Here is a 134,640-nt window from a genome sequence, read left to right as displayed (position 1 = left end):
GATGTGCAGTATATTAGAAGTGAGGCCAGAGGTTCTGTCTTTACCATACAAAAAGATCCAGTTTGTAAGACATAACGTGAAAGTGGACCGGTTTCCTCTGGTAGCTAATAGTAATTCAAATAGAGAAGGCATGTGGGTTCTGAGGATACTGGTTTTCTTTTGTTTCAGAGTGTCCTCAATAGTGCTGAATGTTGTTGTTATTATTATCCCTAGTATCTGCAGTCACCTTTAAGCCTGCTCCATGTGAAATGCAAATGGTTTTCAACCATGCAATTAACACCCTGACAATAACTGAGCCCTACCATCTTGTCTGTCTGGCTTCCATTCAGTTATATGAACAGCAACAAAGTGGCAGTTGATCTATTGATGAACTGTACTGCTCAGTTCAACTCTCTATATGTGAAACCCCTCAGTTGTGTTTTTCATTGCCCTTCCCATCCCTATTTGGAGAGGATTCAATCGCTTCCTTTCCTGTTTAAGTCCGGACACGCCAAATTTCTCTTTTGTACACTGCACTCTACAGAGTAAGTCAGTAGCAGCCCCCAAGCGTACAGTGTACTCTTCCCTAGGGGGTTGACCCGGAAGCGAGTTGTGGGGGGTCCTTGGGTAAGAAAGAGGGAGGGTCAGAGGGGAGCGCAGGGAGCGGCGGACATCAGCACAGCTCCCCCTGAATGCCTGCTCCCCCAAACTTTTTCACATCTGGTATTCTTTAAAGAGAAACTTTGACCAGGAATTGAACTTCATTCCAATCAGTAGCTGATGTCCTCTTTCCCATGAGAAATCTTAACTTTTTTTCTCAAATAGATTTCAGAATGGAAGTAAAGAAGAGAAAAGATTTTAAAATGGGCAAAAACTGAGTAAATAATTTATAAATGAATATTGTAAAAAATAAGCAATTTTATTAATTGTCATTTTCACTACAGTTCCTCTTTGAAGGGGACTCTCCTTTTTTAATAAAAAAAAAAAAAAACAATTCAGTTTAGACTCCCTTCAAGGTAATGCTGTATGATCTTTACAAACCATTGTATGTAAAAGAGCAGGCCTCCTGCTGCCAGGGAATACAGTAACCAATGAAGAAGACAGAACCTAAAATTATCATAAGTAGGTGAACGAAAAATTGCCAATAACTAGATCACCCAGTAGAACGGGGACTCTTTTAAACTAGCCATTGACTTAATGTTACTTCAGTGTTAGCAATAACTCTGCAGGTTTCCTGTAGTTATGTGCGGAAAGGGGCCAAGCTGAATAAGAAATGCAGTATCTCAATCAGTCTGTTTCTAATGTTAGTAATGATATGAATGCAGGTGCCGGTCCTGTGTATTAGCTGCCAGTAATGCATTACTGCCCTGCCCTACAGATGACATGGCCCTTCTGCTGCCATTATGCCATCTTTGTTCATCTTTGAGCCTCCTAAGTCTAGAACTGGTTTAATAGAAGTGTTCTGTATTCTGTTTACATATACAGTAGCATTATGTTACAGATGCTAATTGTTTTGACAGTATTTTATTAACTCGATGCAATTTTTTTTAAGAAAAAAGGGATATTGTTCTTTCTTTGATTCTCCTGCTAGGTACAGGGCCAGGTAAGCAGCTAAGCCATTGGCATCTTCTGCTCTGTCAAAGCTGATTTAGGACGTCACTGTCAAAAGGTGCAATGTACCTGTTAAACTGTGGTGAGGATGCATTCGCACTATAAAAGCTGGGCAGAGTGGACTTCACCTGCACCATTTGTGTGTAAACTAAGTCTCTGTTGAGCTTTAATGTGCTCCTGAGGTCTGCCAGACTTTTATATTGGGATAACCAATCATCAACCCCCATACTACAGCTTCTTCACCACTGCATGGTGAAGAGGCCATAGTGGTTGGATAAAGGTGGCTATACACGTAGCGATTTTTACGGTCGATATTTTGCCGATTCGATTGAATCTGCTAGAGATTGACGCCCCAGCATGCTTGCCAAATCAATTTTCCTTCCGAAATTGATTGAATCATGTTACTGTACCGGACGTAATTGGTGACAAGAATGGTAGCCGATCGACAGTCCATCGTTGCACTGCATCGGACAGTGCGGATTTCATGCTAAAATCTATTACAAATCTGTGTGTGGAAATATTTAATCAGATAGATCTACCTCTAATCAGATTATCTGAGAGGGTCTAAAGCCCCATACACACACTCTACAGCGGTCTTTTATGCAGCACAATTGTCAAAAGACTTTTTTGTTGTGAAACAAGTTGAAATAACTAAAAAAAAAAGTATTTTGCTATTGTTCAAAAAGCTGATAAGACTGATTTTAGGCATTTCAACTTGTTTCACAACAAAAGTCTTTTGACAATTGTGCTGCATAAAAGATCGCTGTTGAGCGTGTGTACCGGGCTTAAAGGGAACCAGAGAGGATGCAATATACATACATGGGGCTTCCTCCAGCCCCATACGCACGGATCGCTCCCACGCCGCAGTCCTCCTCTGCCTGGAACCGCCGCCACCGGGTCCCGTCATTGCCGCGAGTCGGCAAGTCGGCCGGCGGGCGCGGCCAATTCTCCGCATCATCGGGTTCTCTCCCCATACTGATACGCATGTGGCCGCTAACTGCGCAGCCGCATGCGTACATGTATGGAGGGAGCCCCTGTGATGCGGACAATTGGCCGCGTCCGCCGGAAGTGACGGGCCCGGTACCGGCGGATCCAGGAAGCTGAGGACGGCGGCGTGGGAGCGATTCAGGCTTATGGGGCTGGAAGAAGCCCCAGGTATGTATAAAATCTTTTTCTTTTTCCACCCCCCGTTCCTCTCTGGTTCCCTTTAAAGAGAACCAGAGATGATTAAAAAAAAAGCTTTTATACATACCTGGGGCTTCCTCCAGCCCCATACGCACGGATCGCTCCCACGCCACCGTCCTCTGCTGCCTGGATCCGCCGGTACCGGGTCCCGTCATTGCAGCGAGTCGGCCGGCGGACGCGGTCGATTCTCCGCATCACACGGCGCTCCCTCTATACAAGTACGCATGAGGCTGCCTACTGCGCATCCGCATGCGTACGGGTATGGAGGGAGCCCCTGTGATGCGGACAATTGGCCGCGTCCGCCGGAAGTGACGGGCCCGGTACTGGCGGTTCCAGGAAGGGGAGGATGGCGGCGTGGGAGCGATCCAGGCTTATGGGGCTGGAAGAAGCCCCAGGTATGTATAAAAGCCTTTTTCTATTTTTACATTGTATTCCTCTCTGGTTCCCTTTAACTTTAGGCCACATCGACTAGTGTATAGCCAGCTTTAGTCTCAACTGTGTACAGATTCCAGCTGCCATCAGGAGGGTTGAGTGGAGTAAGTTAGCCAGGTGGTTTAGCTGCATTGTGTGCAGTCTTTACCAGCATTTTTTTTGCTTTTACCATTCTACATACCATAAGTGCTAAAAGTACTGGATTTTGAAATTGGCCCCGGCTTCTCTTGCCATAGACACTAGAACTGAGGTCTCAGGTCAACTCACCAGTGCAACCAAGGCTAAGCAGTCTTTCTTGGGTTTTTGTACAGTATTTATTCAGCATTGCAGAGCTTATGTCAAAGAAACAGCTGTGTATACATAGTCACAGTAATCTTGCTCGTTTAATGAGGCAGTAGAAACACTGTAGAGCAGAATTATCTGGACTGGTGCGGAGAATATTTTGGCCAGAGCAACCAGTTAGAATTGTTAGTACACAGCGGACACCTGATTGGTCGCTCTGAATAACTGTACCAGTCATTTTTGCTTATCAGCCCCATGATTTGTAAACGTGTTTTTAGAACTGGCCCATTGCTGCCACCGACCAGTGCTGAATGGGAACTATTAGCAGGCCAGATTTGGTGCACCCAAGGAACTTGGCTAATCAGCTACTGTCTCTCAATGTGTTTTTAATAATGTCCCCTCTAGGGATGATCATTGAGATGCAAATAATTCTGAGTTGATGCAAGGTTATGCACATTTTAAGTGGCTTTAAAACTGTACAATCGCAATTCCAACTTGGAGGGATTTGCTTGGTCCATTTTCAAGCTGAAATAAATTTGCATATAACCCTGTATCAACTCCACTTCTTTGCATCTCATTGACCATCCCTAGTCCCTTCCACTGTGTGCTGTGGGGGAGTGAGAGGACTGAAAATGCTTCATGTTTGTATATGCAAACTTCTTGAAACTGTCATTTTATAGGTAAAAGTTTACTCAATTGCCAGTATTGCAGGACTTTTTTTTGTTTTGTTAATTTGGTATTACGTCTGTTTTTAGATTGTGACAGTTTCATATGGTTTAACCGAAACAGCTCATTTCATGGTTTGCCAAGGATCTTGTAGGCCTGTATGGTGTGTGTGGACTGACCTCTCACCAGTAAGGTGGGCCTACCACTGCAGAGTGGCTGCTTCCCTGGCCCTTTTAGGTCATCTTTTATTCCTTGAATAAATGTATTTAAGAATTAGTAATCATGGTATATTGTTTTTCTTTTTTTTTTTATAATCTGTGGCTTGAATGGTAATCTTTTATGTCCTCCCAGTTGTTATCCTCACTATGAGGGGAACCATTGTATAGAGAGATTTGCTGAAAAGACTGGAGATTAGTGGGAAGATATGGCTGCTCCCGCACAGGCAGTAATGTCACATTTTGGCAGCGGAGGAGTTCTTGTTCCCACAGACAGCAGTGTTGCCAAATTTTGTTTTTTCTTCATCAAATGTAAAACTTGTCAATAAAAGTGAGTGTTCTTGGTTATTCTAGTTTTGTCTCATTTTAAGCACCGTTACGGGCCATGTAGGATGCCATTTGCCATATTGGCTGCACCGAGCATAAGTGCTAGCTCACAAGCCTCCAGCAGTCTATTCACAGTGGAATTATATATATTTTGTCTGGTTTCATGTGTCAGAACTATTCATGCATACTGCTTCAAAAACCACACACACTATCAAACAATGCTGCAGCCATGCTCTGCTTCTGTAGTGAGAGGTAGGCAGAGGTACCCAGAGCTTGACAGCATTGGTATCAGGACAGAATGGGGCTATGGGAAAGCTCTGAAGAAAACGCAACTGCTGCTAAGCTGTGGGGGGTGATAAGGGTGCTCTGATAATGCCTTTGGTGCATAGGTTGGGATGGAGTCAATTTTATTAAAGGGAATCTAAAGTGAATATAAATTGATGAGATTAATTGTATTTGTAGTACAGCTAAGAAACAGAACATTAGTAGCACAGATGAGTCTAATATTGTGTTAAAAAGAACCCGAGGTGGGATTTAATTATATTAGTGGGGCACAGAGGCTGGTTGTGCACACTATCACCAGCCTCTGTTGCCCTATGGTGTGCCCCCAGGACCCCCTGCGATCTGCTGTCCCCTCCGCCTTGCTAGCGACACGCAGCGTGTCGCCAGCACAATGTTTACCTATGTGGTGTCTGTCAGCGCCGCTCCCCCGCCTTCTCTGTATCGGCGCTACCCGCCCGCGTCCCTTCCCTCCAATCAGCGGGAGGGAAGGGATGCAGGCGGGTAGCGCCGATACAGAGGAGGCGGGGGAGTGGCGCTAACAAACATTGTGCTGGCGACATGCTGCGTGTCACTAGCATGGTGGAGGGGACAGCAGATCACAGGGGGGTCCTGGGGGCACACCATAGGGCAACAGAGGCTGGTGATAGTGTGCACAACCAGACTCTGTGCCCCACTAATATAATTAAATCCCACCTCGGGTTCTCTTTAAGAAACTTCAGTTGTTATCTATGCAAAAGAGCTTCTCTGACTAATTTAGTCAGAGAGCAGTGCTCTTTTCTGAAGCACGTCTCTCAATGTTTCTTCTTTTTTTAAGGTTTTACTGCAGTAAAGTTCAAAGGGTCATTAGCTCTGCTCTGTTTCATAGTTTAAAATAGTGTAGTTTGTAAACTGCAAATATTAGCAAATGATGAAAAGTTATACAAAAAGCTACTGTATATACCTGGAAATAAGAGACATTTTTCTTTGCTACTAATGTTCTCTGAATTATCTGAACTACACATATAATTTATTATATCAAGTTTTTTTTTTTTTTTTTACACTTCAGTGTAACTTTAAGAGCATCGCCTACCACCCCTATTGATGCTACAGTATAATCTTGTTATAATAAACTCTGGTATAGTAAACTATCTCTCCAGGTTCTGGCCAACCTTCATTATAAGTCTATGGGAGCTACGCCTGGTATAGTAGACTCCTGATATTATAAAACATCTGTTATAGTAAACATGGTTTTTGGCCACTATATGATGCTGACTTTGGATATAGTAAACAGTGCATGCGTCATATGCCAGTGTGAAGTTCATGGTCTGCTGCTCTCCTCAGGCTGGTTGCAGGTGAGTTGATGCCTGGTAACATTTGTAAGACGAGAAGAATGTCACCAGCGCTGGATATACAGTACTGTACAAATAAGCAGCCTGGGGAAAATGAGGAATAATGTAAATATGCAGCGGCACTACTACTTTGCAATCACTGACAAAAGTATTGTCACTATACTCCTGCGAGATTGTACACACTCCCTCGTATCTCTTCCCTTATCAGCGATGATGCTCCTGGTAGCGTGTGGAGTGTAGTACAGGCTACTTCCACTTGTAGTGATGTCAGAATGGGCTTACTTGCTGAAAAACTGAGCGTTGAAAGAAGAGTACTAAGTCCAGCCAGCAGAGGCATTGGAGCCACTTGCATTATGCTGGGTACACACTCTGCGATTTCCCGCTCGATCCGCAAACTCGATCGATTGATTTTTTCCGACATGTTCGATTGGGTTTCGATTGATACAGCTGTCAATTTTACATACTTAAAGAAAACCTGTAACATCAAAAAGTACTCGCCTCGGGAGGGGGAAGCCTCAGGGTCCCAGTGAGGCTTCCCACGCTGTCCTCCGTCCCTCGGGGGTCTCTTTAACATGCAAAAGCGACGACTGTATCGATCGAACATGTTGGAAATAATCGATCAATCGCGTGAACCGACCAGGAAATTGCAACGTGTTTACCTAGCATTGCAGATGCGAGGGGCATATCATGATTTGCTGCATTTTAAAGAGAAGCTTCATGATTGGCTGAAGTGTAAGCAGAAAGGTTTTGCAGGACATGTGCTGCAAGTCCCACCCGCGGAAGTATGAGAGACACTGATGGGAAACTACTGGCTGCATCTATTCAGTGACCATTGCAATTTGCTGAGCCTGGATACTGTACTAGAGATTTGATAAGCCTGGCTATGTGAACCTTAAGTCAGAAAAAAAATGAGTTTTTTACTCACCTGGGGCTTCTACCAGCCCCCTGCAGCAGTCCTGTGCCCTCGCAGCCACTCACTAATCCTCTGGTCCCCCGCTACCAGCTAGTTTCGTTTTTGCCGATAGACCCGTCAGGACTGTACAAAAATACGCGCTTGTGCATTACGAACGCATATATATGCGGCAACACTTATTTTTATACGCGTTGCGGCCTGCAATAGCGCTAATTACAGTCGGGAATGCTGAAAAAGCTACGCGTGGCCAGTCCTGTCGGCAAAAACGAAACTAGCTGGCAGCAGGGAACCAGAGGATTAGTCACAGTGCAGGGGGCTTGTAGAAGCCCCAGGTGAGTAAAACTTTTTTTTTTCTTGTTTAAGTGTCCCTTTAACCTTGTGCTCCACCAAATGTGCAAGTGCTTGGACTGTAACTCCAGTGGGAGGACAGAGATGTTTCTTTGCAGCAGAGAATAAAGCAGAGTATGCTGGGCAATTTCTAGGACACTTTCTGATATAGAAACCAATTTTCCTGGTGCCTTTTTGTTTACTATAACAAGATTATACTGTATTCTTATTTACATTGATACAGTTTGGAAACAGACCAGTTGCACCATTTGATTAGTTCATTTTAAAGCAACATCTATTTGTTCACCATTCCTGTAACAGCATCAACTGAGAATTGTTAGCATCTTACTGACCAACCCTATAAATCTGGCAGGAGACAGCTGCCTGGAAGTAGGGTGAAGGTATGGTCTATGTAAAATATTGTCAGGGATTATAAAAAGTTGGAGGGGTAGTGCTTAAAGGAAACCTAATGTGTGAAGAAGATATAGAGACTAATACATTTATTTCCTTTTAAACAATGCAAGTTGCCTGGCTGTCCTGCAAATCCTCTGCATCCAGTGGTTAGCCAGAGATTTTGAATATGCATACAGATCATGGGCTTTGATTGAAGTCTGACTGGATTTGCCACATGCTTGTTTCAGGTATGTGTACTGATGCCAGAAAGACTACTAGGCAACAGGTTTTGTATTTTATATGTGAGCTTACCTATGCAAACTTCACACAAAGAATAAAAAAAAAAACTAAGCAATATGTATGTAGCTAGTATTTATGACTTCTTCCTCCTTTACCATCTCCGTAAAATGTATGTTAAAGTGGACCCAAATTAAAAATACAAGATTTCAGGAATAAAATCTATTTCCTAAATTATAATAATAAATATCAGCCTTTTTTCAATTGCATGATGACAAATATAAAATATTTTACATTTATTGGAGGAACCCCTCCCTTCCTTTCATATTGCCAGACAAAACACATATAAACCCTACAGGAGAGGACTATTTAAAACTTAACTTTTAATAAGACTGTTCTAAAAGGGATCCAATTTGCTAAATGAATTAGATGCGATAAATGGGTAGGAGATATAAGTCTCGGTCATAAAGGACCACCCTCCACTTCCCCACTAGTAATCTATAACCCCCACACACAACTCGACATGTTTCATTTCCTCAACGGGAAATTTCGTCAGGAGTGATCAGTGCTCAGTGTAAGAGTGCCATAGTGCTAAAAATATAATTAAATTATATACATCACATAGCTAATACAAATCTAGCAAAGTAACAAAGTATCGGCCGCAATCCTGCAGCCTGCTAAGGAACTGCCATTCACATTGCCTTTTTATAGTGGACTATGAACCCCCAGAGGATTCTGGGTAGGGCGGGTATAGTCACCGCCTCTTGTGATATTGTATCACTTAATTTGATTGGTCCCTATAAGAATCCATCAGAATCCCTAGCCAATCCAGGATGTGTCCATTGGAGGCAATACAAATAAAAGAGAGATGCTGGAGTGCTTGTACACTGTCCGCTATGGATGTCACCCTCCTCCGTATAACGTCCCATCCACTGTTATCTTTAAAATGTTACACATCTGATCGGAAAGAGTGGAAAACACCCTTTCCGTATTTGCTGCCCTTTCATTGGTGGACTGAGTATCCGGGAGGGGCGTGGTCAGAGTCATCATGTGTGCCTGGTCGGCAGGCTCTCAACCAATAGACAGCCCTCTACCTTTCGCATGCCCGTAGGATAGCAATGCCGGGAGGGGCGTGGCCAGGTCTGTCATATTCAATGCTGGCAAACCGGCCCCCATCCAATAAGTTGCCGTCTCGGCTATGCACTCCCCTCGCATAACAATTAGTGACGTCGGGGAGTGGGAGTGGCCCAGTCCCCCGAACGTCAACACCTCTCCACGCGTCCGGGAGTTTATAAACATTGTTGTCCCGGCAACGCTGCCACAACATGCGAGGTGCACAGTGATCCAAACCTCGCTATATACAGCTATGGCAGCTTAAACATGTAAAAGGTGCGGCGAGATGGTTGCATAGTAGGTAGATCAAAAGCCGGCGAAACCCCTCCACCCTATGAGGGGATGCATTAAAGCCAAAGGGTATCAAAGTGGATGGTTCCTATAAAGACATAGAGCCATCAAATCAAAAGGGCACAAATGAACTATAGATGTTAAACACCCCTCACAAATAAATCATTCATTCTTTAAATGGAACGTATATAATTGGTACAAAGAAACCAATATACTTTAGATACAGGCAGTGAGCCATATTAACCCACTGAAAGACTGCATACAGGTGTAAATAAGGGGGAGTTTAGGAGGAAGGGGGGGGGGGGTTATCTACCCTTTAGGATTGCGACCATTCAGGTAACAGGTAAGTATTCTACTAGTTGTAGACATAAGGCAAATGCTTGCAGTTAACCCTTATTTAGGGGCCACAGGTTATTTTTTCACACAAAGGGGGAAAAAGTAAAGCCCTCATTTAAACCATATGGACTCAAAGTACCCAGCCTATAGATCCAGCGGGCCTCAAGCTGCCGCAATTTTTGATCCAGGTTGCCCCCTCTGGGACCCATCTTCCATCTTTGTATAACCCAGAATCTTAAACATGTGGGATCACCACCATGTTTCTCTTGACAATGTCTGGCAATTGGGGTTCTACGTTTGTGATTCACGTCCCCCAGATGTTCTAGAAATCTCTCCTTCACGGCTCTTGTGGTCTCTCCTACGTATATCAATGGACACGGACATTGAATGGCGTACACAACTCCCTCAGTCGCAATTGAAGAAGTCCCATAGCTCAAAGAGTCTATTGTCCCTGGGTGCTCTAAAGCTATTACATCTGAGGACATTGGCACAGGCCTTGCATTTTCCACATTTATGCATGCCCTTTAAAGGTGTACCCAGCCATGTCTTTTTACAGTCCCCAGGGGCACCTTTTCTCATTGGGAGGAATGAATGTGTCAGACTGTCTCCCAAATTTTTCCCCCTCCTATAAGTAATCAAGGGGGCTCGTGGTAGATACTCTTTTAACTGTGGGTCCAGCTTTAAAATAGACCAATGTCTTCCTAATATCCGGCAGTCGAGAGAAGTGATCTTTTGGTCCCTAGAACTAGTAGTTCACAGAAGGAAAGTGGTAAAGCCAGACTGATTAGCACGTTTTCCAGTCAGTCCAATAATGTTAAACGGATATTAGGAAGACATTGGTCTATTTTAAAGCTGGACCCACAGTTAAAAGAGTATCTACCACGAGCCCCCTTGATTACTTATAGGAGGGGGAAAAATTTGGGAGACAGTCTGACACATTCATTCCTCCCAATGAGAAAAGGTGCCCCTGGGGACTGTAAAAAGACATGGCTGGGTACACCTTTAAAGGGCATGCATAAATGTGGAAAATGCAAGGCCTGTGCCAATGTCCTCAGATGTAATAGCTTTAGAGCACCCAGGGACAATAGACTCTTTGAGCTATGGGACTTCTTCAATTGCGACTCTGAGGGAGTTGTGTACGCCATTCAATGTCCGTGTCCATTGATATACGTAGGAGAGACCACAAGAGCCGTGAAGGAGAGATTTCTAGAACATCTGGGGGACGTGAATCACAAACGTAGAACCCCAATTGCCAGACATTGTCAAGAGAAACATGGTGGTGATCCCACATGTTTAAGATTCTGGGTTATACAAAGATGGAAGATGGGTCCCAGAGGGGGCAACCTGGATCAAAAATTGCGGCAGCTTGAGGCCCGCTGGATCTATAGGCTGGGTACTTTGAGTCCATATGGTTTAAATGAGGGCTTTACTTTTTCCCCCTTTGTGTGAAAAAATAACCTGTGGCCCCTAAATAAGGGTTAACTGCAAGCATTTGCCTTATGTCTACAACTAGTAGAATACTTACCTGTTACCTGAATGGTCGCAATCCTAAAGGGTAGATAACCCCCCCCCCCCCTTCCTCCTAAACTCCCCCTTATTTACACCTGTATGCAGTCTTTCAGTGGGTTAATATGGCTCACTGCCTGTATCTAAAGTATATTGGTTTCTTTGTACCAATTATATACGTTCCATTTAAAGAATGAATGATTTATTTGTGAGGGGTGTTTAACATCTATAGTTCATTTGTGCCCTTTTGATTTGATGGCTCTATGTCTTTATAGGAACCATCCACTTTGATACCCTTTGGCTTTAATGCATCCCCTCATAGGGTGGAGGGGTTTCGCCGGCTTTTGATCTACCTACTATGCAACCATCTCGCCGCACCTTTTACATGTTTAAGCTGCCATAGCTGTATATAGCGAGGTTTGGATCACTGTGCACCTCGCATGTTGTGGCAGCGTTGCCGGGACAACAATGTTTATAAACTCCCGGACGCGTGGAGAGGTGTTGACGTTCGGGGGACTGGGCCACTCCCACTCCCCGACGTCACTAATTGTTATGCGAGGGGAGTGCATAGCCGAGACGGCAACTTATTGGATGGGGGCCGGTTTGCCAGCATTGAATATGACAGACCTGGCCACGCCCCTCCCGGCATTGCTATCCTACGGGCATGCGAAAGGTAGAGGGCTGTCTATTGGTTGAGAGCCTGCCGACCAGGCACACATGATGACTCTGACCACGCCCCTCCCGGATACTCAGTCCACCAATGAAAGGGCAGCAAATACGGAAAGGGTGTTTTCCACTCTTTCCGATCAGATGTGTAACATTTTAAAGATAACAGTGGATGGGACGTTATACGGAGGAGGGTGACATCCATAGCGGACAGTGTACAAGCACTCCAGCATCTCTCTTTTATTTGTATTGCCTCCAATGGACACATCCTGGATTGGCTAGGGATTCTGATGGATTCTTATAGGGACCAATCAAATTAAGTGATACAATATCACAAGAGGCGGTGACTATACCCGCCCTACCCAGAATCCTCTGGGGGTTCATAGTCCACTATAAAAAGGCAATGTGAATGGCAGTTCCTTAGCAGGCTGCAGGATTGCGGCCGATACTTTGTTACTTTGCTAGATTTGTATTAGCTATGTGATGTATATAATGTAATTATATTTTTAGCACTATGGCACTCTTACACTGAGCACTGATCACTCCTGACGAAATTTCCCGTTGAGGAAATGAAACATGTTGAGTTGTGTGTGGGGGTTATAGATTACTAGTGGGGAAGTGGAGGGTGGTCCTTTATGACCGAGACTTATATCTCCTACCCATTTATCGCATCTAATTCATTTAGCAAATTGGATCCCTTTTAGAACAGTCTTATTAAAAGTTAAGTTTTAAATAGTCCTCTCCTGTAGGGTTTATATGTGTTTTGTATATTTAATGAAGTGTGTTGTTTCATATTTCATATTGCCAGGACAGAATCCGGCAAAATGCTGGAGTAGGTGGTGTCCGGCAAAGGAAGAATTGCTAATGGCTGCCACCTGTATAACCCTAGTTATGCAAAGAGAAAGGTGAAAAGCATGCACTGAAATGCTCATAGGCTTGAAGGAGTTTTTATTTATCTTTGTATGTGTCAGAGTGGTGCAACTAAATATTTTGAATAAAAAAAAAAAGTTTGGTTTGGGTCCGCATTAACCACTTGCCGACCAAGTGGTTTCCTATTGATCTGTGCTGGGTGGGCTCTTCAGCCCCCAGCACAGATAGTATTGCAGGCAGGGCGATCAGACTTCCCCCCCCCCCTTTTTTCCCCACTAGGGGGATGTCCTGCTGGGGGGTCTGATCACTGCCGCTCTGCTGTGCCTTGTGGGGGGGGGGGGCTCCTCAAAGCCCCCCTCTGCAGCGCTATCCCTCTCCTTCCCTCCCTGGCTCTGTAGGCGGTACAGGACGGGGATACGTCCTGTACCGCCTCTGATAGGCTTCAGCCTATCAGACAGCGGCAATCCCCGGCCTATCAGAGGCCGGGGATCGCTGATCTCCTTTAAGGCACTGCTGCAGCGCCGTGCAGTGTAAACACTGGGGATTTCTTCCACGCGTGTTTACATTTCGCCTGCGAGCCGCGATCGGAGGCTCGCAGGCAGTTCACGGAGACACCCTCGAGCGGCCGTTTCCATGGAAACCCACAGACAACCAGTTTATGCCAATTGGGGTTAGCTGGTCGTCAAGAGGTTAACAATTGCCCAGCAAGCTCACAGTGCACCAGAATGTCTAGGAATGTGCAAGAGGCAAAAAAAAAAAATCTTGCTAAAAGCTATGCAAAACAGAACATGGCCTTCTTAAAAGAGAAGATATTTGTGATTATTCAGGTTGGAGTGTGTTCCTGAAGTATCCCACAATGCACCACTGCCAAATACTTAAATTATCCTTTTCTGTCCCTGTAAGTTAAAAACACCTCCAGAACTGCTGGAATGTAATTATGTGTCAGGTTGTTAATTATAGTCACAATAATCTAACATACACTGTTTTGGACTGGTTGATCCTCATCCGTGCATGGCATGGGTTAATGTGGCTCTATGGAGTAGGACTTGAAACACCCAGTTACTGATCTCCCAGCAAGCTCAGAGGCAGACAGCTGAGCTCTGCTGCAGCCATGTCACCACTCTGGGCACTCCATGAACCAGCAGGGAACCCACGGTGGCATCAGGACCCTGCTTTTTCCACTGCCAAGAGGGGGGGGGGGGTTTGTATCAACGCAGTTGCACTGGTTTTCTGTGACCCCTCAGAAACATTGAACATGTTCCCCAAACATTTGAGCCCTCTATTATCCCATCTGGCAAAAGTTTTCCTTTGAATGCTAGGAGGGTCATTGGGGTTACATGAAAATGTTCATTCAGGAAAAATGCTAACAAAACTTAATAGAAGCTAGGCCTAAAAGGAAATAAATACGGCAGCATCACAGCACCACTTGTCTGGCCGCATACCAAATGTGTATTGCAATCTCACCTGCACTGACTCCCAGTCTCCTCCACTCTCTCCCTGAGCACCACCATGTCACCCATGCATGGGGAGCACAGTGGAGGAGACTGGAACTCTTGACAGGTGAAGATTTACAATGCGCAGACACTGCGTGAAAACCTTTACATTGGAAGGAGGAGGTCTGAGATTGCATACCATTACCGTTACACAATGAATGGAACATGTAGAACTGAGAGTTTCCAGCTTACTCAATCTATATGTTTGACTGATTTTGTACCAAAATTGGTTGAATTATTGATCAGGCGTGCTTGTTACGGCACTGATTTTTATCCAATTCAATAAAATTTAATCTAACTGATTTGGGCTGCAAAATCGATAGATGCATGGCCACCTGTAGAGAAGTAAAGTTAATAAAATCAGGTTTGCTGTGACTTGAACATTAATCCGATGTCCAATTGCTGATGAAAGGAGAAACCCACGCAGTTGCCCCGACAAATCACTTGAATTGTTGTCCTTTGGATAAAAGCATGGAGGTGGTGCACTATGTAATTTTAGTAGAACACAAAAGTTTAGCAATTACAGGAACCAGTGTACTTAAACAAAAAATCCAGGCACAAAAAGCTAAAAGTTGACTAGTGCGCAGCAAGAGCGCTTTTAAAAGCGCTTGGAGTGATGTGATTTCCCCCCCCCCCCCCCCAATGCAAACACGGCTCCTGCAGCATTTCTGAAGCGATTCAGTCTCAATGTTAAGTATAGGAAGGTGGAAAATCACTCTGAAAAGTACTATCAGAGCGATTTTCCTAGCGTTTGTTACAAAACAAAGCAATTGTACCGTACTAAAAAAAAAAAAAAAAATACACAAACTCCAAAAATCGTCAGGTATAAATAGAAAATCGCTAGGTACATGCCTAGATTTGCATTGAAAAATCACTTCAAAAAGTGCTGAGCGTTTGCAATGACGTTAGGGTTTTTTGGTGTATACTGGCCATATCTCCATCCAATCCAGACCTCTTACCCACCGAGATCGCTCTGGTCCTACATAACTTTGTAATCCGTGTGGTTTTGAACCATCTTTTCAGAGCTTACACGAGACCACTTACTGATGTTAAGCGCTCTGAGCCTAAATTAAAACATCCAAAATTAATAAAATACACACTGCACATGCTTACACCAATTTTATTTTCAAGACACTTGATCTATTACTAGACAAGTGATGTGGAGTTCAAAGAATAAAACATGTTTACTATATCAGGAATTACTCCCATATCCATACAATGGGGCTTGGCCAAGACCTGGACATTTAAAGGATATCTGAAGTTACATGATGAAATTGACATGGGTATGTACAGTGCCAAGCACACATCACTATGCTGTGTTCCTTTTTTTTCTTTCTCTTTGTGAAAGAGTTAAATATCAGGTATGGAAGTGGCTAACTCAGGCAGGAAGTTACTACAGTGTAACCTTCACTGATAAGAAATTCCAACTATAAAACCCTTTCCTAGCAGAAAATGGCTTTTGAGAGCAAGAAAGAGGTAAAAAGGGGAATTTATCTGAGAGGGTCACACTATAGTCATTTCCCGTCTGAGGGCCCGTTCAGACTGCACACGTTTCCAGCCGTTTTGGAAACGCATGCGGGGGGCCGACGCGCAGGACATCAGACAGTGCATAGAGTGCACTGTCTGATGTTCACACTGCATGCGTTCCGGACCTGTGCGGTCTGGGAAGGCATGCTGCACGCAGATTTTACAAAAACGCGCAGCTATCCCATTCACTTTAAGTGATAGGATCAGCAACGCATACGAACGCGGATGGCGTGCGTTCGTACGCGTTGCGTTCTGCATGCGTGGCCGTACGCGTTTTGCAGTCTGAACGGGCCCTTAGTCAGCCACTTACCTGATATTTAACTCTTGGAGGCAGAGAAAGAAAAAAAAAAAAAAAGGAACATATGATAGTTTTGTGTTCTGGGCACTGTACATACACAGGTCTATCTCATGTCATAGGTCACTTCGGATATCCTTTAAGGTGGACATACATCTGGCAGCATAATTATTGAATCAGATGAAACCGTGCCACCAAGCACATGCATGATTGACGATGCAACCAATTTTGGGCTGAAACTGGTCGCGTGTATCAGACACGCTACAAGATATTAGGCCATCGTGGTCGATTGGGTGCACGGTGGTAACAGCAAGCAATATTGGGATAAGCGGAGAAACCCTCCACCCCGCTGTTGCTGTCAAATGTTCCCTACCCCCAGTGCACTACACTTTACCTGTCTGTGTCCACTGCTGGCTCCATCCATACATGCACCCTATGTGGTTGCCAGCGTGCTCACATCACTGTGGCAACCAGGTGAGGCGCGTGTATATGGATGGAGCCCAGAGCCAGCAGTTGACATGGACAGGTGAAGTATAGTGCACTGGGCAAGTGCATTTCACATTGGGGGGCCAGCTTCAAAAGGCAGATTCCTGAGCGATTTCAGCATGAAATCAATCATGCATCGGCCTGCAGTATATGGGCAGCTGACAGATCTCTCTGTCTCTAATAAAAATTTGATCAGAGAGAGATTTGTTTCTTTGTCAAATCTGCCCATCATCGCTAGGTACATGTCTACCTTTTGTTCACTAGATCAGAGTTTCAGACATTTGAGAATATACTGTACAATGGGAGTATGTGTAGTCTTACAGAAAAAAACAAGTAGTGTGTGCAATCCCATGTATTTCTATACAGAACAGATTGCAGATAACAAGTCGTTACTATAGATAGGCATATTCAATATGAATAGACAGCTTAATGTAATTCCCAATCTATATGATTTCAGGGATATTGATCAGGGAACCTATTCACAATATAGTGTCTTCAGATTTGTAGCAAAAGCTGAAAGTCAAAGCAAATCTGAACTGAAAAATAAACTGTTAGATATCACTGTAGAGGAAAGCTTGTGGATGCTCCAGCGACTTCCCAGATCCTCATCGATGTTTCTGCTGCTCACCCAGGACCGTTTTCATCTTTGTGGCTGCTCTTCTTAATACCAGCATGGCTGCACTGTGCAGGCACTAGTAAGGTTTGCACCTGTGCAGTAGCCGCTTGTGTACAGAGGAAACCGCTGTGCAGGAGCAGCTGTATTTACTGTGCAGGCCACACCTTATGCCTGTGCAGTGCAGCCAAGATTGCTCAAGACCAGTCTTATCCCCGGAACGACGGACTGTACACACGCCCGATTTGGTGTGCGGACAACTGAACGACGGGACTTTCAAACACCCCGTCGTTCGGAAAAATCTGACGTGTGTATGGGCCTTTACATGGAGCATCTGACAGGAACAACTATCCTTTTCTTATTAACCCTCTGGGTGATATAATTATATCGCCCAGTAGGTGGTGCAGCACTATTTTTTTTTTACATTTTTTAAATCATGTAGCGAGCCCACGGCTCGCTACATGATAGCCGCAGCGCAGCAGCATCCCCCCACCCACTCCGATCGCCTTCGGCGATCAGAGTAAGCAGGAAACTCCTGCTGGGCTTCCCCGGTCGCCATGGCGACGGGGCGGGATGACGTCACCGACGTTGTGACGTCAGAGGGAGTCCCGATCCACCCCTCAGCGCTGCCTGGCTCTGATTGGCCAGGCTGCACGAGGGGTCGGGGAGGGGGGGGGGGGGGCTGCACGGCGGGTAGCGCGGCGATCGGAAGTTACACACAGCTAGCAAAGTGCTAGCTGCGTGTAACAAAAAAAAAAAAAAAAAATTATGCAAATTGGCACCACCAGGGCCTGAGAAATCCTCCTGCGCGGTATATCCCAAGCTGAGCGCTCAGGAGATTAAAGCACACCTAAAGTGAGAGGGATATGGAGGCTGACACATTAATTTCCTTTTAAACAATGCAGACTTCCTGGGTGTCCTGCTGATCCTCTGCTTCTAATACTTTTACCCCTTGACCCTGAACAAGCACATAGATCAGATGTTTGACTGGATAAGCTGCAGGCTTGTTTCAGGTGCGATTCAGAAACTGCTGATGCACAACGGATCAGCATGACTGCAAGGCAACCGGTATTTGAAAATGAGGCAACCTCCACATCTCCCTTACGTGATTCAAGAGAGATGAAACAGCACCTCAGCAATCCTCTGGGTATGCTTGAACCAACCTCTTGTACCAACAGGGTGAAGATAATGATCCGCTCCACATCCAAGTACAAATCAGCTTTATTGAAGATCCAGAAAACGCTGTGTAGCAGCTACAGCCCACTGTTTCGGTTACATGCCCTTCATCATCACAATGAGTAGCTTGTAAAAAGGCATGTAACCCGAAACAGCGGGCTGTAGCTGCTACACAGCATTTTATGGATCTTCAATAAAGCTGATTTATACTTGGATGTGGTGCGGTCCATATCTCCCTTACTTCAAGTGTTGTTTCAAGTACGCTTTAACCAATGTCGGTAGTGTTCACAGATGTACTGCCCCTGGGGGTACTTACCTCGGGAGGCGGAAGCCTCAGGATCCTCCTCACTCTCTGGAATCCAGCACTGGCAGGCCCCGAACACCATGTGCAGCAATATTTACAATCTGCAATCCAGCGCAGCATCAGCTTACCAACCAGGCTCAGATGGAAATAGCCAAACCCGATCGGATTATAGAAAACTGATAATGCGCAGATGGTAAATATTGCCGTGCTCAGCTTGTCAGGGAATCGAGGGGGCCAGCACTGGATCCCTGAGGCTTCCACTTCCCAAGGCAAGTACCCTATAGGGGCACTTTTTCTTGCAGAGAGTAGTTATTGCGTAGTCTTATAACTGAGTGCACCAAAATGTATGGAATTGTGAGCTTACAGGATCCTTTTAGGCAGGGAGCACACTTCGTAGATCAAGTGCATTTAGCTGCTTAGCGGAAATGTATACAAATCCACATAAAATGTTAGTCTAGCCCCTACCCCCGAAAAAAAAATTGCATTGCTGTGTGATTTGCAATGTGATTTTATGTTATTGAAAAAAAAAAAAAAAAAAAAAAAAAAAATCACACAGCTAGTTCTTTCTTCCTGCATACTATATGCAAAATTGTATGCATTTTCCCTGTGCGCAAAATCTGCATTCAAGTGTGACCTAGCCCATTCATTAGCATAAGTTCTCTGTTGAAATCAGTTTTTCTGTGCAGAAAACTCATACAAACGCCAACAAGTGTGACCCCTGCCTGAGGGTACTTTCACACTATACCTGTTACGATGCTATTTTTCAGCATGCGCACTGCAACAGTGAAAAAAAAAAAAAAGTCATATTGCATGTGACCCCTACAGTCCATAGGCTGCTTGTACTGCAACCATTACCACACATGTTGCCCGCTAGCGCACAGTATAAGTGGAAGTGCCACTGGAATGTAACTTGTCTGTTGCAACAGATGTAGCGTGAAAAGAGCCTAAGGCCACATACACACATCAGACCATAGTCTTTGGAAAATGAAAGATCACAGACCAATCTTACCACCCTTCCTGTAGTATAAGAGCCATACTCTACACAGTCTTTTCTATGGAGCTGAACTCCACATCAGAAAAAAATCTTTGCAAGATGCTGCACACAAAGATGCTGTACAGACACAAAAGATCAGTATCTGCAAAAGATCTGTCCCTGCCAAAAATCCATTCCTGCAAATTGCAATGATAGTCTATGAGATCTGCAGATCATCATACACACATGATTTAACTAACATTCATCTGCAGATCTGAAAATCCATCATGGTGGATCTGATCTGCAGATGAATGTCAGCTAAATCATGTGTGTATGATGATCTGCAGATCTCATAGACTATCATTGCAATTTGCAGGAATGGATTTTTGGCAGGAACAGATCTTTGGCAGATACTGATCTTTTGTGTCTGTACAGCATCTGTGTGTGCAGCATCTTGCAAAGATTTCTGTCTGATGGGGAGTTCAGCTCCATAGAAAAGACTGTGTAGAGTATGGCTCTCATACTACATGAAGGGTGGTAAGATTGGTCTGTGATCTTTCATTTTCCAAAGACTATGGTCTGATGTCTGTATGTGGCCTTAGACACCATTAAAATTGGCTAAAAGTGCAGTCCAGCCTTATTTTTCTTAGCAAAGTCTAATGCACAGCAGCTCTGGCTGTTCCAAAGCAAACCTATATGGTAGGTCTGCACAAGAATGGCTATTTAGGCCTCTCTCAAAGGGGAGGCTGAACCGTACGCTTGTCGTTCAGGCTTCTGCTGCAATTTAAATGCAGCCGTGTGCGTCAAGTGCCAACACGTTGCAGCAATAACTGGCAGCAGAGGACTGCGACATGTCACGTCTGAGCATAGCTGCAGCCCCGCTCAGATGTGAATATGGGAGGGGGATTAGGCAAGTGCAGGAGAGCAGCTATCAGTGTGAAAGAGGCCTTACACTGCATGGACACCTAGCATAATACATTTACTAAATTGATAAAAAGTTACAGTAAACAGAGAAAACTCAGTCTATGGTCATTTTTCTTTAATTTAAAAAAAAGAAAGTTACAATGCTGATTACAGGGGAACAGGTTCAGGAACAGTTAATCCATACGTGCCTTCAGCGTCCGTGTAGTAACTTTATCCTTTTCTCTGCAAAGATACAAATGTAGGTTGTCACTAAGCTGCATATAAATCACACATCCTCTGTGCATTCGCCTTAAAATCAATGAGCTACAGTGGCAAAAAATGTGTGCGGTTTAACATATGAACACAGTGTGCAACAATTCTGTGCATTTTCTGCACGGTCCAGTGTGAATCTAGCCTAAAAAATCTGGATCAGAAGAAACTGCTCCATATTCATCACATACAACTAATATTTTCACCGTTTCATCTTAGGGTATTGCAGAAATGTCAATTAGTTTCCCCTACTGGATTAGAAAGCTAGCTAGCCAAGGCACTTCCGGTGATCCATGAGCATCTTTTTAGTGATATAATAAGTGGCCCAGCTATCTCGGCCAGGGTTAACTAAAAATCCTCTGCTTTTAAGTGGTGAACATTTTCCAAACAGAACTAGGATCATAGGATTGTGAGGGGAAAAAAAAAAAAAAAAAAGGTTTGAATAGGTGGCTGTGACAGCAGTTACTCACAAAACAAAATAAAACATATTTTGGTAAAATGATAGATTCCTAATCCTACCCACCCACTGCACAAATAGATTCCAGTAGGGAAAGTGTTGAAAATTGAACTGTGCAGTGTTGCGGTTGGATCGACTAAATGCAATGCTATAGCCTGTCAATTTACTGCCACTCCTGCCTCGCTCCTGACTGACCTAGATTTTTAGCCAATATTGACCAAAATCCTTGCAAATGGCTCTCCGAACAGGACAGCTAGATGTAGGAGATAAATATTTGTTAATTACACACGTTTCTTAATTCAGTTTTCTGCAGAAATAACGCAGGTTTATTGAAAAATTTACCCAAAAGTAATGGTAATATTTTGAATGAAAAAAAAAAAAAAGGAGGGAATTTGGAATTCACTAAGAAATACCAAACATTCAGTAGGCTTTGGTGAATTGAAGCCAATATACAGTAGCACCATTCTAGTAGAAACATTAATCCTTATTATAATCATTAATTGTAAACATTAATTGAGGCTGGGTGCACACTAGGCAGAATCGCTAGCGTTGCGGAAAACATGCATTTTGCACATAATGAAAGTCTATGGTCTGCATAAAAAAAAAAAAAAAAACCAAACAAACACATCGCGTTTTACAATGTGCGATTTTGAAAATACACAGCTTGCTGCATATTTCTCTAAAACACACCTAATGTTTTTCAATGAAGATGTACAGCCTGTGCTTTCAAATGAGCTTATCTGCCATGGCAGTCATGTGACACAGGGGAGAGCTCAAATTACAACTTGTGATTAGACACAAATGAGGGGGAATGAAAAAGGTTAAACTCTAAATCACAGGTGTCGAACTCCAGGCCTGGAGGGCCATCCATGCCAGTGTTTAGGATGGACTAAGAAAGAGGAATGTGTTCTACCTGATGGACCACACCTCTCCTGATTCAGACCCATCAATTCATTTGAGATGTACCAAAAATGTGTGAGGACCTCGGCCCTCGAAGGATCGGTTTGACATCCCTGCTCTAAATCATCCATGCCAAACTATGGCCCACGGGGCCAAATCTGGCCCGCAGAGCCATCAAATCTGACCCTCAGGTGGTTTCCCCACTTTGCATTATGTTTGGCCCACTCTAGACAGTCAGATAAGCGACGCCATAAATCACCAGGAAAGCCATATGGGGGAGGGAGTTGGAAACCACTAGACACCAGGGAACAGTATAGGGGAAGGAGGGTGACACTAGGGTTATTGTGCAGGGGAAGGAGGGGGCACTAGACACAGGGAACTGTATAGGGGAGGGAGGACTAGTAACCACCAGGGAACTGTACAGGATGGAAGGGTCACTAGATACCAGGGAACAAGGGTGTTAGACACCAGGAAACTATAGGGGATGGAAGGGAATATTAAACATCGGAACTTTATAAGCGTCCCTGGTGCCTAATAGCCACCAGTCATTGAGATTGGCCCATGACTTGGTCCTATGTGTTCAATGTCAGCTCAATTTGTATTTGTGTTTGACACCCCTACCCTATATGCATACAGGGAGCAATTCATGGTTTTCCTTCTGTCCTGTGCAAGAGTTCAGGTCCACTTTAAAGGGAACCTAAACTGAGAAGGATATGGAGGTTTCCTTTTAAACAATACCATTTGCTTGGCAGTCCTGATCTATTTGCCTGCAGTAGTGGTAATCACACACCTGAAACAAGCATGTAGCTAATCCAGTCTGACTTCAGTCAGAGCACCTGATCTGCATGCTTGTTGAGGGGTTGTGGCTAAGCGTATTAGAGACAAAGGATCAGCAGGAGAGTCAGGAAACTGGTATTATTTTAAAAGGAAAAATCCATATCCTTCTCCGTTTATGTTCCCTTTAAGTGGTAGTATAAATTGAACTAGTGCAAAACATGAAAAAGTGAACCACCAACAACTGGCAAAAAACTAATTGTCTGTGCAAAATTCATGAACCTCAAAAATATGCAGCAGCAAGTTGATTATATTTTATAAACCATTTAGACCAGGCCTGGGCAAACTTTGCGGGCCCTGGCCGCATTCCGTTGCCGCAGGCAGCCAGCGCATAGTGCACTGGCGTGTCATACGACGGCCTGTTACTATGGAGACGCGACACAAGAAGCGCTATGTAGGAGAGTTATCACCCGCTAATCGCCCGCAATGCCGCAGGGAGGGAGGGGGGAGAAAGAGGGATCGGCCACCTATCGGCAGGCCAGATGCGGGCCATAGTTTGCCCAGCGCTGATTTAGACTAAGTGCTTGATATGGCTAATAAAACAGCAGGGATAGGGTCAGAATGCAATACAGGAAACTTATCTCAGATTCAAAAGCATATATTTTTTTTTCTAAATCTCCAAAATATGAAATTATACTTAATTTATCTATGGACTGTTCTGGGGCAGACAGAGCTTTCTCTTTACACCAAAGTTCACTTTGCTGTCATAAGTAATAAGGTTATTGATAGGTCAAACCAAAATGAAAAAAGTGGCACAGGAGCCCTTATCGAAAAAGGGTGAAACCGTAAACGCACATTATAAAAGTCGTGATTTGTGGCAAAGAAGGGTCATTTGGGCGCACATCAATTGACCTTATCTGATGCAAATCACGGCTTTTATAATGGGGGCATTTAGCGGCAAGAAAGTAAGTTTCAGCACCCAGAGGCGCCTGATACTTTCGCGGGCGCGGAGGCATGCAGATATGAAATGTGGTATTTTGCAGATCCACAAATTTGCATATCTGCATGAGCGCCGACATTTACCTTCTTTGCCACTAATCACAGCTTTGCGACAGGCTAGGTTGGAGGGGGTTAAGTGTTAAGGTGCGTACACACATGCGACTATAGTCGTTTGTAACGATCGTTCCCCGATCTTTACCAACGACGATCGTTACAAAAAACGAACCACCGACTATTAAGTCTAACGACGAACGAGCCAAATCGCTACAAAAGAAAGTTCTGTCTCGGCGGATTTGAACCAACGACGATCGTTTGCAAAAGTAGTACATCGTTGGAAACGATCGTTTGTACCAGGCTGGACATGCGCATTTCACTTTTTCTCCAGGGAACTTTACAATTTTATGCGCAGGCGCATTGAGTGCTTTTACGTGGTGTAACGTTAGTTCTAAAAAGTGTGTAACTATCACATCGTTAGAACGAACTTTACTCCGGTCGTTCTTTCGTCAATTAAAAGATCGTTCGTCGTTAACAACGAACGATCGTAGTCGCATGTGTGTACGTAGCATTAGGCATAGGTAGAGTGAGGTCTTAAGAGTTAGGCATCAGTAGAGGGACACAGTAAACTATCAGAAAAGATTACCAATATTTTACTGTTGGAATTCAGTAGTAGAATATCAGTAATTTTACCGATTTTCTACTAGCGGCAATCTCATACACCCTTTTTTCCAGGTGCATTTTATTTTACATGTATGCAAATATTCTCTGGTCCAGAAGGTATTTACACACCTTGAAGGTATTTACACACCTTGAAGGGGTTAAAGTCCACAGTCCAGATTTTTTTTAGATAATATCCCCACAGTAAATCAGTATCAGAAGTGTTATAGACTTCACCTATAGCACCACCTCTTGGTTAAATGTGGCACTGCAATTTCAGCCCATTTGGTTTAGTTTTGTTGCATTATACAAAATATAGCATTTTTAGTGGTGACAAGCATTAGATCATCTTAAAGGACAACTGAAGCAAGAGTGAAATAGAGGCTGCCATATTTATTTCCTTTTAAGCAATACCAGTTGCCTGGCTGTCCTGCTGATCCTCTGCTTCTAATGCTTTTAGCCATAGACCCTGAACAAGCATGTAGCAGATCAGGCGTTTGACATTATTGTCAGATCTGACAAGATTAGCTGCATGCTTGTCTCTGGTGCAACTCAGACACTACTGCAGCCAAATAGACCAGCAGGACTGCCAGGTAACTTGTATTTAAAAGGAAATAAATATGTCAGCCTCCACATTTTTCTCACTACAATTGTCCTTTATTTGCTGGCTGTGTTTCTTATAGGAATATTTCCATTCAATCCCCATCTTGTAGCATTGCCTACAGCAGAAAAGGAATATGCATATATCTATGTAAACAAATCGGATGGCTTTTGTGCAGAGGCGGTTGTTGGCCTCAGCTGAGTTTAAGCTGGCATGTGTAAAAACATATTTATGCACCTTGACAGGCCCCTAATCTCTCGTTCTCATTTTACTCCAATGTGTTGCAATACAACTCATGTGATCAGCAGTATTCCCCATTTGTATGTGACTTCTTTAGTGCAAATAATGCCATCTAGCAGAAGGCATTGTGGGTGCAGCTAGCAGCACATTCCAGACTTCAGATACTCACATGACATGGACAATTACTCCCATTCCTGAGACGGCATCTCTGTCCACTGCATTCAGCATGGCTTGTGAGATGGTTTCAAAAAGATCATCTGCTTCCTTTTAGGAAGTAAGGAAAATTAGGTTAAGTACTGTTCTTAACAGTCACATTTTCAAGACAGTATTCCACAGCTTCCTCTAAAGGCCCATACACACGTCGGATTTTTCTGAACGACGGGTCGTTTGAACGTCCCGTCGTTCAGTCGTTCGCACGCGGAATCAGACGTGTGTACGGACTATCGATCGCGTGATAAGACTGGTTTCCAGCGATCCGCCCGGCGGATCGCTGGAAACCAGTCTTATCACCCGAACAATAGTCTGTACACACGTCGGATTTGACGTGCGAACGACTGAACGTTCAAACGACCCGTCGTTCAGAAAAATCCGACGTGTGTATGGGCCTTTAGGCTCAGCTCACACTAGGTCTGAAGGCCGAAGACTGCAGAACAAAGGACACACAAAAGGAGGGCCTACATTTTCCTATGTGCCTATTCATACCTGCGTGGTTTGTGCGCTGTGAAAAAGTCAATTTTTTCCCCCTAAGGCTGGTTTCACACCAGGACGTTGCGTTTTAGGAGACGTTATGGTCCATAACATGCCCCTAACGCAACGCCTGGTGCTCCCTGCTTTGGACGTCAGAGTGAGCCGCGTTGTGCAGCTCACTCTTTTGGACGTCAGAGTGAGCCGCGTTGTGCAGCTCACTCTGGCGTCCGTGATGCGTACTCTTGTGCGCATGCGGCATCACGTGGTCACGCCGGCCAATCGCTGCACAGAGCGGCCGCTCCAGGAAGTATACACTGCACGTCACTGAGTGCAGTGAATATTAATTAGCCATGTGCCTGGCCGCTCTCCGCTCCTCCCCAATGTTACTGAGCATGTGCAAGCAGTCTAACGCGGCTCTGCCGCTTAGAAAGTACTGCATGCAGTACGTTGTCTGGTGGCGCAGCGTTATGTAACGCAACGTGGGCACTGTGAACAGCCCATTGATTTTTCATTGCTGTGCGGTGGGGTGCGTTACAGGCTGCTCTAATGTGCGCCTGTAACGTCCCACTGTGAAACCAGCCTAAAGGTGGAGGGCATTACCATTTATTTTTTTACTAGATTGCACTCATCTGCACCAGATATTCCCAATGACCTTCATAACGGAACAGTAAAGGTGCGTACACACGCACTACAGCCTGCTGAAAACCCGCCCAGCGGGAGGTGCCGACATACCTGTCGTTGGCTGCTGTAGTGCGTGTGTACGCACCTCAAGTCTGTGTTATACAGAAACACCGCTATTTCAACATGTGAGCCAAGCCTAATTGTTATTTACTGATAAGTACAAACTACGTTCTGCTGGACAGAGATAAGCAATTTCATGATGATCCAATCAAACCAAGGTTGTCCAATCGCTCAAACTGCTTGCAAAGTGTTCAAAACCATGGAGTCAACAAGCCCGAACCTGTACCCAAATGACCAGGTTCTCAAGATAGATTTTGGCAATTATATCCCAATTTATTGTATCATAACCAGAGTAAAAAACCTCACATAACGTTTTGCCATGCAGGCCATTGACAAGTGCTGACTCACCCAACTGTCATCAGTATATCACAAAAATTAACAAATCACCCCCCCCCCCATTTTTTGGGGGTGCGGGGGGCAATAATACAGGTTTTCTTTCTTTCACAATTAGCTCTGAAACCCATCCCCCATCTAGTAATTGCCTAATCCTGAAAAACTTAATCATGTGATTAGTTTCACAACTCACTAAGGCCTCTTTTCTACGGGCAGTTGCTAGGCAGTGAAATGCCACATAAACTCACAACTGCTTGCCACTGCCCGATAACTGCTCACTGCTGCCTGGCAACTGCTTGCTGAGCACACAGTTCAACTGTCCGTGGAAAAGAGGCCTAAAAAAACAAAAAAAACAAAACAAAAAAAAAACACACCAACCAACAACTTAACCATCACTGAAATGCACTTCACCAGGATAGGGTTCCCCCAGCCCTTTCCCTCCCTGACCTCCTTGTGCAATTATGACACAGGACTTTCCTTAGGTTCTCCACCCTGGCGGCCAGACAATTCCAGCCAGCAGACTGCCTGTACTCACCATGTCCGGCTCCCACAGAGCTTCACACATGCCGTACATCTGCTCTGAACACGTCCCACTCACTACAAAGTTATCAGTCTCCATTGGACATCCAATAAGATCCAGAGAGCAAATGAATGGTTCAAAAGTCTTGGGGTCCAGGCCAGCAATAACAGGTTCAGAATAGTAAGGGCCAAACCTAGCAGAAACAACAAAAAAAAAAAAAACAAACAAAACAAAACAAAAAAAACACTTTACATTAGTAAGATACACAATCTCCCTATAAACCATACAGTATAAGCATTTCCCAAAGTTGCTCTTAACCTGCTGAGCGGTCTGGACGAGCTCAGCTCGTCCAACACCGCCAGAGGCTGCCGCTCAGGCCCTGCTGGGCCGATTTTCGTGAAATAAAAAGCAGCACACGCAGCCGGCACTTTGCCAGCCGCGTGTGCTGCCTGATCGCCGCCGCTCTGCGGCGATTCGCCGCGAGCAGCGGCGAAAGAGGGTCCCCCCAGCCGCCTGAGCCCAGCGTAGCCGGAACAAAAAGTTCCGGCCAGCGCTAAGGGCTGGATCGGAGGCGGCTGACGTCACTCCGCTCGTCGCTATGGCGACGATGTAAGCAAAACAAGGAAGGCCGCTCATTGCGGCCTTCCTTGTTTATTCTGGGCGCCGGAGGCGATCGGAAGAACGCCTCCGGAGCGCCCTCTAGTGGGCTTTCATGCAGCCAACTTTCAGTTGGCTGCATGAAATAGTTTTTTTTTTATTTAAAAAAAACCCTCCCGCAGCCACCCTGGCGATTTAATCAGAACGCCAGGGTGGTTAAAGAGACACTGAAGCGAAAAAATAAATAGGATATAGTGAATTGGTTGTGTACTATGAATAATTACTAGAAGATTAGCAGCAAAGAAAATATTCTCATACTTTTATTTTCAGGTAGTGTTTTCAGGTAGTGTTTTTTCTAACATTGCATCATTCTATAATATGTGTAGATTACACAACACTCAGCATTCAAAATGATTCTTTCAGAGCAGTCTGTGAAGTAATGACCTCTCCTCTAGCAGAGGAAAAATAAATAGTCCAGGAACAGTTGAGATAATAAAAGCCAGATAACATCCCTCTCCATGACTAACTTAGTCGGAGAGCTTAATGGCTTGTTTGCATAGAGATAACAACTGGAGTTTCTCAACTCTTCCTGTACTGGAAACAATTACACTGATGTATCTGATCTTAATGTTTTATTTCTTAAGGTAGCCATACACTGGTCGATTTGCCATCAGATTCGACCAACAGATAGATCCCTCTCTGATCGAATCTGATCAGAGAGGGATCGTATGGCTACCTTTACTGCAAACAGATTGTGAACCGATTTCAGCCTGAAACCGTTCACAATCTGTTGTGGTGGTGCTGCTGCCGCCGCTCCCCCCAACCCCCCCCCCCCCCCCCCCCGCATACATTACCTGCTCCGCCGGCGCGAGTCCTCCCGGTCACCGCTGCTCTGTCTGCGCTCTGGTCTCCAGGTCCGGCATGCTTTGCTTCTTCCTGCTCGGCAGGAAGTTTAAACAGTAGAGCGCCCTCTACTGTTTAAACTTCCTGCCGGGCAGGAGGAACTGAAGCATGCCAGAGACCTGCGCGGACACGGTCGATCGACGGTAATTTTCCGCACGGAGCGATCAACGGGATCGGACGAAATAGATCGAAATTCGGCGTGTAGCGCGAACGATTGGCAGCAGATTCGATCCCAGTGATCGAATCTGCTGTCGAAACGGCGGCAAATCGGGCCAGTGTATGGCCACCTTTAGCTGTGCTACACATACAAATCATAATATTTTTTTTCGCTTCAGTGTCTCTTTAAAAGGAGTCATCAGGGGAATTTTTTAAAATGAGGTTCACTCACCTGGGGATTTCTCCAGCCCCTTGCAGCCGACTGTCCCACGCCGACCGCTCTGCTACCCACCGCTGTCCCGGTCTCTGCACGGTGCAGAGGCCGACCACGAGGTCAGACTTACTGCGCCTGCCGCCGCTTTAAATCATCGCCATGTGGTCCGTGGCGCACTGCGCAGAACTACCGCGCCTGCGCAATGCGCTGCGGACCACGTGGCAATGATGGACAGCGGCGGCTCGCACAGGCGCAGTAAGGCCGACCCCGCGGTCGGCCTCTGCACCGTGCTGGGAGACCGGGACAGCGGTGGGGAGCGGAGCGGTTGGCGTGGGACAGTCGGCTGCAAGGGACTGGAGCAAGCCCCAGGTGCGTGGGAGCAGATTTACCCACAAAATGCATGCAGGATTGGCTGCAGATTAAAGGCTCATACACACATCAGACTATAGTCTTTGGAAAATGAAAGATCACAGACCAATTTTACCCCCTTCCATGTAGTATGAGAGCCATACCTACACAGTCTATTCTATGGAGCTGAACTCCCCATCAGATAGAAATCTTTGCAAGATGCTGCACACAAACATGCTGCACACAAACATGCTGCACACATTCAAAAGATCAGTATCTGCAAAATATCTGTTCCTGCCAAAGATCCGTTCCTGCAAATAGCATTCATAGTCTATGATATCTGCATATCCTCATACACACCTTGTTTAACAGACATTCATCTGCAGATCAGATCCACCAGGATGGATTTTCAGATCTGCAGATGAATGTCAGTTAAACAAGGTGTGTATGATGATCTGCAGATCTCATAGACTATGAATGCTATTTGCAGGAACGGATCTTTGTCAGGAACAGATCTTTTGCAGATACTGATCTTTTGTGTCTGTACAGCATCTGTGTGTGCAGCATCTTGCAAAGATTTTTTTCTGATGGGGAGTTCAGCTCCATAGAAAAAAGACTGAAGTTATGGCTCTCATACTACATGAAGGGTGGTAAGATTGGTCTGTGATCTTTCATTTTCCAAAGACTATAGTCTGATGTGTGTATGAGCCTTTACCCCACAAAATGCATGCAGGATTGGCTGCAGATTTACCCACAAAATGCATGCAGGATTGGCTGCAGATTTACCCACAAAATGCTGTCAGATCGGCTGCTGTAATGTAATATTTACAGCCCCCCTCCGCTCGCCTCGTTCCCCCCCGGTGCTGCTGCCACCTCACCTCAGATCGGCGGCAAGCAGGAGATAACAACCAGCTAGACCAGCACGCGGCAGCCTCGCGGTGAATTTAAATGCAGTAGGTGACATAATCGGTCACGTCCAGCATTTAAAGCCCCCCCATGTGGCCGCCATGCGCCGGTGTGGCTGGTTCCTATCTCTTGCCCGCCGCCGATCTGTGGTGAGGGGGGGGGGGGGGGGGGGGAACTGTAAATTTACATTATAGCAGCCGAGGCATGGGGGAAAAGGTTTTTTTTTTTTTTTTTTTAAAGTTCCCTCAGCTCTGGGGACTCGGGGGCTAACACTGCCACAGCAGGGCCGCCAGTTGGACAGCACTGGTCTAAGGAAATAAACATTGCAGCATCCCCATTCCTCTCACTTCAGTTGTCCCATTAAACCTTCCTGGGAGTAAGCCCGAGCTGAGCTCGGGCTATGCCGAGCAGGAGGATTTCTCAGGCCCTGCTGGGCCGATCTGCATAATTTTTTTTTTTGTACACGCAGCTAGCACTTTCCGCCGCCCCCTGGCGATTTTAATTGACTGCCAGGAGGGTTAACAATCTATGCTTTTCAGATACCCAAGCCACACTTCTGATGACTGAAAGGGTAACCCTGAAAACATGCACCGCTGGTGCTCATGTGCAGACTGGGAAGTCACTTGCAAGAAATATTTCCCTAGGCAAAATAAAATGGACTTCAGCATGATCATCCTTCATAATCCATTGCAGTCTAGAGTCATTTTTTTTTCCCGGTTAACGTACTGCCCAAGTAAGCAGAGTCTAGAAGAGCATTAAATGCAAAAAACACCCGCAACCACTAATCGTAGCAGTTCTGAAACGGGAGGAGGGTATGCAGATGGTAGTACATATTCACAAAACTGGCAGCCTCCTGCATGTGAAGATACAGACCCCTGACTTAGGTCACAGGTACAAAAACTAGGTAAAAGGTAATAATTGTGGGTGTAGTAGGACCCCCAAAAATTTAATATTTATAGTATAAGCATAAGTACTTGTCTTCTATCCATCAACACGTAGTGCAAGAAATACATTAGTAAAGGTCTTATTTATAACTGTATGCAAAGGTGAAACTCGAAAATCATGCAAAAGTTCATTTATGTCAGTAATTCTGAACCAGACTCAAAGACCATTTAAAGGTTCACACTACAGTCACAGTGGGACGTTGCAGAGCTGCGTTAACTCTTATAACGCAGCTTACCGCACTGCAATGCTAATCCTATGGAGCACTCAAAGTGCAACGTAAGCGACGCATTGTGTAGCGTTATGGTGACGCACTGCTTGCAGTACGTTACCTCTAAACACACACATTACCAGGTACAGGAAAGCGACGGTAACGCAGAACAAAACCCTTGTTCAGGCATGCTTTTATATGCATCTAATAGAGTATTACTGTGAATTAGTTTTTGCACTGGTTCAGAGATGATCATAGATTGACAGCTATCTGCTCATTCCCAGACAACCTGAAACTCTACCCCTTTGGTCACATGGCCATGTAGAGAGAGTTATTGCTGTCAGCTGACACCATGGCCCATATGCAATTACATTGATATTTGATATTTTAAAACTTGTCAATAAAATGCCCTTTGAAACCACCAGAAAGCAAGAAAATACTTTAAATAATTTTGATGGCACTTTTAACCTATTTGTTGTTACTTTTTCAATTGCAAAGAGTGGAAAAAATTAGTCTAAATAGAAGATGAAAAATTATCTCCTAGGAGAAACTCAGGTGAAAAAGTTAATTGCATATGGGCCCACATCTCCCTGCTGACTTGCTTTAAGCAGCCCATACACTCAGCCGATTTTCTGGCCGACCGATCGATCGCGATCGATCGATCGATCGATCGATCGCAAATCGGTTGGCCAATCGACCGATCGACGGCCGATTTCGATCGATTTCGATGGATTTCCATCGAACTAGCAGGGTGGAAAATTTAGGTCGATCTGATGAGATTGCTTATCAGTTTGCATTGGCCTTAATGGAAATCTGATGGCAAAAAAATGCCATCAGATCGAATTTCAACAGATTTCAAACTGAAATCTATTGGAATTCTATCCTGGTAAAAAATGTTCTAAAAACGCATCAGATAGATCATCAGATGCATTTCTTATCTGTCTGCTGCCAATCTGACGAGTGTATGGGCACCTTTAGACAGATAAGAAGGAGGAAGTGAGCAGGCAGCTGGAGATTGCTGAGAAGATGGGATGAGAATTCCTGTAGTAGGGATATACCTATTTTAATTTGAAAAAAAAAAAAAAAGGCATATTTTAAGCTTTAGGCGCAATTCATATAAAACAAGTTAAGTTACTGGTGCAACTCCTACCTCCTTTCATATAGTAAATTAGACACCATGCTTTTAAAGGTTTTAGGCTTGATCTGACGTCCTTCTTTCAGCTCATAGAGATTCAGTCTGAACTTCAGGCGCTGGGCCCTATGAAACAAAATACATACAGCATGAACCAATAACTGCTGGAATGTCTACCTATACAGGCAGTGTCCTACTTACAGACAGCTTCTGTTCCGGGAGATGCAAGTTGAATTTATTTGTAATTTGTTAAAAGTCCTGTGTTAAACATGGTGAAGCATGGAAAAATTATGTACTTATGAAACAACTCTGGATTTGGACATATGGTATAAACTGTTTTTTGGTTGATTTGAATGTGCTTTTAAAGTGTTTTGAAGTTCTTAGAACATTTAACAAAAATGTGTAATAAAAATAAATAATTTATTACATATTTTGCAGATAATGTTATTTGTATCTTTAAAACGTGGTCACTCCAGACGTTTATAAGTAGGGGACTGTCTGTATAGTAAATGTGATTTGCATTACAAGGATTCCAGTGACTCCACCCTGCAAGCACACAGGCTACACAATGCACTCCACAGCATGACAACCACCCATTAACAAAGGATAGTTCCACTTATGGACCTCCCACAGTAGTCCATCACTCCCAAAAATTGTGGTCCCCGTGGCTGTCAGCATTTCAAATGTTCAGGGTATCAGAGGTCATAAAGGCATTTCAACCCTTTTGTTGAGGTGAATAAACAGGGCCTTCAACCATACAATCAGTCAATACTACTCCCAATCTGGAGTTCCTTACTTATATTTGGATAATGTACCCTAATCACTTAAAGCGGACCCAAACCAAACATTTTTTTTAATTAAAAATATTTAGTTGCACCACTCTGACACATACAAAGATAAATAAACACTCCTTCAAACCTATGATCATTTCAGTGCATGCTTTTCACCCTTCTCTTTTCATAGCTAGGGTTATACTGGGGGCAGCCATTAGCAATTCCTCCATTGCTGGACACCATCTACTCCACCAGTTTGCCGGAAAAATCCCGGCAATTTGAAAGGAAGGGAGGGGTTCCTCCAATAAATGTAAAATATTTTATATTTGTCATCATGCAGCTGAAAAAGGCTGCTATCTATTATTATAATTTAGAAAATAGATTTTATTTCTGAAATCTTGTATTTTTAATTTGGGTCCACTTTAAAGTGAATCCGAGATGAATAACTATAGCAAGTAACTTGTCTATAAATATCTTATCTAAACTTTAGATAATTTACACAGCAACTCTAGCTGCAGACAGCTTCAAAAGTTTAGGATTATTTATTCCTGTGATACAATGACAGCAGCCATGTTTTGTTTGTCACATTACACACAAGCAAGCTGATAGCTTCTCCAGCCCTCAGCCTGTGACAAATTCAGTCTCCTCTCCTCTGCCATCTCTGGCTAGTAACCTCCTCTTCCTGCCCAGACTGAGCTCCCATAAGCCCTTGCTACATAGGACTGAGTGCCAAGGCGCTCTGAAAAAGCTGTGGGCGAGGCATGTTTGGTTTATAGGGAATTAGAGTATTAAAAAAAAAAAGTATTTGGCTTGAGGAATGCCCGATAAACTATATGTAAGGAACACAATTATGCAATGAGTAAAAGTTTCTCTGACCCACTTTAAAACATGCTTAGCTTATCCCTACCAAGGTGCCTGGGAAAGGGATATGAGGACAACATTAGACACAGACCAAGGGTCCCAGTGCCTAGAAACCCTCTCCAAAGGGAGTATGCAATCCTCCAATATGGAGGTATCTGTTAGATTGCTACACTAGGTGTATTTTGTCCCTCACAGGCTAAACAATATCGATAGCACCAGAAGTATACAATGCTTTCGGGGATGCCAGGTACCATGTTCTATATACGGTACTCATGCCTAAAAGGCACACGTTTATGGAAGAGGATCCATGCCCTCATCAACTTAATCTTACATCATATTCAGTTTGAGCCACGGATCCTGGGCTTGAAATAAGACTTTAACCTACCCAACACAAATTGATTCAAATTTATGGTAACAGTGGGTAAGACTCATTTCACTGCGAGAAGGTACTCCCCATATCTGTCCTACTCTAAAGGTAATGGATAAGATCAACCACACCCTGACATATGAAAGCATCATTATTAATTATAGAAGCTTGCATTTCAAAAGGGTGTGGGATCCATGGATATCCCATTCCCTTCTAAGGGTGCTCAGTCCCAAGTTGAGATATAATAAATGTACAGGTAGTCCCCGGTTAACGAACGAGATGGGACTGTAGGTTTGTTCTTAACCTGAATCTGTTCTTAAGTCGGAACACTGTGCTATCTTTGTCCCCTGTACCTCCTCTGTGCCCCCCTGTGCCTTCAGTGTCCCCCTCTGTGCCTGCTTATACAAGTTTAAAAGGCATTTTTCCTTTGAATTTTTTAAAATCGATTTTCTCAATTTGAATTATTTTTTTCACTTGTTCCCATGGAAACAGAATCCATTCCATTCGGTGGGTCGTTTGTAAGTCAGGGACTACCTGTACTGGTACTTAAACCAGCTTAGAAGAAAAATGTGGTAATGCCTAGAATAGAAGTTGGGTGCCATGACGCTTAAATTACTTATGACAATTGACACATTGTTTAATTGTGCCACCTCATTAGGACTCATACCCTGTTGAGTGTTAATTAACTTTGGTGTTATATTCATTGCATATGACTTGTTTGGTACAAAGAAAATATATAGTTCTTATTTAAATATTTATTTTGAGGACGGTGTACAGCACTTACACTGTCTGCACATCTGTTGCCAAGCCAGCCAGGCCAATGTACAAGCGATCCCCCATGGGAAAGATCTTCTGGAAGTCTGTGGTCACCATTTGAGCCTGGATACCAAAGCGTCTATCAGCAGCTATGGCCACGCAGTTTTTCCCTCTCATGGCCATGACGGCCCCACCGTTATACGACATAATAGACTGAAAGGAGGAGGGGGAAATGGTTAGACCTGTAATAAACAATACTGTGAAGTGAGGCAAAGATATTGAAGGCTTACAAGGATTATAGGCCCCATGCTGCATACAAGACCATCGGTTCTAAGCAAATGTTTTCCTGCACATCCATAAAGCCCCACAACCCTCTTGCTCAGAGTGAATCATCATTAGAAACAGACACGTGTAAAAGGTGCCCATTAACAGTACATTTTTTTCACCAAATGCGATCATTCGATGTGATTTTTACGACTGAATTGTATAGAAAATTTGTCATTTATAAAGGCAATCAATAAAGGAATGATTCTTCGGTCGATTTCTGAATAGGATAAAATCAATCCGAAAGTTGGATTTTATGAACGCTTTTGAAGAAAGACTCATTCAGTAAATGTGAAAAATCAATAATTACCTTCCAAATTAGTTACGATCGTTCAAATCGCATCAAAAGATCCCATTTAGTGAAAAATTGTACCATTAAAGGTACCTTAAAACCTCTTTAATATCATCCATAATGGTAATGGGGCTGGTGAAAATATGTCAATTGTAGAATCTGTTATCTGACACCTGCTGGGATTGGTAGATGCCTGATAAATGTAGTTTATAGTTGCTTGAGTCACTATTAAATGAGATAAACAAATACCTTACAATACCCATAACATATGTTCTGTATTTACTACAGTGGACCTGATCGAAATGTACCCTGTGTGTTTTTAGAGAGAAGAGACGGTCTAGTTCCCCCTCATCTGTAAGTAATCACAAGTGTAATTTGATCTCAGCTGTATCAGCATAGAAATTTGGCAGTCCTCAGCAGACACAGCTCATACGTAAGCACAGGACCTGTTGTCGGCTTCCATGAAAGCAGGAAGTAGCTACACTGCAGATTTATTGCAAGAGTTCTGCAAGCTGTAACAAAAATGTTTTTTTCTTTAAGGGCATATTCACAGTGGGACTTTGCGTTTTAATGCAACATTAAATTCGTAACACGTCTGCGCTTAGAAGAAGCAGCGAGTTACCCAACGTGACGTTAACGTTGCACTGTGAACATCCCATAGGATTAGTATTGCAGTGCGGTAAGCTGCGTTATAAGACTTTATAATGCAGCTCCGCAACGTGGCACTGTGAATGCGACCTAAAGGTTATTATGCGGTTGCTTATCCTTTAGAGCAAAAAGGAAGTTCTGAGTTTAGGTCTGCTTGAATGCTAAAATACAGTTAATAAAAACAATAATGTTAATTTCCATTAACCTTTTTGGGACCGTGTAATGTAAATCCTACGCGGCACTTGTGGCTGCCCTAGGCTGATGCGGCGTAGGATTTACGCCGTTTGCCGCTCCAGACGCGATTGGGCGCACCCTGAAGGGGAGATTAAGCTGTCGTATGACAACTGACATCTTCCCTCAGCGATTAGGAGCCATTGTGATTGGCTCCTGATCACTACGATCGCCGGCGGACCATAGTGATCACTATTACAGCAGCGATGTTGGGACGGGAAGAAGAGGATCCACTCACCTTCCTGACGTTCCCCCCAGCAATCGGCACTCCCCTCCACTCTGGCCGGCATCCCCGCTCGCTGACGAAAGTGTTGGGTACCGGCTTGATAACGTCATCAAATTGCAACTTAACGGCAGTGCGAGCAAAGTTGTCGGCCAGAGCTGCTCATCGCTGAAACCTGGCAGGTGAGTAAAGGCTGCTGCTAATACGGGAGACACCTGGCTACACAGGGGAAATCATGCCCACTTATCAATACTTGGGATCCGGCTAGCTGACCCCCGCGCATGTAAAATTGCCTGGTCCCTAGGCAGCCAGTCCCCAAAGGGTTAACTTTAAAGAGACACTGAAGCCACGTAAAAAACAAACAAACAAAAAAAAAACCAACAACTTGATTTTACCTGTTATTTAGCTTAAAGGACTTACAAGGCCAACGGTGGAAAAAAGTGAATTACCTGTATCGTCGTTTCAGGCACAAAGGACACCGTCCGCGCCCATCCGCTGGGTCCCCCCGCTCATTATCCCCCCTGGCCGGCTCCCGACCCCACGGCCCGGGTCGGGCTCTCCTGCCTCACGAAAGATGGTCGCTTCCTCTGGCCACGGCTGCGCAGTCCGCCTGGCTGCGAGTGCGGCTGCGCAGCTCTAGGGCCAACCCCCCCGATCCACGCTGCGTGGATCGGGGGGGGGGGGGGGGGGGGGTTGGCCCTAGAGCTGCGCAGCCGCACTTGCGGACAGGCGGACTGCGCAGCCACGGCCAGAGGAAGCGGCCATCTTTCGTGAGGCAGGAAAGCCCGACCCGGGCCGTGGGGTCGGGAGCCGGCCAGGGGGGATAATGAGCGGGAGGACCCGGCGGATCGGCACGGAGGGCGCGGACGGCGTCCTCCGTGCCTGAAACGACGATACAGGTAATTCACTTTTTTTCCACCGTTGGCCTCGTAAGTCCTTTAAGGAATATGGCCAGTGCTAAAACGCCGCTTTTCCGCAGCAGAACAAAAGTTTAATAACCCCCAAATCCCCGGGGCAAAAATCCACGACTTTCAAAGTCATTCATTTTGCTGCCCGGGGTGGCAGAGCTTGCTCTGCCTCCATTAGCGTCAATAACCGCTGACCACCGCCTCTCCTCCGCCCCTCTCAGTGAAAGAAGACGGGTGGGGAGAGGCGGCGATCAGTGGGGATTGACGCGAGTAGAGGCAGAGCTACAGCGCTAAGCTCTGCCTCTACAAGGAAGCGCTCCCTGTTTTTTTCCCCAGGGATTTGGGAGTTATAAAACCCTTGTGCTGCAGGAATGCAGCGTTTTAGCACTGGCCATATTCCATAAGTTAAATAACAGGTAAAATCAAGTTTTTAAAGTGGCTTTAGTGTCTGTTTAAGGCTAGGTTCACACTAATGCAGGATACACAACGGTGAGTTCACAGCATTCCCTAAATAGACAGGCTGTGCCCCATCGCAGAGTTCGGTGAGATTTTCACACTCAGAAACATGAGGCTACCATTGGATAGATCAATGGGAATACTTCCTAGCAACAGGGAGAATTCCCAATATTCTTTTGCAATACAAACATAGCCCTATGGTTCTGCTGAGACTCAGACACTGGTGCTTGTCCCCAAGGCCAGCAGCAGTAAGTGTGCGTGGAGGGCCCAAATGGCGACCAAAGACACAGAAGACAGGTGAGCAGATCCAGAACAGGAGGAGGAAAAGACCTAGTGAGAGTGGACACTGTCCATTCCCATAGACTTCCACTGACTCCGAGATTATCCACAGCATATGCGGGCCCAGGAAAAAAGAAAATCATGTCATTCAGGAAAGAGCTCTCTGCTCCCGCTCCATTGGAAGTGGCAGGTATAAATGGATCCTATGCCTAACAGCTATAGTCATAACAGCGTTTCTGTATAGTGCTCATTCCCAGAACTGTCCTCCTAATCACTATAATTAAGACCTGGAAACTCTCTGCTGCATCTTTAAACCTCATTTTTCCACTTAACATCATCTCTGAGACCCAGGCCTTGTCAGTGTGATCCCAGTACAGAGTCTGTGATCAGCGAGAATTTCAATTCAGGGGGAACACTACTGCCAACCTAGATTACAACACAAGAATGCTGGAAAACTAGAAAACAGAAGGAGAAGAAAAATAATATGGAGAGGCAGCAGAAAGCTGTGACACACCTGGTTGTATTGTACACTATGGCAGAAGGGTTTCAAGAACATACATGTCAAATTTGGACCGCAACTGGTTTCACCACTTTACATTATATTTTGCCCACTTTAGACACCCATAGAATCTAGACTGGAGGAGAAGCACTAGATCACCATGGAAGACATATGTGGGAGAGAGGGGGAAAGCACAAAACACCAGGGAACTGTATATGGGAGGGAGGGTGCCACTAGACCCCAGGGAACTGCATGGGGGGGGGGTGTATAGGGGAGGGAGGGTGGACCACCAGGTAACTGTATAAGGAAAGGCCATTAGACACTAGGGAACTGTATACAGGAGGGATTGGGGCCATCAAGCACCAGGGAACTGTATGGGGCGAGCCATTAGCCACCAGGGAACTTTTTACTGCCACTAGACATTAAGGTTGACCCATGACTTGGTCCTAGTGTTCAATTTCAGCCCACTTTGTACTTGAGCTTGACACCCCTGTTGTAGCGGTCCCTGTCCATTCACAGTAGACTAATTTCCCTATGAGGTTTCCTGCTGGGTCATCTAAACCATATTAATGCATGCATGCACGTACGTACATACGTACGTATGTATGTACATACATAATAATAATCCAATAACATTTCTATAGTGCTTTTCTCCCATAGGACTCAAAGCGCTTAGGCTCTCTCAGATTCAGTAATTGGTAGTAGGATGAAGTATTCACACAACAAAAGTTATATTTCTGCAAATGCCAAACTGAACAGGTGGGTTTTCAGTCTGGATTTAAACACGTCCAGGGATGGAGCTGTCCTGATCTGTTAAGGTAAGGAGTTTCAAAACTTAGGGGCAGCATGACAGAAGGCTCTGGGACCAAAAGTTTCCAAATGGACTCTGGGTATGACTAGATTATTAGAACCTGAGGATCTGAGAATGCGGGGATTGCTACGCAGCTGCAACATATCTTTCATGTATTCAGGACCTAGATTATTCAGGGATTTAAATGTCAGTAGGCCGATCTTGAATAGGACCCTCCATTCTATAGGTAGCCATATACGTACATAGGTGCGTACGTGCGTGTCACTTGAAAGCAGCAACACACTACATGGGCTCTAGAAAATACACACTGAAGGTTTGTCAAAAATATGACCCATGTCTACTTTTGGCCCCACCCATTTAATTTGTCAAAACTTTACATCACAGAATGATATTGTTATATCCCATTGCGGGTGGCTGGAATTTATTACACAAATAGATTAAGCAAACAAACAAAAACACTAGCTGTAGCTTTTCTACCCGTTTACACTACATTACACACAAATAAACATTTATTTTATATTTCTTTTTTTAAAAAAGAGTCGTGTCTGGTCATGCATGATTTTCATCCATAGCTCTAGTTCTGCCATGACGTATCCAGCAATGTCGTGCGACTTATATCGCAGCCATATAGCATGCTGGCACAGCTGCCCCCACCCCTCCGAGCGCTCTCACCATCCTGGCTACTGTACGGCGACCTCTTCCTTCTCTTTTACCCAAAACCGAAAGCAGCCGGTTCCTGCACTAATGAGAGTCGGCAACGCCCACTACACGCTGATAGGTGCCGCTGCCATTCACGTCGGTCGCTGATTCGCTTAAAGCTCCGTCCGTCACGCGTGATTGGTCAATTGCACCAAAAGAGGCGATAAGAACAGAAACGAGCGCAGTCATAGAGCGCCGTTGTGCATGTCGGGAATATGATGGAGGCGGAAAAAGTCCCAGTGAATCATGGGAGATGGGGAAGTGAGGCAGAAAGCAGTGCATGATGGGGATACTGGAGGACTGTGGGTGTCATGGCAACAGAGAGATCCATCTCCGATCTGATATGGGAAATATTATCGATAAACAGTACAGATTGGAAATTTAATTAGAAAGATGGTACTGTACTAGTATTATGTCTACTGCAGAATAAATACTACAGGGAAATGATAGTTTTTTTTGGCTGGTGATGCCAGCTTACTTAACCACTTAAGGACTGCAGTCATAAAACCCCTTAAGGACCAGAGCCTTTTTTTCCATTCGGACCACTGCAGCTTTCACGGTTTATTGCTCAGTCATACAACCTACCACCTAAATGAATTCTACCTCCTTTTCTTGTCACTAATACAGCTTTCTTTCGGTGCTATTTGATTGCTGCTGCGAGTTTTAGTTTTTATTATATTCATCAAAAAAGACATGAATTTTGTCAAAAAAATGACTTTTTTAACTTTCTGTGCTGACATTTTTCAAATAAAGTAAAATTTCCTATACATTTGAGCGCGAAAGTTATTCTGCTACATGTCTTTGATAAAAAAAAACCCCATTCAGTGTATATTTATTGGATTGGGTAAAAGTTATAGCGTTTACAAACTATGGTGCCAAAAGTGAATTTTCCCATTTTCAAGCATCTCTGACTTTTCTGCGCACCTGTCAGGTTTCATGAGGGGCTAAAATTCCAGGATAGTACAAATCCCCCCCAAATGACCCCATTTTGGAAAGAAGACATCCCAAAGTATTCAGTGAGAGGCATGGTGAGTTCATAGAAGATTTTATTTTTTGTCACAAGTTAGCGGAAAATGACACTTTGTAACAAAAAAAAACAAAAAAAAAAGTTTCCATTTCTTCTAACTTGCGACAAAAAAAAATGAAATCTGCCACGGACTCACTATGCTACTCTCTGAATACCTTGAAGTGTCTACTTTCCAAAATGGGGTCATTTGTGGGGTGTGTTCACTGTCCTGGCATTTTGGGGGGTGCCTAATTGTAAGCACCCCTGTAAAGCCTAAAGATGCTCATTGGACTTTGGGCCCCTTAGCGCAGTTAGGCTGCAAAAAAGTGCCACACATGTGGTATTGCCGTACTCAGGAGAAGTAGTATAATGTGTTTTGGGGTGTATTTTTACACATACCCATGCTGGGTGGGAGAAATATCTCCGTAAATGACAATTGTTTTCTTTTTTTAACACACAATTGTCAATTTATAGAGATATTTCTCCCACTCAGCATGGGTATGTGGAAAAATACACCCCAAAACACATTATACTACTTCTCCTGAGTACGGCGATACCACATGTGTGGCACTTTTTTGCACCCTAACTGCGCTAAGGGGCCCAAAGTCCAATGAGTACCTTTAGGATTTCACAGGTCATTTTGAGAAATTTCGTTTCAAGACTGCTCCTCACGGTTTAGGGCCCCTAAAATGCCAGGACAGTATAGGAATCCCACAAATTACCCCATTTTAGAAAGAAGACACCCCAAGGTATTCCATTAGGAGGATGGTGAGTTCATAGAAGATTTTTTTTTTTTGTCACAAGTTAGCGGAAATTGATTTTAATTGTTTTTTTTCACAAAGTGTCATTTTCTGCTAACTTGTGACAAAAATAAAATCTTCTATGAACTCACCATACTCCTAACGGAATACCTTGGGGTGTCTTCTTTCTAAAATGGGGTCATTTGTGGGGTTCCTATACTGCCCTGGCATTTTAGGGGCCCTAAACCGTGAGGAGTAGTCTTGAAACCAAATGTCGCAAAATGACCTGTGAAATCCTAAAGGTACTCATTGGACTTTGGGCCCCTTAGCGCACTTAGGGTGCAAGAAAGTGCCACACATGTGGTACCGCCGTACTCAGGAGAAGTAGTATAATGTGTTTTGGGGTGTATTTTTACACATACAGATGCTAGGTGGGAGAAATATCTCTGTAAATGACAATTATTTGATTTTTTTTACACACAATTGTCCATTTACAGAGAGATTTCTCCCACCCAGCATGGGTATGTATAAAAATACACCTCAAAACACATTATACTACTTCTTCTGAGTACGGCGATACCACATGTGTGACACTTTTTTGCAACCTAGGTGCGCTAAGGGGCCTAACGTCCTATTCACAGGTCATTTTGAGGCATTTGGATTCTAGACTACTCCTCACGGTTTAGGGTCCCTAAAATGCCAGGGCAGTATAGGAACCCCACAAGTGACCCCATTTTAGAATGAAGACACCCCAAGGTATTCCGTTAGGGGTATGGTGAGTTCATAGAAGATTTTTTTTTTGTCACAAGTTAGCGGAAAATGACACTTTGTGAAAAAAAAAACAATACATATCAATTTCCGCTAACTTGTGACAAAAAATAAAATCTTCTATGAACTCACCATACTCCTAACGGAATACCTTGGGGTGTCTTCTTTCTAGAATGGGGTCATTTGTGGGGTTCCAATACTGCCCTGGCATTTTAGGGGCCCTAAATCGTGAGTAGTCGTCTTAAACCCAAATGTCTCAAAATGACCTGTGAAATCCTAAAGGTACTCACTGGACTTTGGGCCTCTTAGCACAGTTAGGCTGCAAAAAAGTGTCACACATGTGGTATCGCCGTACTCAGAAGAAGTAGTATAATGTGTTTTGTGGTGTATTTTTACATATAACCATGCTGGGTGGGAGAAATATCTCTGTAAATGACACATTTTTGATTTTTTTTACACACAATTGTCCATTTACAGAGAGATTTCTCCCACCCAGCATGGGTATGTGTAAAAATACACCACAAAACACATTATACTACTTCTCCTGAGTATGGCGATACTACATGTGTGACACTTTTTTGCAGCCTAGGTGCGCTAAGGGGCCTAACGTCCTATTCACAGGTCATTTTGAGGCATTTGTTTTCTAGACTACTCCCCACGGTTTAGGGCCCCTAAAATGCCAGGGCAGTATAGGAACCCCACAAGTGACCCCATTTTAGAAAGACGACACCCCAAGGTATTCCGTTAGGGGTATGGTGAGTTCATAGAAGATTTTATTTTTTGTCACAAGTTAGTGAAAAATGACACTTTGTGAAAAAAACAATAAAAATCCAATTTCCGCTAACTTTTGACAAAAAATAAAATCTTCTATGAACTCATCATACACCTAACAGAATACCTTGGGGTGTCTTCTTTCTAAAATGGGGTCACTTGTGGGGTTCCTATACTGCCCTGGCATTTTACGGGCCCAAAACTGTGAGTAGTGTGGAAACCAAATTTCTCAAAATGACTGTTCAGGGGTATAAGCATCTGCAAATTTTGATGACAGGTGGTCTATGAGAGGGCAAATTTTGTGGAAACGGTCATAAGCAGGGTGGCCTCTTAGATGACAGGATGTATTGGGCCTGATCTGATGGATAGGAGTGCTAGGGGGGTGACAGGAGGTGATTGATGGGTGTCTCAGGGGGCGGTTAGAGGGGAAAATAGATGCAATCAATGCACTGGGGAGGTGATCGGAAGGGGGTCTGAGGGGGATCTGAGGGTTTGGCCGAGTGATCAGGAGCCCACACGGGGCAAATTAGGGCCTGATCTGATGGGTGGGTGTGCTAGGGGGTGACAGGAGGTGATTTATGGGTGTCTCAAGGTGTGATTAGAGGGGGGAAATAGATGCAAGCAATGCACTAGCGAGGTGATCAGGGCTGGGGTCTGAGGGCGTTCTGAGGTGTGGGCGGGTGATTGGGTGCCCGCAAGGGGCAGATTAGGGTCTAATCTGATGGGTAACAGTGACAGGTGGTGATAGGGGGTGATTGATGGGTAATTAGTGGGTGTTTAGAGGAGAGAATAGATGTAAACGATGGATTTGGGAGGTGATCTGATGTCGGATCTGCGGGCGATCTATTGGTGTGGGTGGGTGATCAGATTGCCCGCAAGGGGCAGGTTAGGGGCTGATTGATGGGTGGCAGTGACAGGGGGTGATTGATGGGTGGCAGTGACAGGGGGTGATTGACAGGTGATCAGTGGGTTATTACAGGGAAGAACGGATGTAAATAATGCACTGGCGAATCGATAAGGGGGGGGGTTGAGGGCAATCTGAGTGTGTGGGCGGGCGATTGGGTGCCCGCAAGGGTCTAATCTGATGGGTAACAGTGACAGGTGGTGATAGGGGGTGATTGATGGGTAATTAGTGGGTGTTTAGAGGAGAGAATAGATGTAAACGATGGATTTGGGAGGTGATCTGATGTCGGATCTGCGGGCGATCTATTGGTGTGGGTGGGTGATCAGATTGCCCGCAAGGGGCAGGTTAGGGGCTGATTGATGGGTGGCAGTGACAGGGGGTGATTGATGGGTGGCAGTGACAGGGGGTGATTGACAGGTGATCAGTGGGTTATTACAGGGAAGAACGGATGTAAATAATGCACTGGCGAATCGATAAGGGGGGGGGGGGGGGGTTGAGGGCAATCTGAGTGTGTGGGCGGGCGATTGGGTGCCCGCAAGGGTCTAATCTGATGGGTAACAGTGACAGGTGGTGATAGGGGGTGATTGATGGGTGATTGATGGGTAATTAGTGGGTGTTTAGAGGAGAGAATAGATGTAAACGATGGATTTGGGAGGTGATCTGATGTCGGATCTGCGGGCGATCTATTGGTGTGGGTGGGTGATCAGATTGCCCGCAAGGGGCAGGTTAGGGGCTGATTGATGGGTGGCAGTGACAGGGGGTGATTGACGGGTGATTGACAGGTGATTGACAGGTGATTGACAGTTAATCAGGGGGGATAGATGCATACAGTACGCAGGGGGGGGGAGGGTCTGGGGGGGTCTGGGGAGAATCTGAGGGGTGGGGGGGTGATCAGGAGGGAGCAGGGGGCAGTTTAGGGACTAAAAAAAAAATAGCGTTGACAGATAGTGACAGGGAGTGATTGATGGGTGATTAGGGGGGTGATTGTGTGCAAATGGTGGTCTGGGGGGTGGGCAGGGGGGGGTCTGAGGGGTACTGTGGGCGATCAGGGGGCAGGGGGGGGCAGATCAGTGTGTTTGGGTGCAGACTAGGGTGGCTGCAGCCTGCCCTGGTGGTCCCTCGGACACTGGGACCACCAGGGCAGGAGGCAGCCTGTATAATACACTTTGTATACATTACAAAGTGTATTATACACTTTGTAGCGGCGATCGCGGGGTTAACAACCCGCCGGCGCTTCCGATTGGCCGGCGGGTTGACGTCGCGGGTGGGCGGAGCCTATTGCCGGTGGATGCGCGCGCATCCCAGCGCGCGATCCCCGGCCAGAGAGTGCCCCAGGACCTGACGCCAATCTGCGTTACGTGGTCCTGGGGCTGCCACTTTGCCGCCGCCAATATGAAGTAGGCGGTCGGCAAGTGGTTAAAATGATTATTCTCCGCAAGTTTTCCGCTCAAAACAGCGGATTTTCCCGTCCATTTAGCAAAGTGGGCATTCATAAAAGCTGTTCCCGCATGAAAATCTACAATCACCTAGCAGAGCAAGAAATTTCCGCCTTCTCCAGTGTTTTTTTCTAGATTTATCTAGAAAAAAGTAACAAAATGGCCATTCATAAAGTTTAGAGGAAGCGGTATGTGGACGGGAAATACCGCTTCCTCTGATTTTGCGGATTACATACAAGTGAATGGGACAGACCTCCCAGAGAGAGCAGTGCACGGAGGGACTCTGCCGGCTGAAGTTTTTCCGCATGCCTTCCGACAGCTTACCGCCAGCTTTCAGCGGGAGATCTCCGCTCTTGCATCGCAGCTGGCAAGATTTTTTTGAATGACCACCCAGAAGTGTAAAATACCGCTGCAGTATTTTACCTCTACGAGTATTTACGCCACAAGTTTTTTATGAATAGAGCCCTCTGTGTGATAACATATTCACTTAAAACTGATTCAGTTCTATAGAAAAAATGATGTAACAATGAAATTATATTTAACTGGAACATTTTATATGGATTTGGATTATTTATATAAGTTTTATATGGCTTAAATGAAAGGTTAACGCTTATTAGTGGTACTTGCCTTTATATACCTACTAGAGATGGTTAATGAGATACAAATAACTCCAAGTTGATGCAGAGTTATGCATTTAGTTATGCAAATTAACACAGCTAGAAAAAGGACCAATCTTAATGAAGAAGTGAGACTCGATTGGTCGTTCGTAAATCTGCATACAGTTATATAAAAATTTTGCATAATTCTGCATCAACTCAGAATTAGTTTAAACCAATGGTCCTCAAACTAAAGGTGCATACACACATCAGACTATAGTCTTTGGAAAATGAAAGATCACAGACCAATCTTACCACCCTTCATGTAGTATGAGAGCCATACTCTGCACAGTCTATTCTATGGAGCTGAACTCCCCATCAGAAAAAAATCTTTGCAAGATGCTGCACACAAACATGCTGTACACATTCAAAAGATCTGTAGCTGCAAAAGATCTGTTCCTGCCAAAAATCCATTCCTGCAAATTGCAATGATAGTCTATGAGATCTGCAGATCATCATACACACATGATTTAACTGACATTCATCTGCAGATCAGATCCACCAGGATGGATTTTCAGATCTGCGGATGATTGCTTGATCTGCAGATGAATGTCAGTTAAATCATGTGTGTATGATGATCTGCAGATCTCATAGACTATCATTGCAATTTGCAGGAATGGATTTTTGGCAGAAACAGATCTTTTGTGTGTGCAGCTGTGTATGCAGCATCTTGCAAAGATTGTTTTCTGATGTGGAGTTCAGCTCCATAGAAAAGACTGTGTAGAGTATGGCTCTCATACTACATGAAGGGTGGTAAGATTGGTCTGTGATCTTTCATTTTCCAAAGACTATAGTCTGATGTGTGTATGCACCTTAAGGCCAGCGGGCTGAATGTAGCCCCCTGAGGCTTTTTTACCGGCTCCCACACACACAAAATGTATTACTTATGGATGCAGTCAGCTACATCTTTAAATATTGGTGGTCTGCATATAGAATAGCAGTGCTGGCACCACCCATCCACATGGAAGCCAGAAAGCAGTAATTTGCTGGTTTCCAATCAAATTCCACATTAGGTGACACTGCTGTCCAATTGGGACTGCAGGTTGTCACCTGGGTATGCCTCACTGTCTGGCCCGCAAAGACTTCCACATTAGTGATGGGAATTCCGGCTCTTCTCGGAGAATCGGCTCTTCTGAATCGGCTCCCATTAAAGAGCCGGCTCTGAATCGGCTCTTCATTAAATATCACTAGACACCACTCAGAATCGGAGTAAAAGCCCCGCCCCCGTCTCCATGACAACTCCAGACTGCTTCTCTGACTGGGGCAATCCCTCCTGCTACTGCTCTGCTCTGCCCCATACACTCCTACAAGCTGCAAGAGGAGGACTACATCTCCCAGCATGCCTCAGCGCCCTTTATTACACAGCAAATCAGAGCTGTGTGGGGCGGCTGAGGCATCGGCTCTTTCAAAACTGAGAACCGGCTCTTGTCGTTCGCAGCAAAGAGCCGGCTCGTTCGCGAACAACCAATCACTATTCCTCATCATTTTATGTATACTCCGGCCCCCCAGCAGTCTGAAGTATGTTGACCCGGCCCTCAACCCAAAATGTTTGGGGACCCCTAGTTTAAACTTATGAACTATCCGTAACACCAGCCATGTAGAAACAATTATTGCTACAAAAAATTCTCAAAACATTGCATACAGCGTTTCACAACAGCAATTTGGCCCAACCTGTGTGAAACCCGATACACACATCCAATCTTGGTTGGACAATCGCTGGCTAATATTACCACCTCCATGCAGTTAGAGAGTTTACCTACAAACTGTGTTCATAGTATTCAAAATCTGTTGGCCCTCATACTTAGTGGGAGAAGTAAAATTCGCCAATCAATATTGGATGTGTGTACTGCCTCATGAATGGATATTATTGCAAGAGATACATTTCTGTCTGGTGGAAAAAAAAGAAAAAGTTGAAGCAGACTTAGCCAGGCCCAGTTCACATGGGCATCTCGGTGAAATGCTTTTCTGCAAGCATGCCTTCAGCTTTCGGCGTGTTTCAGCCCTACAGGGGGACACAGAGGCACAGCAGTAAACGACCCTGGAAGCAATCTGTTGCTTTCAGGGTCTGCTTAAACAGGGGGAAAAATAGGGATCAAAATGCAGCGTTTGCTCAAGCGGCAATACCGCTGGTGCTCATTCATTTGAATAAGAGAGCTTAAACTATGAACGCCATGGCCATCATTTACCGCCTGCACCGGCCAGGCGCTTGCTAGCGCTCAGTACCAGCTCTGAAGAGGTGTCCTCCTCATGGAGTCACATCTGAGCATAGCCTCAGTGGTCCTCTGCCACCGGGTAACGCCACCACGTGTCAGGCGCTAACACGCATGGTGTTACAACTGCTGCCATTTCTTCTGCACTTAAATTGCACCCGAATTGCGCCTGTGGGGGGCAGACGGGATGTTGCATTACTTTTAAGTGCGCAGTTCAGTCGTCGATCTGAATGAGGCCTTGTAACAGTTGTAGCATGGGCCTTTAAGGAAAATGTCATATTTAGGCAAATTACTATGAATCAATACAAGAAAAAGGCCTAAGGCCCCTTTCACAGTGGCCGTTGCGTTCTCTGTTGACAGCGGGAATGCAGCGCAATGTATGGGGAAGCCAGCACAGCACATAACCCGCGTGTTGTGTCACATACAGCTAAGTATACAGTTAAATGAAAAATATGCTTCACTGTACCCGGTAACGCAAATGTTTGTCAGTCAGTGCATTACTATGCTGCAATCCGTCGTACTGCAACGCTACCGCAGCACTGTGAACTGATAGGTGGTGCATTGCAGTTGCGGTAAACTGCGTTATGAAGCGGCCGTACACCGCACCATTGTGACTGGGGCCTTAGGCCAGTTTCACATTGCCTGCAGTCGGCCGAGATGCGTTCATGGCATTATATGCTTGTGCATTCTTGGTCGCTTGAAAGTATAGCTTGAACATAATTAACACTGTTGTATTTTCCAATGTGTTGTTAAAGCTGTAAAAATTTAGTCAAAAACACCAGTAAAGGACCGCACATCTAGACAAATAATCACACAAGATCTAGTATACACCCCATACACATCCTATTGCCGCATAATAAAAGTTCACAAAACGGCTTCAAAGGATACCAGAGCCGAAAAGGTTTGGAGAAAGGTGGGGAGCAGGCATGTATGGGAAGCTGTCCTGATGGCCACTGCTCCCCCCGTTCTCCTCTGTCCCCTCCTTACATACCTAAAGCCCCTCCAGCAGCCTCTTCCGGATCACCGGAGTTGGGTTTCAGTCCGCAGGTGCTAGCCTGGCTGTGCGTGTCCCTCAGTGCGTGACCTGGAGCGCTCAATGCCTGACGTAATCGCAAGTGCAGAAGGCTCCCAGCCGCGGGAGCGTGATGGGGGAGCGTGACTGGCCAGGCTGAAGGAAGCCCCAGATAAGTATGGCACCTGAGATGGCTTTCATCTCAGTTACACTTTAAGCTGGGTACACATGGTACAATTTTCCATCAGATCGACGGATCGATCAGATAATTTCTGACTGGTCCAATCAGATTCCGATCAATAACGTCAACAATTTGGGGTAGTGATCAACGGAAAATCAACACACGATGTAATTTCTTAGATTACTGGTTGATCTGATGGAAAATTGTACCATGTGTACTACGCTTTATACTGAGAATAAGATGTATGATACAGAGGAAGTTTGCAATATGGCTTACAGGTGGCCATTTTGTTATATATTATTGTAGTTATATATAAATTATAGTATTGTTATAATACTATAAATTTGACTTTAGTTACATAGTTATTTGGGTTGAAAAAAGACATCCATCCATCAAGTTGAACCAGAAATTAAAGTACAACATTACCTTGCATCCTCACATTTCCTGATGATCCAGAGAAAGGCAAAACAAGGCATGGTCCAATTAGCCCCAAAAGGGGAAAGAAATTCCTTCTTGACTCTAGAAGGCAATCAGATAAAATCCCTGGATCAACACCACCGGGCATTACCTAGTAATTATAGCCATGGATATCTTTCAATGCAAGGAAAGCATCTAAGCCCCCTTAAAGGGACATTGAGCTCTAACTAAAATCAAAATCTGAACTTACCTGGGGCTTTCTCCAGCCCACCGTAGGTCGGGAGGTCCCTCGACGTCCATCTGACTCTTCTCCCAGGGCCTGGTCAGAAATGGCTCCCCAGCGGCTCCCGGCGACACTGGGCCCGAGTGTTGGGCTCCTTCTTTCTGAAAGCTGACGTCAGTCGTCACCATGCTGGCTGCCTCGGTGGGGGCCATGTCTTTTGCCCACAGTTAAGGCTAACTCGTGATGTCATTTCTGCCCTTTACTTTTTTTCTTCTCTCCTCCAATCGCTGAGTCGCCTCAGCCTTGCTTGTAAACACAAGTGATTAGGGGATTAGGTTTCAGATAAGCAGCTGGCAGGGAAATAAAGGGAAGAGGAGGAATAGATTATAGATAAAAAGAACCCCAAGCATGCAATTCTTTGGCACGACTACTAAAGGGCCAGTGCTCCTTAAGCATGTGATAACTCCAAATCATAACAGCAGAAAAAGTTTTGAAAGTTTTGAATGCAGGATTAGCATCTTTATCACTTAATACACTCAGACCAGTTGCTGTTGAAATTTGATTTTTCTGGTGACGATACCGCTTTAAGGGCTCTGCCTCTGACATGGGACGAGGTGGCGGACTCAGATGATTCCAGAGGATTTCATGCTGATATTGATCAGGAATCTGCCTGCGGTGTATGGGCAGCCACAGATCTCTCTCTAATCAGATTTGTTTACAGAGTGATTTGGTTGATTCTACCCATCATCGCTAGATGTATGGCTACCTTTTAGAGTACATATACATTGCTTAATTGTCGGCTTGAAATTTGGTCAATTCGATCCGATCTTAATGATCAAGTCTGGTAAATATCAATTTATAACAAATTCCTTTTAAATGCCTATATATGTATTGATATTAATGCTTTTTTTCAAAGTGATTTTATTTAATAAATATTTTTTCACTTTTGACAATTACATGACTCATTGAGTGCTTTGGCTTGCAGATGGGTTCTGTGTTTCCTTTACATTTGGCAAATATTAATGCCGCAACATTGCCACAAAGATCCAGCCAAAATCAGTTGAAAGGATTGATCGGGCATGCTGGGAAATCTCAATTCTCTATTACCAACGGAGCCTGTACCACGTGATACCACCGCATATACCGTATCACATGTGGCGGTGTTACGTGGTACAGGCAATTCAAAAAGTTATTGAAATTCAAAAATATGCCTGGACACAAGAGGAGGAAAGGAATTGAACCAGCTTTACAGGTGAGCATGCAACACTCACCACAGGCCAGGGGAAGACACATGTACTTGCAGGCAGTGGTGGTGCTAGAACAATTTCCTATGTGAAATCGTTCTGCAGTGTGTAGGCAGGTAATAGATCCCTATGTGATCAGAGATGGAAAGAATCCTGCAGGGCACACCATCACAGATTGAGCCGGGTTCTTGATACTGAGACATAGGCTGTGTCTCCAGTAAATCAGCGGACAAATGTATCAGCACACCGATATAACATAGTTCACGCTCTTTTATTGAGCCATGCCCCCCTTCTTCAAGGAGTGTGGTTACAAACACATTAGAATTTGACAAACTTATATACGGAGAACCCTCTGACAGGTATGAAAATGCAGGCACAGTAGCGCTGCGCGCACTGTACAGTATCATCATTTTAATAAGTATACTGATTGAGCGATAGGATTAATATTGAGGCATGTTTTGATGTGTAAACAATGGAGATGACATCATTGTTTGATTGCACTATGGGTGTGGTGATTAGGGATTAGGTTGGTATATAAGTTTGTCAAATTCTAATGTGTTTGTAAGCACACGCCTTGAAGAAGGGGGACCCTGCGTGGCCCTCGAAACAATTGTCGGTTTTATCTTTGTGGAACGCATGGCTCAATAAAAGAGAGTGAACTATGTTATATCGGTGTGCTGATACATTTGTCCGCTATGTGATCAGAGAGGGATCTATCTGATGGTTGATCTGGTGGCTGATTAAAGGACAACTGAAGTGAGGAGAATATGGAGGCTGCCATATTTATTTCTTATTTATATTTTAAACAATACCAGTTTCCTGGCAGCTCTGCTGATTTCTTTGCCTGCAGTAGTCTTTGAATAACACCAGAAACAAGCATGCAAATAATCTTGTCAGATCTGACAATAATGTCAGAAACACCTGATCTCCTGCATGTTTATTCCGGGTCTATGGCTAAAAGTATTAGAGGCAGAGGAGCCAGGCAACTGGTATTGCTTAATAGGAAATAAATATGGCTGCCTCCATATTCTCACTTCAGCTGTCCTTTAAGAGGTGTATAGGCACCTTTAGGGCGAGCGCTGTAATAACAGCACAAGAGATTTGAGCGCAGCCGGCATCACCATAGAGCGTAATAAGAATTACGGCTATAGCGGCGCACAGTGAGTAACTTCAGCGCCATTAGAAGATGGATCTTAAGTTACTGTAATTCGACCGTCAGCAACAGTTGACAACCAAATTACATTAGCGCTGCCGGGATTGTGCAGGGGCAGGGTAAGCCGTATATCGACTGTATCCTGTGCCCAAGTCTCCTGGCGGCTATTTTGTAGGTATGCCGTCTAGGGACTCTATTAATTTTTGATCAACAGATTGATGAGAAGTCAGGTCTGGGACCCACTACAAAGGGCAATCACAATAGTAATTTGTGGTAGCACTTTGCAAGTGATTTCCCTGCTCCCATACAATACATTAGAATGGGAAATCTCTGAAAATGCTGTATGTCCTGTGATTTGCCTAATTGCAATCACTCTGGTGGAATCTGTCCCATCCATTTACACTGGCAGAGCGTTTAGGGAAATCGCTAGTAATTGAAAGCGATCCCTAAACACTCAAAATAACGCTCTAGTGGGTTCCAGCCCTCAATCAGGAAAGACCGTCCTTTATTTGAGAGTGCGAAGGAAGGGAAAGATGGTCAACTGACACCCGCATAATTTTAGGGCTGGTTCATGCGGACGTCTGCCCCGCGTTTACTGCAGGCGTTCGGGACTCGACGTTAAATGCTCCCATTCAAGTGAATGAGAGCGTTTTTACCGGGCTTTTACCTGCGTTTGCGTGAACGTGGCTTTCCGATCCCGATTTTCCCCAGCGTTTGAGGTGGCCCTGGACGCTACATGCAGCTTCCAGGGTCAGTTAACTGTTGCAGCTAGTGTCCCCCTGTGGAGACAGAAATGTTGACAGCAATGAAAAGCCGCCTAAAGCCCGAATGTGCTGCCGCCAAGACGCCACTGAACAAGACGAAGTCGGGCAGTCGTCCCTCTGAACCAGCGCTTATGCTGGGAATACACGGTGCGATTTACCGTTCGATCGAGTTTCAATTTGTTTTTCCACTCGATTTCCCGTTCGATTCTCTTATCAATTTCCATTCCCTTCTATGAAAAATGGAATGGTAAAATAATCGAAAGTAAGACCAGACATGTCGGAAATTATCTATCAAACCTATCTACCCCAAAAAACGCATGGTTTATTTCCAGCATTGCATAAAGTAGTGGAAAGCTCTCAACAGCAGCTTTCTGATCGATTTCTGTTGATATCCAATCAATATGGATTGGTGGAATGGTAAAATAATCGAAAGTAAGACCAGACATGTCGGAAATTATCTATCAAACCTATTTACCCCAAAAAACGCATGGTTTATTTCCAGCATTGCATCAAGTAGTGGAAAGCTCTCAACAGCAGCTTTCTGATCGATTTCTGTTCATATCCAATCAATATTGATTGGTGCAAGGTGGCTATATGACACTATCAGACAGATATTGATTGTGATCTAATTGTGTATGTCTCCCTTCAGTATGATCTATGAACCAGAGAAGAAGCATACGAGGCTTACGAGCACTTCCTTAATACAATGCAATGGATAAATCTAGCAAGCCACACACACAGTCTGGCAGCGTCTCCCCCTTTGTCCTCTATATACACACATCCCAGCTCCTGCTCTCCATCCTTCCTCCTCCCCCTTGCCAATCCCCAGGGAGGGGTCACGTGATCAGGGGGCGTGTCCTGTCCTTGTCTGCAAAAAAAAAAAAAAAAAAGGGCCATTTTGAGAAAGAGAGAGCAGCAAAAAGAGAGAGGCAGGAGAAGGAAAGAGGGAGACAGAGACAAAGGGAGGGGGGAGACGGTCCAGGGGAGGAGAGAGTGATAGACTGGGAGGAGGGGGTGACAGAGACGGGGGGGAGGGGAATAGACATTTGCAGAGGGGACCACTGAGAGAGCAAAGCCAGCATCATCAGGTAAGACGCCCGGAGGCGGATATGTATGGATGGGGCTAATTTGGGGGTGAAGAATTGGCGGAAGGGGTTCATTTTGAGATGGGGGGGGTCTCTTAATTACTGCTTCTCCTAACCATCTGGATTACACTCAGCAGTCCTGTATGGCTATAGAGACGTGCTGCTGTGCCAACAAGATGGGGTGCTCGTCCATAGGAGCCCCCCATTTTCCCATAGCTCTCCTGGTTATAGGAGAAACCCTGTGTGTCTGCATAGCTGCTGCACTGTGGGGATTATTGCAGACACCTCCTTTCCTTTATAGCTTCCCCCTTCTATTTCACCCTCATTTAAATGCTGTTGATATGTTACCCTGATCCACCTTCCCCCCAATAATACCCTGTTTTGTCCCTCAACCCAGAGCAGTGTCATCAAAAGGTTTGGGCACATGCACTGATCATTATATTTGTAGAGCAGATCACTGCACCCCTATGCTTTGTGGGTTTTCATCCAACAAGGACTGTGATCAGATGGTGTGTAGTCTGTGTTTTCCTCAATGATTGTTTTAGCATAGATTGTTAGTGTGTGGATTTTAACATATGGTGGTGGTAGTGGACATAATCTGTATTTCCTGCAATATTTTATTTTTTTTTTTTTTTTTTGCACAAACTGTTAATTTGGTGTGATGCATATAGCAGGGTTTTCTCAATCAATGTTTAGTGTGTGTGTGTGTGTGCTCTGTCATGTGTCAAATTGTCACATCCACCCAGACAGTGACAGAAATGTCATCAGTGTTTACAGTCCATGCGGTCTGTTTTATTGTCCATTAAGGGGGAAAAGACCAGGGTTTACAGGGGCTACAATCCAGTCAGCAGATACCCAGTAGCTAGTGATTTAATGGCCATGGAGGAACCTAGTCACTTCCTTTATTTACTTCACATCAGTGGGTGCATCCCACTTGTCACTGTGCTTTTACTAGGCACAGACATACTGTCTGCTGCTCCATTATGGCTGATAGCTTCTTCTTGTCTTAATTGGGGGATGAGCATTTTCCTAACATGCAAATAGCCACAGACCCAGGAAGTGCAATCCATGCAAGCCAGTGAAATCCACTTACTACTGATCAATGATCAATTAGCTTGCAGTTATGTTAATTATGCTAGTCATACACAGATCAGTAATGGCCTAATATGGCAAGCCGTCATTTGGGTGGCAGTGATAAATTTTACCACATTTTCCACTTGATCGACCAAACAGCTAGTTTTGTGCCACTTGATGTGTTGCAACACTATGTAGCTGCTGACTGGAAGCTGCTTTCCCGCTGCCTGCAAAGAGATTTTACAACATCCCTGATCACTGTTACAATCAAAAGCTGATTGCACATGCTAGCCCTACTCAGCTGCTAGCTGTTGATCAGTGGCGATTGGATTTAACTTGTCTTCCACTTCCTGGATAGTGATGGATATGATCTGACTAGGAGAACTCATGGAGAAGCATATGATTTGTTTGATCAGCTGATAGATTTGCAAAGCTCTGATTTGCTGTGATCACATCCTGCTTTAACACATGATCATGACTAGCAAATCAGAGACTTGCACATCTACCACCTGACAAAATAGAATCACGTGCTTCTCCACCAGTTCTCCTAGACATGACCATCACTATTCCTGTATAAAAGATTACTTGCATGTCTGGAGAATGTTCAATTGGATGCATGTGCAGAACATTGCAATTAGTAAATACCTATACATTTGTTTATTTACAGAGCACCAGCATATTTAAAGAAGCGATAATGTTGGTTTATCTTTATTTTATCATTTACATTTTTTTTAGACTTGAAAAGATATCAGATTTAAGCTAGTCATACATTTGTTGCATTCTGATTGACCAGTAGAATAATCATTTTTTTTCTTTAAATAAAAAAAAAGTGGATCGAGAAAAAATCGATCAAAGCACCACACACTGGATAGAGTTCATCCAAATTAGGGCTGGTTCACACTACGGCCTAGTGCACACCAGAGCGTTTCCGCTGCGGTTTGCGATCCGCTTGCGGGTGCGGATCCGCTAGGGTAATGTATTTCAATGGGCTGGTGCACACCAGAGCGGGAGGCGTTTTGCAGAAACGCATACTCCCGGGCTGCTGCAGATTTTGGATTGCGGATGCGTTTCTGCCTCAATGTTAAGTATAGGAAAAACGCCAACCGCTCTGAAAAACGGTACTTCAGAGTGGTTTACCAGGCGTTTTTTGTTACAGTAGCTGTTCAGTAACAGCTTTACTGTAACAATACATGAAATCTACTACACCAAAAACGCTTCACAAAACCGCAAAGTTTCAAAATCTGCTAGCATTTTGCGGATCTGCTAGCGGTTTTTGGTGTGCACCAGGCCTACAAGATGATTTTTTATTTTTTAGAGCTAGTGATTTTGAACAGCTCTTGCTAACGCAATGCTATGGGGGATTTTTACAAAATCGCATCGCTCAAGTGAGATCACACACATAGGATAACATTAGCGAGAGCTTTTTAAATCACTGGTGCTTAGAAAAGTTCTTGTAATGTGAACGAGCCCTTATTGATCAAATATTTGTTTTGATCACTGAAGTTGCAATGAGATTGATGTAAAAGCGTATGGTCTGAAACCAGGGCTGTGGAGTCGGAGTCAGAGCAATTTTGGGTACCCGGAGTCGGAGGTTTCAATAAGCTGAGGAGTCGGATGATTTTTGGACCAAATCCATAGCCTTTGTAAAAATTAGACTAAGGAGTCTGAGTCAAGGAGTCAGAAAAAATTTGGGAACCTGAAGTTGGAGTCGGTGGTTTCATAAGCTGAGGAGTCGGATGATATTTGTACCAACTCCACAGCCTTGTCAGAAACGGTAATTCAAGCTACATTTGGTCAAAGTTGAGTAAAATTTTCCATCCTGCTCAATCGAAAGAATTTTGAAGTACAAGTAAACCTGTTGCAAAATTATTATAAGTAGAAAGATGATCCAGGCTTCTTCGCCCCCCTCCACCCCCAACGTGCTCCCCAGGACCCTCTTCTTCACAGTCAGGCACCCATCCCTGCCTAAGCGCAGGCGCAAGGACAGACTGCGCAGTAGCACAGGACTTCTCATGCACAGAAGAAAAAGCCGCTCAGGGATGGCTCCGTGCTACTGCGCAGGCTGTCCTTGTGAACCTAATCGACAAGCTCTTGTTCAGAGGGTACCAGCGCTGGATTGGTGGGGTGAAGGAGAACACGGCTGCAAACAATATTCGACTTTAAAGTGGACCCGAACTCTTGTACACGACAGAAGGAAAACCGAGAGAAATGCACCCTGTATGTATTGAGAGAATTTTGCCTGTCTAATTCCTCCCTTATTTGTGACTTATTACAACTGTATCTCTCAGCTGTGTCAGCTGGCTGCCTCGGCAGAGCAGCTAGTTTGTAAACACAGGATGTTAACCCTATGTCTGCTTCCATGAAAGCAGGATGTGGACACACTGCCAATTTTATTACAGGATTTTTATCAGCTGTAACAAAGAAATGTTTTTCTTTAAAGGTTATTATGCTGTTACTTATCTTTTAGAGCAGAGAGGAAGTTCAGAGTTCAGGTCCACTTTAATGTTAAGGCATTTAAAGGTTTACCTTAAATGCCACCTGCACTGCTTTACATCTCAGCGGTACACAATATAAACTCCAGTTTGTTTGTTTTTTCTAAAAGGCTAGACTTTATACTATCATAGGAACACTTCTGTGGCGTGGATAGGTACCCCCCCCCCCCACCACCCACCTCTGATTGGTGGTGGTTGCGCGCTAGTAAACTGTAAAGATGCAATGCAGTGCTTTACTATGCACATTGCAAATCTTATAAGTGTATTGTGGTCCAAATTAAACATTTAGGCTAGATTCACAGTGGGATGTTGCAGAGCTGCATTATAAAATTTTAGAACGCAGCTTACTGTACTGAAATAAAAAGTCTGTGCGACATTCACAGTGCGACATTAGCATTGTATTAGCATAGGTATTGTATTGCGTTATGGTAACGCATTGCGTTATGTAGTGCGGTACCTCTAAACGCACACGTTATCAGATACAGGAAAGCATACTTTTCATTGACTGTATGCTTTACTGTACCTATGGTATGGGTCGGTAAAGCAGCGTTAATCTGCATTACCACTTTTTGTTGCATTGTAATGTTAAATTAAAGTTGACTTGTTTGACTGCCCTGTCAGTTTTTGACAGTTGGCATCAATTTTGTATGTGTTTCTGTGGATGTATTAAATCTGTACATGTCCAGTCCTGTCAGTTTTGTATCAGTTTTCTGGTTGCTCAAATATAAATGGTGTACATTTTCCAGTACAGTCGGGTAAAACTGATAGAAAACTGTCAGGACTGGACTGAAATAGGTAGCCAGCTATAGGTGCCCCCACTATAGGTAGTCAGCTATAGTTGCCTCAAGTATAGGTAACAAGCTATGAGTGCCCCCAGTATAGGTAGCCAGCTATAGATGCGTCCAGTATAGGTAGGTAACAAGTTATAGGTGCCCCAGTAAATGTAGCAAGCTATAGGTGCCCCCAGTATAGGTAGCCAGGTCTATAGGTGCGCCCAGTATAGGTAGCCAGGTCTATAGGTGTGCCCGGTATAGGTAGCCAGGTCTATAGGTGTGCCCGGTATAGGTAGCCAGGTCTATAGGTGTGCCCGGTATAGGTAGCCAGGTCTATAGGTGTGCCCGGTATAGGTAGCCAGGTCTATAGGTGTGCCCGGTATAGGTAGCCAGGTCTATAGGTGTGCCCGGTATAGGTAGCCAGGTCTATAGGTGTGCCCGGTATAGGTAGCCAGGTCTATAGGTGTGCCCGGTATAGGTAGCCAGGTCTATAGGTGTGCCCGGTATAGGTAGCCAGGTCTATAGGTGTGCCCGGTATAGGTAGCCAGGTCTATAGGTGTGCCCGGTATAGGTAGCCAGGTCTATAGCTGTGCCCGGTATAGGTAGCCAGGTCTATAGGTGTGCCCGGTATAGGTAGCCAGGTCTATAGGTGTGCCCGGTATAGGTAGCCAGGTCTATAGGTGTGCCCGGTATAGGTAGCCAGGTCTATAGGTGTGCCCGGTATAGGTAGCCAGGTCTATAGGTGTGCCCGGTATAGGTAGCCAGGTCTATAGGTGCGCCCGGTATAGGTAGCCAGGTCTATAGGTGCGCCCGGTATAGGTAGCCAGGTCTATAGGTGCGCCCGGTATAGGTAGCCAGGTCTATAGGTGCCCCCGGTATAGGTATCCGGGTCTATAGGTGTCCCAAGCATAGGTAGCCTGGAAGGGGGAGCAGTGGGCACAGAGCGGCGGGGAGGGGGGCATCCCCCACCTGGGGTCCCCTTTCTGCGCTTCCCCCTCTAGAATGTAGTTCAGCGGCAGCGAGCGGGGAACAACCTCCCTCTTCTTTTCCTGGTTCCAGGCGCCAGAGCTCTGTGTGCCGCTGGTCTGGTGTTCTCCGTTGTCCAATGCTGCTCTCACTGTACTTCCGCTAATCAGAAAGTACAGGGATAGCGGCATTGGACAACGGAGAAGACCAGACCAGCAGCATGCAGAGCTCTGGCGCTTGGAACCACGAAATGGTAAGTTGTCCCTTGCTCGCTACTGCTGCGCTACATTCTGGAGGGAGAAGCATGGAAGAGGGGGCCCCAAGTGAGGGTGGATGGGGGCTGCCCCGCCGCTCTGTGCCCGTCGCTGCTCCCCTTTCTCCGCTGTGGCCTCTCCTGTTCCCAGCCCGAAGGCCAGTTCTGCAGTGCTGGTGGGGCCCCTCAGACTCCAAATGGGGCTCCAATGCTACTACGTCGGTTGCCTGGTGGATAATCCAGCGCTGATATCATTAGTTACTTTGATTGAACTCATTCTATAATTCTAAAGCTGGGTTCCCACATTGTGTCCAGTCCAGTCAGTTTTTGACAGTTGGCTTCAGTTTTTTGTATGAGTTTTCTATGGCTTGGTTCACACTCAAAAGGTGTACATGTCCTGTCAGTTTTGTATCAGTTTTCTATGGGTGTGTTCACACTCAAAAGGTGTACAGTTCAAATCCTGTCAGGTAAAACTGCAAAATTGACTTAAAACTGCAAAATTGACTGGAAATGTACAGATTTACGTAAACCGAGCCTAAGACAGTTGTACTGGACAGTAAAAACACAGTGCACTGACCAATCATTGAAGGGCTTTTTTTTTTTTCTACCCTAACTATAACAGTAGGTGGCAGCATCCATGCACTTTCTAACAGGACTGTTTTTAGCACAGCCTGGGCTGCAGAGCGGCAATTGAACCATACAAAGCAGAGTAATCAATGCATCCTTACAGAAAAGAAAGAGCCAACAATGTGGCTAAACAGGCCACTGATAAAGCTTGGTAGGAAATGCACTGGAAGCTGTATGGGTAAAACAGCCCTGAGCATAGCAATATTTAGCATATACTGTGAGAGTACCACAGATGGACCTTGACTGTTTCAATTGTGAACTCACAGAGACAATATATCAGGATCATCTTAACACACACACACACACACACACACACACTCGGAAATCAGATTGGACATGATAGAAATGGTCATTCTGACGGTAAATCTGCCAGGAAATTGCATCGTGTGTACCTAGCAGAGTGGAGATCATCCACATAATGTGCAATACACTTGTAAAAGTATGCAATTGTGGTGTGAAGGACTCCATTGCGCATTATCTACTATTCAGGTCTCTTACACACTACATGTGATTCCAATTTGTGATTTTACATGCGAATCCGATTTGGAATAGTTACTGCATTGCTGCATTTATCTTTTTGTGTTGATAGCATCCAGGGAAAATCGTAATCGCAGATTGTATTTGCCGTGTGCAGGGGGCCTCAATGCCATTGTAATTCAGCTTCACACATAGTTTAGCCCAGCAAAAGACTGATGTCAAAATAATGCAAATGTTTCTAGGTTCAGACAATCGCCAACAGTTTTTGCGTATTTAACAAACACAACTCTAGTTTCACATCAGTAAAATTCAGTAACAGCTTTACTGTAACAATATATAAAATGTACTATACTGAAATCCGCTGCAGCAATCCGCAAAACGCCATAGAAAAATAAAAAAAGCGTTTCAAAATCTGCTAGCATTTTGCGGATCTGCTAGCGGTTTTTGGTGTGCACCAGGCCATACACGTGTGCTTGGAGGCTTTGTGTTGAACATGACTGACCCTTTAAGAGCCAAATAAGTATTACTAGTCCCACAACTGTGGCAACATTGTGGTATGGCACTGAGCTGAATTGACAGAAGCCAGGATAATAACAGTTCTGCAACTCATAGGTGCTGGAACAATGCCTCTCCAAACATGCACGTGTACTTAGAGGCTTCCGATGTAAAACCAGCATATAGTTACCAGTCCCGAAATTGAAGCAACTTTGTGGTATGGCACTGGGCTGGATGGTCAGGAGCTGTTCCTCCAAAGTGCTCCACAATTGCGGCGTTTCTTGAATAGATCAGGGATGTCTGTATGGCTGATATTGTGGTGAAACCCCTCCCACAGTGTGTCAGGACCAAGGTCCTGACATCACACTGTGGGAGCCTTGTTGCATTGTGGGAAATAATGGCTTTTTCCAACTGCCAAGCAACCAGTATCTCCCTCTGTGCATATCTATATTTAAAAACAAAGTTAAACAACCTTTTAGCCTATCGCATAGTTAGGGGTGTGGTTATAGATAATGGCAGTTGCTGCTGTGCATAATCCCACAGAGAACAATTCAGCAGGGCTGAGTAGGGAAGGGGGGGGGGGGGGGGCAGACACCACACCACTGAGAAGATCCAGCACTTATCTAGAATAGAATCTATGAGTGACGCGTCTACAGTACACACGCTAGATTCTTGGCAGAGTGTGTGAAGGAGGCTTTAATCTCAGGATAACTATGAAGTGGTCTGACAAGGGGTTACGTTTTCTGCTCTTTAGGCTAACTTTTGGCATTGGTACCTCTGATGGAATCATACAGCTAAAAACCAACATACCTTGTTTATTTTCTGTTGCATAGTTTGGCTTTTCTGCAACAGCTGTAAGTGATGAGGAGTTCTATACTTCTGGCATATGTTTCTCTGACATCTGAGGTAACCTGAAAGTGATCGCTATACTGTGAGGAGTCGTGCAGAGCTGTGAATAGTGTTTCTATCCCCAATGTGTTTTAAATGTAATGAGTTTTCATATTAAACCGTCCCCTGAGAAGTATAAGAGAGTGCATGGATGTGAATGAGCCTTAGGGGATAAAGTTCATCATAAATGTGTGTTTTGTTTTGTGCCTAAGGCCGTCTTGTGGAACACAACTCTGCTTTGTAGCAAACCTGTGTGAAAAATGTTCAGTTTTCTCATTTTTATTTTTCCCGCAATATCTACATCCCATTCCAGACTGTTTTAGATTCCATCCTTCACCCCTTCTATTAAGTGCTGAGTGTTTTTCCATTTCACTCTGTTCTGTATTTATGCTACTCTTTTCGTCTAGGTTCACACTACTGGCCGGATGCACAATGGATTAGCTGTACCCTATTGCAGTGACTGGGGAGTGTATTTACACTACTCACCATTGTGCATTTGGCCCGCCACTACTGCTATTTGTGTCTGCCGTCATTGGGGATCTCCTGCGCACGCTGATGCCGCCGCTGGGGTCGGGGACAAGTGACATTAAGTTCAGAGCCCCAGAAGAAACCTAGGGCTACCACTGGCTCGATCAAGGGGAATCCTACCTAGCAACAGGGAGGAGTCTCATTGGCCCATCATTCAGCGAACCAATGAAAATCCTCCCTTGTGCTAGAGAGGATTCCTACTGGTCTTTTGCAATGCAATGATAGCCTTATGGTTCTGCTCAGATTGATACCAGGTCTTGTCTTCGAGCCCAGCAGTGGTCGGTATTCGTGGAGGACCCAAATTGCACCGCATCCACATCATAATAAGGCTCCAGAAAAAACGTGTTGGGAACATGCGCTCCGCTTCATTCTGCTCCATTGAAATTAAAAAGTGTAAAGAGATCCTATGCTTAACATAGGATCAGTTTACCCATCCCCTGGATCAGAGCATTTTTTTTTTTTTTGGCACAGAGCTTCTGCCGGGAGCACTCTGCATATGACGTCATGACTACGATCATGGATGCACACAGCCAGGCAAGCACCTGCACACTAATGCTTGACCCAGCCGACCAGGTAGTTGTTGGAGGGGAAGGGGTTTTAGTAGTAGGCATGAGAACTACTTCACACCTCCTGGCTTTCCACCTCACAATCAATAACGCGTCCATTCGCCCTACCTCCCAGGCCTTTTGCCTAGACGTCACCCTGGACTCCTTCCTTTCCTTCATCCCCCACATCCAAAATGTCACCAGAGCCTGCAATATCTCCAAGATCCAACCCTTCCTGACTACAAAGCTGCTTGCTTGGGCATCATCTCTCACTTTGATTACTTACTGCAACTCCCTTCTGTCTGGCTTCCCCTTGAACCACATTGCCCCCTTAAATCAGTTATGAATGTGGCTGCCAGACTCATCCATTCTCCCCCTGTAAATCCCTGCATTGGCTCCCGATCAGATTCTGGATAAGTTTCAAAATTCTGTGCCTGGCCTAAACATCTGTGCGTAAAACTTGCCCTATGTACATCTCAAAGCTTGTTCACAGATCTACACCAGGCTGCTCCCTCCGGTCCTTTAATGACTTTATCCCAACTGCCCCGTGCATTTCCCTTTCCCATAAACGCCCTCAGGATTTCTCAAGAGCTTCCCCCACCCTATGGAACTCCCTTCCACTGTTCATCAGACTCTCCCCCCTCTCTCAGCACATTCAGGCAAGCACTCAAAACCCGCCTCTTCAAGATATCCTATGCACCCCCTACAACGCAGTAACTCTCTCTGCTGAATACTTATTCTACAGCCTTACCTAGTGTGTGCACCCCACCCCCGTGTACACACGCCGGATTCCTGCAAACAACGGGTCGCCCACGGGGCGGCCGTTTTACCGACAGTTTGACTGTGTGTACAGGCTGATAAGGCTGGTTTTGACAGATCCGCTCATAATCCTGTATCTTGTACCATTTGCTTTGGGTAACTTTGTCCTATGTTGTATAACCTTGCCATCCTTTGTATGTATCTTTTTTTCAGCGCTGCGTAATATAGTAGTGTCTCATTTATCCGGCACAGGTGGGAATTGCCCTGTGCTGGATATGTGTTCTTGTAGGTTGCTTGATAGAATCAGAATCAGAATCAGATTTATTTCGCCAAGTGCAGCAGTTGCCACACTCGGAATTGTTTGTGGTACACATCGGCATAAGACATAGTAGTGCAAAGCATGCAATGACAGACATAGAACAATAAAACAACATAGTGCAAGCAAAACATGTGCAGACAAGAGACTTTAGGGTATTGTAGTGCAAAAACTGCGTGCGGAACCACGGAAAAGTACATATTTAATTAGGCCTGGGTCGCAGGTGTTCTATTTAGTTTTTCTGTGTGTGTGACTTGAGTTCAGAAGGCACACTGCTTGGGGGAAAAAGGAGTTCCTGTGCCTGGAGGTTTTGGTGGAAATAGCTCTGAAACGATGGTCCGAGCGCATGCGGTTGAAAAAGCGGCCACCGGGATGGTGCGGGTCATTCGTGATCCTGTATGCCCTTGTTTTCAATCTGGATGCGTGGAGGAGGTCCAGAGGTGGCAGGGGTGACCCAATGATTCTTTCCGCTGCCTTGATTACTCTTTGAAGTCTGTACCTGTCGCTCGTGGTGGCACCCCCATACCACACGATGATAGATGAGCACAGGATTGACTCGATGGTGGCAGTGTAGAAGCTTGATAACAGTTCCTGCGGCATGCCAAACTTCCTGATTTGTCTTAGGAAGAACAGCCGTTGCTGCGCCTTCTTTTGGCATTTGGTGGTGTTTTCACTCCATCTCAAGTCGTTGGTGATGGTAGTGCCCAGAAACCGAACACTTGATACTCTGGTGACTTCAGTGCCTTCGATGAGTACCGGGCTGAGTGGGGGGGGGCGTTTCCTGAAATCGATAACCAGCTCGACTGTCTTTGCAGCGTTTAGGACAAGCATGTTGTCCTTGCACCAGCTGCAGATTCGCTCAATCTCACTGCGGTAGGTGCGTTCGTCCCCCTCACTGATGAGACCAAGGATGGTGGTGTCGTCCGCAAATTTAATTACCTTAACGCAGTCCGCGGTTGAGGTGCATCTGTTCGTGTACAGGGAAAACAGTATCGGAGACAGTACACAGCCTTGGGGGGCGCCAGTATTTGTGGTCCTCGTTTGGGAGAGGCAGCTACCAAGTCTGACCTGTTGCGTCCTGTTTGTGAGGAAGTCCTTGATCCATGTGCAGAGATTACCCTCAAGCCCAAGTTGCGCTAAGTTGTTATACAGGATGTTCGGGCAGATCGTATTGAAAGCAGAGCTAAAGTCCAGGAAGAGGATCCTGGCGTAGGTGTTGGGTCTGTCCAGATGTTCCATAGTGTATGCCAGACTGATGTTGATGGCATCCTCTACGGACCTGTTTGCCCTGTATGCAAATTGAAGTGGGTCTAGGAGGGCGTTGGTGGAGTTTTTCAGATGGGTGAGGACTATTTTTTCAAGGATCTTCATGACTGTTGAGGTAAGGGCCACGGGTCTGTAGTTGTTGAGATCCGTGACCCCTGGTTTTTTGGGGAGTGGGATGATGGTGGACCTTTTAAGGCAGGAGGGTACTTTGCCAGCCGACAGGGAATTCTGAAAAATGGAGGTCAGCACCGGGGCTAGCTGGCTAGCGCAGGATCTTAGGCACATGGATGACACGCCGTCTGGGCCAGAGGCTTTCCTAGGATTAAGTTTCCGGAGGTGCCTGAGTACGTCTGTCGCCTGGACCACAGCTGGTTCTGGGAGGGCATCACCAGTCCTAGGAGGGGTGAGTATGGGGGGTGCCCAGTGGTTGGTCCTCAGATCTCCTACCCGGGTTGATTGATGTTCAAACCTGCAGTAGAATTCGTTGAGTTTTTCTGCTAGCTCGAGGCTCGGGGGTGCATGATGGGGAGAAGACTTGAAGTTTGTGGCTGCCCTAAGACCTTGCCAGACCTCCCGTGTGTTGTTTGAGCGTAGGCGGAGCCCCAGCTTGTTGGAGTATTCCCTCTTTGCTGCACTCAGTTCACGCTTGAGGGTGTATCTGGCTGCCTTGAATTCCTCTGGTGTCCCGGACTTGTGCGCTTCTTCCTTGATTTTTCGGAGCCGGCGTAACTTGCCGTTAAACCAGGGCTTGTTGTTGGGATAGGCCCTGAAGGTTTTTGTGGGGATGCACAGCTCCTCGCAGAAGCTGATGTAGGAGATGACGTTCTCTGTCCATTCTTCCAGGCAGGCTGTCTCAAGGGTGGCCCAGTCCGTGCAGTCAAAGCACGCCTGCAGTTGTAGCTTAGCTTCTTCTGTCCACTTTCTCACATAAGTCAAGCAACTGGCATTAAATATAACACGAAGCAGGTGAGTTCTGTCCTTGTGGCTACCAGCTGACAATGTACACACGTTGACCGCTTTTTTCTTTTTTGTCTCTGTAAGGCCTTGTTCACATTATAAATCGCAAACGCTGAGCGATGTATGGAGCGATTTGAAAGCGCTATATTAAGCGCTTTTGTGTAGCATTTTTTTTCACTTCCTGACGTCAGTCTTTGCCCCGGAAATGAAGAAGTACAATGTATTTATTCATAAAAGCGCTCAAACGCTCTGAAAATGGTGCAGGAGCCGCGTTTGCGATTGGATAGAAAGCTCATCGCTTATGTGAGAGAACTCACATAAGTGAACATTACACAATCGCTTTTAAAGGCAATTTTTAAAATCGCCAGTGCAAAAAAAACAACCCTGAAATCGCCCCTAATGTGCACAAACATTAGTGCAGTGGTCCTCAAACTAAGGCCCGCGGGCCGAATGTGGCCCCCTGCGTCATTTTTATCGGCCCCACACACACAAAATGTATTACTTATAGATGCGGTCAGCTACATCTTTAAGGCAGGGGTCACACTTACCGGCTTTCGTACGCGTTTTCTGCACAGAAAAACTGACTTCAACTGAGAACTCATGTTAATCAATGAGCTAGGTCACACTTTAATGCAGATTTTGCATGCAGAAAAAAAACTGACATCTTGCGCAATTTGTCAGTTTTCTCTATAAATTACATTAGCTGTTGCAAGGTAGAGGTCACATTTGTCTTTCGGTTTTCTGAAAAGTGTAGAAACTGAAAGACAAGTGTGACCCCTGCCTAAATATTGGTGGTCCACATATATAATAGCAGTGCTGGCACCACCCATCCACATGGAAGCCAGAAAGCAGTCATTTGCTGGTTTCCAATCAAATTCCACATCAGGACGGCGACACTGCTATCCAATTGGACTGCACGTTGTCACCTGGGTTTACTTCACTGTCTGGACCGCAAAGACTTCTACATCATCTTATGTATACTCCGGCCCCCCAGCAGTCTGAAGTATGTTGACCCGGCCCTCGACCCAAAACGTTTGGGGACCCCTGCATTAGTGTATGGTACCTTAGAGGTACTGTAACCAAAATAACATAATGAATAAAATGACTTATTTAGTCAGTGTTTGCCATTGTAAAATCTCTCCTCTGATTTACTTTCTGGAATTTATCAACCGTGGCAACATATTTAGTACTGGCAAGTGAGCTCTGTGGAATGTTGCTGAGTTCTAAAGTCGGTAAAAAAAAATCAGCATAATAAATAGTCTAGGATACGCCTCAAGAGGAAGGCGGAGCTACATGCCAATATACAGCAATATATAACTAAAGCCTGCCCACCCCAGTCCACTTTATTTAGAACCTTGGGGGAGGTTCGTTTAAAGTGACTCTGTAACAAAAATTACGTTTTTTCTACCTTCCTACAAGTTCCTAAACCTATTCTAATGTGATCTGGCTTGCTGCAGCTCTTTCTACTATAACCATCTCTGTAATAAATCAATGTATCTTTCCCCTGTCAGACTTGTCCGCCTGTGTCTGGAAGGCTGCCAAGTTCTTCAGTGTTGAACTGTTCCTCTATGCACACTCCAGTGTGTGTTTTATTTACATAAGCCAGCAGCTTCTCTGCTATCTTATCAGTGATAGAAGAGAGCTGGATAAAAATCCTCCTCTGGAGGCTGTGAAAGGAGCTGGTCTGTCACATACTAAGGAATTAACGACATAGGCAGAGCTGTCTGCAGGAAGCCTGTAATGTTCAGTGCATGAGAGAAGCTGGGGACAGAAGGTAAACACACACAAGTGATCTCTTGAGATTCAGAAGTAAGGCTGTATACAGCCTGCTTGTGAATGGATGTATTTTCTATGTGTGGACATGCTGTACATCAACCTACTTCCTGTTTTGGTGGCCATTTTGTTTGTTTATAAACAAACTTTTTAAAACAGTTTTTGACTACTTTTAATGCGGCGGGGAGCGGTGAAATTGTGACAGAGGGTAATAGATGTCCCCTAACGCACTGGTATGTTTACTTTTGTGCGATTTTAACAATACAGATTCTCTTTAACATTACTGTATATTCCTGCGTATAAGACTACTTTTTAACCCTTGAAAAGTTGGGGGTCGTCTTACATGCCATGTGGCGTGATGCCGGGTGATACGCCCTATCCTGTTACCGCCTCTCAGATCTCCCTGCTGAGGGAGCGCAATCTATTCTTCCATACCGCTCTGATAAACAGGTAGACAAGGAGAGCTGACCAGTCTACTTAAAGGGAAGGTTCAGGGACGCCTTGAAAAAAATAAAAATCCATATCCACTTACCTGGGGCTTCCTCCAGCCCGTGGCAGGCAGGAGGTGCCCTCGCCGCCGCTCCAGAGGCTCCCGGTCGTCTTCGGTGGCCGACCCGACCTGGCCAGGCCGGCTGCCAGGTCGGGCTCTTCTGCGCTCCAAGGACGGGCTTTTCTGCGTCCCACGCGGGCGCATTGACGTCATCGGACGTCCGCCGGGCTGTACTGCGCAGGCGCAGTAGTTCTGCGCCTGCGCAATACAGCCCGGAGGACGTCCGATGACGTCAGCGCGCCGGTGTGGGACGCAGAAGAGCCGGGCCTTGGAGCGCAGAAGAGCCCGACCTGGCAGCCGGCCTGGCCAGGTCGGGTCGGCCACCGAAGACGACCGGGAGCCTCTGGAGCGGCGGCGAGGGCACCTCCTGCCTGCCACGGGCTGGAGGAAGCCCCAGGTAAGTGGATATGGATTTTTATTTTTTTCAAGGCGTCCCTGAGGGCCCTTTTCCACTAGCAATCGCTAGCGTTCACGCTGAACGCTAGCGATTGCTGAATCGCAATTACCAGCGATTCCCCGACGTTCGCGGCCGCGATTTTGCTATGCTATGCACTGCATAGCAAAATCGCGGCAAATATCGCTCCGCCTCGCGTTCCCGGCAAAAACGAATCGTGCTGGTGGAAAAGGGCCCTGAACCTTCCCTTTAAGGAGAGTTGACCAATGCAACAAGTTAATTGACTATATACTGTTATATACTGGGTAACACATACAGTACAGCACCAGTATCTGTTCATACACAGCACCAGTACATGATTTTTTTTTTTTTATTTGGCATGCGTTGGAAGAGGGGTAGTCTTATACGGCGGGTATATCCCAAACTATATTTTATCTGGAAAAGTTGGGGGGTCGTCTTATACGCCCAGTCTTATACGCCGAAATATACGGTATTTGGGAAGAGGTTATTTCGATGTCTCTTAAAATCTGAGTCCAGGCAATTTAAAGAACAAGAGACACTCATGCTAACCTAGAAATAAAAAACACATATATAAGTAGATAAATACTATTTCTACTTAACAGATGTATTGTGCTATCCACGTAATGATTCCTGTGAATTTTATAAAGGAAAAGCAGAAAATCCTATTCTAAGCAGTGGCCATTTTGCCAAGCTAGTGCTGACATCCTATTCTCCCTGAGGACTAGTGCACACCAAAAACCGCTATCAGCGCTTTGCGTTTTTCCTATACTTAACATTGGAGGCAGAAACTCCTCCGAAATCCAAAAAATGCTGCAGCCCGGGAGTATGTGTTTCTGCAAAACTGCTCTGGTGTGCACCAGCCCATTGAAATACATTACCAAAGCGTGTCCACATCCGCAAGCGGTTCTAAAAACGCTACCAAAACCGCTCGGTGTGCACTAGGCCAGACTCTTGTTTTCTTCCCTCCCTTCTCTTGCTCATTGTGTATTCATTATCTGCCCTCCTCCCAGAGTCTTCAGACACTCCTACTGAGATGTATACTAGGAACTGCACAGTTTTTTTGTTTTTTTTTGTTTTTGTTTTTTTCCCCTCCTCCAATCGCCGAGTCACCTCAGCCTTGCTTGTAAACACAAGTGAGTAGGGGTGTTTCAGATAAAAAGCTAGGAAGGGAAATAAATGGAAGAGGAGGAATATATTCTAGATAAAAAGAACCCCTAGCATGCAACTGAATGGCAATGTCTATTGAAGGGCCAGTGCTCCTAAAGTATGTGATTAACTCCAAATCATAACAGCAGAAAAAGGTTTTAAATGCAGGATTACCATCTTTATCACTTAATACACTCAGACCAGTTGCTGTTGAAATTAGATTTTTATGGTGGCAATACCGCTTTAAGAACAATTTTTAGTACCTACATTTCGGGTGTAATAAAGCAACCACATATCTTTATTGATCTAGACACCTAATTATAGTTCTGTAATTTAAGTGATGTCATTTACAATATTTATGGACCGTGTACATAGACAGCATCTGCATATTATCAGTCACAACACGTCTCTCTAGATACTCCGTTCCCATCATGCTTTGCAGTGTAGCTTCAGCAAATCTGGGAGTTTTTGAAGCCTTGATTGAATTATTCAGAACTTGAGGTAAAAACACTTAACGTGTTGAAAACAACCGTTGTCCATTTGATCGTCTGTCCTGTCTGAACTCTGGTTGCACAGAGAATGTGATGGTATGCAGAAGCAATAAAGCAGATTCATTCATTGTGGAGATTTTGCTGCCGTCTCAGATGCCCTCTGCACAATCTGTTTTCAGTTTGTTTTTTTTCCTCCAGGAAATTCTTGATATTTGGCATGTCAGTTTTTCAGATGCTTAGAATAATGAGGCTCTGCTTATGAAACACGTAGACGTGGTTGACATTCATTAATTATGCATCTGTCTGACTGCAGCTTGATATTGCTGCTGAATTATAATGGCAGCACCTTCGCCATTCATTCTTAACCTGCTGATTATTTTCCTTTTCCCAGCTGTGCTGTCCTCCTGGGCCGCCCCACGCTCTCATTATATTAGCTTACACAACTCGTGTCAAATGAAAAACAGCCCCGCTTTTTGCCGGGTGCCTGTACAGTCAAGCAATGTGACTTAAAGAGAACCCGAGGTGTGTTTAAAGAATGTTATCTGCATACAGAGGCTCGATCTGCCTATACAGCCCAGCCTCTGTTGCTATCCCAAACCCCACTAAGGTCCCCCTGCACTCTGCAATCCCTCAAAAATCACAGCCGTGCTGTGAGGCTGTGTGTACATCTGTAGTGTCAGTCTCAGCTGCTCCCCCGCCTCCTGCATAGCTCCGGTCCCTGCCCCCATCCCTTCCCTCCAATCAGCAGGGAGGGAAGGGATGCAGGCGGGGATTGGAGTTCTGCAGGAGGCGGGGAGAGCAGCAGACTGACACTATAGAGATAAACACAGCCAGCTCTGACAAGCTTTTTGTCAGCAGTGTGGCTGTGATTTATGGAGGGATTGCAGAGTGCAGGTGGACCTTAAGGGGGTTTTTGGATAGCAACAGAGGCTGGGCTGTATAGGCAGATCCAGCCTCTGTATGCAGATAATATTTTTCAAACCCACCTCGGGTTCTCTTTAAGGATGCTGTCCCTCGAAAGCATTTCCAGTTCACTCAGTCTCCTGATGCAAGTCATGGTGAGGGACATATAGGCCCCAGGGGTAATGGATATTTACCTAGACAAGTACAAGGCATAAGCAGAGCAGTTACTCTGTGCTACCTGTTAAGCTTCAGGTGTGAAAGTGAAACTCCAGCATAGCTGAGTAAAAAGACAAAGCTCTGTCTAAAAGAGGAACTCCAGTGAAAATAATGTAATAATAATATAAAAAAGTACTTCATTTTTTCAATAATTATGTATAAATGATTTAGTCAGTGGTTGCCCATTGTAAAATCTTTCCTCCCCCTGATTTACATTCTGACATTTACCACATGGTGACATTTTTACTGCTGGCAGGTGATGTCAGTGGAAGGAGATGCTGCTTGCTTTTTTGGCAGTAGGAAACGGCTGCAAACAGCTGTTATTTCCCACAATGCAACAAGGCTCCCACAGTGTAATGTCAGAACTGTGGGAGGGGTTTCACTACAATATACAGAGCCCCCTGATGATCGGTTTGTGAAAAGGAAAAGATTTCTCATGGGGAAAGGGGGCGTCAGCTACCGATTGGGATAAAGTTCAATTCTTGGTTACGGATTCTCTTTAATGCTGCAGGATCGGGGCGGGTTAATTACTTACCTGCTTGGCTGGAATTGGACAGGTGAGCCCTCTGCCTCCCCCCCCACCCCTTTGAAAAGTTGCTGTGTTCATTTACTTTATTTTTTTTCTGTAACCCTCCACCAGTGTAGCTGTGTCTCGCCCCAAGCTTGGCAGCTGCCGCCTAATTGGTGGCTGCTAAATGGGGGCAGGTCTCAGGAATGCAGGCGGGGGTGGCCGCAAAGCTTTACAACAGGGGTCCCCATACTTGTTTGGTCAAGGGCCGGGACAACACATTTCAGACTGCTGGGGGGGGGGGGGGCGGCGTATACATGAAATGATGTAGAAAAACAACATTGAGCCTAGGTATTGTAGACAGCGCCTATTAACATGGGCAGTCCTCATGTCTCCCATTTAACCGGAGCAGATGTTATGCCCCCAACTCAGCAAGTACAGATACTATGCCATCAACACAGCATGTGCAGATAGTATGTCCTCCAACACAGCATGTGCAGGTAGTATGCACGCCACTACAGCATGGGCAGGTAGTATGCCCACCAACACAGCATGTGCAGATAGTATGCACTCCACCAAAGCATGTGCAGGTAGTATGCCCTCCAACGTAGCATGTGCAGCTATTATGCCACCAATACAGTGCAGATATCATGACTCTAACATAGCAAGTCATATATGAGCTATAATGTCACCCAGTGGCCTGCAAAAGCCTGCAGAACAACCCAGAAACCAGCAAATGACTGCTTTCTGGCTTCCATGTGGCAGGTTGGTGCTTGAACTGCTATTCTATATACAGGCCACCAATATTTAAAGATGCAGCAGACCGCATCTATAAGTAATACATTTTGTGCGGGGAGGGGGGGGGGGGCGGTAAAGAAGCCTCAGGGGTCCGCATTCAGCCTGCGGGCCTTAGTTTGAGGACCACTGCTTTAGAAAACTGGCTGTGACTGTCTTGCCAAGGAGGGGGCGGAGCATTATCTGTCTAGAGCAGGGGTCCTCAAACTTATTCGGTCAAGGGCCGGGTCAACATACTTCAGACTGCCGGCGGGCCGGAACATGCATAAAATGATGTTGAAAAACATTACATTAAAGGGGTACTACAGTGAAAAACTGTAACATTTAAAATATGTGCAAAAATATACAAATAAGTACATTTTTTCCAGAGTAAAATGAGCCATAAAGGACTTTTCTCCTATGTTGCTGTCACTTACAGTAGGCAGTAGAAATCTGACAGAAGTGACAGGTTTTGGAGTAGTCCATCTTTTCATAGGGGATTCTCAGCAAGGCTTTTATTATTTATAAAGATACTCCCAAAAAAGGATTTAAACAATAATGCTGGCCAGCTTCCCTGCTCGCTACACAGTTTTTTGGCAGTTGGACAGAGCAACTGCTGTTCACTAAATGCTTTTGAAAATAAATATATCCCTGAGAATCCCCTATAAAGAGATGGACTAGTCCAAAACCTGTCACTTCTGTCAGATTTCTACTACCTACTGTAAGTGACAGTAGGTCATTTATGGCTCATTTTATGGCTCATTTTACTCTGGAAAAAATGTACTTCTTATTTGTATATGTTTGCACATATTTAAATTTTACAGTTTTTCGCTGTAGTGCCCTTTGAAATCTAGGTATTGATTCCACCCAGTCATGCCCGGAGGAGAACTCCCAGCAGCAGCCATTCAGCCATGTGGTGCCCGAAGAACGTCTTTGTGCACCAGACAGGGAAGCATACCCAGGTGATAACCTGCCATCCAGTTGGACAGCAGTGTCACCTGATGCAGAATTGGAAGCCAGCGAATGACTGCTTGCTGGCTTCTACAGTATGTGAATGGGTGATGCCAGCACTGCTATTCTGTATGCAGGACGCCGATATTTAAGCTGCAGTGGGCCACATCTATAAGTTATGCATTATGTGTTTGGGGGCCAGTGAAAAAGCCTTGGGAGGCCGCATTTGGCCCGCAAGCCTTAGCTTGAGGACCACTGGTCTAGAGAATTACAGGCAGCCAGGTAAGTAACCCTGATACCCTCTCTATCCTGCAGCTTTTAAACAGAGCCTTACATGACAGGCTCTGTCTTTTATACTGGAAGTACTTTTTCAGTTCCCCACTGTACATAGCAGTAATTAATGACTAGTCTAAAGAGATGTATACGTTGTCAATTACTTTAATTTGTAGCTATTTGAACTCAGGTGATCACTAGGGTGACACGTTTGTGCTCAAGCGCATGCAGACAAGTCTCCTGGTTACAGTCAGTACAGACACTACTGTCTCTATGAAGGGTCTAGGAGGGACCACTGTGTGGCAGTTTTGTTTTTTTTTAATTAGTTTAGGGTGCATCTGTATTCTGTATACACCGTAGAGTCTTGGCTTGGATGGCCCCAATAGGCCACCCTGGCTCCACCTAAACGAGGCATTGCTTGAGCTTGTTTAGATGTTATCAAGTAAAACAGTTATTTAAAATGGCTACTGACAGAGATTGTAATATGTATTAGATTTTTGTTGAAATGGAAATGATACCAAATGGTTCAAGGTGACAAAATGATCAGCATTCCCCAACTGATAATCAGTGCTGTGTGAAAGTGGTCAGATAACAAGTGATTTCTTTTCATTTCTTTGTACATGGGAGGCTCAGCTCTGCTGTGGACTGATAAAAGTAGCAAGAAATCCTAATAAGCTTTTTAATTCTGAAAGTGACCTTGACTAATGCAGTCTTATTTTACTGCATTGTTAAATATAAATATATTCACTGACCCCTTCCCCAGCACTTTACAAGTCACTGACTTCCCCTTACATGTCACAAACTATGCCTACAGTTGTCAGTCTGAGAACTTTTTTTTTTTTTAGTTGTCAACATGAACTAGCCCTTAAGTGAAAAAAGTAAGCAATTAAAATCTGACAGAACCGACAGGTTTTGGACGATCATAGGGGATTATCTTTGTTTTCAAAGACCTTTCCTGAATGACAGTTATTAAGTCTAACTGCCAATATAGTGAATATAGTGTGGAAGTGAGTAGGGGGGAGAATCCTCCATAAGGAGATGGACTAGCCCAAAACCTGTCGATCGCGTCAGATTTTCACTGCTTACGGTTTTCTTCACTGGAGTGGTCCTTTAACCACTTGAGGACCACAGGTTTATACACACCCCCCCCCCCTCTTCCCAAACCATCACCGCACTTCACAACTCTTACCGTTATTGCTCGGTCATACAACAGCACCTAGATGAATTTTACCTCCTTTTCTTCACGCTAATATGGCATTCTTTTGGTGGTATTTAATTGCTGTTGTGATGTAATTTTTATTACTTTTTTTTTTTTTTTAATTAACAAAAAAAAAAGTGAACCCGAGTTGAGAGTTTTATATGGAGGCTGCCATATTTGTTTCCCTTTAAACATTATTAGTTGCCTGCCAGCCCTGCTGATCTATTTGGCTGCAGTAGTGTCTTAATCACACCAGAAACAAGCATGCAGATAATCTTGTCAGTTCTGACAATGTCAGAAACACCTGATCTGCTGCATGCTTGTTCAGGGTCTATGGCTAAAAGTATTAGAGACAGAGGATCAGCAGGGTTGGCAGGCAACTGGTATTCCTCTGAAGCTAGTCTAAATTCACTTTTTTAACATGCAGTCATGTTAAGAACTATAACCCCTGCTAAACCGCCGCCATCCCACGGCAAAACAAGGGGTTTATAACCCCCAAATCCCCTCTCCTACCTCCGGGGAGCGCTTCCTGATAAGGCAAAGCTTATGGCTGTAGCTCTGCCTCTCAGCGCCTCAATCGCCGCCTCTCCCCGCCCCTCTCAATCTTCCTTTACAGAGCGGGGTGGGGGAGAGGCGAAGAGCCGCGCGACATTTGATGCGCATGGAGGCAGAACTGCAGCTGAAAGCTCTGCCTCCAGGAGCAGCAAAATCCACCACCAAGAAAGTCGTGGATTTTGCAGGGGGGACTTGGAGGGTATAAACCCCTCGTTTTGCCGCGGGATAGCAGGGATTATAGTTCTTAACATGACTGCATGTTAAAAAAGTGAATTTAGATTCGCTTCAGAGTCTCTTTAAAAGGAAATAAATATAGCAGCTTCCATAGAACTCACCTCGAGTTCACTTTAAGGTTTAACATGCATGTTGCAGTAGAGATAAGTATATTGCATTACTGATCACAGTATTCTTTTATGTTATTTTAACCATACTTGGTTATAGGTACACGAACATCTTTAAAATGAGCATGTGACATCACTTTTTATAAATCTACAATTTCTATATGTTGCATTGTGCTTTGTACTACCGTACTAAGCTGGTTCTTCCTGTTAGTATACCATTTAAGCTGAGTGCTAAGCAGAACATATTAGCATTATTCAGGGGAACAGTCTGCCTCTTTAGGGCTGCCTGGGGAGTTCAACATATGATACCACAAACCTGATTGTGGTATTAACCACTAACTGCTGTGCTGTTGTATCACAGGACCCCAGCCTATTATTACATTAAGGACTTGTAAAGTGCAATGACTGGAGAGGGTGGCTTCTACAGAGGATAGATGTTAGCTGGTGAATAGTGGGATGTGATGGTGGATTCTGGCATGCATAGATCAGCCCTCAATTCCCATTCCCGCACTGACTCACCCTGTCAGAACACATGCAGCACTCTGGTTCATCCTGAAAACCAGCCTACAGTGTGTAGCAACCCAATCAGATTTCCCCGCCCTGCACCCAGACGTGTTAGTCTTGTAACAGAAGACAACCCATAAGACCAAACATTTGTGGTAAACATAATTTATAGTATCTGTGGTCCTTATTTAATTTTTTTCTCCCACATTTTCTCCTAGGATATAATTTTTCATCTTCTGTTTAAAATAACTTTTCAGCACTCTGTAATTGAGAAAGTACCAAAAAGTAGAGGAAACATTGTCAAAATTATTCTGGGTAGTTTTTTACTTGCTGGTGGCTTAACTTCCCTGGCGGTAAACCCGAGCTGAGCTCGGGCTAGCTGCCGGGAACTCTATGCAGAGTATAGTCCGCAGCTGGAGCTTTTACTCACCTCCTGGGGGATCCAGAAGTTGGTAGCTGTTCTCCTTCCTGTCCTCGGAGGCTCTGAAACTCTGGTGAGATTGCCATCGTTGATCTCTCCAGAGTTACAGCACCGCCCAGAGGGCGGAGGTAAAATTGCAGCGCTGGAGCCCAAGGGAGGTGAGTGAGAGCAGGGGCTTCTGGTGGCATGATTATTTCCTGATTTTTATGGTCTGAAGCTTTTTAAATAGACCCTAAAATCCAGAAATAATCATACTGCCAGGGAAGTCTGAGGCAAGCAAAAAAGAAGAATTTATATGTACCTGGGGCTTCCCCAGCCCCCTTCAGGATATTGGTCCCTTCATTGTCCTCCCGGGCCGCCTCAATCCTCCACTTTCCGCCCCGGTAAATCCTTCAGTCGCCATGTACTGTGCATGTGCAGCTAGGCTGTAGTGGTACTGCGCAGGTGCAGAATGCTCCTGGCGATGGGGGTGCGTGCGGGGCCGGGCCACACTTGCACTGTACATAGCTACTGAGGGATTTACCAGGACAGAAAGTGTAGGATTGGGACAGCCCAGGAAGATGGTGAGGGATTCAACAGCCTGAAATAGATGGAGGAAGCCTTAGGTATGTATAAATTATTTTTGTCACCTCAGGTACACTTTAAAAATCATTTTATTGATAAGGCATAAAAATATATTGTAGGAGGAAAAAGTGAATTAACAGCCTATGGGCCTGATCCGTTTTCACTTTTTTCTCCTAGGTGATTTCTTCACATCTTATTAATAAAATGCTTGTAGAAGGGAAAAGATGGAGCACCAGCTCTTGCTCATAGGAATTTTAGTGGTTACATAGGCATACAGGCATTCCAGCAGATTGTAGGAAGAGATACCGGTCTAATTTACGTGAGCACAGCTGTAATAGGTGTGGTACATTGAGCTCGTCCACAGCTAGCATCTGGTGCCAACCATTCTGTTCTCTACCAACGTTATCAAGAAAATGCCTTTTTAACCACTTCCCGACCGCCGTATGTACAATTGGCGGCCGGGAAGTGCACCCCGCAAGGACCGCCGTATTGACAATTGGCGGCGGTCCTTGTAGGGGCATGGGCGGAGCGATCGCGTCATCAGTGACGCGATCCTCCGCCTGGCGCCGCTCACCCGCCGCAACATCCCGCCGGCCATACGGAAGCGCCGGCGGGATGTTAACCCCGCGATCGCCGCATACAAAGTGTATAATACACTTTGTAATGTTTACAAAGTGTATTATACAGGCTGCCTCCTGCCCTGGTGGTCCCAGTGTCCGAGGGACCACCAGGGCAGGCTGCAGCCACCCTAGTCTGCACCAAGCACACTGATTTCCCCCCCCCCCCTGCCCCAGATCGCCCACAGCACCCATCAGACCCCCCCCTGCCCACCCCCCAGACCCCTGTTTGCACCCAATCACCCCCCTAATCACCCATCAATCACTCCCTGTCACTATCTGTCAACGCTATTTTTTTTTTTTTATCCCCCACCCTGCTCCCTGCCCCCTCCTGATCACCCCCCACCCCTCAGATTCTCCCCACACCCCCCCCCCAGACCACCCCCCCTGTTTACTGTATGCATCTATCCCCCTGATCACCTGTCAATCACCTGTCAATCACCCATCAATCACCCGTCAATCACCCCCTGTCACTGCCACCCATCAGCCAGCCCCTAACCTGCCCCTTGCGGGCAATCTGATCACCCCCCCACACCAATAGATCGCCCGCAGATCCGACATCAGATCACCTCCCAAATCCATTGTTTACATCTATTCTCTCCTCTAAACACACACTAATTACCCATCAATCACCCATCAATCACCCCCTATCACCAGCTGTCACTTTTACCTATCAGATCAGACCCTAATCTGCCCCTTGCGGGCACCCAATCACCCGCCCACACGCTCAGATTGCCCTCTGACCCCCCCCTTATCAATTCACCAGTGCATTAATTACATCTGTTCTTCCCTGTAATAACCCACTGATCACCTGTCAATCACCTGCCAATCACCTATCACCCATCAATCACCCCGTCACTGCCACCCAACAATCAGCCCCTAACCTGCCCCTTGCGGGCAATCTGATCACCCACCCACACCAATAGATCGCCCGCAGATCCGACATCAGATCACCACCCAAGCGCAGCGTTTACATCTATTCTCTCCTCTAAACACCCACTAATTACCCATCAATCACCCCCTATCACCACCTGTCACTGTTACCCATCAGATCAGACCCTAATCTGCCCCTTGCGGGCACCCAATCGCCCGCCTACACGCTCAGATTGCCCTCAGACCCCCCCTTATCAATTCGCCAGTGCAATATTTACATCTGTTCTCCCCTGTAATAACCCACTGATTACCTGTCAATCACCTATCAATCACCCATCAATCACCCCCTGTCACTGCCACCCATCAATCACCCCCTGTCACTTCCACCCATCAATCACCCGCTGTCACTGCCACCCATCAATCAGCCCCTAACCTGCCCCTTGCGGGCAAACTGATCACCCACCCACACCAATAGATCGCCCGCAGATCCGACATCAGATCACCACCCAAGCGCAGTGTTTCCATCTATTCTCTACCCTAAACACCCACTAATTACCCATCAATCACCCCCTGTCACTGCTACCTATCAGATTAGACCCCTATCTGCCCCTAGGGCACTCAATCACCCGCCCACACCCTCAGAATGCCCTCAGACCCCAGCCCTGATCACCTCGCCAGTGCATTGCTTGCATCTATTCCCCCCTCTAATCACACCTTGAGACACCCATCAATCACCTCCTGTCACCCCCTAGCACACCTACCCATCAGATCAGGCCCCAATTTGCCCCGTGTGGGCTCCTGATCACTCGGCCAATCCCTCAGATCCCCCTCAGACCCCCTTCCGATCACCTCCCCAGTGCATTGATTGCATCTATTTTCCCCTCTAACCGCCCCCTGAGACACCCATCAATCACCTCCTGTCACCCCCCTAGCACTCCTATCCATCAGATCAGGCCCAATACAACCTGTCATCTAAAAGGCCACCCTGCTTATGACCGGTTCCACAAAATTCGCCCCCTCATAGACCACCTGTCATCAAAATTTGCAGATGCTTATACCCCTGAACAGTCATTTTGAGACATTTGGTTTCCAGACTACTCACGGTTTTGGGCCTGTAAAATGCCAGGGCGGTATAGGAACCCCACAAGTGACCCCATTTTAGAAAAAGACACCCCAAGGTATTCTGTTAGGTGTATGACGAGTTCATAGAAGATTTTATTTTTTGTCAAAAGTTAGCGGAAATTAATTTTTATTGGTTTTTTTTCACAAAGTGTCATTTTTCACTAACTTGTGACAAAAAATAAAATCTTCTATGAACTCGCCATACACCTAACGGAATACCTTGGGGTGTCTTCTTTCTAAAATGGGGTCACTTGTGGGGTTCCTATACTGCCCTGGCATTTTAGAGGCCCTAAACCGCGAGGAGTAGTCTAGAAAACAAATGCTTCAAAATGACCTGTGAATAGGACGTTGGGCCCCTTAGCGCACCTAGGCTGCAAAAAATTGTCACACATGTGGTACCGCTGTACTCAGGAAAAGTAGTATGTGTTTTGGGGTGTATTTTTACACATACCCATGCTGGATGGGAGAAATTTCTATGTAAATGGACAATTGTGTGTAAAAAAATCAAACAATTGTCATTTACAGAGATATTTCTCCCACTTAGCATGGGTATGTGTAAAAATACACCCCAAAACGCATTATACTACTTCTCCTGAGTACGGCGGTACCACATGTGTGACACTTTTTTACACCCTAAGTACGCTAAGGGGCCCAAAGTCCAATGAGTACCTTTAGGATTTCACAGGTCATTTTGCGACATTTGGTTTCAAGACTACTCCTCACGGTTTAGGGCCCCTAAAATGCCAGGGCAGTATAGGAACCCCACAAATGACCCCATTCTAGAAAGAAGACACCCAAAGGTATTCCGTACGGAGTATGGTGAGTTCATAGAAGATTTTATTTTTTGTCACAAGTTAGCGGAAAATGACACTTAGCGGAAATTGATTTTAATAGTTTTTTTTTCACAAAGTGTCATTTTCCGCTAACTTGTGACAAAAAATAAAATCTTCTATGAACTCACCATACTCCTAACGGAATACCTTGGGGTGTCTTCTTTCTAAAATGGGGTCATTAGTGGGGTTCCTATACTGCCCTGGCATTTTAGGGGCCCTAAACCGTGAGGAGTAGTCTTGAAACAAAAATGACCTGTGAAATCCTAAAGGTACTCATTGGACTTTGGGCCCCTTAGTGCAGTTAGGGTGCAAAAAAGTGCCACACATGTGGTATCGCCGTACTCGGGAGAAGTAGTATAATGTGTTTTGGGGTGTATTTTTACACATACCCATGCTGGGTGGGAGAAATACCTCTGTAAATGACAATCTTTTGATTTTTTTACACACAATTGTCCATTTACAGAGGTATTTCTCCCACCCAGCATGGGTATGTGTAAAAATACACCCCAAAACACATTGTACTACTTCTCCCGAGTACGGCGATACCACATGTGTGGCACTTTTTTGCACCCTAACTGCGCTAAAGGGCCCAAAGTCCAATGAGTACCTTTAGAATTTCACAGGTCATTTTGAGAAATTTAGTTTCAAGACTACTCCTCACGGTTTAGGGCCCCTAAAATGCCAGGGCAGTATAGGAACCCCACAAATGACCCCATTTTAGAAAGAAGACACCCCAAGGTATTCCGTTAGGAGTATGGTGAGTTCATAGAAGATTTTATTTTTTGTCAAAAGTTAGCGGAAAATGACACTTTGTGAAAAAACACAATTAAAATCAATTTCCGCTAACTTTTGACAAAAAAATAAAATCTTCTATGAACTCACTATACTCCTAACGGAATACCTTGGGGTGTCTTCTTTCTAAAATGGGGTCATTTGTGGGGTTCCTATACTGCCCTGGCATTTTAGGGGCCCTAAACCGTGAGGAGTAGTCTTGAAACGAAATTTCTCAAAATGACCTGTGAAATTCTAAAGGTACTCATTGGACTTTGGGCCCTTTAGCGCAGTTAGGGTGCAAAAAAGTGCCACACATGTGGTATCGCCGTACTCAGGAGAAGTAGTATAATGTGTTTTGTGGTGTATTTTTACACATACCCATGCTGAGTGGGAGAAAGATCTCTGTAAATGGACAATTGTGTGTAAAAAAAATTAACAAATTGTCATTTACAGAGATTTCTCCCACCCAGCATGGGTATGTGTAAAAATACACCCCAAAACACATTATACTACTTCTCCTGAGTACGGCAATACCACATGTGTGGCACTTTTTTGCACCCTAACTGCGCTAAGGGGTCCAAAGTCCAATGAGCACCTTCAGGCTTTACAGGGGTGCTTACAATTTAGCACCCCCCAAAATGTCAGGACAGTAAACACACCCCACAAATGACCCCATTTTGGAAAGTAGACACTTCAAGGTATTCAGAGAGGAGCATGGTGAGTCCGTGGCAGATTTCATTTTTTTTTGTCGCAAGTTAGAAGAAATGGAAACTTTTTTTTTTTTTTTTTTTTCACAAAGTGTCATTTTCCGCTTACTTGTGACAAAAAATAATATCTTCTATGAACTCACTATGCCTCTCAGTGAATACTTTGGGATGTCTTCTTTCCAAAATGGGGTCATTTGGGGGGTATTTATACTATCCTGGAATGCTAGCCCCTCATGAAACATGACAGAGGGTCAGAAAAGTCAGAGATGCTTGAAAATGGGAAAATTCACTTTTTGCACCATAGTTTGTAAACGCTATAACTTTTACCCAAACCAATAAATATACACTGAATGGGTTTTTTTTAATCAAAAACATGTTTGTCCACATTTTTCGCGCTGCATGTATACAGAAATTTTACTTTATTTGAAAACTGTCAGCACAGAAAGTTAAAAAAATCATTTTTTTGCCAAAATTCATGTCTTTTTTGCTGAATATAATAAAAAGTAAAAATCGCAGGAGCAATCAAATAGCACTAAAAGAAAGCTTTATTAGTGACAAGAAAAGGAGCCAAAATTCATTTAGGTGGTAGGTTGTATGAGCGAGCAATAAACCGTGAAAGCTGCAGTGGTCTGAATGGAAAAAAAGTGGCCGGTCCTTAAGGGGTAGAAAGCCCTAGGTCCTCAAGTGGTTAAAAGGAACCTAAACTGAGATGGCTATGGATGTTTCCTTCTAAACAATACCAGTTGCCTGGCTTTCCTGCTGATCTCTTTGAAGCAGTAGTGGCTGAAGCACACCTCTAAAACAAGCATGCAGCTAATCCAGTCTGACTTCAGTCAGATCACCTGATCTGCATGCTTGCTGAGGGGCTGTGGATGAAAGTATTAGAGACACAGGATCAGTAGGTGAGTCAGGCAACTGGTATTATTTTAAGAGGAAAAATCCATATCCTTCTCAGTTTCGGTTCCCTTTAAGGGAAATCTGTAATGAAAAAAATAGCCTCTGGGGGTACTTGCCTCAGGAGGGGAAGCCTCTGGATCCTAATAAGGCTTCTCCGTCCTCTTTAGCCTTCTGGATCCAGCGCTGACAGTCCCCGAACTCCACATGCGGCAATATTTACCTTTTGGGCTCCAGCGCAGGTGCAGTATAAGGCCTCCGATTGGGCACTGCTGGAAATCGCTGAGCCCCATTGGGTCAGCTTTACTGTGCAGGTGACTCGCTCAGTAGAAGTCCTGCTGATCTCTTCGGCCACAGCAGTGTATAAATCGCACACCTGTAACAAGCATAAGGCTAACAGATCAGATGTTTCTGACAAAAATCTCACAATGTTTGCTTGTTTCAGTTTCTATGGCTGAAAGTATTAGAGGCAGTGGATCAGAATTGCAGCATAGCAATGTGCATTGTATAAAAGGAAATAAATATAGCTGCCTTCATGTCCCTCTCAATTCAGGTCTCCTTAAAAGGCTAGTGAGTCTCCTCTTATGTGTATTGGTGCAGGGCACATCTTGTGGAGTGCTGAGACACATGGGTAACGTATATACCCACATATAAGCCGACCCGCATATAAGCCGACCCCACAACTTTTACATCAGAAATCAGGAAAAAGTAATTGACTCACATATAAGCCCCTACCCAATATAGCCCCCTCCACAGTATAAATAGCCGCTTGTGCCCCCATTATGAGGCATACCAAAATACCCATATGTACCCCCAATATGTGGCAGGTCCCCTACTGGTAGCCAGATATCTCTCATAAGAAGCCAACTATAACTACTAGCACAGCCATGACACATTTCAATCACTGCACTAGTGCCCACTAAGCTGAAGCCCAGGTAACTACAGACACATAAACTGGTACACAATAAAGAAGCCAACCTGTACAGCAGCAGCATTATCATTAATGCTATCACCTAGGACACAGGCATGGCAGAACAGATTCCAGCAGCTAATGTCCTCCCTCAGGTAATGCTCTCCCATGGAGCACACTGATCTGCCCTGCCAGCACACAATCTAAGTACAGACACCCAGCCATGTGTCCCCTCCCGCCAGCCTGTGTATCAAGCAGCAGCCATTATTATTAGTGCTCTTACCCTCTCCTCTCACCCGGAGTAAACTCTGGCAGCTAGTATTCTCCCTGTATTGCATCCGCACTGACCGCTCAGATTTGTGCCGCTGGCTTTTCAGATGGATGATCCGCTCAGTCTTCGGCATGGCTGCAGCCTGTGTGTCCCCCCAAACCGATGCCGTTACCAGCACCATCTGGACGCCGGATGGGCGTCCCCAAACAAACACGCCTCCTTACTAGATGTTTTGCGACCGAAGGGGAAGCTCTGTCCCGTATGGCTTGTAGAGGGGCAGCATGAGTATACCCTGCTGCACGGAGGATGGGAGGCATGGCCAGAGCTGCATTTTTTTCCCCCTTCGGTTTCAAAACATCTAGTAAGGTGTTTGGGGGCGGGCCATCCATCGTGCAGATGGAGCTGGTAACCTGGGAACGGCATCGGTTCGGGGGACACACAGGCTGCAACAATGCTAAAGACTGAGCGGATCATCCATCTAAAAAGCCAGCGGCGCAAATTTGAGCAGCCCATGCGGAGGCAACTCTGGGAGGATACTAGCTGCCAGAGTTCACTCCGGGTTAGAGCGGGTGATAGAACTATAATGGCTACTGTATGATGCACAGGCTGGCGGGAGGTGGCAGGGAGCTGACTCGCATATAAGCCGAAGGGTTGACTTTTCTGCACATTTTTTGTGCTGAAAAATTCTGCTTATATGCAAGTATATACGGTACTTGCTGAACCAGTAGCGCTGCAATATGGATTAGTGAATTTTACAATGCTAAGTTATTCTACCACTATATTTATTGGAGGCCACCCTCTCCATCTGAAGGGCAATGTTGTAAGCTTGATTGCTATGGTGTTAAAGCATTTTTCCAGTGACATAATTGCATCCTTTGGCACTCCAAGGTAACTGTCATTGTCGTGGTGCCCTTAGACCACGTGGTACCATACATAGCAGGTACAATACATGTATAGCTGTTGCTATGATTTCATGAATGAGCTGCAGCAACGTAACTGCTGTGACTCCTGGAAAGTTTTGAATGAAGCTTTTTAATAGAATCCTAAGTGCTGCCAACCGCTGAAAATAATATCCAGGAATACTTCTCAGCCAGCTTGTTAGAGCACATCGTGCAGCGTGTTCTGCCAGAAGGCCATGTAGTCTGAGCTCTGATTGCTCTGCTGGAATGCAATACCCAGTCATTTATGTATTCTGTTGTATTGTAAACAGTCCTATTTAGATTTGAATAGGATGACCTTGCAGCTAAGAATCCATCCATGCACATACTAGATTTTCCTTCTCAGCAAAGGGTGAGACTCTAGGTGTGCCTCAGTGTTGTTCGCCATCCCTACAGTGATATGCTGTGCTGTATTGATCTCATGTGCTGCTATTGTTCCCATGACTAGATGATTGCTGCTCATCTCCATTCCTCCTTTCTCCATAGAGCAGAACAGGCTGCAAGGCGGAGATCTGAACACCCTGTCTGCATACTGTCACCTAAAACAATCCCAAAAAATTGTTTTAGGCAACAGTAATCTAGAATGTTTGCTGAAGCAGATACATACATACATACATACATACATACATACATACATACATACATACATACATACATACATACATACATACATACATACATACATACATACATACATACATACATACATACATACATACATACATCAGAGAGCAATATAAAAGCTTGGCAGAAGAGCTTTTAGTCCCTAGGCTTTTAGAGGACATGATCTGCACATGGAGGAAAAATGTTTTAGCCATTTATTTAGGAAAGGGTTCTTTACAATAAGGGCTTGTTCACACTATGAGCGTTTGCAGACTTTTTTTTTTAAAATGCTGGCGATTTTTAGAAAATTGCCCTAAAAGCGCTTGTGCAATGACTTCCTATGAGATTGTTCACATATGAGCGGTTCGATTGCATGTCATTCTCAAAAGCGCTGCATGTACCATTTTCTAAGCGCTTTGGCTCAACGGAAGGTATAGGGCAATCGCTAAGCGCTTGAAAAAGCGCTTTGCGGGCGCTTTTAAGAATAAATACATTATATTCTTTTTTGGGTCAAAGGGGTCACTTCCTGACTTGCGTCAAGAAGTGGAAAAACTCAATTGCTCATCAAAAGCGCTTTCACAAATTCGCTCATTGCTCAGAAAACATCAGGAATCGCTTGAAAAAATTGTGCACAAAAGCGCTCAGTGCTTGCGATCGCGATTTATGTGAACAAAGCCTAAGAGTGATTTAAAATGTGGAATGTATTGCCACAGGAAGTAGTTATGGCAAATTCTATATCTGCGTTTTTTAAAGGGGGCTTAGATGCTTTCTTTGCATTGAAAGACATCCATGGCTACAATTTTATAAAGGGGTCCATACACTTAGCCGATTTTCTGGGCGATCGATCAAAATCGATTTGGTCGATTGCAAATCTGTTGACCGATTGGAGGCCGATTTCGATCGATTTTCGATTGATTTCAATCGGTCTGGCAGGATGGAAAATCTAGGTCGATCTGTTGAGATTGCTTATCATTTTGCATTGGCCCTAATGGAAATCTGATGGCAAAAAAATGCCATCAGATGGATTTTTCAATAGATTTCAAACTGAAATCTATTGGAATTATAATCCTAGTAAAAAATGTTCCTAAACACATCAGATAGATAAGAAATCTATCTAATGATCTATCTGCTGCTAATCTGACAAGTGTATGGCCACCTTTTAGGGCTTGTTTCCACTGTTGCGACACGATTTCGTCGGCATTCCGACGCTTGTAAAAACGCATGCGGATGCGTTTCCGCATGCGGATGCGTTTCCGCATGCGTTTTTACCGGCGATTTCGCGTGCGATTTCGCATGGCAGGGTGCCATGCGAAATTAACCATGCCACTGCCAGGGCAAAATAAAATTGAAAAAGGTGCGAAATCGCGGGTAAAAACGCATGTAACAAACGCATGCGTTTTTACTATTAAATACATTAGCGGCGATTCGCATGCATTCCACTCGCAGGCGAATTCGTTGGCTCTTTTGTGCGTTTTTTTACCGCTGAAAAAAACGCACCTCAACAACGCTACAGTGGAAACAGGCCCATCCACTTGCATTACATGTGCGAATCTGCATGCGTTGGACGCATGCAGATTCGCGATAGTGGAAACGAGCCCTGAGGTAATTCCCAGTGGTGGTGTTCCAGGGAGGTTATCTGATTGCCTTCTGGAGTTGTGAAGGAATGGTTTTTTTTCCCTTTTGGGGCTAATTGGACCATGCCTTGTACGGGTTTTCAACAGGGATATGTGAGGGTGCAGGCTGGTGTTGTACCTTATTTTTTTGTTGAACTTGGATTTATGTTTGTTTTTGTTTTTTGTTTTGTTTTTTATTTTCTCCCAACCCAAATAACTATGCAAGTATGAGTCCAAATAGTGTTGTGTGTATGGTGCATATTGATGTATATTGTAGCGCCCTGGCAAGATTATTCCGACGCACGATCTGTCCCAAGAGAGGAGCGATGAGAATAAAGGCACATATCCACCAGAAGATTTTCACATTTGAATCACTAACAACGAACGACTGTTTGCACTATAATGCGTAACATTGTTTTACAAAAGTTCATTAAATAATGTTTAACTATGGCTGATTATACGTGATAATCGTTCACGTTGAACAACTGTCATAGTGGATCCAATCGTGGACGGTCGTTCCGTTCTCCATTGATCCACGTGCTAATTTCCATGACCGTTCAGTGTCGAGTTTGCGCCGTCGGCTGTTCCCAAAGTATGTGATTGCAGATGATGGATCGGTGAACGATCGCTCGTCATATCTTTCGTTGCCGCGAATCCCCTGATCCATCTTCCGCGGTCTTTGTAGTGGGTGTTCAGCTTGTGTGTGCAGAATCTTTTGATGGGTTGATGCACTGTATTGCATATTCTAGGGCTAGAATAGGACACCTACAAATATAGGAGAGCCTCTGAGCACCATATATGACTAGGGAAAATAGTGCATTTTCTTTCAAACTAAGACCTTTGCGTCTAATTTTTTCCTGTAGGCATAGTTGTGGTTCCTGTATGATTGGTCTGCAGTGAGCTTTTGCATGAGTGCAAAGTGTTGTTTGATTTTGCTGTTTGGCGGCACCTCCATATTTTTTTTTTTGTTAAGTGCCCTCACCTGAGAAGATGGGCCTGGATTCTGTGTCTCACTTCCATGTACAGTAAAACAAGGTTTCTTTCAAAGAGGCAAAATTCTAAGTCAGAGGGGAAAAAGGCAGTTTTACTTACCTGGCTTCTGCTGGCCCCCTGCAGTCGCCTTGTGCCCGTGCTGGTCCTCAACGATCCTCCAGTCCCCCTGCCGCGGCTCAGTTTTGCTTTTGGCCACTGAGCCTGTTGCCGGCCACTATGCCTGCTCAGGATGCTCCCGGTGATGGGAGCGCAAAAGCAAAACTAAACCACAGCATGGGACTGGAGAATCGTTAAGGACCGGCACGGGCACAGGGCGACTGCAAGGGGCCTTTAGAAGCCCTAGGTAAGTACTACTACAACAACAACTAACATTTGTAGAGTGCTTTTCTCCCATAGGACTCAAAGCGCATAAGCATGGCTCAGACCATCGTGGTACAGAGGAAGAGTTTTATAAGTCCGGAAATGCCAGGCTAAACAGGTGGCTTTTCAGTCTGGATTTGAATAGCTCCAGGGATGGTGCTTTCTTTACTGGGTGTGGCAAGGAGTTCCAAAGAGTAGGGGCAGCATGACAGAAGGATCTATCTCTAGATTTTTTGAGGTGCACTCTGGGATTGACCGAGTTTATAGAACTTGCTGATCTGAGGTTGTGAGAGGTGTGGTGCAGCTTCAGCAAGTCCTTCATGTATCCAGGGCCCAGATTGTGCAGGGATTTGAATGTCAGCAGTCCAATCTTGAAGAGTATTCTCCATTCTACTGGTAGCCAGTGCAGTGAGCGAAGGATCGGTGTAATGTGACAGTGGCGAGGCTGGTTTGTTAGCAATCTGGCAGCAGCATTCTGCACTAATTGCAGGCGACGTAGGTCCTTTTTGCGGAGGCCAGCATAAAGGGCATTGCAGTAGTCCAGCCGTGATGTGATGAAGGCATGAACTAGGGTTGGAAGATCCTCTGGGGGAATCAGATGTTTAATCTTTGCAATGTTCTTCAGATGAAAGTAGGAAGATTTTAACTACAGATGAAATTTGGTTTCTGAAACTCAAATTCCCATTGATTAGTACGTCAAGGCTGCGCACAAGGTTGGAGCTGTTTGTCTGAATTCCCAATCCTGATTGGTGTTGCTTTAGGATAGAGCTGTTTTGATGGCGAGTGCTGGCTTTGGACAAAGAGGACCTCAGTTTTGTCAGCATTCAGTTTCAACCAGTTATCATTCATCCATGCCTGTAGCTCAGCTAAGCAAGTAAAACTACCTTTCTTCTTCCACTTAAGTATCCCTTTAAAACAGAAGGTATTTGTGATTATTCAGGTTGGAGAGAAGCATATGTTGTCTCCCTCAATGCACCACTGTTGAATATGCAAATCCATCCCTTTGTCCTTGATAGCTAATCACATCTCCAGAACCGCAGGAATGCAATGATGTGTGAGTTTGTTAATTGTACAGAGCCACAATAATCCAACATACATACAGACTGTTTTGGATTGGTTGATCCTCATCAGTGCATCGCATGGATTAATGTGGCTCTATGGGGTAGGACTTGAAACACCCGGAGCTATAGAGTACCCAGCAAACTCCTGGTGAACCAGAATAGAAAAAAATGTTAATTCTGTTTTACAGGGTATTTTTAGTAAGAGGGCTTTTTTTTCCCTTTTCAGCCCTTTACACGCTCCCAGGAGTTCTGGTTCACCATGAGCTTGTAACCATAAGCGGGTATTCTTCCAGGTCTTCTACTTTAATGCACCTCAGAAAAAAACAGAAATTGGACAGATCATCACATAGGGTGTATAACTCAGGGAAATCTTCCACCATATAACTCCCATGTGGTGTATTACTGTTCCACCTCCGGTGTGCAAGCCACCACCATAAGGGACCTCTCTCACCTGGCAATGTGGCTGCCCAGACCCACAGACGGCTCACTGCGCGTATTGGCCACACTGATAGCTTCCCAACGCCACACTTTTAACGAAGATCCTCATAACCATGCAAAAGAAAAAAATAGACACCTAGCATAGCCTGAATTTAAAAATGTCAGGGGGACGCCAATTGCCACTGGAAATCAGTGTCTTCAACTCATGGGGGCCACCTCAGTGCCTGAATGTGCACCCAGCACCTTAAGGGACCACACTCACCTTAATCATCACCTGCCCAGGTCGCAGACACCATAAGAACACATGTGTGCACAATTCCACAGCACTAGTTGGTCACCCGACTAGCGTCCTGTATCTTTTCACCACACAAGGAAAACCGTCCCACTGCAACTGAATAAGCTTCTATGGTGTAAAAACCTTTTATTAAGAACAAGATAAACGTAGCGCTACTCACAAGCATCCAGATTAATAAGCATATAAAACAAATTCCGAGGACGTCTCCTCCATGCACTGCAGCACTTCCATGGAGGAGACGTCCTCGGAATTTGTTTGGTGGAAGATTTCCCTGAGTTATACACCCTATGCGATGATCTGTCCAATTTCTGTTTTTTTTTTTTCTGAGGTGCATTAAAATAGAAGACCTGGAAGAATACCTGCTTATGGTTGCATTCTATGGACTTTGAGTAGTGGACTGTGAGGCAGCGCATGGTTTGAATATTATATACTATGATTTGATGTTTATGTGACATTTATCTATGCAGCAGGCCTACAGTATTTGAATTAGGACTGAGTGACAGGTTGTGGAGCACGCCAAAAAACCCCTAGTCGTTTATCTGGGTACTTGTAACACTCATCATTTGCAGAAAAAAATATTTTAAAAAATAGCCATATTCGTTATAAAATAAAATAAATATTTATAAAATAAAAAATTAACACCCTGGCAGCGATCTTAGCCCACCAACAGAGAGCTCTGTTAGTGGGCAGAAAGGAGGGGGGGGGGGGGAGAGAATCACTTGTGTGCTGAGTTGTGCGGCCCTGCAGTGAGGCCTTAAAGCTGCAGTGGCCTATTTTGTAAAAAAAAAATGGCCTGGTCACTGGGGTGTTTAAAACCACGGTCCTTAAGTGGTTAAAGAGAATCTGTATCTAAAAAATGCCCCTCAGGGTACTCAACTCAGGAGGGGGAAGCCTCTGAATCCTATCGATGCTACCCTGGTCCTCCTCTGTCCAACAGTGGTCTCGGTAGAGGTCCCCGAACAACGGCCATGTAAATATTACCCTTCCCGGCTCCAGCAAAGGCACAGTAGCAGCTCTCGGCTTGGAAGTAGGTGGAAATGGCCAATCCCAGTCGGGTCCGCTCTACTGCGCAAGTCGCCTGCGCAATAGAGCGGACCCAACTGGGATCGGCTTTTTCCGAGCCGAGAGCTGCAACAGTGCCCCTGCTTGAGCCGGGGAAGGTAAATATTGCACTACCTGACAAATTGTCATCTGTACATTCCGAGGGCCAGGGTGAGACCACCGTGGGACGGAGGAGGACGGGGGAAGCCGCAATAGGATTCCGAAGCTGCCCCCTCCCAAGACTGTTTACAGCCGAAAGGGGAAAGAAATCCCCTTTGTTTACATTTGTACAGCGATGCGATCTCCTGCAGCGATGTACGGGGGACACTCGGTTGTCCCTCAGTGCGGCTCCTAATGCGTGTCCTCTTAGGCTGATGCCTATGAGAGGCGGGGATGAGTGCCGATCGCCGTCCTATGGCGTTTTAGGAAGGCACGGGAGAGGGAGGGAGGGAAAATCCTCCTTTTTATTAAAAAAAAAAAATAAAAAAATTTGCAGCAGCGATCAGAGACCTCCTACAGAGTGTCCTATTAAGCACAAGAAAAGGAGGTTAGATTCATTTGTGTGCTTAGTAGTAGGGCTGTGCAGCACGCTGACAAACCTGCACAGCCCTGTATTGTGAAAAATGGCCTGGTCACTAAGGGGGCACCCATCTTACCCCCCCCCCCCCCCCCCGATTGATGCACCACAGCTCCCAGCATGCCTGCCATTGAGGCACCACAGCTGGCTCCGCTTAGGGGACATCCGGGGCACCCCAGAATAGATCTGGGGCATGTGCCACTAGTCTTTGGGGCTAGCAACGCCCCTGATTAAATTTAAAATACTAATGTATCCTTGCTCTTCTACAGTGTGTGTTCAATAACTGCTGTGCTTTCTGACTTTCTTTCCAGAGTCCTCCCTATACCCCCTCCCCTTGTGGCACAATGCATCGGACCATGCGGATCAAGATGACAGAGCTCAACCCGCATCTCATGTGTGCCCTGTGCGGAGGGTACTTCATCGATGCTGCAACCATTGTAGAATGCCTGCATTCCTGTGAGTGTTCCCAGCATGCTACCAAATCCATACATGACCCTAATGTTACACATACGCATAACTGCATGACCGTACAATTCCATTATATTATAAGGTTATTCTGATTCCAAGTAACCCTGCAAGGTCACGTTTTCAGAATAATCTTTTCTCTTGTACAGGCAATTTTACCTACCTATCTGGTAACTGGGGTGTAACTATAGGGGAGCAGCCTCTGCTACCGCTGGAGAGCTCAGAGCAGGGGGGGAGGGGGGGGGGAGGGAGGGAAAGTGCCCAGTAACTAACCTTACCTTCCTCTGATACAGGGCTCTATACTTCATATCAAGTGTGGCTACACTTAGTATGGCTGTGAAGATCATGATAGCTTCCCTTGTGTTATGGCCAGGGCTGTGCGGTTGGAGTCGAGGAGTCAGAGCAATTTTGGTTACCTGGAGTATGAGTTGGAGTCGATGGTTTTATAAACTGAGGAGTCTGATGATTTTTGTACTGACTCCACAGCCCTGGTTGTGACCCTTGTAAGTTTGGCCCCCAGGCTGTGGAGGGGAGGCAAGGGATGGGGAATGACCATTGGTGGGGCCCCATATAAGTTTTCCCTGGGGGGGGGGGGTCTCCATGAATTGTTATGCCACTGTCTGATACTGATTAGTACTTCTTGTAACAGCTTTGGGTTTGAGAACAGAGCTTTCAAGCTGAGCTGTCACCGGTAGGCAGCTATCACACTGATTTGGTGGAATAGAGGCTAATTATTTGCTTGGCAGCTCCAAAAACAATAGACTAGGCAGTTTCTGCATGGAAAAAAATTCTTTCCATTCTTAGTGCAGCTAGAGGTTCATGCGATTGATTCATAAAAATGCAAAAAAAATCACTGCATCTTTTATTCGCCACATTTTTAAAAGCAAGTAGTGTATCTACATTTCACATTTGCTTAGGGATTTATATGATTACAATTCTCCACTTCTCATAACGTGATCACCAGGGTGCAAAATCCAGTCCCGCAAAAGTGATGATCAGAACAAAGTGTAGATGTTTTTCAGATTGTCACTTGTTTATAAATAACCGGGCTGTGGAGTCGGGACAAAAATCATCCAACTTCAACTCCTCAGTTTATGAAACCCCGACTCCAGGTACCCAACATTTCTCAGACTCCTCGATTCCGACTCCACACCCCTGATAAATAGAGCCATTAACTAACTTCATGCTACATAGACCCTGATTTTTAAAGCCTGGAGAGCCTGGGTGGTCCATCAAACCTGGGTTATGCTAGTTCAGGTTTTCTTAGAGCAGTGGTGCCCAACCTTTTTTTTTGCCCGAGGGCCGCACTTCATATTAAGATGCATTTTGCGGGCCGGAACACATACAGACAAAATTTAAATACAACTCTCATTTTTCATTTTTCTAGTAACAGTTAACATGGTGTTGGAAAAGGAAAGAAAACGGCAAACTAAGAATTGTTGTACTCACCATTTGATGCCCATAGTCTGGGTTACCTGGGTGTGTGTGCAGAGGCTTTCTGGGTAATCCACCGCCCAGCACAAATGCTGTGTGAGCTGAGGGTAGTGGAGGCCTACTATTCAGCAGAAGCCGGGATCTCAATTAGTTGCCGTGGCCTAGCCGCGGGTGAAGGTCAGCGTGAAGCAAAGTTTCTAACTATCACAGCGCTACTGCGGAGAACGCGACTACGCTGTGTAAACCTATGACCTAGTATGACACAATACCCGATCCTCCTCCTCAGGAAACTTCCGCGGGCCACAAGTTGGCTTTGCGGGCCTTAGGTTGGGAACAGCTATCTTAGAGTGGTTGGTTTTGAGTATTTCCCTGATCTTCCCACAGGCAATTTAAGCCGGTTACACATTAGACTATAACTGTTTAAAACGTATCTACAGATATCAAATGAGATTTACAAAAAAACCCGGCCATTGAAAACAACAAACAATTATCGTTGATCAATGATTCCAACCTGTTTGTAGATCTCGGGCAATGAGTATCCATTGTCTTGCAGTCAGTACAGTTATCTTATGACAAAGTTCGATTATATCTACTTCTGCTCTAACCAGCGAAGCGTCATTTGGAACACACGTATAAAAATACAGTATTGCATCATATCTGACGTCTTTCGGTCTTTTTCAGTATAAAAGGCTCTCCAGACTATAAGTCACACCTAGGTTTAGAGGGCAAAAACCAGGGGAAAAACAATATACTAAACCTGGTGCATCCATGGTCCAGGAGCGTCTTTTAGATGTTCTCCCCCAATTATTGTGTCCTCATGTGTCCCCTTCTGTCCCCCATGTGTCCTTCTGTGTCCCCTTCTGTAAAGCAGAGGCAGCTCGGCTCACTTAATCTATTGGCTCCAGCAGCGATCAGTAACCTCTCTTCTCCCTCACTGCTTCCCTAGTGCCAGCTTCTGCTGATTGCATCATCAATAGAAGCCAGCACTAGGGGAGCCGTGAGGGACAAGAGAGGTCTCTGATCGGTGCTGGATGAGGTGAGCTCACTGAGCAGTGTTGCCGCTGCTTTCCATTATTCAGGGGGAGCTGAGGAGCACACAAGGGGGGGGAGTGGGGACACAGTACAGGGAGTCCCCAACATCACTGCAGGCCGGTGGTTCATATTGGTGGGCATATGTAAGTTGGGGACTAGTATTTGGCATATAAGATGCAGGGACTCTTCCTCCATTTTTGTTGGAGAAAAAGTTTCTTATATGCCGAAAATACGTTATATGTACGCAAATCCGCTATGATCATACTCTTTTTCAGACGACGCTGCGATCTCTTGATATTATGAGTTCTTTGTTGCCCTAAGTGTATGAAGCCTTAGTCTGTGTTTTCCAATCAGTGACCGTTTCTGTTCTCCTCTAGAACAGAGTAACCAAGCAGCTCACCCAGAGCTGCTTGGTTACTCTGTTGTACTGGTCAAAGCCTTATCCCATACAGCCATATCAATCCCTGCCATGTACTGATGAGGGCCAAAAAGCCCGAAACAGGCTGTCTACATGTGGGGTTGGTGTGGCTGTGTAATATTTAAATCTATAGGCTTGCTATACACCAGCGGTTCTGGATGCTTGCCTTGCTTACAGGGACGAAAAGGGATAATTTGCATATTCAGTAGTGGTAATTGTGGGTAAACACAAATGTTCACTTATAGCTTAATTATTGCAAATTTCCTTCTGTTTTAATCACTTGCCGACCGCACTTTGGCAAAGTGGCATGCCCAGGACCACGTAACGCCAATTGGCGTCGGGTCCTGGGACTCCAGCTGGCCGGGGATCGCGCGCTGTGATGCGCGCGCATTCGCCGGCAATAGGCTCCGCCCACCCGCGACGTCAACCCGCCGGCCGATCGGAAGCGCCGGCAGGTTGTTAGCCCCTCGATCGCCGCGTTAGAAGCGTATAATACTTTGTAATGTATACAAAGCGTATTATACAGGCTGCCTCCTGCCCTGGTGGTCCCAGTGATCGAGGGACCACCAGGGCAGGCTGCAGCCCTCCCTGTCTGCACCCAAGCACACTGATCTGCCAAACCCCCGCCCCCGTCAACCCGCCGGCAGGTTGTTAGCCCCTCGATCGCCGCGTTAGAAGCGTATAATACTTTGTAATGTATACAAAGCGTATTATACAGGCTGCCTCCTGCCCTGGTGGTCCCAGTGATCGAGGGACCACCAGGGCAGGCTGCAGCCCTCCCTGTCTGCACCCAAGCACACTGATCTGCCAACCCCCCCCCACCCCCTGATCGCCCACAGCACACTTGAGACCCCTCCCTGCCCACCCCTCAGACCCCTGTTTGCACCCAATCACCCCCCTAATCACCCATCAATCACTCCCTGTCACTATCTGTCAATACTATTTTTATAGATTAGGTCCTAAACTGCCCCCTGGGGGCTCCTGATCACCCCCCCCCCGTGTACTGTATACATCTATTTTCCCCTGTAATCACCTGTCAATCACAAATCACATTATACCCCTGAACAGTCATTTTGAGGCATTTGGTTTCTAGACCACTCCTCACGGTTTTGGGCCCCTAAAATGCCAGGGCTGTATAGGAACCCCACAAGTGACCCCATTTTAGAAAGAAGACTCCCCAAGGTATTCCGTTAGGTGTATGATTAGTTCATAGAAGATTTTATTTTTTGTCACAAGTTGACAAAATGGAAAATTCACTTTTTGCACTGTAGTTTGTAAACGCTATAACTTTTACCCAAACCAATAAATATACACTTATTGGATTTTTTTGTATCAAAGACATGTAGCACAATGAATTTGGACAAAAATGTATATAGAAATGTTTACTTTATTTGAAAAATGTCAACACAGAAAGTTAAATGTTTAACAAAATTCATGTCTTTTTTTGATGAATATAATAAAAACTAAAAATCACAGCAGCAATCAAATAGCACCAAAAGAAAGCTGTATTAGGGACAAGAAAAGGATGTAAAATTCATTTAGGTGGTAGGTTGTATGACCAAGCAATAAACCGTGAGGGCTGGAACCCACAAGAGCGGTTTTGTGAGCATTTTGGCAGCGCTGCGATACGCTAGCGTTTTGCCAAAACGCTCAGCTAATGTTAATGGATGGGGCAACTTCCACAGGAGCGTTTGCGTTTCCCAAAAACGCAAACGCAGAACATGCAGCATTTTGGGAGCGTTAGCGCTTCAATGTTAAGTATACAAACTCTAGCGTAATCGCTTATCAAAACCTAAACAAAGCGGTTTTGCTAGCGTTTTGAAGTTACAGCACACTGTAACAAAATTAAAATTAATTGAGAGGACCAATCAGGATTAAAACACGAATCGCTAAACGCTACACAACCGCTGACACATAAAATACACTTTTTTTTAAATACGCTCCCTAAAACCAGCATGAATCCGCTTGCAAACTGCTCATACAAAACGCTAGCGGTTGCGGATTTCAGTGGGTTCCAGGCCTGAAAGCTGCAGTGGTCTGAATGGGAAAAAAGTGTCTGGTCCTTAAAGTGGATCCGAGGTGAACTTTTATTCATTGCATAATTGTGTTCGTTTCCTATTGTTTTATAGGGCATTCCTCAAGCCAAATACTTTTTTGTTTTTGTTTTAATACTCTAATTCCCTACAAACTAAATAAACTACGCCCACAGGTTTTCAGAGAGCCTTGGCAGTAGCAAGGGCTCATGGGAGCTCAGTCTGGGCAGGAGGAGGGGGAGGTGTTACTAGCCATTGATTTTAGAGGCAGAGGGGAGGAGGGGGGGGTGGTTAGTTTTTTTCAGTGCTCAAGATACAGATAAGCCTGCCTCTGTATAATGTTTACAAACAACATGGCTGCTGTCATTGTATCACAGGAAGAAATAATCATTTTCTATTTAAGCTGTTTGCAGCTAGATTTGCTGTGTAAACTATCTAAACTTTAGATAAGATATATGGACAAGTTACTTGTTATAGTTGGTTTTTCATCTTGGATCCGCTTTAAGGGGTTTTATGACTGCAGTCCTTTAAGTGGTTAAGAAGGCAAATCTCCCCTAGAAGTGACCAAAAAACCAGTTTGATTTACTAATGCTACGTACACACATGCGACTTCGTTCGTTGTGAACGACGAACGAACTTTTACTTGACGAAAGAACGACCTAAGTTAGTTTTTAAAGGTGTGTAACGATCTGATCATCAGAACGAACGTTACATCACGTGAAGCAATTATTGCGCTTGCGCATAAAAATGAAAAGTTCCATGGAGAAATAGTGAAATGCGCATGTCAAGCCTAGTACGAACGACCGTTTTCAAAGATGTACTACTTTTGCAAACGGTCGTCGTTGGAAAGAATCCGCCAAGATAGATCGTTCGTTAACGATCTAGCTCGTCTGTCGTTAGACTTAATGGTCGTTGGCTGCTTTTTTTTTTTTAAACGATTGTCGTTTGAAATGATTGGGGAACGATCGCTTTAAACGACTATAGTCCCATGTGTGTACATGCGACTATAGTGTGTACATGCGACTTAAGGCTTCTCCAAAAATCTTCATGCACCTCCAGTGGGGATATCCTGAGTGATCTAATAAAACCTGGACTAGATATGATTAAAATTTGCCAACCTAACCTGGGCCATATTAGATCATACAGAAGGAAGCTGAGAGATATGAAAGTTTATTGTTGCAGGACTGCAACCAAAAGATTTTATTTTTTTATGTTTTAGCAATGCATCCATTTATTAAGAAAAAAAATGAAACCTGTTCTACAGTGCCTTTGTGAGACAGATTTACTAACTTTTCAGCAACCTCCACTATGTTAGACTATAACCCAGTGGAGGGCTGCATCTTTTACCAATAATCCTGAGCTGTGCTCAGGGTATGCCGCCGCGCAGGATTTCTCAGGCCCTGGTGGGCCGATTTGGATAATTATTATTATTATTTTTTTTTAAACCCGCAGCTAGCACTTTGGTAGCTGCGTGTCTTACCTGAACGCTGCCGATGCGCCGCTACCCTCCGCGATACAGGCCCCTCCCCCCCAGCATATCCCTTGCGTAGCCCGGCCAATCGCCGCCAGGCTGCGCTATGGGGTGGATAGGGACTCCCTGTGATGACATGACGTCGATGTCCCTCTGTTCGTCGCCATGGCGACGGGGGAAGCCCTAAAAGAAATCCCATTCAGAACGGGATTTCCAGATGGGCTTGATCGTCGGTGGCGATCGGAGGGGTGGGAGGGACGCCACAGGGAGGGGGGGGAATCATGTAGCTAGCGATAGGCTAGCTACATGATAAAAAAAAAAAAAAAAATTAGGCTAAAAAAACCTAGTGCGGCCGCAAATCAATTGACCGCCAGGGAGGTTAATAATGCACAAAAGTTACAAATTCCAGTTCGTTTGCTGAATCACTAATGTTTAAGGAGAGCTCTATAAATCAGGCATGATTTGTTAGTTATTGAGTTCTGTGATCTTACTCCTGTGCACTTTACTAAACTTTTTATGGGTCTGTGACCTTCCTCCTTTTTTCTTCCCACAGTTTGCAAGACATGTATCCTGAGGTATTTAGAAGCACATAAATTCTGTCCCATGTGTGACTCCCAAGTGCACAAAGGGCGCCCTCTGCTGAGCATCAGGTGAGTATCCAGCCCCAAATGCATAAGCTTCCTGTATCAGCAAACTACTCATCTTCTTGTCTTGTAGTACAGGGTTATCACATCTTAAAGTGTTAGTACTTGAACTTAAGTGTACTTAAAATGTATGAACATCGGGCCCTGAGTTATGCAATATATTTGCATTCATTATTGTACACCCATTTTAAGATCCTCAATTCTTCAAAGAAGATCCACATAGTGTAAGCCAGGAACCATCAATTTATTGCTCCATCACTACTTATAAACACACTGGCCAGTCACCAACAATCTCTTTTGTAGTCCCCTTTGTCAAGGCACATGACTAAGGACAGTGGCATTTACTGTTTGACAAAATATTCATGGTGGGTGATTTAGTGCGACTTGGCAAGGCTTCCGAGTCATCCAGTGGGGGACAGGAGCAACCCGGGGACATGGCGAGGGACTGAGTGGCCTCAAAGGGGCTTAAGGAACCCCCAGGTAAGTATGGAACCTGAGACTTCTTTTGTCTCAGGTTCTCTTTAAGCCATTAGAAACTACAAAAAAAATAAGTTGTTTAGGCTTGAGTTTTCTTATACTACTGTGAAGCAACACATGAGTTTCTTTACCATATGATCTTTGTTTGTTTAGGTCGGATAAAACATTGCAGGACATAGTATACAAGCTTGTACCTGGACTCTTCAGAGGTAAGCAGCGTACATTGCTGGGGTAGCAGGATTGTGAAACTGTACTTATAAAGCCACCTGTGCAACTTCTAGTCACGCCTTATTCTGAGGCAGTATGAGCAGGAAGTGGATAGGTTCATTGAACACTGTTAAAGGACAGTTGCTATTACAAAAGCATTTTAGAAATTCAATAAAAGGACCACTACAGTGAAAAAGTAAGTAATTAAAATCTGACTGAACCGATTTTAAGTGCTTTCTTTATTCGCTATAGTGGCAATTTTTAATACCCATGACAAAACAGGAAATCTGTATGGCATCTTTACATTTTTTTTTAATTTTTTTTTTCTTTTTTATGTTAGCAGTTAGGTACTTAGAAATCAGGATGATACAATGTATTGCATATGCAATCTGATGGTATAATCAGTCTCCACATTTCTGTGTTAATAAGGGAGAGTCTGTATCCCCCAAAAAATCATGAAAATAAACATATCACCTTGCTGGGGGACATCTCCTTGTCCCCTCTGTGCTATTGTCGCAGCTCCCCGGCACTGTTTGCCCATAATAAAACCGAAAGTGTGTGTGTGTGTGTGTGTGTGTGTGTGTGTGTGTGTGTGTGTGTGTGTGTGTGTGTGTGTGTGTACACAGTGGTGTGAAAAACTATTTGCCCCCTTCCTGATTTCTTATTCTTTTGCATGTTTGTCACACTTAAATGCTTCTGCTCATCAAAAACCGTTCACTATTCGTCAAAAATAACATAATTGAACACAAAATGCAGTTTTAAATGATGGTTTTTATTTAGTGAGAAAAAAACCCTCAAAACCTACATGGCCCTGTGTGAAAAAGAAATTGCCCCTTGAATCTAATAACTGGTTGGGCCACCCTTAGCAGCAATAACTGCAATCAAGCGTTTGCGATAACTTGCAACTAGTCTTTTACAACGATCTGGAGGAATTTTGGCCCACTCATCTTTGCAGAATTGTTGTAATTCAGCTTTATTTGAGGGTTTTCTAGCATGAACCGCCTTTTTAAGGTCATGCCACAACATCTCAATAGGATTCAGGTCAGGACTTTGACTAGGCCTCTCCAAAGTCTTCATTTTGTTTTTCTTCAGCCATTCAGAGGTGTATTTGCTGGTGTGTTTTGGGTCATTGTCCTGCTGCAGCACCCAAGATCGCTTCAGATTGAGTTGACGAACAGATGGCCGGACATTCTCCTTCAGGATTTTTTGGCAGACAGTAGAATTCATGGTTCCATCTATCACAGAATGCCTTCCAGGTCCTGAAGCAGCAAAACAACCCCAGACCATCACACTACCACCACCATATTTTACTGTTGGTATGATGTTCTTCTGCTGAAATGCTGTGTTACTTCTACGCCAGATGTAACGGGACACGCACCTTCCAAAAAGTTCAACTTTTGTCTCGTCGGTCCACAAGGTATTTTCCCAAAAGTCTTGGAAATCATTGAGATGTTTTTTTAGCAAAATTGAGACAAGCCTTAATGTTCTTTTTGCTTAAAAGTGGTTTGCACCTTGGATATCTTCCATGCAGGCCGTTTTTGCCCAGTCTCTTTCTTATGGTGGAGTCGTGAACACTGACCTTAATTGAGGCAAGTGAGGCCTGCAGTTCTTTAGAGGTTGTCCTGGGGTCTTTTGTGGCCTCTCGGATGAGTTTTCTCTGCGCTCTTGGGGTAATTTTGGTCGGCCGGCCACTCCTGGGAAGGTTCATCACTGTTCCATGTGTTTGCCATTTGTGGATAATGGCTCTCACTGTGGTTTGCTGGAGTCCCAAAGCTTTAGAAATGGCTTTATAACCTTTACCAGACTGATAGATTTCAATTACAGTACTTTTGTTCTCATTTGTTCCTGAATTTCTTTGGATCTTGGCATGATGTCTAGCTTTTGAGGTGCTTTTGGTCTACTTCCCTGTGTCAGCTCCTATTTAAGTGATTTCTTGATTGAAACAGGTGTGGCAGTAATCAGGCCTGGGGGTGACTACAGAAATTGAACTCAGGTGTAATAAACCACCTTTAAGTTATTTTTTAACAAGGGGGGGCAATCTCTTTTTCACACAGGGCCATGTAGATTTGGAGTTTTTTTGTCTCACTAAATAATAAAAACCATCATTTAAAACTGCATTTTGTGTTCAATTAGGTTATCTTTGACTAATAGTTAACGGTTTTTGATGAGCAGAAACATTTAAGTGTGACAAATGGCCGGACATTCTCCTTCAGGATTTTTTGGTAGACAGTAGAATTCATGGTTCCATCTATCACAGCAAGCCTTCCAGGTCCTGAAGCAGCAAAACAACCCCAGACCATCACACTACCACCACCATATTTTACTGTTGGTATGATGTTCTTTTGCTGAAATGCTGTGTTACTTCTACTCCAGATGTAACGGGACACGCACCTTCCAAAAAGTTCAACTTTTGTCTCGTCGGTCCACAAGGTACTTTCCCAAAAGTCTTGGCAATCATTGAGATGTTTTTTAGCAAAATTGAGACGAGCCTTAATGTTCTTTTTGCTTAAAAGTGATTTGCGCCTTGGATATCTGCCATGCATGCCGTTTTTGCCCAGTCTCTTTCTTATGGTGGAGTCGTGAACACTGACCTTAATTGAGGCAAGTGAGGCCTGCAGTTCTTTAAATGATGTCCTGGGGTCTTTTGTGGCCTCTCTGATGAGTTTTCTCTGCGCTCTTGGGTAATTTTAGTCGGCCGGCCAGCCACTCCTGGGAAGGTTCATCACTTTTCCATATTTTTGCCATTTGTGGGTAATGGCTCTCACTGTGGTTCGCTGGAGTCCCAAAGTTTTAGAAATGGCTTTATAACCTTTACCAGACTGATAGATCTCAATTACAGTACTTTTGTTCTCATTTGTTCCTGAATTTCTTTGGATCTTGGAATGATGTCTAGCTTTTGAGGTGCTTTTCGTCTACTTCTGTGTGTCAGCTCCTATTTAAGTGATTTCTTGATTGAAACAGGTGTGGCAGTAATCAGGCCTGGGGGTGACTACAGAAATTGAACTCAGGTGTGATAAACCACAGTTAAGTTATTTTTTTAACAAGGGGGGCAATCACTTTTTCACACAGGGCCATGTAGATTTGGAGTTTTTTTCTCACTAAATAATACAAACCATCATTTAAAACTGCATTTTGTGTTCAATTATGTTATCTTTGACTAATAGTTAACGTTTTTTGATGAGCAGAAACATTTAAGTGTGACAAACATGCAAAAGAATAAGAAATAGGGAAGGGGCAAATAATTTTTCACACCACTGTATATATATATATATATATATATATATATATATATATATCTATATCTATATCTATATCTATATCTATATCTATATCTATATATCTAGTTGCTGTATACTACAAGTGTATATGATTCAGGTGTACATTTGTTCAGTCTGCTCCTTCCTGCTGGGGATCTGTGCTGCTGAAGTGTGAGGGCCCGTTTCTACTAGAGCGAATCTGCATGTCTCCTGCATGCAGATTCGCATAGACAATACAAGTGGATGGGACTGTTTCCACTTGTCAGGTTTTCTGAGCGGTTTTCTGTGCAGAAAAAAATCTGCATGGCAGAGCCATCAGAATTCGCATACCGAATACCGCTATGCGATTCGCATACAATGTATTTAATAGGAAATTCGCATGCGGTTTTGGTATGCGAATTTTCATGCGAATTCGCATACGATTTCACATAGAAACATTGGAAAAGCACACAGGCACTGCTATGGTTAAATTCGCATACATAGTCATCCATGCGAAATCGTATGTGAATTTGCATGAAAATTCGCATACAACCGCATGCAAAATTCGCATCCGCATGCAATTTTTTTCCGCTGCGATTCCCACCGCACAAGGGGAAACTGGCCCTGACAATCCTTATCTTGTGTAAACACAGCTGTTCCCTCCGTTCTGGTATTATTAGGCTCTGCACTCCTCACAGCTTCTCTGCATGTGAAGTTTGCGACAGACACACAGACAGCCTCACAGAGCAGCTAAATTGGAGCAGAGAGGCTGTCTGTGATAAACACAGCACGCGGGAGCGAGCCTGGAGGGGGCGTGCATAATTTGTCCCCATTACAACAGAGGCAGCCCTTCCTCCCGAGCCTCGACAAGGGTTGACAAAGGAATTTGGATGAGATTCAAGTAAGGATATTTCAGAGATGGTGAAACTACAGAAGGCTGAAGTAATCCAGACCACATTAGAACAGGAATAGGAACTTATAGGATAGAAGAAATAAGGCTAACATTTTTGTGAGTCTCTTTAAACCTATCCAAGTTACAGCCAATCTAATATTCCTCACAGTACATACCATATATATTTGAATATATACCAATTCGAGTATAAACTGAGGTACTTATTTTTGTTTTTCCATGAGATGCAAGAAAAATTATTTGACTCTAGTATAAATCTAGGATACAAACCCAGCCTGCCAGTTTTAACATCTCCATCCTGCTTCTCTAGTTGCCCCCTCTCTCATACTATAGCTTTCCCTGGTGTCTAGTGGTCAGCCCTCCCTGCCTCATACAGCATTCCCTGGTGTTTAGTATTTCCCTCTTCCCCTTCAAACAGCATACCTGTTGCATGTTGGTCTTTCTTCCCTGTAAACATTCTGAGATGGTCTTGTGCCCAACCCCCACTCCACAAGATGAGTCTGAAGGTCTATTACACAGAAAACTTGCTCTTTTGATTATTCAAGTTAGTTTATAAATGACACTAACCCCATTCAAAACATCAAACATCCAGCTTTAACTAATAGTCAATAGGAATGGTCATTGAGATGGCGAAGAAACCTGATTCTGATCAATTCCTGAATTATTTGCAAGTACAGAAGGATATGTACATGGACTACAAACTGAGTAGTACAAATAAAAATAAAAATACAGTGGTGAGAAAAGGTTTAGCATAGACATGTGCCTACGGGGGTGGGGAGGATAGAGGCTATTTCGGGGGGCCGATGGTGGGCATGGACTTGTAGTGGTGCCCCGATAGATGGCGATAACTGTTGCTGAGCTGAGGGTGGTCCATTGCTATCTTGCTAGCCCTGGATCGCAGAGTGGAGGAGATCAAGTAGTGGGAGAGGGGTCCCGATGACCTTTTTCACAGCATTGATGTCCCTACATACATATGATGATGGAAGAGCATAGTTATTGACACGATGGTAGTAGAGTAGAAGCAGGTCAGGTCTTGCGACATGCCAAATCCTTTCAGTTGATGCATCTTCGAAAGGCTAGTTCTGTCCCACCTGAAACACTCCACCAAGGACTTGATCGACCCACACCAGTTCGCCTACAGCGCAAACAGGTCCGTAGAGTATGCCATCAGTATCAGCTTGGAGTACATTCGTTGATGGATGAAGAACAGTTGTTGGGCTTTCTTCTGGTTTCTTCTGAAGGGCTTTTCCTGAAGTCCGCAATCGGTTCCATGATTTTAGCTGTGTTGAGGACAAGCTTTTTTTTTTTTTTTGCCATAAACCAGTTGCAGATCCTCTTGATCTTTTGAAAAATAGGTTTGCTCTTCACTCTTGTCTATAAGACCTAGGATGGTGGTGTCGTCCACAAACTTGATGACCTTGATGGAGTTGCTCGTTGAGGTGCTGTAGTTGGTGTACAACAAGAACAGAACACACCCTTGGAGGGAGCCTGTGTTTGTTTGCACTTTCAAGGAGAGGGTGTTGTGTTTAACATTCCGAGTCCTGTTATTACAAAGTCCTTCAGCCAATCCTAGAGGCTGGGATGGACCTTGAGATGAACAAGCTTATTGAAGAGGATATGGTATTGAAGGTGGAGCTGAAGTCCAGGAGGGACATCCTTGCATAGGTATTTGGCCTGTGTAGGTGGTTCAGAATGTACTCCAAGCTGATACTGATGGCATACTCTACGGACCTGTTTGTGTTGTAGGCGAACTGGTGTGGGTCGATCAAGTCCTTGGTGGAGTGTTTCAGGTGGGACAGAACTAGCCTTTCAAAGATCTTCATGATATTTGATGTTAGTACGCATGCTCTGTAATTGTTGAGGTCAGCGGCTCCTGGTTTCTTTGGGATTGGGATGATTGTGGATTTATGTAGGCAGGAGGGTACTTTGTGTTCTTTATGGCTTATGTTAATAGGGTGGTAAGGACTGGGGCCAGCAGGGTTGCTCAGTTTTTCAGACACAGGTTTGACATACAATCTGGGCCTTGCATTGATACAGGATTATGCAAATTTTGTATGGAAATTTATGCAGCTTGAAATGAACCAATTGAATCCTGCTGAGGTGAAATTTGATTGGTCCTATTCAAGCTGTATAAATTTGCATGCAAAACTTGCATAATGCATCAATTTAGAATTCTTTGCATCTCGTTTACTATCTCTAATGGTCAACAGGGTACAATACTCATCTGCCAGTGACTAATTAGTAACAATGCTGAACTGCACTATGCTAGATTTTAACTTTCCCCTTTGTGTGTGTATGTGCTGGATGGGATTAACAGTTACAGCAATCTATGCATCTAGAAGTATCTATTTTCTTTGCTGCCTTTTCCCTTTCGCCATTCCCCATCCCTCCAAAAATGGCTATAGTACCTAGTCACATTTTTCCTTCTGCTGCTATCTGTTAGTTAATTGGTTCCCCCTAAAACTGCCTAAGTTGTGAGCTGCTCTGAGGGACAGTTAGTGACATGACTATGTACTGTAAAGCACTGTGCAAAATGTAAGCACTATAAATGCATAACATTAACTTGGTGCTTCTCTAGTTGTATTTCTTGCTTCCAGAGGGTTCCATGAAAGCAGGGCCACTTCTAGCCTCTTTGTCACTCCAGGCAATAAGTCCTGTCTCTCTCACCCCCCCCCCCCCCCATAAAGTGCACCGAGATGCAAACAAACCGCTGATCCTGTCGCATTTCATTGCGCACACCTTTCCTGCACTCCCCTAGCTTAGTGTGTAATTGCAGAGTATAGCACAACAGAAGTTGTGCTCTCCCCTCTCTGCTGGAGTCCAATGCTGTGCTTCCACCTCGCCGCTCGGCCTAGTGGCCAGCATCTCACGTGACATGTGGAGAGTGATGTGCCAGAGTGAGTAGGAGACAGACTGATGATGATGGTCACACAGGCACAGCACTGGACTCCGGCAGGGAAGCGTAAGCACAGCTTCTTCTGTGCTATACTCTGCGCGCACACACACTGGGCTGAGGAAGTGCAGAAGGGGGACAGGGACAGATGGTGGCACAAGAGGACAGAAGGCGGTGCAGAGGGACTGAAGGAGGCTGGAAGACATCACAAAGGGGGACAAAAAGGAGGCACAGTAAGACAGTGGGATGCACAAGTGGACAGGAGGTGACACAGGGACTGAAGGAGGCACGGGGACCAAAGGGGCACCGAAGGGGGCAGGGGGAAGCACATGGGGACAAAAGCAGGCACAAAGGGGGAGAGAGACCCATAAGGGGGCAGAGGTGGCAAGGGGGACTGAAGGAGGCCCACAGAGATGGTTTAACTACTTGCTGACTGCTCCACACCGATTGGCGTGAACAGCCATCTATGGGGCTAGCAGGAGATTGCGCGCAGGCTGCAGCGCATCTCCTGCTCGGAGGGAGGAGCTCCGCCTTCAGTCTCCAAGCGGCGATCGGCGCTCCGGAGGCTGTTTGACAGCGAAACCGCCGTCTAAGTACTTTGTACAGCGATGCGATCTGCAGCATCGCTGTACTGGGGACAGCCGTGTGACACAGCTGTCAGCCTGGCAGGCAAAATAGTGATCGGCTGTCATAGGCTGAAGCCTATGACCGCTGATCACGCCGCTTGGCTGGCAGGGGGAGGGATATGAAATAAAATTAAAAAAAATAGTAAATTTTATTCAAAGTTTAATAAAATGAATATTTACAAAAAAAAAAAAACCCCTGGGGGGGGGGGGATCAGAAAAGGGGGGAGGGGGATCACTCGTGTGCTGAGTTGTTTGGCCCTGCAGCTTGGCCTTAAAGCTGCAGTATCCATTTTAGTAATAAATGTCCTGGTCACTAGGGGGGTTAACACCGTGGTCCTCAAGTGGTTAAAATGTGTTGGGGCCCTTTGTGGTCCTTTTGGTAAGCTGAAGTGGAGAGTGGTCAAATAGTAGCAGGTGGGCCCCTTGACACCCACTAGGCCCCAAGCACCTGCCTAGGTTGCCTGGTGGATGATCTGGATATGCCATACTACTTCCAGTTGCTGAAGGTGTGTTTTAGGAGGTGGGAAGGCGCACAGAAGTAAGTAGAAAGGGCACACATATTAATACATAGGTGACTTTATTCAATACTCCCAGCCAGGATACAAGAAAGGCAAAACTGACGTGGTGCACACTGACACTATAGCAGATTGGTGGCACAGAAAATGAAGTAAAACCGCAATACCACTATAAACTACAGATTTTTTTTTTCATCCTACCATGGATGTATTAATGTGGTGTTCAGAAGGGCTTTGTTTAATGGTAGTTGTCCTGTAAGCAGGGTGTACCTGGGTATTTCTGATTACGGAGTTATTCAGCTGAATAGAACATGCTGCTTTCCAATGTTTCTGGAAATGCTTCTACCAACTACCACACTGCTGTCTAATACATGGTTCAATGAATTCTAACAGAAGCCAGGAAAGCCGCTACTAAGGCTTCATCAAGCACGCATGAAGATTCACAGGCACACCATGGTAGTCCATGGGACAATGTGTGTAGATAATGCCTATATGCCAAGTCTGTGACCCTGAACTATTGTGCAATGTCTCCTCTGTAGATGAAATGAAGAGGCGGCGGGATTTCTATGCCTCCTATGCACGTACACACAGTGAGTATTACATTGTAGTCTGAAAGGTTAACAGATTTTATGGTTTTGAATGAAGTGGTATATCGAATTACTGGACTGTTGTCTGCAATAAGCTTTGTAACACAATGATGTGAAGATCGGAATTTTAGACTGACTGGGGCGTGTCCAGACTTGTGGTATTTTTTTCCTACATATTACAGCTTACACTTATAAGCTCTGTACACACGCTTGATTAAAGTCTGCTGTGGAGGCCGATATCAACCACTTCAGCCGATAATTCAGTGTATATAAAGTAGCCACCAACTGCCGCCCTGAAAGCAATCCACTAGTCAGATCAGATCAGTTTAATCAGAACTCAAGACAACTGTACAACTTTTTGCTATACTCAAATTCTTACTTGCCTTATAATTCACACACCTGTGTCACACTACATAGCCAGGAACAGGACATTTCCATGTCTTAGTGTTTGTTTGCCCCATGTCTTTTGACAATTTTTTTTGAACAAATGGTGAGGTCACTTGACTTCCTGCCCCTTAAAATACTTTATGTAATTGTCAATTTTTTAATGCTTCTTAACCCCTTAATATCGTGAATATGTTGTTCCTACTATGACAACATAGCATAGCACTTTGTGTAATGCATCTGCATTTCTTTTAGGTGTGTATTGTTACTGTGCATCTTAGAAAAACGGCTTACTGCAGTAAATCTTAATACTGTCGAGGCAACACCTGCAATTTGTCACTGTGCTCTGTATACCTGCATCAGTGTCAGTGCCGGGACAAAGTCCTCCAACACCCAAGGCTGAGATACCAAAGTTCACCCCTCTATTCCTCCCACTTTTTTGCTATTAAACTAAGAGGCGCCCAGGGTCCCCAACACCTTAGTCTCTAGTTATCTGGCTTGCAGTCACTGCTATGTATCCCCTTTTCTTATTTCTTTTTGCTTCAAACACAATAGGGAAATGATAGCTGAGTGAGTTGTGCGCCCACTCCTACACTGCGCCCCGAGGCTGGAGCCTCAGCTAACATATGACATATGCCTGAAGAAGGGGATTAGATCCCAGAAAGCTTTCATAATTTAACTCTTATCAGTTAAAAGCTATTACTTTTTATAAAACTTTTTTCTACCTACATAAGATCACTGTGCTCTGTAAAGAAACCACAGACCAGTTGCACAAGAAGGGAGACCGAGATCTGGCAAATGCCATGTACAGAGTATTGATGGTTTGAAGTGTAATTTAAATGGTCTAATTGTGCACTTTTAGAAAACCATAGCTGGTTGCAGACAGAATTGGAAGGGCCGTCCTTAACACTATCACACTATATAAGTTGCCTTGCGGGGCAACGGACAGCGCTTCAAGATGCAATGCAATTACATTTCAATGGTGCTTCCGCCCTGTGTGTTGCCAGCCAACTTGCACGATGCAAGCATAAAGACTATGGACTGTACATTGCACTGTATGACCGTAGCACTCCTATTTTTCAGGATGAAAACCATGCTCGTTGCCTGGCTGTCCTGATCATGTGCCTCAAAGACTTTTATCCATAGACCCTGAGCAAGACAAGACACAGAACATTTATATTGTGTTTTTCTCATGGCAGACTCAAAGCGCCAGAGCTGCAGCCACTAGGACGTGCTCTACAGGCAGTAGCAGTGTTAGGGAGTCTTGCCCAAAGTCTCCTTACTGAATAGGTTATGGCTTACTGAACAGGAAGCGCCGAGATTCGAATCTGTGTCAGAGGCAGAGCCCTTAACCATTATACTATCAATATAAAGAGGAGGGGACACCAAGAGCCCAATATAGTGTAGTATGTACTGGTATAGGTTGATAAATGTAGAGTAGAAGAGTAATACTCACAAACCAGGGTTACCTTCAAGGCAACCACTGATAATGCAGGTGAGGAGATTAGACCTGTCACCACTCAGGTTAAGAAGTCACTCTCTGTAGATAGGAAGACAGAAGGGGGTAAAACGCCCCTCCACCTGGGGTGGACACTAGTATAATACAGAGGCGAACAGAGGTGTAATCTAGACCCTATACTGTTATATACTCCCCATTTTTATGGCCGGATGAAGCAGGATCACACCTGTGAAACGCGTTGCAGCATTGTATTTTGAGTATGTCAATAAATTTGTCTGTCTTGAATTTGACAGTCTGTGTCTGCTTCGAGGGAAGTCCACCACTGCCTCCTTAAGGTGGGTACACACGTCAGATAAAACTCTTTGGAAAATGAAAGATCACAGACCAATTTTACCCCCTTCCATATTGTATGAGGGCATACTCTACACATTCTATGGAGCTGAACTCCTCATCAGATAAAAATCTTTACAAGATGCTGTACACAAAGATGCAGTACACATGCAACAGATCAGTATCTGCAAAAGATCTGTTCCTGCAAAATGCATTCGTAGTCTATGATATCTGCAGATCTCGTACACACCTTTTTTTTAACAGACAATTATCTGCAGATCAGTTCCACCAGGATGGATCTTCAGATCGGCAGATAATTGTCTGATCTGCAGATGAATGTCCGTTAAACAAGGTGTGTATGAGATCTGCAGATATCATAGACTATGAATGCATTTTGCAGGAACGGATCTTTTGCAGGAACTGATCTGTTGCATGTGTACAGCATCTTTGTGTGCAGCATCTTGCAAAGATTTTTATCTGATGGAGAGTTCAGCTTCATAGAATAGACTGTGTAGAGTATGGCTCTTATACTACATGGAAGGGGGTAAAATTGGTCTGTGATCTTTCATTTTCCAAAGACTTTTATCTGATGTGTGTACCCACTTTAAGCCTTTTAAAATTTTTTAGTGAATTTTACTCTTGGCGCCTCTGTTCGCTGTAGATTACACTCCCCAAGCCTGCAGATCGGGTGTTTGACTGAAGTCTGACTAGATTTGCTGCATGCTTGTTTCAGGGGTGTGCTTCAGACACTACTTCTGCACAAAAGATCAACAGGACGCCAGGCAACTGGTATTGTTCAAAAGGAAATCCATGTAGCAATCTCCATATCACTTAGATTCCCTTTAATTGACCCAACATGTGTGCCAGTTTTCAGAATTCCTTTGGAACACATTCCATTAATCTTACGGGCTACAGTTTTAACCCACCTGTTTGGCCATTCCAGGACAGATGAACAGAAGGGGAGCCACCTAAAGCTCATGGGCGTATCTGAAGAAACGGCACGTTCTTCAGATAAATCCAGAGGGGACAAAGATCTTCTGACCTGCTCAGTTAGCAGCTATGCAAGCTGTAGGTTGGTGCCAACAAACATTGCGTAGGTGATGACTGCAGCACTTTTCAGACAATTATTGCAAATTATCCAGCCTGCCTACCTGCCATGAGACCCGTCCCTGCGGGCCTTTTACACTCCTCCTGCTATGTGAGTGGTCTTTGTCTGTATTGAATCCTGTATCGCCTTTCATTCGCTGCCATACTGGGAACGCTCACATGTGGCAGCAAACACAGGCGACGCAGGCTTCAATAAAACCGGAGACCACTCACAGGGATGGGTCGGCCGTCATCTGCCTGTATGCTCTTGGACTCATAGCAGGAAGGCGATGCTGGTTTTGTATGCGACATCATGATGATCAGTGAGATGCAAATATTTCCAAGTTCATGCAGGATTATGCACATTTGTATGCAAATATATGCAGCTTAAAAATGGACCTATCAATTTAAACCCGGGTGGGACTTGATTGGTCCATTTTCAAGCTGCATCGATTTGCATAAAAATTGACATAATCCTGCAAGACCTCGCAAATCTTTGCATCTCCTTGATCATCCCTAGTAGTAATAAGATTATGTATTTTATCTTTGCAGTGTTTATAATCAGAGAAAGTCGTTAATATTTCTAAAATACAAGTTGCTTTTCAAGCAATTATAAGGCTGGTTTCACAGTGGGACGTTAAAGTCCTACGTTACAGCAGCCAGTAACGCAGCCTAACTCACAGCACTGTAAAATCAATTGTGCTGTTCACAGTGCACACGTTGGGTTTCATAGTAACGCAGCACGCTTAAACAAAGTGCTGCATGCTGTACGTTATACTGGGCTAAGCAGCGTTAGACTGTTTGCACATGCTCAGTAATGTTGGAGGAGGAGGTCTCCCCTCCTCCTCAGCGGCCAGCCACATGGCTAATTAATATTCACTGCACTGCAGAGACTCCTGGTAGGACTGTAGTGTTGTCCGGATCATGAACGAATAGTTCATTTGATCCGGATCTTTTTTGTGAGTCGAATCATCCGGATCATCACAATGAAAGATTCGGTTCACAGTGGATGTCTGTCTGGAAGAAACAGGAACATACAGAATGTACAGTGCAGGGAAAGTCCTGTCCTGCTAGTCATTTCACCCATTCTGCTTCCCTAGTAAAATGATTCAAATGATTCGGTTCAAAGATCCGGATTTTTTCAATGATCCGATTTAAATGATCCAAATCCTTAAAAAGATCCGGACTTCCTATCACTAACCTGGAGCGGCTGCTTTGAGAGCTGCATAACGCAGCTCAATCTGACGTCCAACTTCAACACCACCATACGTTGCGTTAGGGGCACGTTATGCGACCATAACGTCCCCTAAAACGCAACGTCTTGGTGTATAAGTAGCCTTAATGTTTTCTCGTTTTTTTTTTTTTTTCAATTTGTTGTTTGTTATTGGTAATCGATTATTGATGGTCTGAATTCTATCTACAGCAAACAGCGGCTCCAGCACTGACCAGGGAGACAAAGTGGCGGAGAGCGGGGAGGTCCTCGCACATGAAGAGGAGAATATCAGCCTCTCTATTCAGTTCTCTGAAGATGCCAGGTATGTTAAAGGGAAGTCGCTGATTGAGAATTTTAACATTTCCAGTTGTTAGGGCGATTAACCACCTCCCAGTATTAGGGCACCTGCACATTCATTACTAATTTCGCCCCTGGGGGGATCAAGAGCTGATCACTTTGGGCAGGCTGCACACACGAGTCAGCTATGTAGCTGACAATGTGCTGTGTTGGTATGCGGGGTGGGGGCAGAAGGATGACAAGCAGTGTATGCGTGATATCACGCAGCAGGCAGGGGGATCGGTGGTGCGAACAGTGGGATTGGCAGGAGGATCGGTGTCACTGGGTTTGGGTGGATCCGTCTGGCAGATCGCTCGCAGGTTGGGTGTCTGGGGTCATCGGGTGCCGTACACACGCTTGATTGGCGGCTGATAATGACTTAAGTTAGGTGTGTTTACGAGGCTTCAGACTATAAAGCTAGGATTTTTTTTTTAAGCCTTCACCAATCTAACAAATGTCCATGTTAAAACACCACTATCGCACAAATCTTGAAATTTTAAAATAAATGTAAACCTATACAAATAAGTAGTACATTTATTCCAGATTAAAATGAGCTATAGATTACTTTTCTCCTATGTTGCTGTCACATACAGTAGGTAGTAGAAATCTTACAGAACTGACAGTTTTTTGACTAGCCCATCTCTTCATGGGGGATTCTCAGGATTTTATTTTGTTTCAAAAGCACATAGTGAATGGCAGTTGCTCTATCCAACTGCCAAAAAGTGTGCAGCGAGCAGGGAGCCTGGCCAGCATCTTTGTATAATTCCTTTTCAGGAAATGTCTTATAAAGAATAAAAGCGTTGTGAAGAATTCCCCATGAAGAGACGGACTAGTCCAAAACCTGCCGGTTCTCTCAGATTGCTACTACCTACTGTGACAGCTACATGGGAGAAAAGTAATTTATTGCTCTTTTTACTCGGATAAGTTTACATGTATTTAAAATTTAAAATTTTTTTTGCGATAGTGGTGTTTTAAATATTGTTTTCAACACTTTAATGAGTTAATGGTAGAGATCGGCTTTGAATTCTAACTTTCTGTGCAAATTTCCACTGATTAAAAGCAAGAAAGGGTATGGAGGCTGCCATATCTATTTGCTGGCGTCCTGCTGATTTGTCATGCATCAGTTGTGTCTGGATCACACACCTGAAACAAGCATGTGGCAAATCCAGTCAAAAATGCCTGATCTGCATGCTTGATCGATTGGAATGTCCATTTGTCAATCGATTTGAATTATCTGACAGGATGAAAGAACTACGTTGATCTGCTGCTGGCAGCAGATCGATGGCCCATAGAGTTGCATTGAATCTAATGGTCCAATAATGCATTTAGATCAATTTTCAATAGATTTCATTCTGAAATCTAATGGAAATCTGTTCCAAGTGTGTGTCACACATCAGATAGATTCCTGTCAGATTAGACTTGACAGGCATCTGACAGAAATCTATCTGATGGTCGAATCTGCTGTAAATCTGTAAGTGTGTGGCCACCTTAAAGGAAACCAGAGAGGATGAACTATACATACCTGGGGCTTCCTCCAGCCCCATACGCACGGATCGCTCCCACGCCGCCGTCTTCCGCTGCCTGGATCCGCCGCCACCGAGTCCCGTCATTGCCGCCAGTCGACCGGCGGACGTGGCCAATTCTCTGCATCACAGGGTGCTCTCTCCATACAGATACGCATGTGGCTGCCTACTGCGCAGCCGCATGCGTACGTGTATGGAGGGGAGCCCCTGTGATGCGGACAATTGGCCGTGTCCGCCGGAAGTGACGGGCCCGGTACCGGCGGATCCAGGAAGCTGAGGACGGCGGCGTGGGAGCGATTCAGGCTTATGGGGCTGGAAGAAGCCCCAGGTAAGTATAAAATCTTTGCCTTTTTTCACCCCTCGTTCCTCTCTGGTTCCCTTTAAGTATTAGAGGCACAGGATCAGCGCCCTGCTGATCCCAGCCAGGAAATGTGCGTTGTTTAACAGGAAATACATTTTGCAGCTTCCATAACCCTGTCCCTTCAGGTGTCCTTTAAAAAAAGAACCAATAAAGCCCAGTTACTAACTTATTCATCAGCAACTGCTGGACTCTATTTCTAGTCGGCTGAAATTTGCATAGAGTCAGTAGCTCATGCCTAGTGATGCTCAAGGGAAAGCTAATATTTCTGGATGGTATGCAACATTTACAGGGATTGCACTTGTGTGAACCAATTCCAACCTGCATACAATTTGCATTACATTGTATGCGAGCTGGAAATACTAACCTCTCATTGACCATCTCTAATGTACTGCCTGGAACATTTATACTGAGTGGCTTACAGAGTCTGATGATTATATTTATCCACAGGGATGACCTCCGGGATTCACCTGAAAGTGATGATGCAGACAAAGTAAGTGAACCTGTCTGTTGTCCTGTCCCGCCATTCTGACATTCTTCCATCTTGCTCATATTAACAGTCAATCCACTCAAAGCTGACCTGTCAACTAGAGATGATCTCTGCTTCACTCATATTAATAGCCTAACTCCAGGCACAAGTTCCCTGAGGGTGCCCACACATTACTGGATGTTCAGCATCGATATCCAGGCAGATATTGATGCTGCAACTTGGTCGGTCATTTCAATCGATTTCTGGCTAAAGTCTGTAAAAGGGATTGCTTGGGCATGCTGGCAAGGGCTCAGTAGGGTGCATGGCAACAATCGACGGATGGATATATATATATATATATATATATATATATATATATATATATATATATATATATATATATATATATATATATATATATATATATATATATATATATATATATATATATATATATATATATATATATATATATATATATATATATATATATATTCTGGTGTCAGATCAACAGCTACCTTAAAGAGGAACGCCAGTGATGTAGTAAAAAAGTGCTTACATTTTTACAATTATGTATAAATGATTTAGGCAGTGTTTGCTCATTGTAAAAGCTTTTTCTTCTCCCTGATTTACATTCTGACATTTATCACATGGTGACATTTTAACTGCTGGCTGGCAGGTGATGTCACTGGAAGGAGATGTTGCTTGCTTTTTTGGCAGTTGAAAACAGCTGTCATTTCCCACAGTGCAACAAGGCTCCCACAGTGTGATGTCTGTATCTCAGAGCTGAGAGGTGCTGACATCACACTGAAGGAGAGATTTCACCACAATATTAGCCATGCAGAGCCCCTGATGATCTGTTTGAGAAAAGGTAAAAATTTCTTATGTAAAAGGGGGTATCAGCTACTGATTGGGATGAAGTTCAATTCTTGGTTACGGTTTCTCTTTAAAACGGAGTAGACAATCCATGGCAGGGCTTGTTTTATTAGTGATTTAAGGACTACTACCAGCGGAAAAAAAAAAAGTAGACAGGTAAAATCTTACAGAACCGACAGATTTTTGGACTAGTCTATCTCCTCATGGGGGATTCTTAGACTTTTCTTTGTTTCCAGAAGACTTTCCTGAAAGGCAGTTTAACTGCCAAAATGGTAAGATACCAGCCAGCCTCCCTACTCTCTTCCACACTATTTTGTCAGTTAGACTTGGCAACTGCCTTTCAGAAAATGCTTTTGAAAACCCTGAGAATCCCCCATGAGAAGATGGACTTTTTGTTAGATTTTAACTGCTTACTTTTTTTTTTGCTGGAGTGGTCTTTTATTCAAGTTCAGCTCATCAAGAAGCTTAAACCAATTTGAAAAGTACCTGAGTACTAAGGAGTCCCTTAAAATCCGTGCCACTAAGTCCATACCTGATCGACAATGCAACCATTTTTGGACCAAAATTGGTCACCTATATCGGTCGGACACGCCGCAAGATGTTGGGTTGTTGTGGCCATTCAGGTGTGCAGCGGTAACGGCAAGCGATATCAGGACGAGCGACGAAACCCCAGTGGTGTTCTAATGTATAAGTGTGTGTGTGCGTGCATTCCTACATTACCTGTCCTGTTCACCGGCAGCGTGTATAGGGAAGAACAGGGGATTCAGAAGACTGACGTGCATTGTGACACAGGACAGGTAATGTATAAATGCACATATACACGTACGTTTATACATTAGGATAACAGCGGCAGATGCAGCTGATTCCTGAGAGATTTCAGCAGGAAATTGGTCGGGAATCTGCCTGCAGTGTATGGGCACCCAACAGATCTCTAATCAGAGAGAGATTTGTCTCTTGGTCTAATCTGCCCATCATCGCTAGACGTATGGCCACCTTAACTGTTTAAAGGGGCACTATGGCGAAAAATTGTAAAATTTTAAAATATGTGCAAACAGACAAATGAGAAGTAAATTTTTTCCAGAGTAAAATGAGCCATAACTTACTTTTCTCCTATGTTTCTGTCACTTACAGTAGCTAGTAGAAATGACCGAAGCGACAGGTTTTGGACTAGTCCATCTCTTCATAGGAGATTCTCAACAAGGCTTTTATTCTTTATAAAGATTTTCCCTAAAAGGGATTTAACCAATGATGCTGGCCAGCCTCCCTGCTCGCTACAGTTTTTTTGGCAGTTGGACAGAGCAACTGCCATTCACTAAGTGCTTTTGAAAATAAATAAATACCTGAGAATCCCCTATGAAGAGATGGACTAGTCCAAAATCTGTCGCTTCTGTCAGATTTTTACTACCTACTGTAAGTGACAGCAACCTAGGAGAAAAGTAATTTATGGCTCATTTTACTCTGGAGAAAAACCATATTTCTTATTTGTATATTGTGTATGTTGTATATATTTTACAATTTTTCACCATAGTGCCCCTTTAAGGTGGCCATACATCTGGCGGGTTTTGCCGCTGATTGAATTGGCTATTTGATAATGATTATTGAATCGCATTAAAATGAGTGTTGCATCAAGCATGCCCGATCGACAATTTGACAGATTTCAGGCCGGAATTGGTCAAATGTATGGATCCCACATGATTGTGTAGGTAGAATCTCATACTGCATGCAAGTGGTTGGCCAATCAAAATTGGATGCGTGTCCCAAGTTTTACTACTGCACTGTTCTTGAATCCCACCCATAGATATACAGTAGGTGCGGTTTCCAACTCTGAGGCAATTTTCTATTTTACCTCAAGTAGATTCACCTGGACTGAACTGGAACTTTGCATGGGGCTAATCACATTTGGAAACTAATGGAGAATTACCTGGCACTAGCTGTCGGGTATTAATTATTAACCTTCTGTATCTGATTAGCGCCACTAAAAGTTCCGTGGGAATTAATGCTCCTTGTAAAGCTAAACAAATCCAATTGGTTGGAATTCATATAAACTTTTTACCCACCTATAAAGGATGTTTTGCAGGTAACCTCCTATGCACAGTTCGATGTCTTGGCAAAGTAATGATGGTCTGGTACACACAATGCAATTTTCAGTCAGATGGATGGACATATTGATTATTTCTGACAGGTTTGATCTGATATCCAATAGTTTTCCTCATCAATTTTGTTTAGAAGTGATCAGAAGATCAATCAAAAAAAGATCAGAAATCAGATCAGACCTGTGAGAAATGATGGATTCGAGTGTCAATGTGACAGAAAATTGCATTGTGTGTACCGGGCATAACTGTGGATAATAGAGAAGTGACCTAATGTGAATTTCATCTGTGACCATTTCTCATTAGTGTGATCTGATTGCATTACAATTTTGTCCTGAGCGCAATCGTCGTTCTGACGCATTTTGGATGCAATTGAGCTCCTATACAGAGTGTAGTATAACAATTGCATTAGTGGAAATTAGTTTGAAACGCAATTGCAGCACGATTGCGTTTCACAGCGGAAAAGAGTCCTTACTTGGGTGTTTTGTAATCAATTATTAACCTTCAACCCATGGTAATACCTGTTAAGCAAACAATTAGCTGAAAGCCAGAATAGCAGCTAATCTCCACTGGATATACATAAAATATACACTATTGGGTAGACTTGAGTATTGTTTAGGGTAACTGTGTCATAATACAATTTCCACAGCATAAAGCACACCACCACCAGGGCCCTGTAGGGTAGCGGCCTCACATGGAGTCGGATCTGAACGTGGCCACAGCCGTGCTCATACTGGACATATCGCAGTCCTCTGCCGCCGGGTAAAACCACTGATAGTGTTAACACTGCTGCAATTTGGCTGCATTTAAATTGCACTGAGGGGCGGAAGACAGTAAGTGAGCAGGTCAGCCGCCTGTCTAAAAGAGTCCTCAAGGTTTTCTCTGGCATTCTTTGGAAGTCTATCGCAGCCCCTGGAGTGCAGAATGTCAAAGGAACACAGTGACATTAACACAGGTGTTCAGGAAGCAGTGACTGCAGCCATATCTTCTGCTTGATAACTCTTTACGCTGAACAAACATTGCTTGTGCTACTTGGGTCTGTGTCTGGTGGTCCTATTGGCGTACGTTCAAAAATGGTGAGGGCAAACTTGGGCACAGGGTGAAGCTGAAAGATTAATTCAAGCAATGGCAATTATGTATATTATTTATATTATATCATATATGTACGGCTTCAGTTCATGCAAAAAGTTGTTGTTGTGCCTGGGTGTATAAGACTGCAGTCGCACAGCCAACCTTTTGCAAACCATTCAGAAATCCTTACTATGATCTAATATGTTTTTGTTTTTTTAATTAAACATTTTTTTGTGATGGCCCATTACTCAATGTCCTCACTGCTGGCTTGTCTTTCAGTTTAAATTAGAGATGGGGGTCAAATTGGACTTTAGGCAATTTTTTTTTTCTTTACGGGAAGTAGAATTACTGTGGGTAGAAATACAAGGCTAATTAGGTTCAGATGATAACTAATGATTAATTATCTGACAGCTCATTAAGCTATCAAGTTGACCATTTTCAGTCAAGAGCCTTCTGTATATGAGAAGTCCTGTGCAAAGTTCCTGTTCAGCCCAGGGCAGTGTTTAATGATTGCATGGCAATGAAAATTTGCATGTGTCAGATCATCATATCATTACAACTCGTAATAGTAGTTGCGTCTAGGGCTCCCTGCACACTGCAAATCCGTTTTCTGATTTAGATTCCGATTTTCAATTCCAATTTTTCCCTGAATACATTCAACAGAAAAACGGATCAAAAAATGCAGCATGCAGTAAAGATTAAAAATCTGAATCTGAGGTAAAAAACAATTAAAAATTGGAAATGCATGCAGTGTGCAAGAGGCCGTACACTGCCCTCCTCCAACCTGTATCATAACAGATCACAAACAACCTTGTCAATGGAGTCTGGCAGCAGGGGCGCAGCTAAAAATGACTGGGCACCATAGCAAAAAAAAAAATTGGGGGGGAGGGGCAGATCAGCAGCCCCCTACAGGTACATCTGGCCCACCAGCACCCTGATTCTAGAAACTCACATCAGATAAAGCTTTGCAGAGGAGGTTGCTTACGTCATCCTTGGCTGAGAATCCAGTGTGTGTACATTTGATCCCCTTAGCTAGCGATCTGCGGGGCAGATCAAGTTGGCATGGGGCATTTTCTCTCCACTCACCAATCACCACAACATATCACTCCTGCGCTGGCAGCACTGCTGTCTTCCCTCTGGCCCCACCTGCAGGCTAATGATGCATCTGTCCAGTATATTGGCCCTGCAATGTCACTCGAGGAATCAAATAATCCCTCGTTGGCGATTTTCCTCATGTGCTTACCTGCTGCTGACAGTGGGTGGGGTGGGTGATGGCGCAGCTGTCCCCTCCAGGCTCCCTGGTACTGCAGTGGCACTGGTGGATGGTGGCACCGTGTGCTGCTGTCGTCCCTGGCAGGTCTCTGTTGTTGTTGGAGAAGTTGGGAGCTGGCAGGTGACTGAGGTTAGGCTGAGGGCTCACAAGCTGGCAGCAGCAGAGAACATTAATGTCCTGCTGGCTGCTGCTCAGTGAGTCCCCTGCAGCTCCTTTCTCACTCCCCTTCTTTATCTGTGAGCCCCACGGCCAGGAGGGGCGGAGCCACAGGCAGCACTGGGAGGAGGAGCGGAGCCACAACCAGCGCTGCTCTTCTGTGTTCTGACCCAGGCAGGCCGGAATTGCAAAGTAAGTGTTGGGGGAAATCGGTGTGCAGAGAGATGGCAGGTGGAAAAATAGTCCAATTTCACCTGCCAGCCTCTCTGCAATGAGCGGGGGAGGTGGCTTGTCAATCCTGGCTGTGCCATGGGCCCATGGATTATGAAAAAGGGCACAAAACAAAAAAATGGGCAGCAGAACTGGTGGGCCCCTTGTTGTGGCTAAGGGCTGCGGGCCCCATAGCACTTGCTATGGTGATCCCTACACCCCTGGAGTCTGGGCACACTTGTACTTGTGCTAGATTTTTGAACAATCTTTCTACTAGACCTCTCTTTTTGTTAATGAACATCTAGTGTGTGACCTTGCCTTACAGGACAATTGTAGCGAGAGGAATGTGCAGGCTGCCATATTTATTTTCTTTTAAACAATGCAGATTGCCTGGATAGCCTGCTTATTACCTCTAATACTTTCAGCCAAGAACAAGTATGCAGATCAGCTGCTTCCAAATAAAGTTCTACTGGATTTGCCACATTATTTCAGGTGTGTGATTCAGACGCTACTGATGCATGAAAGATCAGCAGGACTGGCAGGCAACTGGTATTGTTTAAAAGGAAATAAATATGGCAGCTTCCATATCCCACTCAGTCAGTTGTCCTTTAAGATGCAGAAAAAAATTCCAGATGCACTTTACAGAGAGCATGGCAGATCATATATTTTTATAGATCTCAAGGGCATTTAGTAAAAACGTTATTTAGGGCCACTTTAGAGATGAGATCAAGTGAACAAAAGTCTGCTTAAAAAAATTCTCTAAATTTGCTTAGTCGTTTTATTGCATTGTGACAAAAGTAACTATGGCTGTTATGAAAGCGTTCTTGTGTTGGCCTTTCCCTTGACAGAGGAACAGTCTGCGCTTCTTGCGCTGTCCAGCAGCCATGACGATCACACACCTCGCCAAATTCTTGAGGAACAAGATGGATGTTCCAAACAGGTACAAGGTACGACACAAACCTTTGTTGGACATCTGTACTCCACTTGCATGGTGATCTGGTTATATTTTGTTTTTTAGATATTCAGGTGGTATAATGTAGTGATGTTTTTCTAAATCGTGCCTGGAAGGAGAACCTATAGATTTTTTTGTAACCTAATTCATTTACATGGTAAATGTTGTTACTGAATTTACTTATGTTTGAAAACACCTACCAAAGCTTAAGCAAACCTGGACTGAAAACAAACTTAGGAGGTAAACCATTATATCTAAATACTATAGGATATTCCTGGGCTACCACGGTCTCATATTGCATTTAAAGACTAAAAACCACTCTCCTGCGGAGGACATACAGTGCAGCTGAGGAGATCTTTGAGTGATTTGTTTTGAGACGATCATACCGAAAATAGCACATTGAGCTGGGTAATGTTGGCCTAGGTCACCGAGTGTCACTTGTGGTCTGCCTTTGACTTCGGCAGAGCACTGGGAACAGTTCAGTTGAATGGAGTGGTGCAGGCCGGCTAAAGACCTGGAAAGATTGTGGCAAGAATAGCTGCTTCACAGTCGCACACCTGGTACCAGGGCTGTGGAGTCAGAGTACTGTTTGGGTACCTGGAGTCGTAGTCGTGATTTCATAAACTGAGGAGTCGGAGTCGCATGGTTTTTGTACCAACCAGGGCTGTGGAGTCGGTCCAAAAATCCACAGACTCCGACTCCTCAGTTTAGGATTCCACCGACTCCACGACTCCGACTCCTCTAATTTGCATATTACAATTTTGTTGATTAACAGTATGTAACGTGAAATTCGTCTCTTAACCACCTGAGCGGTCTGGACGAGCTCAGCTCGTCCAACACGGCCGGAGGCTGCCGCTCAGGCCCTGCTGGGCCGATTTTAATGAAATAAAAAGCAGCACACGCAGCCGGCACTTTGCCAGCCGCGTGTGCTGCCTGATCGCCGCTGCAGCGCGGCGATCCGCCGCGTGCAGCGGCGAAAGAGGGTCCCCCCAGCCGCCCGAGCCCAGCGTAGCCGGAACAAACAGTTCCGGCCAGCGCTAAGGGCTGGATCGGAGGTGGCTGACGTCAGGACGTCGGCTGACGTCCATGACGTCACTCCGCTCGTCGCCATGGCGACGAGGTAAGCGAAACACGGAAGGGCGCTTATTGCGGCCTTCCGTGTTACTTCTGGCCGCCGGAGGCGATCGGAAGAACGCCTCCGGAGCGCCCTCTAGTGGGCTTTCATGCAGCCAACTTTCAGTTGGCTGCATGGAATAGTTTTTATTTAAAAAAAACCCTCCCGCAGCCGCCCTGGCGATTTTATCAGAACGCCAGGGTGGTTAACTGCCAACGCTTAGGAATTTTACAAGACAACTGAAGTGAGAAGGATATGTATATTTGAATTTAAGTGAGAAGGATATCTATATTTATTCCCTTTAGACTAAAACTAGTCCTTGGTAAGAGTACTTGTAAAAGGTACAAACCGGAACAAAGAACATCTATCAGGCCCTAGGCAATGTGACTATGGGTACATGTAAGAATGATGTGCAGGTACTCTGCAGGGGAATGAGGAGATTCTTCCTCTATTTCACATTCTTTATGCACAATCTGAACAAGGTTTATGGGTGACAGACAACACTTCTCTGTTAAATGTGCACAACATTCTCAGTGGATTCCCTGCAGCTCTGTGGGGAGTGCATATGTAGAGTATAGTACTACTGTGTAACAAAGTAAACCTGAGACAGATGAAATTAAAGTTTTATACATACCCCTCGCGGTCCTCCTCCGCCACCTGGATCTTCTGCTATGGGTCCAGGTACTTAAGCCAGTCTGGTGTAGTATGCATGCACACACTCCGCCGCCGGGAGCGTACTACACCTGCGCAGCACTATTGCGCAGATGCAGAATGCTCCTGGCTGTGGAACTGGCACGTAGCCAGACTGCTCTGACTGGCTGAATTACCGGGACTCATAGCAGAAGTTCCAGGTGGTGAAGGAGGAAAGCGAGGGACTGATTAGCCTGAAGGGGGTTGGAAGAAGCCCCAGGTATGTATAAAACATTTCTTTTCACCAGTCTCAGGTACCCTTTAATTTGTAGTCACCAAACCAAATTTTAACAACAGATCAAATTATTTTATTTCATGAGCAAAGGGAGTGCATACATTTGCATAAATCAGCATCAACGCAGAATTATTTCCATCTCATTGACCATCTCTATTAGTGACACAGCTACACATCAGGCTTTATTCTTACAGCATAGACGTTATTTAGTATATATAAGAGATTCCTGTGTACACATCATATATATTGTACAGTCACAATCAAATATGTATATCTGACTTTAAAAATACGGAGACTGCTTTATTGAAGCAGCACAAGTAACTCCTTTTGATTGGTTTATTTCATTTTTGTGGACTGAGCACAGCTATTACTGTATATATACATTATTTTTAATGACTATTATCTGAGAAATAGAACATTTTATCATATTTTCTATTTTAATTAGTTAAATTCATTAGGAGTCGGTACATTTTTTCCCGACTCCGACTCCAGGCACCCGAAATTGCTCCGATTCCGACTCCACAGCCCTGGTACCAACTCCACAGCCCTTGTAAGTATTAGACTAAGGAGTCAGAGCAATTTTGGATACCTGGAGTCGGTGGTTTCATAAACTGAGTAATTGGAGCCCTGTCTGGAGCAAGCTTGCAGCCAGCAGTCAGAACACCTGATCTGCGTTCTTCTTCTAGGTCTTCTTCTTTCAATTATGAAAGACAACCTCCATGTACTATTAGAGTTGACCTACACAATCTCTTCATAGTATTCGCAGTCTGTTGTCCCTCATGCTACACGGAGGTGGTAAAATTGTCCAATCGTAATTGAACGTGTGCGCCAGGCTTAAGGTGATCCGGAGCCGATGCTCGGGATCAAAATCAGATCCTTACCTTAAGAGGGGGAAACATTATGATCCTGTTGAGGCTCCACTCCGTAGTCCCCGTTGCTGAACGCGGCCCCCCTCCAAATCAGGGCGGCGCAGCTCCTCTTACTGAAGCATGGCCATGTGAGCCCGCCACGCATGCGCTGTACTACAGAGGCTTTGGCTCTGAATTACTGCACATATGCGGGTGGGCTCCATCAGCTATTGCGCGGTCACGCTGGAGGAAGAAGAGCTGCGTGGCCCCAATATTGGTGTCATTGCCTTGTCACTAATCTTCTAGGGAGCGTGCTCAGTGACGGGGGACATCAGAGAAGGGGGGGGGGGGGAAGCCTCAATAGGATCCTGAGGCTTCCCTCTCTTTAGGTAAGTATCTCAATTTGTACCTGAGCTTCGGCTCGAGTACTATTTACAGGTTTACAAGGTATAAGAAGAAAATCATCAAGGCAAGCGGCATTTATAAGAGGAATCAGATTTAGCACATTGCATGATTTTTTTTTTTAATCTTTCTTGAGTTTCCTTGACGTATCATTTTGTATTTATGTATAAAAATGCAGAAAATTAGGGATGCTTTTAGCATTTTGCCATTTCCCTGCTTTAAAAAATGTTTTTTCATCTGATGAAGGTGGAGATTCTGTACGAAGAAGAGCCCCTGAAGGATTACTACACACTAATGGATATTGCCTATATATACCCCTGGGGACGGGTGAGTGACTTGGTTATTCCGGCCCTGACAATTGATCTTACATCTGCCTTAAGGTGGCCGCACACTATACAATAAAATGATCCAATTTTACAGTAATTTGATAAAAAACGATCGTATCTCTCGAAAAAATCGAAAGCTTTTTTTTTTTTTCATTCGACTGAAAAATCTGATCGGATTTCCCGTTTTTTTTTTTTTTTTTTTTATTTAAATCGATCCGGAATGCCAGATATTTCTCCAATTTCTACTAAAGATTGTATGGTGTGTGTTGGATTGTTAATTTATTAATATACACACCCTAGCAATTTTCTCTTGAGTTTCCAATCATTTTTGGTCATATTTTTGAAATGTTACAATCAGTCAAATTTATTGCAATTCTTAAATTAAACAGATCTTTAACAGACACTGAAGATTTTCAAATAATGATTTCACATTGTTATGAAGATGACATTTTATTTGGTGTTCATAGAACAGAGAATGAGCAGAAATTTCCCCGAAGGTTTTTACAAAATTAATAATAAACACTTTTTATTTCTAACTTACTGTTTCAATCTTACCTCTGAAAAACTGCCCCTTAAAGGACACCTGAACTGAGAGGGATGTGGAGGCTGCCATATTTATTTCCTGGAGTCCTGCTGATCTTTTCTGGCCACAGTAGTGTGTGAATCGCAAACCTGAAACAAGGATGCAGCTAATCCAGTCTCCTTTTTCAGTCAGAAACGGCCGATCTGCATGCTTGTTCAGGGTCTATGGCTAAAAGTTATTAGCAGCAGAGGCTCAGCAGGACAGCCAGGCAATGTGCATTTCCTTAAAAGGAGTTGAATATGTCCGCCACCACATCCCTCTTAGTTCAAGTGTGTTTTAAGCCTTATACACACTAGAGGGTTCTCAGCTGAAAATTCCTCTGAAGAAAATCTAGGGTGTGCATTGCCGGGCTGATCTGTCAAAGAGATTTCAGCCTGGTACGATTGGTCAATCACTGACCAATTTTACCACCTCCATGTTGTATGAGGTCTTACCTACACAATTTGCTCATAGTATTCAACATCTGTTGTCCGTATTACTACATGGAGGTGGTACAATTGGTCAGTGATTTGGCCATAGCAGCAGCATGCATTGCTTGCCTTTAAGCTAGAAACACATATGCACAGTTTGGCTCCACGCTGTTATCCTAGGTATCAAGTCCCAATCCCTGAAGCCTATGTTCACACTGACAACTGTTGTTTTGGTTTTGTTTTGTTTTTTAAGGGAACCTTGAGCTGGCCCAGGTTGCTGAGAGTGCCACTCTCTGTTCCCTTTCTCAAGCTAGTTGTGGAGGCCTGAAAGCCTATTACTGGGATTGCTGGGACTTGTTCATCCAGTATCCTGCTGAGGACTAGAATGCCACTGTGAATTGTAGTTTGTTTGCTGTGCTGAGAAGATGAATTGTGGAGATTTGCAAGCTTGGTATGCTGGGAATACACCATACCTTTTTACTCCCGATAGATGGGTTCCATAGATAATTTCCAACATGTCCGATATTCCTTCTGATCGTTTTTTGGCTCGATTTCTCATAGAAGTGAATGGAAAAAGAGAAGAAAAATGAGCGGAAGATAAGAGAATCGGGTGGAAAAATCGATAAGGTGGAAAATCAAGCAGAAAAACGTTATCGTGTGTACCCAGCATTAGATTGCTGGGGCTTGTTGTTTATCCTGTAGCCTGCTGCATTGTTGCAGAGAACTGTGACCTGGCGTGGAATATGGGGACTAGTGTACTGGTTGAAGATACCCGTTGACATAGGATACCATGGTTAGAATCCTGTCAGGAGCAAGTTACCTCTTTAGTAAAGGGTCCTTGGGCAAGACTTCCTAACACTCACTACGTTTAAAATATGTAGACTGCTGATCTCTTATATTATAAACTGATGTGACACATTGTCATGCTTATAGTTTTTGTCTAGTTTTCTATATTGTAGTTTATATGTATACTCCTCCTTTATCATGTTCCCCTACAGACAGCACCTCTACCACTCAAATATCGGGTCCAGCCAACCTGCAAGAGGTTACGATTCAGCCGTCCAAGAAGCTTGCAGGAGCCAAACAGAGGAGCCACTTCAGAAGGGGATTCAACCAGCGACAAGGCCAGCAGTCCAGCACCAGTTCCCTCCACCTCCTCGTCTCTACCTAGCCCTGCCACCCCATGTCAGGGCTCTCCAAATCCCAACATCGAACTCCCTCCCGCCTCTTCCCTGCTCAATGGCCACTCAGCCAGCAGGGGGAGAAAAGTGTCCCTCAATGGGGCTCCTGGACCTCCACTTACCTGAACCACCAACTGGCTAGCGCTTTTTATACATATGTACATAGAGAAAGAAGGACTTTTTATTTTCTAAGGATAAAGTGAGTAATTTAATCCCTCCTTTCACCCAAAATCTTTTGTAATATTTTAGATCATAATTTATAAGAGAGAAGGGAGAGAAAGCACATTCCTATTTGAATGCTGTCCCTTCCATGCCCTCTGGCCAGCTCTGTTGATCTACCCAACCATATTTTCCGGTTTCTGCTGCGATGCTGATCTATAGGCAAATAAACAAGATCTGTTGGGGGATGAATGTATACTCTCCTCCTCCCTGGGAGGCCCCTCCATGCTCTTTTACTATGTTCAGTTCCCTTAGCGGATTGTGCAGCAGTGTCTAGTTGCAACTAAACTCTGCATTAGAGTTAACAGAGTAATATCTGGAAATAGTCGGGGGGATGAGCGTTCAAAAGCAAATCTCTTTTCCACCTGATTTGGAACAGAAACCAAACGTTTGTACATGCGGGCTGCAGCAGATGGAGTTAACCTGCCCTTGTCTGGCCACAGTGCACCATGTAGCATTCCATCTCTTTGATACTTCCTCCTTCTGGCTGTGGAGGAAGAAGTATCAGAGATGGAACATGAAGAGGAGCGCTGCAGGGTCAAGGGTGAGTTTAACCCCCTTTGCCGCAGGTTCAAACACTCTGATTCGAATCAGGCTGAACAGAAATTTGCTTTTGAAGGCTCATCCCTAGAAATAAAGGGTGATTTCTTTAATCTCTACACAGAGCTTTGCAGCTGTCACTGATGTGGGATAGAGCAGTGAGGGATTAGCTAGTGAGGTGAGTCTGCTCTCTCCTACAGCATATCTTTACATTTGCCTGAGATCTGCTTTAAAGGTACATACACACGTCGGATTTTTCCAAACGACCGGTCGTTTGAACGTCCGGTCATTTGGATGTTAAATCGGGCGTGTGTACGATCGGTCATTCAGCTGAAAAGACTGGATTTGAACGATCCGTCAAAATCAGTCTTATCAGCTGAACGACCGATCATACACACGCCTAATTTGACGCCTAAACGACCGGTCATTTGGAAAAATCCAGCTTGTGTACGAGCTTTGATAGAAGTATTGGAGCCATTGTGGACTTTGATTGAAGCTGCTGGTTCCCTGGATGTGGTGTTCATTCTTTGGTTTCCCTGAAGTCTGACTGTTCTGACATACCTTTTACGTATTACTGACTACAGAGATGGTAGAGACATTTTGCTGCCATTTCTACAATATTAAAAGAAAAAAAATCAACCATAAAGTCAGACCTATGTCCTAGCTTCCTCGTTTTATTAGACTGTTAAACAATTTTTTTAATTTTTTTTTTTTAATTAGTACAACTGAAGTGAGTGGAATATTGGGTCTGACACATTTTATATCTTTTTAAGTATTGTAAACTGCCTGGCAGTCCTGCTGATCCGCTGTATTGTAATACTTTAAGTCAGAGACCCTGAACAAGTATGCATACAAGATGCATATAAGATGTATATCAGATGTTTGACTTAAAGCAGAATAGAACTCTTGCACAGCACACAATGAAAAGTCTTTATTCCACATATAGTTGCTTAAGAAATGCACTTCCCTGTGTTTGTTTAGGCAGATTAAAGTGTGCCAGAGACAGACTTAATTAAAAGATTTATACATATCTGGGGCTTCTTCCAGCCCCATCCGCACGGATCGCTCCCCCGCCACCATCCTCAGTCTTTTCCCTCTTCTGCACTGGGTCCTGTTAGTTCGGCCAGTCACAGCCAGTCTGAGCGATGCAGTGCGCTCCTTCTGGCGGAGAATAGTACCTACGCCTACTATTGTCCTCCGGAGAGAACGCACTGCGCTTGCGTCCGACTGGGCGTGACTACTGAATTTACAGGTGCAGAAGAGGGAAAAGACTGAGGACGACGTCGTGGGAGCAATCCGTGCGGATATTTTGTTTGTCTCTGGTCTCCTTTAAGCTGTCTAATTGGTTCTTATCTGCAACTGTGACTATACTGCAGGATAGCTTTGCTGACCTAGCTCTCCATGTAGTAAACACTGAAGCTTATCCATTTCAGTGCCTTCAGCAAATGTGAAACCAAGTAAAATTTCCATAAATTGTGATGAAGACTTTTTTTTTTTTTCCCCCATAAAGTTTTTATAATGATGTGGCTAATCTTTTAGAGCAGAAAGAAAGTTCTGAATTTAGTTCCACTGATTGAATTTGCCCTATATGCTTGTTTCACTTGGGTTATTCAGATACTACAGATATATATAAAAGATCAGCAGGATTAAAGACAACAGTTAATGTTTAAAAAGATATAACTATGGCAGCCTCCATATTCCTCTCACTTCAGTTGTCCTTTATACGTACTAAACTTGGAGGTTAGAACTGAACAGGCATGGGCAAACTTGGCACTCAAGCTGTTAAGGAACTACAAGTCCCACAATGCATTTGCCTTTGAGGCATGATTGTGGCTGTCAGACTCCTGCAATGTGTTATAATTTAAGTAGGCCTCAGTTACTTGGCCTGAGTTTTATGTAAAAGGCTTGTCCGCAGTGTATGCCTTTAAAATAAATAGAGGTTTTGTGATGCAGGCAGAGGCATCTCAGGGTCTGCGTGTAGCAGAGGATACACGCAGATACTGAGAACATGTTCCTAAGAGAAGGCCATCGGACTATTCTGACCTCAACCACAGGAACAGAAAACATTGGCCATGTTTACTAAACATCCACATGCCTGCATCTGGGTCAAGTGCCTCATTGATTATTAATCGAGTAGGCGGGTATGATGACACCACGAGTGGGTCCACCAATAGACTGATATAGGGGGTGGCGAAGATGATGTCATATTTAACTCTTTCCTAGTCGGTATTAAATCTGGAGCGAGCGATGGGGAACTCACTTCTGCTTCTTCCTTCCGCACTAGCTCGCAATACTGACTGGAACCCAATTATTTCTCTAAGCATGTTCTTCCTTTATGTAATCTGATATAATGATACATTGTGAGACTTGTAGTTCCTGAACAGCTGGAGGGCCAAGTTTGCCCATGCCTGGGTTAGAAGGACCTCTA

General features: G+C 44.6%; 2 protein-coding genes across 2 annotated transcripts; one reads left to right on the top strand and one right to left on the bottom strand.

Annotated features, from left to right (window-relative positions):
- Positions 1-20,850: 20,850 nt before the first annotated feature.
- PSMB3 (proteasome 20S subunit beta 3) lies at positions 20,851-41,635 on the bottom strand. Its single transcript, XM_068263959.1, has 6 exons — positions 41,415-41,635; positions 36,100-36,284; positions 33,333-33,440; positions 27,921-28,098; positions 25,794-25,888; positions 20,851-20,972 (listed from the first exon to the last, which is right to left on the bottom strand). The coding sequence occupies exons 1-6, from the start codon at positions 41,415-41,417 to the stop codon at positions 20,924-20,926; spliced, it is 618 nt and encodes a 205-aa protein (XP_068120060.1). The 5' UTR covers positions 41,418-41,635; the 3' UTR covers positions 20,851-20,923.
- Positions 41,636-55,964: 14,329 nt separating this feature from the next.
- Positions 55,965-133,710, top strand: PCGF2 (polycomb group ring finger 2). The gene is made up of 10 exons (XM_068263993.1): positions 55,965-56,014; positions 95,242-95,386; positions 102,337-102,433; positions 103,058-103,113; positions 111,831-111,881; positions 116,561-116,672; positions 119,018-119,060; positions 125,561-125,659; positions 129,200-129,280; positions 131,271-133,710. The coding sequence occupies exons 2-10, from the start codon at positions 95,275-95,277 to the stop codon at positions 131,577-131,579; spliced, it is 960 nt and encodes a 319-aa protein (XP_068120094.1). The 5' UTR covers positions 55,965-56,014; positions 95,242-95,274; the 3' UTR covers positions 131,580-133,710.
- Positions 133,711-134,640: the final 930 nt, after the last annotated feature.

The sequence above is a fragment of the Hyperolius riggenbachi genome, chromosome 12, assembly GCF_040937935.1.
Source record: "Hyperolius riggenbachi isolate aHypRig1 chromosome 12, aHypRig1.pri, whole genome shotgun sequence".
Taxonomy (NCBI): domain Eukaryota; kingdom Metazoa; phylum Chordata; class Amphibia; order Anura; family Hyperoliidae; genus Hyperolius; species Hyperolius riggenbachi.
Note: the sequence above shows the minus strand (reverse complement) of the source record. Positions and strands in the feature narration are given on the sequence as shown.

Bases quoted from the DNA above. Each gene is read 5' to 3' on its own strand.
- PSMB3 (XM_068263959.1), bottom strand. The intron at 33,441-36,099 runs GTAAGTGCTGTA...TTTGTTTCATAG, and splicing joins GCAACAGATGTGCAGACAGT to GGCCCAGCGCCTGAAGTTCA. The intron at 28,099-33,332 runs GTAGGAGTTGCA...TGTTTCTGCTAG, and splicing joins AATTTACTATATGAAAGGAG to GTTTGGCCCTTACTATTCTG.
- PCGF2 (XM_068263993.1), top strand. From the start codon at position 95,275: ATGCATCGGACCATGCGGATCAAGATGACAGAGCTCAACCCGCATCTC. The intron at 95,387-102,336 runs GTGAGTGTTCCC...TTCTTCCCACAG, and splicing joins TGTAGAATGCCTGCATTCCT to TTTGCAAGACATGTATCCTG. The intron at 129,281-131,270 runs GTGAGTGACTTG...GTTCCCCTACAG, and splicing joins ATATATACCCCTGGGGACGG to ACAGCACCTCTACCACTCAA.